At 42.5% G+C, this 125,461-nt stretch overlaps 5 protein-coding genes across 6 annotated transcripts; 3 read left to right on the top strand and 2 right to left on the bottom strand.

Moving 5' to 3' along the window:
* Nucleotides 1-1,969: 1,969 nt before the first annotated feature.
* On the bottom strand, nt 1,970-30,863 carry SLC30A4 (solute carrier family 30 member 4). Its single transcript, XM_065412333.1, has 8 exons — nt 30,611-30,863; nt 29,650-30,171; nt 21,786-21,932; nt 9,496-9,649; nt 9,024-9,225; nt 8,616-8,721; nt 3,814-3,948; nt 1,970-2,124 (listed from the first exon to the last, which is right to left on the bottom strand). Exons 2-8 carry the CDS (start codon nt 30,044-30,046, stop codon nt 1,970-1,972), a joined length of 1,296 nt encoding a protein of 431 aa, XP_065268405.1. The 5' UTR covers nt 30,047-30,171; nt 30,611-30,863.
* Nucleotides 30,864-50,321: 19,458 nt separating this feature from the next.
* Nucleotides 50,322-57,759, top strand: BLOC1S6 (biogenesis of lysosomal organelles complex 1 subunit 6). The gene is made up of 5 exons (XM_065411613.1): nt 50,322-50,434; nt 50,971-51,115; nt 52,354-52,441; nt 53,754-53,840; nt 54,591-57,759. The coding sequence occupies exons 1-5, from the start codon at nt 50,362-50,364 to the stop codon at nt 54,708-54,710; spliced, it is 513 nt and encodes a 170-aa protein (XP_065267685.1). The 5' UTR covers nt 50,322-50,361; the 3' UTR covers nt 54,711-57,759.
* Nucleotides 57,760-70,786: 13,027 nt separating this feature from the next.
* On the top strand, nt 70,787-92,655 carry SQOR (sulfide quinone oxidoreductase). 2 transcript variants are annotated; one of them, XM_065411835.1, is made up of 10 exons: nt 70,787-71,018; nt 79,543-79,793; nt 80,570-80,740; nt 81,368-81,421; nt 83,983-84,177; nt 85,443-85,652; nt 86,165-86,348; nt 87,443-87,510; nt 91,272-91,450; nt 92,423-92,655. In XM_065411835.1, exons 2-10 carry the CDS (start codon nt 79,560-79,562, stop codon nt 92,478-92,480), a joined length of 1,353 nt encoding a protein of 450 aa, XP_065267907.1. In that variant the 5' UTR covers nt 70,787-71,018; nt 79,543-79,559; the 3' UTR covers nt 92,481-92,655. The 2 variants fall into 2 exon arrangements, with proteins under 2 accessions (XP_065267907.1, XP_065267909.1); XM_065411837.1 differs by having other exon boundaries at nt 70,787-70,953.
* A 4,403-nt stretch (nt 92,656-97,058) lies between these two features.
* On the bottom strand, nt 97,059-102,493 carry LOC135884458 (nicotinamide riboside kinase 2-like). The gene is made up of 8 exons (XM_065411838.1): nt 102,376-102,493; nt 102,048-102,138; nt 100,650-100,695; nt 100,320-100,506; nt 98,983-99,054; nt 97,891-97,997; nt 97,500-97,591; nt 97,059-97,261 (listed from the first exon to the last, which is right to left on the bottom strand). The coding sequence occupies exons 1-8, from the start codon at nt 102,399-102,401 to the stop codon at nt 97,256-97,258; spliced, it is 627 nt and encodes a 208-aa protein (XP_065267910.1). The 5' UTR covers nt 102,402-102,493; the 3' UTR covers nt 97,059-97,255.
* A 6,525-nt stretch (nt 102,494-109,018) lies between these two features.
* LOC135885144 (CDC42 small effector protein 2-B-like) lies at nt 109,019-113,414 on the top strand. Its single transcript, XM_065412784.1, has 3 exons — nt 109,019-109,072; nt 112,721-112,822; nt 113,340-113,414. The coding sequence occupies exons 1-3, from the start codon at nt 109,019-109,021 to the stop codon at nt 113,412-113,414; spliced, it is 231 nt and encodes a 76-aa protein (XP_065268856.1).
* Nucleotides 113,415-125,461: the final 12,047 nt, after the last annotated feature.

The raw sequence follows: 125,461 nt of genomic DNA on the forward strand, positions 1-125,461 counted from the left end.
TCCCACAGTAAAGCAACATATTTTTGCTTTTTTCAGTTAAACAAATGTATAGTATATCATTACAATAAAAAACTCCAAATACAATACAAGTTTATCATACTCCAACTTCTAACTACATTGACTGTAAACTGCAACTTCATAAAATCCTACTTGAATAGCCAGTATGTGCAAAATACCTGGTTTTCAGAAAGTTCATATGGAAAGGATACACAATTTTTCATAAACTGTGATATGGCTTTACTGGTGATATACTGTATGTACTGAAGCATTAGCTTCCCAAAGACACTGGTACTCTACCTCTGAGATGAAGGTGCTGGCATACTGTATTGTCGCATTCCCCCTCTTTGTTGGAAGAAATACAAACATAATCCAGTGTTATGTGCACTTTGTCCAAACTAATACTGTACTGTTAATTAGTATCTCTGAAATTTTATCATCTGATTCCCTACCTCAAGAGAAAGCAAACAAGCCACGTTTTAATCCTAATTGCAGCTACAAATCAGTCTGGTGAAATTAAATATGAAACAGTAGCAGGTCTTAAAACAGTAGGTTGCCTTGGTATTTACAGCTGAACAGCAAAGCTGTCAATGTAGGGCAAAAGTTATCTTTTCTGATACATGCACAGAACTATTACTGATGTCAGTGGAAGTTCTGGATAGAGATCAAAGTGCAACAGAGATCTGAGGCCAAATTCTGGTTTTCTTTTCAGCTTTTGCAGTCTATATTCTTCCGGCCTTCAGTGAGGAGGATACATGGTGGCTGTAACCACAGGCAGATCAGAGAGACTGAGTTTAAATTTGCCCCTTATAAAGTCAAAGTGCAGAGGATTTATGGAGAGCCTGTGAGACTCAGTTCCATGGGAACCTGGACATCATACATCATGCACAGAATGTATTTCTCTAAAGGAAATGCAAAAATGAGATTAACAGATTATTAAAATTCTAAGTTTGGAGAATATATCTGAAATCTCTCCTCTCTACTTTCCTGTTAGAATATCTATGTGTGTTGCATGTCTGATTATTTGACAGTATCTTCATAGTTAACATAGTTTCTATAATTTTCTTTTCACAATGCAAAATAATCATGAAAAATGTTTCCTACAGCACATTTATTAATTCTAATTAGAATGAATGCTAATTAATTGGCCCTTGAATCAAGTTAAAATGTTTTACACATTCAATTTCATTAATAATAAAATCATCTTAAGAGTCAAAACTTTATTAAATAAATAAGTGCTTCTAAGGTATACATGCCATACTAAAATACATGAAAGATAACTGATCACTTAAAACATTTTGGGTCCAGTTCTGAAGTCGCTAATTAGACAATGGAAATTTTGCCTGGGTAAGGACCTCTTGATTTGGACCTTTGAATGCCTGCATTAAATCTAAATTTCTGGTATGGGTGCAGTAAATTCTATATTTGGCAATTTTCTGAAGACAGTTTATCAAATGGTTTAGCTAGCACTGTATGCACCACCTTCCAAGATAATATATTAAAAACTGTATTACAAAAATACTGTATAACTACTTTAGGGATCTTTAAGTGTTATGGACCCCTGACGTAATCAACTTTTAAAAAGTTTTTAAGTCAAATACTGAATTCTTTATGCTCCATTTGGAACGCAGGTACATTAGTGGTACACAATTGACAAAGGACAATATTGAAGTGTAATTGATGAGGTATCTGCAGAGCCATATCACAACCTGTAAACAATATTGTGGAAACATCTTTGTCTGAAAATCATATCGAACTGACAATAAATGGTCAGAGCGAGAGAGAGCAAATACATTTATCTGTAGGGTATCTCCTGCACTTTTTGCAGTACCAGTTCTCCCTCTGGCATCAAATACTGGTACAACTCCACACATAAGGGATTCCATTCAATCATGTTAGTTTTTCATTTATTGCTCTTTAGTCTTTGACTACAAGATAAAGAATAAGGCAGCAGTTCCCAAAATGTATGAAATTAGGCACTGGAACTCTGACAACTTGCACAGGTTTTGTTTACTTCATGCTTGTAACTCTGAAGCTGGACAGAGCATTTATACATTCCAAATGTGTTCAGCAGCAAGTGTCTGGCCTTGGACTGAACTTCCTCCCATTTACGTGAACTTCCTGGAACTGGAAAAGGAAGAAAATTATCAATACATGTCATCCTTCAAAAATCTGACAATCTACCTGTTTCACTATGCATTACAGCTGGCATGATTGCCCCATTATCGTGTGCCCTTCAGCCCTGATCCTGCATTCAGATCCTTAACGCTGATAAAAATAAGAATCTGATAGTCAGCCAAAAAAATCAAGATTTTTTGTCTATGCTTTCTATGGACAATACAAAAAGGGATTAATATGATAAATACATTACTGCTGTATTATATAACATTATACATAACTGCTAAACATAAACCCTCATGTGTTGTATTGGACAGATATCTGCTGTTTCAATTTAGCTGAAATATATGGGCCCAATGAGTAATGGTGTTAACATAGCCCAGTCACTGTCCAACATTAAACAGATTTAAACAAGCTTCACGGTTTGGTATACAGAGACCTCAGCCTGCTTACTATCATGGGAAACACACCCTTAAAAATCCTTTAAACTTTTTTATGAAAGACACCAAAAATAAGAAAAATAGTTAAAGCATTTGAAAGGTAAAATATTAAGTAAGGCGTTCATTTTAACAACATCCCTTGTCCCCTTCCCCTTTAGCTGGATAAAGTTTTTAGAAGGAAAAAGGCCCTTGTTTGACAGTCTTTAAGATAGTTTCAAAGAGGGTAAGAACTGTCCTTTTTGAGGAAAAGAAGTTAGTTGAGATGGGCTGGAGCTGTCATTGCTCTTGTTGTTAAAGTCTGAACCCATTTCCTAAAGACAAAACAAGACAAACACACACAAAAGGGGAGAGAACAGAACAGCAAAGATACAAAATGCAGCTTCTGTCTCTGGTGTTGACTTTCACTTGCAACCTCACCATTGGAAAAACACAGGCACAGCATACGGTCTTACCAGCCACTCCGAGACCTAGCAAACCTGTACCAGCATCAGGCTGTCCTGGCCAGGCACTGAATTTCTGGTCATAGGCTTACAACAGTGTTGCACATAGGCCGCGGCGTTGAGTTTTTCTTTTCCCTGGGGGTGCTCCATCCCTGCTCTGCCCCAAGGCTCCACCCACTCCCCTGTGCCCCCCCTTGCTCTGCCTCTTCCTGCCTCTGTTCTGCCCCCTCCCCGAGGCGCCCGCCTACTTGCTGCTCTCCACCTCCCCCACGCCCCTCCCCCAGCTACCAAACAGCTGTTTGGCAGCCCCTCCAATCAGCTAATCGGAGGTGCTGCCTAACAGATATGGCTGGTGGGTGCTGAGCACCCACTATTTTTTTCCCTGAGTGCAATATCAGACTTGGGAGGGCAGCATGAAGCCCCTAGAGAGGTCTGTATTGATTTTTTTATACAAAGCGTCTTATGTTGTTTTACCGCCTATTGTGGGAAAACTGTGTTTTTTTGTGCCAGCAAAAAATCTGTGCAAAAGCATCAACTTTTTCCTTTTTAATGAATCTGATCAAACAGTATTTGCTCCTGATCTTTCCAGCAGTGAGTTTTCTTGCACAGTTCTTTATAATATACCCATGATAGGAGAAGTTTTATGTATTTTATAAGCAAGCCATTTTCTATGCAAAGGATAGTTAAAAGCCTTGTTCCCAAAATGCATACATCACAGCTCAGTTTAATCAGAAGCATAAAGACAGAGTCAAAGTTCTTTCTGCAGCTAAAGCTTATCTATAGCTGTATCATTGTAGGTATACTATGCAGTTACTTACCTAATTGCAAGTGGACTATGGCAGTAGTTTTTCCTGCTGTGAGAGACCAAACATTCAAATCTTCTATTGAATAAACATCTTCAATTTTCATTAAGTCTTCTTTAATGCGGTCCACATTCAAATGCTTTGGAACCCCTACAGTATAAGAATGAGGGGAAATTAATTGTTTCTAATTAATACACACACTGACTTTCAAAGTAAAATATTATGACAGGTCACAAGAAGACAAACAAACAGTTCTTGTAACATTTAAAGTGTCTAGTGGCATCTAAATTATCAGCAAAGAACATAGGAATTGCCACATTGAATCAGGACAGTAATCCTTCCAGTCCAGTAACATAGGAACTGCCCTATTGGCTCAGACGTGGGTCCATCCAGTCCAGAATCCTGTCTCCAAGAATTGCCTTGACCAGATGCTTCAGAGGAAAATGTAAGAAACCCCATGGCAGGCTTCTATGGAATAGTCAGTCACCCCTGACAGTCTCATTCTACCTCCTGCTAGCTAGAGACTGGCTTAGATCTTGAAGCACATCCCTTCCAAAACTCATTTTTTGTGTTTACTGTCATTACTCTGGATATTCTTGTTCTCCATGTAACTGTCCCAACCTTCTCTGAATCCTTCATGTGACAGTGCTGTGCACCAGATACTTCAAAGGAAGGTGTAAAACCCCCTCATGGTGGACAATTATGCAATAATATGCCTCTGGGGAAAGTTTCTTCCCAACCCAAGAAGTCGGTGGATGTTTACATCTGGAAGCATGAGGATTGATATCACTTATAAATATTTATTCTAGCTAATGTAACTGCAGATATTATTCATGTAACTTTCTAATCCTTTTTTAAAAATCCTAATATGTTCTTTGCCACAAGATCTTATTGAGACCGTGAGTTTCACAGGTTAATTATATGTTGTATAAAAAGTATTTCCTTTTATCGGTTTTTGAAATTTGCTGCCTTTTAATTTCATCATGTCATGGGGGGGAAAAATAGAAGCACCAAATGACCTTCCTACACCAGTCACTAAATAATTTACAGATCCAACATGCCACATATTAATAGCCTTTCTAAATACTCTTTGCCTTTTTAACCTACTATGGAAGCTTTTTGGTCACACTTTATATTAAGATTCCATTCGTAAATAATTTATAAAGGTTAATAAATGATTACTAACATTCTATGAACATGTTACTAGTTAGAAACTGGAATTTTTGTCTCATGGAAAGTCTCGACATTTCAAAATTTTGTTTCTGTTCTGAATCAGAATGGAAAATCAAAATACTTTTAAAAAATACATGGAATGAACAATTCCAAAAATTTCAAACTGGAAATGTCAACATGAAAATTTTGGCATTTTTGATCAAAATGATTCAACGTGTTGAAACATTTTTTCCTCTTGAAATGACAACTTTTATTTTCAAATAACCCTTTAAAATGAAAAAATGTTTCAAATTCACCTTTTGAAAGAAAAAGCATTGCTTCATTTCAAAACGTCAACTTGAAACAAATTCTTCAATATGATTCTCACAACTAGAAAATTGTAAAAATTGCCAGAATGAACAATTTCTCATGAAAGCTTTCAATTTTGACAAAAATTATATTTTCCACTGGGAAATTTAACCAGCTCTACATGTTACAGACATGAGGAGTATAGACGGTGTTAGAGATGATTATAAGACATGATTACAAAAAACTTTTGATCTGTTGGACTTTATAACAACCAATTTAACCATTTAGTAAAACATCTATTAATCGAGTATTAATACTTCATAAACTATAAATGGAAGCTTAATATAATGTGTGACCAGTTTTTTCATGGAACTCATTCATTTTTGTTCCTCTTCTCTGAACCTTTTCTATTTCTGCTCTCTTTTTACAAATAGGATGACAAGGATTGAGCAATGTTTTCATTGATCTATTTCCATTGACTCCTCTGTCTTTCAATTCAAGGGTTGTAATTAATTGAGAACCCATCAATATGTAGAAGTAATCCACTATTTTGTTGATGCTCTCAAAAAAACTGTTAGAGAAACATGATTTTCTTTTATACAAGACGTAGTTTTGTCCCTACCATGTTTATCTACTGTAGATGGTTATAACTCTATATTTTTCTAATGCTATTTTTATATTTTTCCAACCAATAATCTTCTTACTATTAAAATAATGCCCATAACCATCCCTAGCACCTTTTTAAAATATACATATAATATAGCTACCCTCCAGTCTTATGGTACAGTAGCTGATTTTAATTATATATATTTAGCAATGCAGCCACTTCATTCTTAAGTTCCTTCAGGATTCCTATATGAATTATCTCTGGAACTGGTGTCTTGTCGCAACTTAAATAACTAGTTTGTTCCAGTACAGGGATCGGCAACCTTTGGCGTGCGGCCCATCAGGGTAAGCCCCTGGCGGGCCAGGCCAGTTTGTTTGCCTGCAGCGTCTGCAGGTTTGGCCGATTGCGGCTCCCATTGGCCGCGATTCGTCGTCCCAGGCCAATGGGGCCTGCAGGAAGGGGCTGCAGGCTGAGGAATGTGCCGGCCACGGCTTCCCGCAGCCCCCATTGGCCTGGAACAGTGAACCGCGGCCAGTGGGAGTTGCGATCAGCCAAACCTGTGGACGCGGCAGGTAAACAAACTGGCCTGGCCCGCCAGGGGTTTACCTTGACTGGCTGCGTGCCAAAGGTTGCCGATCCTGTTCCAGTATCTCCTCTTTTGAGAGCTCAGTATCTAAGGGCTTGTCTCCACTTACCCGGGGATCAATGTGCAGCGATCCATCCATCAGGGGTCGATTTAGCGGGTCTAGTGAAGGCCCGTTAAATCGACCGCCGATCACTCTCCTGTCGACTCTAGTACTCCACCGGAACGAGAAGCATAAGGTAAGTTGACAAGAGAGTTTTTCCCATTGACACAGCTCGGTGTAGACACCGCAAAAGGTCGACCTAAGGTACGTCGACTCCAGCTACGTTATTCACGTGGCTGTAGTTGCGTAACTTAGGTCAACTTAGCCCCGTAGTGTAGACGTGCCCTGAGACTGTCTCACATTTATTAAATGCAAAGAGCAGCTCTAGAGTGAGTAACTCTCCATTGTCCTTTCTGGTGAAGGCTGTTGCAAAGTTGCTTACCTGTTAAATAAGTAAGTGCCTGATGGCTGTTTCTGCTGCATTTCTTGCCCCAAGGAGCCTGGGCCTAAACTCTAATCCCGCACATTGTGCTGCCACTAGACCGCTCCGCCAATTTTTAAATCTATATTAAAAAATAGAATCTAGCTGCTAATATTAGGTAATCACATATGTTTTAAATTTAATATTCCCACTTTAACAGTGTGGCTTAGGTTAAATGTATTTTGAAAACCTACCCAGCCCCACAGATTCTGATGTTTAGCAATGGTCTCTGGCAGAAAAAACCAATACAAATTCATATCTACGTTTTTGGAGTTGCTAAAATGGAGTGCAAAAAGTTCCCAAAAGTACACGAGATCTAAAAAGTACCTTTCATCACTTGTAATAATATAGTTAATTCAGACATATATTCATCACAGTCAGGCGACCTACACGAACAACTAGAATTCAAATGTAAAATCTGATATACATGTTAGTTGTCTTATCTATTTTCTTTGGCTAAATCTCAACACCACTAACCTGGAACTAATTGAGACGTCTTAATTGTAGGCACAGTTCACCGTTTTTGCCCTGTCGATGAACCTTTTATTTTATTTTATTTTATTTTACTTTATTTATTTATTAAGGAAGAAAAAACATTTGACAATCAAGATTGGTGAGGCCCTGTTCAGAGTTTTTGACTTGAACCATAATTCAACAAAGCAGAGTGTCAGATACCCAGCAACTTTACGGCCATGTTTGCATTAGCCCTTTCTCCCTAATACTTCCCTCATTGATACCATAGTTGCATTTCCACTAGGGGTAGTAACAGTCGGACTGCTAGTTAAAACAATGCACTGGAGGCTGCTGGCATTTTAACCACCATGTTGTCTAGATCTGCTTCGCACAGGCTAAGAAGACATAATAGTTAAAAAGCAATGACCAATCTACACCTGTGCTTCCACTGTTGCTACCACCAGTAGAACTGCACCAATGGTGCAATAACCATGGTGGGAAATTTGAGGGGGGAACGGGTTAGTGTAGACACAGCCTGTGTGTACAGCTTTTTGATCCAGGTTTGTCTCTTTGTGTTTTGTAAGCATTTAATTTTCAAGTTAAAGTAAAATGTGGAGTCAGATGCTTGGCTATGGCAGAGAAGCATATAGTACAGGATTGGGGCTGGAGGAGGGAGCATGAATGGGTGCTGCAAATTTCAATTTTGCCTTCCAAATTCTGGGCAAGCTGTGTGCCAGGCAGGCACCTAGCAATTTGACATAAGTTAAAGTAGCCTGAAGACTGCTCTAAGTTATACCAGCTCCCAGTGACCCCAACGGCTTAAACAAAAGTGGGGCAAAGGGAAGCCACAGCCATGCCCCCTATATAGCAGCAGGGAAGGCATAGGGCCATTAAGACACCTCTGTGCCACTAATAATCCCCCTACACTGGGGCAATCCTCTGATGGCTGGATAAGTTGGCTCTGTGGCCAGGTTCTGCTTGTGGTGCCATGTAAATGGTTGTAACCCATCCAAGAATCTGGACCATGATGTCTGTGATCACTTATTCAATATGATTTAAATATACGGAGTGAACATTTTGTACAACAGAGAAATAACAAAGAATTAGCCATTACCACAAAATGTAACTTTCACTGCTATCTGACATGTAAAATTAAATAAGAGTATCACAGAATTCATACAGATCTTACCTTCCAGTATAATAACGCCTGTGTCCCGTATGATTCGGACTGTTGTAAAAACCACAAGTATTGAGAATATGTAAGTACATATAGGGTCAGCAATCTTGTATTCTGGCTGCAAGGTACAGATTAAGAGTTTGTAAGGAAATAGGCTTCTTGTAAAGATTCAAAAAAGACTTGGTCCAGTAAGATTCAGCCACTTTTACCTCTCACTTTATTTTATATTCTGTTGAAGAATATTTAGAAAATATGTGCATGGTAGCGGTCTAATCTTTACTCATTTTGGATGAATTTATATTACTAAAAAACAACAACTAACACTGAATATTTCTTTATCTTATAAAAAAGGTCCTTTAATCTAGTATAGGAGTTAACATAAGAAATATCCACAGTCACAAAAGACTAGCAACGTCCTACCTTGAAACGTATGATGTATGCAGCTACAAGCACACCAATACTCTGTACCAAGTCCCCCAGGGCATGTACAAATGCTGCTCTCACTGCAAGGCTGCTGTGTCCCTGGCTATGCCCGTGGGCTGTGTTAGGAGTATTTGATGCAGGTACTTGGGAGTGTGAATGGGAATGAAGGTGACCTGACTGATTCAGTAGAAATCCCATTCTGAAAATGAAAGGAAAAGGAATAAGAGTGAGGCGATTTATAAATATTATGACCAAAGGATGGAGAAAAATATTACATTCATTACTACTGCATGTCTCATTTTGGGAGCATGAAGAGACCCAACAAACCACGCTAGCATACAAATAAAATTCCCAAGTGATTGAGACTGATTCAATAAAAATAAATATTACAGACTGTGAATGAATTAATCTATATATTATATTTTGTAAATGTATACAAGGAATATCAATGTAGGGAAACAAAGCTTACATCAAGTTTACTGCAACGCCAACAGCTGCTGTAATGAGCATTATATCTCCATTAATTTCATAGTCCATATGGATAGTTCTTTGAACAGCTTCATATAAGAACACCACCATTAGGATATATACCAGCAATACACTAACAAGGGCTGACAACACCTCTGCAAACAAAAAGGGAACAACATTACAAGAGTGACTTATAGATCTACTATATCCTATTTAAAATTTCATTTGTCGTTTTTTTACCTGGCAATAATTGATTTTCAGTAGATTCTCATGCCTTAATATATGTTGTGAATCAAGTCAAATTCAGAAGATACAGTCAGCAAACAGAACAATTTGTGCTAATCAGGTAATACACTCTCTCATGTCAGCTTTGTTCCTGGAAATATATTTCCTCTGTTTAGGTCAAAATGTCTAGGTGGGTTCAGGAGATTCCCAAGCTACTTGGAAGCTGTGCCTAATGCAGTTGCAGATAAAGGCCTGATCCAATGTGGCCAAAGGTAGGAGCTCTGAAACCATAAGTCTGACCTGTTTGTAAACTAGACACAGTTACTTTTTAAATGTACACTATATCAACCTGAATATTTTGCATGAACTATTAATTGGTGCTGTATAGTTTTAAAGATTTCTATATGCACAGTTTTGTGCTTTAGATAGAGACAAAGACAAAAGAAGATGATAATCACTGCAGCATAGTACAAAATCAGAATACATACTGGGAGCAAAACACTTGAGAGCTGTGTATATATTATTTATTGTACAGTCTTGTTATAAAGTGTTAAACGAATCTGCTGTATTTCCTATGATATGCTGTTACCTAATGGCTAACGAATCTCTACTTTTCAGAGAGATAAGAGTATCGTTAACCTTGATTGTATTGCATTTTGGTATTGTAATTTTAAATAACTGGCAGGGCCTATAGAGTTTGTATATGAGTGCTTTTCATTTATTCTAAATAAAAAGAAAATTAAAAAAATGAACAAACATAGGAATCAAAGGGCCTGATTCTGCAGTGCCTGGCAGCTTTTGTAATGATTATGCCAGTACCAAGCGGGTGTAAAACACTGCTATTCTGATCTGGTGACATTATACAGCCGCTTTACGAAAGTGTTAATGACACACAAGATGCAAGAAAGTGGAGCATCAGGCCCCAATCCTAGACAACAAAGATCATGCAAGATTTTGAAGTAGCTCTTCCAACTTTTAAAATAAATTTGCTCTAATATATATAAGTTACTGAAAGGCCCATTCCTTAGGGTTTGGGGACCCTTTAGAGATTTCTGTTTTATGCAAATTCACATCCCAAATACTGAGTGTGAGCAGCAGGGCTTGGCGCATAGGGCCTTGATGGGGACTAGGGAGGAAGGAATCAAAAGCTGTTGAAGGCTGTAGCATAATTTAGGGACACAGTTCTTTCCTGTCTAAATTGTAAGCCCAAACTGTTTAACCATATTGGAAGTCTACCATGCTGTAGCTGCAATAGCCAGCCCAAGTAGCCAGGCACTGGACGGATGTAGAGAGAAAAATCTCCTTGCACACTGAAGCTATGAAGTGTGTCTGCAGCCACTCCACAGAGACTGCTTCAGTGGGTCCTGATGCATCTTTCTTTCCCAGGAAGGGAAGAGGATGGAAGGATCTATCCAATGGAGGAGTCCGCTCAGCATTCTACCACATAGGGTGTCTGCATGCTCCTACACAGAGCCTTGCACAGAGGAACCTCACTGGTGTAACTGCCTGGGGGACTTCCTCGGAGGAGGAGCAATTAGTGTGTAGTACTGTAATTCAACTAGCCTATAAAACACGGAGCTGATTATCTTAGAATGTGCATTTTATAAGATCCACATAGGCAGTTCTTAGAATATCTGCATGTTACTGTAACTACAGCATGAAGAACTCAATGAGAGAGGTTTGTTCTTTACATTCTTTTGTTGTTGTTTTGTTTTTGGGTTTTTTTTGTTCCTCCTGATTCCCTGATAACAGAAACTGTAAACAACCTGTGTTACTTTGGCACCATCTGTACGACAATTTTTCCCATATTAGGAAACAGGATTTAAAAATTGTTATTAAAATATGTTTGCTGTTAACATAATTGCTTGGTCTCAACAACAGCTGAACATTCTAAGCCCCATCCACACAGGTTTGCACCACTATATTAGCAAAACAGTTTTTACAGCAAAGTTAAACTGTTTCTTAAAAACTGGTTGAAACTGTGGGGGAGATGGGCAATTTAACTCTAGCCAGGTTACATATTATTGGAAGCAATCCACTGCTTCACAATTCCTTGGAATTTTGTTATAATTTTGTCCTCTTCCTTGTCCCTAGCCTCTGTTTGTCAGAGGATGGAGATGGATGGCAGGAGAGAGATCACTTGACCATTGCCTGTTAGGTCCACTCTCTCTGGGGCACCTGGCATTGGCCACTGTCGGTAGATAGGATACTGGGCTAGATGGACCTTTGGTCTGACCCGGTATGGCCATTCTTATGTTCATCTGTAATGTTATTACCTGCTCAAGGAGCTTAGACTGTCAGTAAAGATAGCTTAATGTTACACACAAAATAACTAGGTTAAAAGAACATTATTAAGGTTGCAGAGTCAAGCACTCAGAAGTTGGGGAATTAAGTTGCCTGTGCAATCTTAATTTGCCATCCTTATTTGTATGCATTATAATACAATCTTTAATGACATGATCATATGCTATTTTTTTCCCACAGGACCTCTGCCTAATTCAGTGCACAGGATGGATGGTGTTCACTTAATAATCAGCTATTCGGTATTTTGTTTTCTCCTCATTGTTCAGTGTATGGCCACAGGCTTTATTTACTGCAAAATATTCAGCCTGAGGCAGATCCCTGGCATGGAAAACTGGTCAAGTCTGGCAAAGTTTCATAAGTAACTGAAAACGGGGTCTTATAATGGGTAGTGTTGGGAAAACCTTACAAGATGGTGCCACCAGACCAGCCTATAATGCATATAAATCTGCAGGACTGTATGCATGATTTGTATCATTATTATTTGTAATAATTAAAAATGTCATTCAGGACTGCTGATAAAATCTCATTGTCAGTTAATGACCAGAGCCTCTATCTTTCTGTATCAACACCTCAAAGATCAGAGTTGATATTCATTTGTTCTTCGAGATGTAGATGTGTAGCTGTTATTTCTTTGTGTTCCACACATGTTGCTATGAATTCTTTCACAGCTGGAGCAAAATTCTATCCTCAGATGCATAATATACTCCAACAGTGTTGTTCTTTGTTGGCATTTGACAGCTGCCTCAGTTCTCCCTATGTCTTAGATCTGTCAGCATGTACAATGTTTCTTTGATGGCTGCAGAATGTATTGTTTCTACCAAGGAATTGTCTTCATTTTACTCATTCAACACGATAGTAAAAAGTGTCCTCTGAAAGAGCTTTTGATGTCACCAGAATCACTTGGTCCATAGGCTGAATTTTAAAATCAGGTTGGCAGGAAGAAACTCACACCAACGCACTCAGCTGTTCAGTTTATCACTGCCTGGATAAGAATCAGTATTATAAAGCTCTAACCAGGCTCTGAGAGGCAGCCATCATGATCTCAGATGATTTCAGAAAGATACCCATCTTAAAAAATCCTGTCGTTATCCATGGAGTGCTTTATGAAACAAATTATTCATGTTGATGTCCTTAAAACAACATAGTTTCATAGATTCGTCAGTCATGTGAAATGTTGGCATATGAATCACATTCCATTACCATACACCAGCAGAGTACTTATTATTTTTGTTTTAATTCAAAGCAATTTTCTCTGTAGCTGCCTGAAACCAGTGCTTTTCCTGGCAACAGATTATAATGAGATCCCTTTCTTGCTGGCAATGTAAATTTGATCTGGCTGCAATCCTTCATTTCTCATTAAATTAACCAAGCACTGTCTAAATGGATCAATCAATTCTGTAGCTATTGACATAATCTCACCAGCAATGGAGAGTTGTCAAATTCTCTATCTATGGTTAAATCAGTTAGCTGAAAAGGGACATTTCCACTTAAATCATGGATAAACTGAAGTACTTTTGGTTTTACAGGTGTAACCCAGGAGTCGGCAACGTTTGGCATGCGGCTCGCCAGGGTAAGCACCCTGGCGGGCCGGGCCAGTTTATTTACTTGCTGACGCGGCAGGTTCAGCCGATCGCGGCCCCCACTGGCCGCGGTTCACCATCCTGGGCCAATGGGGGAGGCGAGAAGCGGTGCTGGCGAGGGATGTGCCGGCCACGGCTTCCCGCCGCCCCCATTGGCCCGGGACGGCGAACCGCGGCCAGTGGGGGCCGTGATCGGCTGAACCTGCCACGTCAGCAGGTAAATAAACTGGCCCGGCCCGCCAGGGTGCTTACCCTGGCGAGCCGCGTGCCAAACGTTGCCGACCCCTGGTGTAACCCATTCCAAACTTGCATGTTCTGTCCATATTTCATCCCCATTTTTCTAACCATTCTAGGATTCTGAGTTTATCCACTTCCTTTTCATTGCTGCAAAGAGAATTAAGCCTAAAACACAACATACATTCTGCATTTAAATAGCGTTGGAATAGATGATAGCAGTGCTAATTTCCTCTGAAATGCAAACAGATAATCAATAGTGCTAATGTGCTAGATGCCGCTGGAATCCTTTTACAAATGAAAATGCTCTCTCAAGTATTGGAAATTCAGAGCTCCAAAAGCTGGAGTTATAGAAATACTGTTAATTGTATTTGTAATGTTGCCAACGTTAATATCTATAGAGGTAACCTAAAAAAATAACAAAGGGGTAGCCGTGTTAGTCTGGATCTGTAAAAGCAGCAAAGAGTCCTGTGGCACCTTATAGACTAACAGACGTATAGGAGCATGAGCTTTCGTGGGTGAATACCCACTCCTTCGGATGTATGTACAGAGCTAAAAAAATAAGTGCAGAGTGCATCAGTTTAAGAAGCCATGAGCTGGCTTGAATGCATATTTTCAGCTTTTTTGAAAAGGGTCCTTTCTATTCAGAATCCGTGAAGCTCACTCTCTTTTGCTGGATTTTTATTATTCGCTGCTCTCTCTATATAATATCTTTCATGAAATTCAGACTAATGGTGAGGTTAAATTATTTGATAACAAGGTTCTTAATGTATGTAAGCAGAGTCAGGATGAGCTCTACCCTGACATCTGGTGGTGAATTATGGCGAGTGTGGAAAAGAACTCCAGGGGCTGATCTTGTTTGCATAGGCACACCCACCCGCCTGGCATGAGACAACAGCAACTGATAGTGGTTACTTTGGATAGGGTGGGATCCCCAGTTTCTCTGTTATTGGGGCAGGAGGAATAAAGTGTTGTTACCCTGATTATGTGAATCAAGGACAATGAAACTGTTTTATGACAGAGTGTCTCACCATCACCTAAGTAGCACTCGCTAGACAAGGGACATGGGTTCCACAACCCAGTGAATGGAGAGAGGATGGGGACAGGTATTTGTACCTGATGGTATGGGTCCACTTTGAGGGCTTGAAACACCAATTGCACCACCTCCTTTCTCCACTGTTGAATGTCAGAGCTAACTTTGATTCCATTAGAAGTCTAGTTACAGGCTGCTGAGCTGAATTCACTTTGGGCCAATGGTGCACCAGCACTGGGGCTCCCCTACTATGAGCTGAAATCACAAAAGAGCTAAAGTTATTTGTTAGTCTCTAAGGTGCCACAAGTACTCCTGTTATTTTTGCGGATACAGACTAACACGGCTGCTACTCTGAAAAAAGTTATTAAGAGCTGTGTTAAATAGTGGGTGAGCCTGAAGCTATATTGCTAAGTGGCTGGCAGAGCAGTCTGCGGGGACGGCTGGAGGAGCAGCGAGCGGCGCGGAGCCTTGCGGGGACGGTTGGAGCGGCCCAAGGAACGGCGAGCGGAGCCGTTTGCGGGGACGGTTGGAGCGGCTCACAGGTCGGTGAGTGGAGCCATTTGCGGAGACGCCTGGAACGGCTCACAGGTCGGTGAGCGGAGCAGCTCGTAGAGCAGAGCAGTTCGTGGGACAGCAGGAAGTGGACTGGCTCGTGGTGAAGGCTGCGGCAGAACCCCACGGAGAGAAGGCCAGCCGGCCTTGGATCACGTAAGGTGCCCCTTAACACCCTGCGTGCCCCCCTTTTACTCTGGGGCTGCACTGACCAGGGACAGAGACTTTGGGTGGTTGCTGGACCCAAGAGACTTTGGGGGTGTTGGACTTTGGGGACTCTGGGTGATTTTTGGGATGCTGGATTCAAGAACCAAAGGGAAAGGACACACCCCAATTTGCTGGGGTGGGTCTTTTGCTCATGGTTTGTGTTATGAATCCTGTTTGTGGTGTTTTTCCAATTTAATGCTGATGTCGTTTACCTCATGTTATTAAACATTTTCTGCTACACTCAGACTCCGTGCTTGCGAGAGGGGAAGTATTGCCTCTTAGAGGCGCCCAGTGGGTGGTATGTAATTGTCCCAGGTCACTGAGTGGGGGCTCGAGCCGGTTTTGCATTGTGCTATTGAAACGGAACCCCTAGATACAGAACCCGGCCCTTGTTGCTGCCAACTTAGATGGGCAGAAGGGTTACAGGTATAAGACTTTTAGGAGAATGTATCATGAAGAGCTGGGGAATCTCTTGTTCCATTACCAGCTCTACAACTGATTTGTGTGGCATTGGGCACTTAGGACAGAATGATCAAATTTGGGTGCCTCAGATTAAGCAAGTAAATCCTTGTACTGTATATGTTAACCTCTTACGTGCCCCCAGCAGTAAAATGAAAACTATACTTAGATCGCTCATAGAGGTACTGTGAGGTTCCTTGAATTAATGTTTGTAAAGTGCTTTGAAATCCTTGAATGAGAAGCATTACATAAGCTGAAAGTAGAATAACTGAGTTAGAGCCAACTAAGCTCCCATGGAAAAGCTGTGGGAAAATCCCTGAGCCACAATTGTTCTTCTGCTACATAAACTCTCAAATATTTGTTGCTAGTGCAAAAAAATCCCAATGAGATGCAAGTCTTCTGCTGAACCCAGAGCAATTTTAGTGAAAGTTTCCAGGATTGTCAAATATTTTCAAGAAAACGGTTAAAAAAAATAGCTTTCAATTTTTTTAAAATGAACTTCTCTGACCCTTCATTCTTGTCTTAGGTTGGTCTCAGGTCACTTTCTATATACACATTAGTTTTTGAGCTCTAAATGCACACAAAACCTCTGAAAAAATTTTACTTTTTTTTTTAAATGAGGCTTAATAACTCAAAACAGTACCCAAGAGACTTCTGTGTGTATTCATATTGCCCAAAAAGTGCTCTGGGGCAAACCTGAAAGGTCATGTTTCAGTGTAAAGATAACTCATACAACAAAATTAAAAACTCTTGAAAGAAATGATTCTAATGGAAATGCTGGCAAACCCTTTCTTGTTAGAGCCCCAATGAGCCTTGCTACTGTATCGTATTACGCAGTATTGCTTGAGTGACTAATTAATGGCATAGGGCTGTAGGGTTAGGTGATGAAGCTAATGAATCTGCTACCTACTGCTATAAAATCTGAAATATGAATTGTAAACTTCATTACATTATGTGAGTACTGAGCTAAAATAGACTTTGGAATTCATTGTAAAAGCATGTATTTTAAACCACAGTAAAGCAGAAATAGTAAAGCCTGATATTTCATAAAGCATAAAAAGTTAAAGTTCCTGTTAAAATATTTACAATTCAAGACCTGCAATCATACATTATTAATTAATACAGTTACAACATAAAAAGCACTTTTCATCTTCATGGTTATATACAACCATGAACTAATTAATCCTCCCAACACCTGAGGTTGGTAAATAATTCTTATACTTTACAGATGCCTAAAATAGGGAGAGGTTAAATAATTTGCTCAAGACCACAGAAAGAATCATATCAGAGTCAGAATTAGAACTCAAGAATATGTAGCACATACTAGGGCAAATGTTGTCTCCTTTCCTCTTTGTGGTCCTGGAAGGTCCTCAACACAACAGAATTGCTGCTGCACAAGGAAATAAAGGTTGTATAGGAAAACCCATGCACACAGGAGAGTTCTCTGTGATTCTTCTCTCCCCAGTAGCATGGAGTAGAGAGGAAAGATAGTATTGTGGTTAAGGCACTGGACTAGGTTGCCAACTTTCTAATCAGTCAAAACTGAACACTCTTGCCCCAACCCTTGCCCCACCACTTCCCAGAGGCCCCGCCCCTGCCCTGCCCTTTCTCCGAGGCCCCTTCCCCACTTTCCCCCACCCTTTCTCACTTTCACCGGGCTGGGGCAGGAGGTGGGGGTGAGAGCTCCGGCTGGGGGTGTGGACTCTGGGGTGGGGCTAGAAATGAGGGGTTCAGGATGAAGGAGGGGGCTCAGGGCTGGGGCAGGTGGTTGGAGTGCAGGGAGGGTGCGGGCTTCGGCTGGGGTTGTGGCTCTGGGATGGGGCCGGGGATGAGGGGTTTGGGGTGTGAGGGGGCTCCAGGCTGGGGCAGAGGGTGTGGGGTGCAGGCTCCGGGAGGGAGTTTGGGTGCAGGAGGGGGCTCAGGGCTGGGGCAGGGGGTTGGGTTGTGGGCTGGGGTTCGGGCTCTGGGAGAGAGTTTGGGTGTGGGAAGGGGCTCAGAGCTGGGGCAGGGGATTTGGGGTGTGGGCTCTGGCCAGGCGGCACTTACCTCAGGCAGCTCCCAGAAGTAGCCGGCATGTCCATCTCCTAGGCAGAGGGGCCAGTGGGCTCTGTGCGCTACCCACCCCCACAGGCGCCATCCCCGCAACTCCCATTGGCCGCAATTCTCTGCCAATGGAAGCTGTGGAGCCAGCACTCAGGGCGAGGGCAGCATGTGGAGTCCCCATGGCCGCCCCTGAGCCTAGGAGCCGGATGTGCTGGCTGCTTCTGAGAGCTGCACGGAGACAGGGCAGGCAGGAAGCCTGCCTTAACCCCGCTGTGCCACCAACTGGACTTTTAGTGGCCTGGTCAGCAGTGCTGATCAGAGCAGCCAGGGTCCCTTTTCGACTGGGCATTCCAGTGAAAAACCAGATACCTGGCAAGACTACACTGGACTGAGACACAGCTCTTCCACAGACTTCCTGTATGATCTTGAGCAAGTTATTTAACCTCTCTGTGTATCACATCCTCCTCTGTAAAACAGGTCAACACTTCCTTTCTCACACTCTTTTTGTGTGCCTTGTGTATTTAGGGCTAGATTGTGGTGACTATCACTCACACTGAGTGGTGCCTTATTTTCCAAAGGAACCCCTCTGAAGTCAAAAGGACTACTCATGAACTAAGGTACCTGTAGTGGGGTGGTCACCCCGCTCTGGCCCTGAAAGGGTTAAAGCAGCCCTGGAGAGGGCTGTGGTGGCGAAATGATTGGGGGAAGCAGCCACAGTTGGGGCCACATCCCAATCAGGCCACAGCTGGCCCTATAAGAGGGCTGAGGGCAGAGACTGAAACACTCACTCTCTCAGGAGCGCCGCCAGCTTTTCTGCCGTCCTAGGCGGCGGAAGGTCCTGCCCTGAAATGCCACCCCCCACAGAGGCAGTGGAAGGTCCTGCCGCCAAAATACCACCGCGGTCGCCGCCCCCCAAATTGTAGCACCCTAGGTGACCGCCTAGGTTGCCTAATGGGTTGTGCCAGCCCTGCTCTCTCTAGCCTCTTGAGAGAGAAGGCCCTGGCTGCCTGGGAAGCTGAGGAGGGTGGCACAGTACTGGGGAAGGGCAGAGGGAGCTGGGGAGCTCCAGCCTACCTAAGCCCCAGGCTGCAGGCTGAGTTAAGGGCCCACAAGGGTACTAGGGCTGCAGAGGGGTGGCCCAGGAATAGTCAGAGGCAGCTGGTCCAACCCCCCTTGCCAATGATGAGTGGTTTACAGACTGCAGTCCGCCCCAGTGAGCAGGGGCTAGATGGTGACTGGCAGTAGCCACTGAGGCAAGATGGGGGTTAGGGGTTCCCCTGGGTGGGAAGACCCAGATTGTGGGTTGCTGCGGTGGGCAGAACCCCTGGGCAAAGGGCACCGGAGTCTGGGAGGGACATGGGGGCCAGCGGCAGGTGAGACATCAGCTGGCAGAGGGCGCTCTGGAGCTGGAAAAGAGCTAATTCCCTGGACAACCAGCAGGAGGTGCTGTGCTGGTGAGTCTCGCCCCATCACAGTACTACTCAGCATAAGTAAGTCTGGCCCACTGATTGTAAGCACTTTGGGACAGTGATTGCCTGTTACCACATTGTGTGTATGTACCACACCAAGCACATGGGGCTCCTCCAGGTGCTTCTGCAATACAGATAACATTGATATAATGATAGGGGTTGTGATGGGCCAGCGCAGTAGTCTATTTGGCTCAACAGACTTCGTCATCTTAAACTTAATCTTTCAAAACTGAGGGGTGCACAGGGGTCCTAATTGCTTGGACAGCTACTATTGCTATGGACAATGGAGTGGCTGCACATCCACTCTGAGCCTTGTCACTGGCTTGTAGGAGAAATTTCCTGTCCTACCCTTGTTAGATTCCTTAGGCAAGGCCCATGTCCTGGGAGCAACAAGCAGCATTTAGAATACAATCTGTAAAATCACCCACTCATCAGAACCAACTTGACAGAAAGCCAAATAAACTTTCATTCCTAAGAGCTAAGTCAAGCACTAAAAACTTAACTCTGAATTTGCCAGATTCCATTTCCACACAGGTTCTGTTCCCACTGAAGTAAACAGGGTTTTGCCATCAAGTTCCATGGAAACCAGGTTGGGATTAAAAGAGAAGTGATGTTAAATCCTTCTGGATTTTCCTTTAATCCTTTCAGGCCTTAGGGCTTGTCTACATTACCCGCTGGATCAACGGGCAGCGATCAATCCAGCGGGGGTCGATTTATTGCGTCTAGTCTAGATGTGATAAATTGACCGCTGAGCACTCTCCCATCAACTCCAGGACTCCGCCAGGGCAAGAGGCGCAGGCGGAGTCGACAGGAGAGCGTCAGCTATCAACTTACTGCAGTGAAGACACCACGGTAAGTTAGGGTGACCAGATGTCCCGATTTTATAGGGACTGTCCTGATATTTGGGGTTTTTTCTTATATAGGCTCCTATTACCCCCCATCCCCGTCCCGATTTTTCACACTTGCTGTCTGGTCACCCTACAGTAAGTAGATCTAAGTACGCTGACTTCAGCTACGTTATTCACATAGCTGAAGTTTCGTAACTTAGATCGATCCTCCCCCCCAGTGTAGACCAGGCCTTAGTCTACCTGAGTTTCAATCTGGAGTTAATAGCATCCCTGCAAGTGCAGTGTGTCTCCACCAAGGTTACGTGATCACTGAGGGGGGAAAGCATTCTTAAGCTGGGTTAGCTAGCCCAGATTCGAATAGTAGCTAAGACAAAACAACTCGGCTTTTAACTTGTGTTAGCATCTCAAATTCAACTCTAGGCTCCCCTACAGGCTTTAACTTGAGCTGCTCACCCAAGTTAAAAATTGCCTTGTCTTTGCTGCAATTTTACCCTGAGTCAGCTAAATGGGGTTAGTTACCCCATGTTAAGAATACATTCTTTGAAGTGAAGACCTAACTGAAGGCTTTATACATCAATGCTGCTATTTCTGTAGCCATATATGTTCAACATACTCTCTGTAGACAAGTCTTTAGACTGGAAGATTCTTATTCGGGTGATGATGAATCACTATGCTGAGTTATTTGCAAGGAAAAGGCTGTACTTTTCCTACATAATTTAACACGAAATAATCACTGTGGCATGAGTTTCCTACATAGGCCTCTAATGCACAGTTATTAAAAAAATACTACCAACAGAAATAGAGCCTTCTCCATGTCACTCATCTGAATGCACAGCAAAGTAATAAAGAAAGGGAAAAAAAGACATGCCTGCCACTTTGGGTATTTTATTAAACTTTTCAGTGATGTTAGTTCTCATGAAAGATTATGGTCTGACAGCCAAGGACAACGTAGTCTCCTATTTGAACCTACAAATAGCTACAGCACAGGTAGGAGCAGTGGAACCTCTCCTAGGAAGGGCTACCAATGTAACACAACCTTGGGCTGGGGGGACCAAGTCAAATCATGGGCTCCTGTCGGTCACTTTTGTGCCACTCTGCCTAGGGAAATTCCCAGGTGTCATAAAACCAGAATAGCCATCTCTCTGCCGCCTGCTATGGACAGAGCATTGTAAAGGGCCCTTCGTGTAAATAAGAATCAGGCCCCTAAAATTTCGAGATTTACATAACCTCATTTCTGATAGTTATTTAATGCTCTACACTACAGCTCTGCAGTCAAACTTTCCTCATAGTTATCATTTACAACACTGCTATAACAGTAAACTCTGGCAGCTACGTACCTAAGCGGTGAAATCCAAAGGTGAACTTTTTTGTGGGAGATTTTGCAGACAGCCACAAAGCAAGCAGAGTCAAAAGAATACCACTGAGGTCAGTTAGCATATGAAGTGCATCCATCATGATTGCTAGACTATTAGCAACATATCCACCTGAAATGGAATTGGAAAAGTTAGGGCATGTGATATGAACCACTATGCAAAACATCCTTTGGATGTAGTTTACAACAAAGTGTATTCAGAATGGTGCATCGAGCAAGTAATGAAGTGTGGTAATGTAGCTGGTGGTTTTTCCCATTGCAATCAATGTGCCATGCTATTTTTTTAAAGCTACCATGGTGATAAATACAATATAAATACTTAAACCGATTAGGTAAGTGGAAAAAGCTCAGTCCTCCAAGCTTTACTCACGCAAGTGGTCTCACTGAAGTCAGTGAGACCACTTGCTTGAATAAGGTTCTGCAGGATCAGGCCTAAAGTAGCTTAGTGTCTTTTCTTTGTTATTTTGTGTGTGTTTAATCAGCTGATTAATTTATTAAGCCAAGACTGCAAAGTTTTTTGACATTTTGAAACATGGGCAGAGCTCCAATGACTAAATGGCAAAGAAATTCAGCCTGTCCTCCTTTTTTTAACATTAAATCTTAAGCCTCATTGTTCCCTGTCTCAGCAGCCATTGCCAACCCCTTCTTTCTGAAATATTTCTTTCCATTTCTATGTAATTTAACCCCCTTCTCATAACTGTGGGCTGTGCTGAGATAAATTTCCTCAGATGAGAAGGTCAAAATGATCAATTTGCCCTGAAGCAGATGTCAATATCTGTAATAGATGCATGGAAGGGGTTAACCTAATAAAGATGTAGTCTTCCTTTCATACACAATGCTAATGGGAGTTCTGCACAGGCACTCAAAAGAGACTACATCTTCAGTGTCAGTTCAACAATGGGTCAGGTTTCCCCACTGCTCTGGGAGCAGCCTGAAATTGTCCTTGAACCTGCAGCTTCCACCAAATATAAAATGCCCCCTTGCAGGCCTGAATCTCCAGTTTTAGAAATGAAATATCTCAGCTATGAGCTCGTTTGTGTCCATCATTTCTCACTGCCTGGTCTTCGTGTAATATTAAAAATTTGCATTACAGGAAAACCTGAGGATCCTATTGGACAGACCATTAGGGGCCAGGTATAGCAAAGGAAAGCTTACAAATTGGTTGATTGCCTGAGCAACAAAAACAACAAAAATCTATACTTATCTACAAATACACGGATTCACAGATAGCGTACATTATAGTTGGTGGTGGTATTGATCATTATATACTTAAGTTGGAGATCCAACTTCCAATCTAGCTTCCTTCCCACACTGGTTGCTCATCACTTTATCAGACAAATTCCTCTGAGGCTGTAATGTAGCTGCTCTATGCCGATGGGAGAGAGCTCTCCTGTCAGCTTAACTACTTCAGCCCCCGCGAGCAGCAGAAGCTATGTTGGCGGGAGAAGCTCTCCCGCTGACATAGCACCGTCCACACCAGCGCTTATGTTGGTGTAACTTATGTCGCTCAGGAGGGTGATTTATTCAAACCCCCACCCTGAGCCACATAAATTATGCCAACATAAGCTGTAGTGTAGACATAGCCTGAGATAGCTTGCTGGTTTGTTGAGCCTCCTGGCAGAAGGAACAACCAGACCTTGGGAGACTGGCTGGAATACTGACTGTTTGAAGATGAACTCTAAACATATGGGTGAGATCCCGCTGAAGGGTCACTGGATGAGCCTGGTTTTGAGTTGTGGTTTTTCCTGACTTTGTTTGGACCTTAACATCCCAAAAGGACTGATGTGTGCCTTGGCCAGATGGCTAACGCACTGCTACATCAACCCCTGCAAAAGAGAGTGAACCTACCTACAGAGACATGCAGCTGGGTGAGTCGTGCCCTGATGGGCCACAAGGGGGTGCTGCAAAGGCAAATCTGATCACAATCCCAGTGTGTCAAAAGTCACAGAAAACAGACAGTTATAATACCCTATAGGCTCAAATGCAAAGCTCCCTAGATGACTGAGCACTAAATTTCCTCAGAATATTCTGAAACTTGAGGCCCAGAGGATGGGCCACAGAAACAGATCAGGAGAGGAAGTTTGGATAAGGTAATTAGGCCGATTGTTCAGGGGGCTAGCCTGGAACTTGGGAGACCCAGGTTCAATTTCCTGCTCTGCCACAGACTCCTGGGGTCTTTGGGAAAGTCACTTAGTGTCTCTGTGCCTCAGTGCACCATCTATAAAATGGGGATAATACTTCCCACAAGGGAGGTGAGGATAAATAAATCAAAAGATTGTGAGGTACTCAGCTACTATGAAGATGGGGGCCATATAAGTACCTTAGTTGGAAAGATCCACCACCTTGACAGAGCTTAGAAAAGTGCTGATCTCAAGCAAAAAGCAATGATGATCTGATCATGATTAAGGTGTAGTTTTATTTTAAATCCAGCCTATTTCCAGTTCTGTCTCTAAATCAGATGTGTGGTGTACACATGAGCATAAGCTGAGTCAGACACCACTTAGAAGCCAGGAAGTCTCAAACAAATCCACAAGAGGCATGGTGAATGATACTGAAGTCACCCCCATGAAGAAATTTCAAACTCAGATCCTCAAAGGTTAAATCAATGGGAGCTGGGCATCTAAATGCCTTTGAGGATCTGGGTGTCAGTCAGTGACTCCAGTAGCAGGCTCAACCAACTCAGCCAGGAATTCCATTGAGTAGTGAGATTGGTACATAGCCAAAATTCCCAAATTCATTTTATCCCGGGAGTCTCATACTACATCAATCTGTCCTTGTGATGAGGGATTTTCTACACCTGAGATCAGACTCTGCCAAATTCACCTTTTAACCATGCCGAACCACAAACACAGTCAGAAAAAGCAGAACCAACTGACAGGGCAGGTTGTCATTCAACCAGGTCTTTCTAATACACCTCTACGTCGATATAATGCTGTCCTCGGGAGCCAAAAAATCTTACCGCGTTATAGGTGAAACCGCGTTATATCGAACTTGCTTTGATCCGCCGGAGTGCGCAGCCCTGCCCCCCCCTCCGAGCACTGCTTTACCGTGTTATATCAGAATTTGTGTTAAACTGGGTCACGTTATATCGGGGTAAAGGTATATGTTCAAAGTTAAGAGCTTCATCCATAATTAGTTCATGGATTGTGGCAGTCTTATCAATGACTAACCATTGAAGCAGAAGCTAAAGGGCAAGGTCACTGCTTGCCATTACCATGTGCTCCTGAGATAAGGCCTCTAATTAAACTAGGTGGAGTAGATAACAAATGTCAATTATCTAGTGTATGTCTGACAAATGGACTTTCTCCTAGTTTTTCCCTGAGAGGCTTGGTAAAGTATATATATTTTTTTGGTTTGAACAATGGCGTTGTCAAATACACCACAGATGTAGTGCAGATAAAGTCATTATTCAAAGGTATAAGGTCAACAAAAGGTAGTTGTTATGGCACATTAATTACAATTTCCACTGTATAAAATGAAGCTGCTTTACCACCACCATCTTCTACACTTTTATTTTTAAAAAGCTAAATCAAGGAAAGTTTAATCTTCCTGCTTTTAAAATGTTGTTTTTAGCTCAGTGATCCTCAAACTTTTGAGGGTCGCACCCCTCTTACACCTGTGTGCCTCCCCTGTCACCCCCAGAGCTGGGGCCCAGAGTGGGGCCATGGCTGGGGATAGGGGACACAGACTGGGGCCGCATCTGTGGGTAGGTCTCGGGCCGGGAGTGGGTCCGAGCCAGGGTCCGAGGTTGAGGGTGAGGGCAGAAGCGGAGCTGCAGCTGGGCTGTGGTGGGGGCCAGCAGCCGGGCCCATGGCCAGCTGCAACTCCACTCTCATCCCTGTCCTTACCCTTAGTCTTGTCCCTGGGCTGGGAACAGAGCCACAGCCAGGTGCCAAGACTGGGGCAGGGGCCAGGCGTGGATCTACACTGAGCCTGGGGACAGGGTCAGGTGCAGGGTCGGAAGCTGGGGACGTGGCTAGGGGCAGGACTGGAGCAGAGCAGGGGGTGGGGAGGAGCTGGGTTATGCTCCCCATGGGTACTGGCCTGGTCCTGCCGCGCCCTCCCTGTGTTCCTCTGCATGCCTCTACGGGGGGGCACCCTACACTTTCGGGACCTCTGTTTTAGCTAAAAGTTCAGGATACAGATAAAATGCTCCTGAAAGCCATGGCTATGCTGATCACGGAAAAAATGGCACAGCAATTTCCAACTTTTTTTTTCTTTTTTTTTAAATAATGAATTTAGTACTCTTGACTGGTGCCAGATTGTCAGGAATGAAGCCCTTTATTTATCCATAGTTCAGGTAATGCCACTGCCCATCTTGTACTAACTTCTGGCTCCCCAATGTAACACAAACCTCCCCTGGGAGACCACCTCACGGGATGAGAAGGAAGCGAGTTTAATGATGTGAACAACTCTCCTGAGACCACTAATTCATTTCACAGAGGCCATTGAACAGCCAGCAGACTTTGTCAGTACTGAAATGAATTTGAATGGTGAACAAATGACAGCAAGTTCTCTATACTGGGGTTCTCAAACTGGGGGTCAGGACCCCTCAGGGGGGTCACAAGATTATTACATGGGGGTTGCGAGCTGTCAGCCTCCACCCCAAACCCCACTTTGCCTCCAGGATTTATAATGGTGGTAAATATGTGTTTTTTAATTTATAAGGGGGGTTGCACTCAGAGGCTTGCTATGTGAAAGGGATCACCAGTACAAAAGTTTGAGAACCACTGCGCTATACTATTTATTACCTGTCCCTTGAGCCATCAGTTTCTGTACTTTCAAAAGTTTTTAACTTTCCCTTTTACTAGTGAATTTAAATTATAACTAATTCATGCTTCCAGATTTACAGTTGTGTATTGAAATTACAATATTTACGAAGTAGTATTTACAAGAAGTTGTGTGGTCACAAGTAAAAACCCAGTTCAGTGCATCTGAAAGTCTAATGACTGATAGATACATTGATGCACTGACATCATAACATTCTCCACTTTTGAAAACAAAGTGGCAATAGAACAAGTCAGGGGGAAGTGGATGGCAGAAATACTTTGTGTTCTTCAAGAGTTTAAGTGGCACCAAGTAGGCACTTAAATGGCATGAACAACTCCAAAAGACATGGTAGTACATTGTGCTATTTAAATGAAAAGTGAATAGTGATTAGAAGGTAAATACTATGCCTCTTAATAATGATTAAATATTGGTGATGTCGTTTTTAATAGCTTTGTGTCTACAGCCATGTGACTCAACTTTAGAGTTTCTTTCATGGTTATATCACAATAAGCTCTCCAAGAATAAATGGCAAAAAACCCCTTCATTAATGCAGAGTTAAAGATGCCTAATGATAGCTCGTGCCCTTCCAAAATCTCAAGTTCAGCAAAACTCAGACTTCTGAAACCCAGGAAATACAGAATTGAGGTAGATGCCCACACAACCTTAACTCTGCCTGGAGCTGGCAATAGCCACTGGGAATTATCTGCATGCATTCTAGTTTCTTTCAGAGTTGTGGCTGTAGCTGTAGTGAATGGTGGAGGCAGCAGGTGGAGCAGGTTGGTAGAGGTGTGTTTGTGATACGAGGAGATCTGGCGATTAGTTTGAGGAGTGTCATAGACCTGTGACTGTGATATTCAGAGATCTGGGTCTGAATCACCCCATGTATGTTATCAATGGAAGGAGGTGCATGTGTACCTTGAGGTTCCAGTCTGCATCATTTCAATATAGAATTGTGTGGTATTCTGTTGGGGGAACAGGCTCAGTGTTTGAGCACTGGGCAGGTGCAGGCAGCACCTGTCTCTTACTTGCACTGTGTCTTTTCACTGTAAGTGAATCCAAGTAACTGTCCAGATATTAGAGCACTTAGAATAGTCAAGCTTTAAACAGAAAGCTGGCCTTAACCTTAACAATACTGGAGCTGCTGCTCCACTGTAATATACAGCCATGTGTTTCTAGATTTACAGATTGCTGTATCATGCTGTTTTGGTTTCTCTTGAACCTGAACTGCAGGAGATAACATGCTTTGATATCAAAAAAGCTTGTCAGAGATAAATAAAAATTGAACTTGGAAAATGAGTTTGTTACTGTTTTGAATGAATCCATAACAGGAGTAATTTTGTAGTGAAAAATCAACATGGTTTCTCCCAACTATTAACAATATACTGGAATTTTCAGTCAATCATATGATCAGAGTAGCTCAAAATCATTTGTTGCTTTTAAGCAATATACTATAGACACTTTCATGTTGCTTATTATGACAGTGTTTCTCAAATGCGGCCACAGTGGCCGCATTCAGCCACCAGGGCCTTTTCTTGCGGCCACAGCCTCCTGGGCTGGGGGGAAAGGGGGGCATGCAAAGCAGTGGTCCCTCTCCCAAGGCCCCCTCCAGAGACACAAACGCTGGAGGTGCAGGCAGTTTAGGGTGACCAGATGTCCCGATTTTATAGGGACAGTCCTGATATTTGGGGCTTTTTCTTATATAGGCTCCTATTACCCCCCACCCCCGTCCCGATTTTTCACACTTGCTATCTGGGCACCCTAAGGCAGCTGGTGAATTCCCCACATTCCCTGGGGTTGAGGGGGCAGGCTTTGGCCACAGGGCTGCGGGCTCCGTCCATGTGGTGGCAGGCTCTGGTTTCAGGCTCCGGCCCCAGGCTCACCAGCCCCAGACTCACCAGCCCCGCCATCATCCCTGGGCCCTGCTGCCTCCCTGCCCACCTCCCCATCCAGGGCTTAATTTGTCCCAGAGCTTGCCTGGGCTGAGTAAGTCTGCTGTGAAAAGTGATATTAATAAACAGACAAATATCACTTTACACAGCAGAAGATTTACCAGCTAGCAAGTCTTAGAAGAAAAAAAAGTGCAACCAAAAAAGCAAAAGAAACAACAACAAGACAAGAACATGCAAATCATCTTATTTGTGTTTCTATTCTGTTTAGGCCCAGTAAAGAATAGAGACAACTGTAAATTATTTTTATTACTGACTCTGGAAAAAACCTACATAAATAAATTACAATGATTTAGATATGTGTATGTGCATATTTATTTGTTTTTTCTAAAGTTAATTAAGTATTTTAGGAAAAATAGTCAGCGCGGCCACCAGCAAGAGTTGGTGGTCGCATACTGAGGCCACCAAAATTTTTGTTGAGAACCCCTGGTTTAAGATACAGAAATAGCTAGACTAGTAGATACTGTTAGTCCAGTAGGGAGAAGCAAAACAGGAAGCTGTAAGTGATTGATCTTTATCTATAACTCAGTTTCATGAGGAGTTTTTCCCCTTTCAGTGGTAGAACTAAATTATATTCCTGTATTTGGAGACTAAGAACATAAATAACAAGGTTTGAAGGCCCTAAAATCTTATACAGACACTGGTATTCTGCTATTAAAGAGAACCATTAACTTGAAAAAATTACATTTGTCTGAAAATGTTGCACCTACTATAATTACAAGTAAAAAGATGGCAATAATTGAAACAAGTTGAGGGGAGGGGGGAATCTGTATTTTTCCTCATTTAACAGCATATGGACAATTTAATTGTTAATTTCAAATAGTCAGTTTCTTCCTTGTTGTTAAGATCCTTATAAACATCAGCCAGGGAAGAGTTAATGTTGGCAGTGTCCCTTTAAACTCTTTCTTTCCTTAGATGCTAATTGCATGCTGACTTTCTTTACTGTGGGCACTCTCTGGACTTGCTGAAATCTGTGCGTCTCAGTAACTGATATACTGTCTCCTTTAGTAAATAATTAAAGGACAACTGTGTAATAAAAAAAAAAAGTCCTAAAAAGCACCGAGGCATTTTTCCATTAACCCTTGACGGAGTAAGAAAACAAGCCCAACTCACCTATGAGCTCTCCAATCATAAAGAAGAGATAGAGAACGGCAGCCAGGGTCAGCCGTTTTTTCACCTTCCTCTGTTTTGATAGTTCCCTCTGTTTACTGCAATTGCTACAAGGGTCCGTCCTGGGAGAGCTAGTCTGTGTGCTCCGCAGAGCAATATCCCGGTCCAGCAAGGAGTCGTCATCGGACTGCAGACCTAGGTGAGCCCCATTGACAGGTCTGTCCGGAGCTGCATCCGAAGTGTCATCAGAAACCACAACTCGCAACTTGTTAAACCGGGGGAAGTCCTCCTCCCCCACTTCATCTGAAAAATCAAAGGCACTGGAGTCGTTCAAGAACAAGGGGTCATCGTTCTTTCTCAGCATGGATTTGATGCTATTCCAGACCCTGGATTGGGCCATAGTAGCTGGAGCCAGGAGCCCAGCGGGGTGCTGCTGCTTAGCTACAGCAAATTCTTCTCATGCAACTTCCCCTTGCAGGCAGAAATGCTTCATTTCATCGTCCATTCAGAACATTTCCTCCAAGCCTGAGGAAATCAGAGTTGCACGTTCAGTTCATCAATGGATAGAAAGTCAGGTTAAAATGCACCGGGGGGAGGTTATTCCAGGTAATCCTACTAAAGCAGGCCAACCCTCTTCCAAGACAGCTCTACTAACCCTTAGGCTGGCCAGCCCACCTCCAGGATGCCAAACAGCTAATAGGAGCACAAAAATAATCTATTTTAAACAGCCACTTTCATGCCCACTGGCCTACTCGCTATGCAGCTGAACACAGAGCCGTGACTACAGTAGCAAAGACGTGTTTGACCCTGACCGAATCTAAACCCAGAATAGACTGTAACACGTTGTTACACTGTCATTTTTTAAGATTATGCAAAACGCGGAATAACTGTTGCTCAACACTCTCGGGTTTATATTGCTGAAATATACAGGGGGGGGAGCTAATATACAGAAATCGAACGGTACCTTTGTATGGCTGCTACCACCGCTGCCCCCATGCAATGCCGATCCTTCGGAGGTTGGCTCAGGTCATTCTCTGAAGTCCCTTGTAAGTGATAACAGCTCGCCAGAAATACCTGCACTCTGCTCCGGGGCCGGGCAAAGCCAGCTTAGAACGACAACCCCAACGAGGAGCTGGGCTTTCCCGCCGGAGCATGCAACCCCCGCGTAGGGAGGAACCGCACCTCCCCCGGGAAAGCCGGCGTCGGGCGGTCACCCCTTTGCTCCGGGGAGCTGCATCTCTCCCTCCCTCTCTCCTGCTTTCGAGACAACCAGGCTTGCTGCTGACTCGCCGGTCACGCAGTGCGCGTGCGCGGGCACCCGTGGCCGAAGGGCGGCGCAGCGGCACTGAACGGGGGCTGGCCGGGCGCGATGTTCGCATTCCTCGCTCGGGACTCGGGGCCTGCGCGGGCTGTAACCGCTGCCAGTCCTCTGCAGCGGGTCCAAACAAGCCCCGCTTGGTACCAATCCCCCCGCCCCGCGCGCGCGCTAGCTACACCCGGGGATTCTCCCGCTGGGCCTCTGCCATGCGCCGTTGGTCAACATGCTGCTGGCTCTTGACTAGGGTCAGAACCATTTCGCGTGCCCTGTGCGGGCTACCTGCTCTCAACACCCGCCCGACGGGCTGCAAAGGGTTACAGCCTGGACCTCCTGCAGTGCGGGAGCGGTCGCCAGCGGAGGCTCCTATCCTGGGGGGGCTGTAGTGAAGTTGTCAGGCCAGTGGTTTCTAGCCTATTCTGCTGTTTTCCACGCTGTGCTCCTATTATGTGTCACAGGCTCTGTTTAGGGTAATTAGTCCCTACAGCCCCAAACCTTAAACTCCTGATGCCCTCACATGCATTGTGGGTATGTGTGCATGTTTAACTGCACACTTGTGCAACCCTGATTTATATACATACACTGGGTCAGGGTAGTCAATTATTTTTTGTCAAGGTCCCAGTTTCTTGGTTAAGGTATAGTCAAGGTCCAGATTCCGGGGGGGGGGGGGGGGGGAGAGGGGAACAAACCCAATGATAATAAGTAAATAAAAAGATTTTTGGGGTCTGTTCAAAAGCATTTGGTGGTCCGCATTTGGCCCACGGTGTGCCTGTTGCACTGGGCAAGGTCCCTATGTCCATTTATGGTACGTTTAACTTTCAGAAATTTCTTAGTTCTGTTTCCATGTCCACACTGTCCCCTCGGTAAATGCATTAACCTCTCCATGCCTTAGTTTTCCAATCTGTAAAATTGAAATAATAATCCTTCCCTACCTCACAGGAATATTGTGAGACTTCATGTTTGTAAAGTGCTTTGAAATCCACAGATGAAAGTTGCTATAGAAGGGCAATGTTATTTTATTGCTATAGTTTTAAATACAGTTACTCTAGTTGTGCTTCTTTATATGTTGGGCCTTGATCCTTCAAAGACATGCTTAATTTTAGGCACTGGACATGCACTAAAGTCTTTGCACAATCAGGGTCTTCTACTGCAAGCCCACATAGATTAAAACCCCGCAATACTGTTGTTAAATTAATATGCACCTGTTGCCAGCACTTCCAAAAGATAACTGTACAATCTCATTTATAGTGAAAGTGCTGGAACTTGCTAGTCAGCAGTGTGGTTCTAGTTTGTCCCAATCTTGCAAACATCTATGCAATTTATTCCTTGTTATCTGATCAGCTGTAAGGTTAGCGACTATGTGGATAGGAAAATGGCAGTTCTGGGTAAGCATACTCATTAATATTTCACATATTTGTAATGTGGTTTGAAAGATTTTGATTATAAACGGCACAACATAAAACTAAAATATTTTCTGTTGCTATATAACCAGTTACTTAAATGCAAGCCCACTTTACGACACGATCTGCACACAAGTAGGTTTAACATAAGGGATAATTGTATATAAAGCCTATATTGTATTTTAAGTGTGGAATTTTAAGAAGCCCAGGAGGCTTGAGAGATTTGCACATATCAGAGTTCTGTTCGAGATGACTAGAGTGTACAGTACTGAAGTCTGACATGTCAAATTTCTTGAATGTTGCATCTATCTTGTTTCTTTTTTTCTAGTATTTGTGGCAATAAAGGCAGTGTTGTTTACATTCTATTTCACATTCCTGTTCATATGATCAGGCACAGTGATATCCTCATGTTTTGGTACTTTTGGGGAAGGCTATGTGTACCCCTTTCCTGACTCTCCTTAAAGGAATAAGGGGTCTGAGCTTCTTCCCTTTGAAGCTGATTAGAGCTTTACCAATGGTTTATGTGGGAAATTGTGGTGGGGTGCACCTGGCCTTTGCAGCTCCCTACAGGATGTCCCGCCGTTCCACTTCCCCCGCCCCAGGAAGCAGTGAAGTGATAGGAAAGGAGCAGCAAAAGAGGGTGCTCCAGCCCTGCCTAGAGAGGCCTCACAGAAGCAGCCAATCAGAGCCCAGCAGGCTCAGATAAAAGGAGCTGTGGGGGAAGTTAGCAGATCTGTTTCTTCGGGGACCAGAAGAGAGAAGAAAGGGGCTCCTCTGTGGCCTGGAGGTAGAGAAGAACCTGATGATCCTTGCACTGACATAGGTCTGGAGGTAAAAGTGGTTTGGTAGGGAGAGGCCCAGGAAAGGAGCAACAATGAATTGGAGTAAGAAGTACGTGGCTGCTGTGTATAGGGCCCTTAGTTTGGTATCTGGAGTAGTGGGAGGGTCTGGGTTCCAGTGCCACCCCCAGGTGAAGTGTCATAAACCCCAGGGAGGGGACAGGGCTTAGTTGACAACCCAACCAAAGGGCTGAATTTAAAGGGCCCAGAGCTGGGGCTGAAGACCCAAGCGAGGGCAAATATTCTGTCCATTTATTGGACTCTTTAATGTCCCAGAAAGGGTGCCTGGGAACTTTGTGATTTGACTGGAGGGCCAAACCACTGAAGAACTCACCAAGGTCGGTTAGCAATCTATCGGGGACCCCAGGAGTGGGAAAAGGATGCAGTACAGCACCCAGCCACAAGGAGGTGCTCAAGAAGTAAGTGCCACCCATCACAGAAGAATTCGCTTCTAGTACAAGGTTTGATAAATAAAGCTATTAATTTGTAATCAGAAATGTGAACATCAATATGTTATGTACTGATACGTCAGTTGTATAGTATAAATACCAATAACAATGTTGTTGAAACTGTCATTTATTATGTTGTGCACAATACTCAGAGGCTGATATCTTAATACTGGTCACTTGCCCTCCAGCCTCTTCACCACCAGGCTCTGACATGCTGCTTGCACAAGGAGCCAAGAATAGGTGTGGCCTAGAGCCATTCCAACCCCTTTACTTCACGCAGGCATCTCCATCTTGCCAACTAGGAGGTTTAACGTTGGCTTCAATAGGATCAGGAACTGGCTCAGTGTCTGCTAGTAAAACCAGTGAGTTCAAATCCTGTTGTAGACATAATTTTATTCATAGCCCTTCATGTCTTTTTCTTCTGTGTCGAATGTTTTGCTGCATTTTCAACTATTCATTTTGCTATCCAAAAATATTTTGCATTTAAACAGAATTTAAAAAAATAAACTCATTGCTGAAGAAACAAAATAAATATATAGTGTCAGGCTTTTACCCAGCAATTGACTCTACACAATGGTCCACCCTTTGTGATTAATACAGGAATCTCCCTATGCTGAGAAAATTCCTAGGTTACCAGTTCAGCTGGCTTTATGGCCCCTTTAGACCAATAGAGCCATTGTAAGAGGGCCAGCAGGAATCCACACTCCTAACTTGTTCTCTCTTCTAACAGCCCTTGAACAACTGTGGTCCCGCCTGATCTCTGTATTTCATGTCTATAGACAGGTCTTACCCTCCCTCTGTTTTCCACACAAATTACAATTCTCTTTTATGACCCATTTCCCATCCTCTACATCTCCTCCTGGCCTCTCCTGCACCTCCAGGTACTACAAGATTCCCCTCTGTACCTCCAGATCCCTGTCCCCAAGCACCTACATATCTGTCTAGACCTACCCAAATAATTCTTGGTATCTCTTTACTGTTATCACTTTTGACTTGAGTAGTTAGTCAAAGTTCGGGGCTCTGCAGGTGCTCCAGTGAGGAGCAGAAATTGATGATGGAGCCTGGCTTTTTTTTTTTTTAATTTATATATTTATTTTTTTGGTGCAATCTTGTTTATGTACAAAGACTGTACAAATTCCTGTTTCTCTGAACATAGTAGGAATCCCCAAATAGCAGGAGATGGCTCTTTTGTTCACTGTTCCAAGCCTACCTTTACAAACAACACTCTACCCCCCCAGAAATCTTTCTCTCCGCTTTATTTCAGGGCCACATTACTGTTCTTGCAGGCTGTGTCTGCTTCTGACTCTCTTCCTTCTCTCTCCTGGTACTGTCTGTCCCACCCACCTAAACATACACCTCCAGTGGAAACTTACTCAGGGAAAACCTCTCTGCCTGAATCATTAGAGTTCCTGAGTGGCCACAGGTGTTCCTTTGTCTTAGAGCCTGCTATTTTTTTCTTACTTTTAACCTGAATGGTGTTTGTTAAACTCATCCATTTTTAAGGGGTTTGAACCAAATCTATAACATTGCCAAATGTTTGACTATTTTTCTAGAGATAAGCATTTGTATTCAATGCAGCTTTTTACCAATGAGTTTTCTAGCAGTCCATTTTTGAGCATGGGAGGCAAGGCCATCATCACCCTTTGGACAATATTTTCTTTGTTTAAAACGAACTCAAAGTAACGTTATGCTTACTTATGTAATCACTGCTCTGCCTGTGAACTAGGAAAGTAATCAGGGAGAGAGAGAGAGATTTTTGCCATTGACCATCTGTCCATTAATAGTAGCTTTTTTTTCTTTCCCGACTAAGCATTTTTGAAATTCAACAGTACTTTCAAAGTAATTAAGCTGATGGTGTAGACAAGAAGGAAGCCAAGTGGTGGCACAGGTCTATGGAGACACAGGCCTCAACTTTCTTATGTGCTGATCACTCCTGATTGTGAAGATTTTCTAGGAGACTGTTTATTCCTTTAGATTTGGTCATATTTCCTTTGGGATGTTGGGAGATTATATCTCTTACATTATAGACAGCTGCCAAACCATTCTGGGATTGCACAGGGACGACCAAACATGCAGCTGCAATGGCAACACTTGCTGTCTACATTAGCACTACATCAGTGAGGGTTGATACATGGAGGACAACATGGTGGTTAACCTTGCTGAGAGCAGGATTAATGCAAATAGTGAAGCAAATGCCTGTGCACTACAAGCAGTCATGTTGTGTGTAGACCTGAGGTGTGCTACAGGCATCTATGCCCAGAATTAGGATAGTGTAATTTTTTTAACACTTGTTGCATAGCTACATGAAAGGTTATAAACAATTGGCTGTGTAGACAGTGTTCAGGTCTTGCAAAAGGGGGGCTACTCCTTTCACTCTAGTGTATATATTGGTTTTTGGTTTGGTTTTTTAAATTGGTAACAGACAGATTAGCCCAAGGAGCTAGGGAACACACATTAACTCCAAAATATTTCTCAGATGATTCAGTGATATTCTTTTTCTAGGGAAGACAAAGCTAGTCACTTTGATAATTAGCGAATGAATGCCAGTTGGCCATAAAACCAGGCCTTTTGTAAATAAACACATGACTGGAAAAGGAGGTGGTCTTTGAGCTATATGCCAGCTCATTTAAGGACAACAAGAAAACCTTTGTCAGAAATCGGCCTTTCTTCAGAAAGAAAAACTACCAGCTACAGTAGCATTGCAGGGGAGCAAAGAGAAGTTGTAGAAAGTAATTCAAATTCACTGCTGTCATGAGTGGGGGCAACTCCATTGAAGTCAAGGGAGTTGTTCTTTCCTATGCCAGTCACGAATTTGACCCACGAACTCATCCTTTTATAAGCTTTATCATGTTCTTCAGTTTTGTCAGGCCTAAAAAACATGATTAATGGGAAACCTGTGCACAACTAATTGACACTTCAGAAAGCAGAAATAGATCTTTGAAGAACAAAACTTACTTTCGATTTGAATAAAAGAATACAAATGTATTAGTGTGTGTGGCGGACTGGGAAAGTATGGGCCAGTAGCTGCAAGTGTGGCAAAACACAACAAAAAAAGTGGCTCTATAAAAAGTGAGGCAGGAGGAGATCAACTTTGTTTTGGGACAATGAAGTGATAAGGCTGACCCATCCTAGTTCCATTTGACTTTCAAACAGAATACTTGTTTCCCCTACGAGTGATAACTACTCGGCAGGAAATAAATCGATCTTGCTCACTCTTGCTGTAAATGTGGATGAACCAATAATGCTTTTGGAAAAGATAGCAGCTAACTTAAAGTGAATCCTTTGGAAATGCAGTAAATTGACTCAAATATTTCAGCCTTTAACTGCATGTATGTTGGATTCAGTGGGGTCATCCAAGGTCAGGTTTTACAAAAATAACTGAATGGAAAGACTGAGTGTATAAATGTTTCAATCTATGGGTCAGATTAATGTCACTCTATGTTTGTTTAAGATCTGATTCTGTCTGACTTTAATTTGTTTTCACTCTGAATCTGGTAATATTTTCTAAAATGGAGAGGGAGAGGACTGGGGTAAACTATTAAACTGTTGTATCTCCAGAAATAACTTTATCTGTACTTTTTTAAACCACTTAAAGTAATATCTATCTTTTTGTTGAACATATTTGAGTTTCATCTTTAGTTAGGTTACTTTGTATTCAGAACATGCTATTAATATAATTTGTTCAGGAAAAGTGGAGGAGAAAAATAAAAATGTGTTTAAAAAACAACAAAGCCACACATAGGATTATGAGTTTCAAAGTAAAAATCAGGTTCTTTCCAAATGTTTTTTTATTATTTCTGACCATATAAGCTTTTACTGAGATGACTTTTTCCCCCCTCCCTCCTAATATGGCAAAAATCTGAGTCTAGATATTTATGGATGAGCTTTTTTAATATATAAACCACCTGTTATTTCTTCTTTTACTTCAGAAAGGTGGTAGGAGTTAATTTATCTATGATTATATTGGTAGAAAACAGTTAAATCAACAAAAATAATGGGAAATTGTTAGGGTGACCACTTGTCCCTTATTGTAAGGGACATCCCTTGGTTCCCTTATTTCACTGATTTATTGCATGAGTAAGGGAAGGCTGAATCAAACCTTTGCAGAGCAGCACTAAGCAATGTAACTGTTGATTTAAACCTTGTTTTCAGTGTAGAATTCAGCCTGAAGAAACCTAGTCTTTTAACAAAACCTAACCACAAAGCTAAAAAAAAAGTTCTCCTTTTGTGTCATGCTAAGACTGCAGTGAATTGCACATCTGAAATAAAAATCATGGATATGGTCTCTTGTTTGAGACTCTACCTGTTACTTCTGAATATATAATATCACATTTTATCTCCACCCCAGGCCTCTGTTTTTCCACTTCTAACAGAGATAAGGGAATGCTAGGAAGAATTTAGAAAACTTCTGGAAAGGAAAAAGTTCATTGATGAACCAAGTAAACAGCTAATGCTTGCCACATATGGGCACTAATATGTTTTATTGCAAATGGTCATTGAGTACTGTACACAGGGGAAGGGGTGGGGCTTTGAAATATGGTAACTTCTGGCAGGGCCAGGCAGTTTTAAGCTGGAGGCTTTAAAGTTACCAGAGCTCTCTGGAAATTTCCATTCAGGCTCAGCAGCCTATAAATCAGGGGTCGGCAAGTGGCTCGCCAGGATAAGCACCCTGGCAGGCCGGGCCGGTTTGTTTACCTGCCGCGTCCGCAGGTTTGGCCGATCACGGCTCCCACTGGCCGTGGTTCGCCGGCCCAGGCCAATGGGGGCAGCGGGAAGCGGTGGCCAGCACATCTCTCGGCCCGTGCCACTTCCCGCCGCTTCCCCCGCCCCCATTGGCCGCAATCACTTTTCCTCCTCTGCCAAGAGTTTCCAGACTACAGGAGATATTTCATTTTGTTACCTCAACATTTCCATTATTCAATACTATGTCCCCACAAGATGTTTAATTACATACCTGTAGTTGAAAGGATCTTAAAAAGTTTTCCAGCTATTAGAAGTTACTTGTATAGATTTGGTGAGGATTGCCCAGTTACAATTTTGAAGGATGATGAAGATGGGGATGATGAGATATTTAGTGACTAAATACTACTTATATTTTTTCATCATGTTCTTAAAACTTATTTTTTATGATACAGTCTTAAAATTAGAACAATCTGGTCATGTATGTGCTGGAGTCTGACATAACTTACTCTTCAATTAATGCATTATAACAAAGGATCGATGACAAATTCTTTAGTCATAAATGTAAATATTATCTAAAAACAAATCATGGTAAAGCAGAAAGAATGGAAATGGATTTCATTCAGTGGTATATATTACCGGGGTACTTCATATTTTGATTTCAGTGAACAAAACCACCTTAATCTGATTCAGCCACTTTCTCAGAAAAAATGCTGACTTTTTCCAGGAAATTGTAAGTGTCATTGAAGAGTTGAAACTTGACAAAAGGCTTGATATGGATTGTTTGTACAAGGAATATTGTGCACGGAGAGATTAGTGGAGTGTGTGTGCATGCTTCAGGAGTCTGATTGTATTAGAGCATTAGACCATTTCCTATATTCAAATTCTAGTTCTCCCAGTTTCTTAACTTGCAGAACTTACGTCCATTTCTACTTCAGATGCAGTAGTAGAAAAAATATTTTCCCTGTGTGAACAGACTTGGGCAGATTGAAGAAACCTGCTAAATATTGAGTCTGTTAAGGCTGAGCTTTAAATTAAAGTTAATTTCAATTGTGTATATATATATAAATGTTTTATTAATTGATTTCAGAAAACAAAGGTGTTAAACTGATAAGTACCATTTTAAACATTAAATCGAAGCTTATGATAATTGCATTGTATAGATGAGGGCAGTAGAAATGTACATGTGAGAGAAAAATACATGATATGCTAAGGGAAATGGTGTGTCCCTGAAATTTCCCTTAAAATAAAGCATGGCCTTACATTTCATGTGGTTTCCCCTTATCTCTATCCAACAGACATGGATTGTACAGATACAATCATCCACCAGATTTATCTGATTTAGTTCCAAGAACACAATTTGTCAAAGGAAAGAAAATATAGTGTTTGCTGTAGAGCTCAAGATAACTGCTCCAGTCTTTCAGTCGGAGTGTATGACTGCTCCAGTCTTTCAGTCGGTCCTTTTTGGGAAAGTTACTGTAATTCATTTGTGCATAGTTATGTATAAAGTAAAACCCAGAATCTATAAGTAATGTAGATGCATGTAAACATCTGAACAGAAATTTCTATGCAGGTGAAAAGCTGACTTAATGTTCTCTTGTTGCACTGACAAATATGTAAGCATTTGTGTGGCTAGCAGTCTGAAACATGCCAGTGTTCTAACAGCTGAGGCCCTGTGCACCTGCTGGAGAAGTAAGAGATATAAAGAATTGTGTGTGTAGATCAAGAGAGATACTTACATAGTATCACATCCCTTGGGCTGGGATCTGGTGGTACAGAGGGGAATCTGGGATTGTAATAAGATCTGGCGGTGCAGGAATGGCCAGGAGGTATAGAGGATGGGAAATGGGACATGGAAGATCATAATTTTGTGTGGAGAACAAAGGGAGGGAATATAAGACCTCTGGACATGAAATACAGGGGTCAGGCTGGAACACAGTTGTTCATGGGCTTTTGGAAGAGGGATCAGGTTAGCATTCAGGACTCCTTGCAAACCTATTTATGTTAGCTGTGCTGGTGTAAAAGGGCCACAAATCCAACTGAACTGGAAACCTAGGAATTCTCTCAGCATAGGGAAATTCCTGTATGAATCACAAAGGGGGGATAATTGTGTGGAGTCACTTGCAGGATAAAAGCCTAATACTATGTGTTATATTTTTGCTTCTTTAGCAATGAGTTTTTAAAATGTTTTGTTTTAAATGCAGAATATTTTTGCATAGCAAAATTAATTGTTGAAAATGCAGCAAAACATTTGACAGAAGAAAGACATGAAGAGCTATGAATGAAATTGCATCTACAACAGGATCTGAACTCATTATGTTTAGTGGCAGACACAGAGCCAACTCCTCATTCCTATTGAAGCCAATGTTAAAACTCCCAATTGGCCAAATCCTGAAGACTTTGCTCAGTATATACTCACCAGTCCTCACTCAGGCAAAATTTCCAGTCAAATCAAAGTAAAATGTAGGGACTTTGAGAGTTGGACTTACTGATTTCAGTAGGAGAAGAATTGAGCTGTTTAACCTAGTGATTAACATCCATGAAAATTTGGCACTTTTGCCATCAGAAGGAGCCTATATTCACTACATTAAATTAAAACATATTAAACATTAGAAAAACTATTTTATCTCGAAAATAAGTACTACAGAGTTTGAACAAAATGTGTTCCCAAGCTATACAAGTATGAACACTTTTAATAAGGATTATACTTAATTTAATCTGTTATATGCCTCTTCAGTAAGTGAGATGAAAAGAACAAGATTTTCCCTATATTTTAGCTAAAAGGGTCTCCCTACACAAGGCACCTTTTGAGGTGAACTGTATGTTTACAACATTTGAGTGAGGTGGACTGTATTAAAAAAAAAAAAAAAACACACACACACACACACAAAGATCCTTCACTGTTGTATGTAACCTGAGACAATGCCTTCATAATATGAAACAGAAAAGAACTTTGTGTGTCATGGGGAAGGGGGTTGGTATTTTTGCATACATTTACTGATCCTCAAATTCAGTCTTGAATAGATAGTAACGGTAGTGCTCTTACTAAATTTGTCTCAATTCACTCCTTAATAACTCTGTTCTGAATGTCTTGTAGCAACTTTTGGAATTGGACAATCAAGCCAGCAAGTAATTGTCCTTGTTAACTTTATCTAAGAAAGAGTTTAAATTCCAAGCTGTAGGGTTCACTTAACTTCACTTTTGTTTTAGTTGGAAGAAAGCCTTGCCTATTCCTCCCATGGAACATGATTTGGTAAATCTTTGACAGCAGTAAAACTAACTTGTTTGTTTAATCTTTTAAATCATATAGTTCACTTGGCTTCGGATGAGATTTCAGGTGTTGTCTTTCAGGTCTCTGGGACTCCTTTTGAAGCACAAAGGGGAAAGTTTTTAATTTGAGGACATAACAATACTTAATAGTGATCTGTAAGTGAAGACAAATATGTAGACTATTTTACCATTATTAATCACCAGTGCTGTTAATAAAAGTAATATTAAGCAACATTACATTAGAATACAGCACAATACATTAAAATAGGGGTGGGCAAACTTTTTGGCCCAACGGCCATATCTGGGTGGAGCAATTGTATGCAGTGCCATGAATGTAGAGCTGGGGCAGGGGGTTGGGGTGTGGAAGGGGGTGCAGTGTGCAGGAAGGATCTCAGGGCAAGGCGGTGTGCAGGAGGGGTGCAGGGTACAGGAGGGGGCTCAGGGTGCAGGCTCTGGCCCAGCACCACTTACCTCGAGTGGCTCCAGGGTGGCAGCGGCATGCAGTGGGGCTAAGGCAGGCTTCCTGCCTGCCGTGACCCCGCGCCGCTCCTAAAAGTGGCCAGCATGTCCAGCAGTGGCTCCTTGGGGTGTGGTGGGGCAGGCGGCTCCTCCACACGCTGCCCTCACCTGCGGGTACCACCCCCAAACCTCCCATTGGCTGCGGTTCCCCATGTCTGGCCAATGGGAACTGCGGGGGGGGGGGGTGCCTGCAGGCGAGGGCAGCGCATGGAGCCCTCTTCCCCTCCCCCCCCCCGCCCAGGGTTGGCAGGGAAGTGGTGCCGGCCGCTTCCGGGAGCGGTGCGGGGCCAGGGCAGGAAGGGAGCCTGCCTTAGCCCCGCTTCACCACGGGGCTGGCAATCCCACAGGCTGGATTGAAAGCTCTGACGGGCCAGATCTGGCCTGTGGGCCATAGTTTGCCCACTCCTGCATTAGAAGCAAGAGGAAGACCAAGGATAGGGTAGGTCCATTATTCAACGAGGGGGGGAAATAGTAACAGAAAATGTGGAAATAGCAGAGGTGCTTAATGACTTCTTTGTTTTAGTACTTTGCCTAGGAAGGAGTACTTGGTGTCATAGTGGACCACAAGCTAAATATGAATCAACGGTGTAACGCTGTTGCAAAAAAAAGTGAACATCATTCTGGGATGTACTAGCAGGAGTGTTGTAAGCAAGACAGGAGAAGTAATTATTACACTCCACTCGGCACTGATTAGGCCTCAACTGGAGTATTTTGTCCAGTTCTGGGCGCCACATTTCAGGAAGGATGTGGACAAATTGGAGAGAGTCCAGAGAAGAGCAACAAAAATTATTAAAGGTCTAGAAAACATGACCTTTGAGGGAAGATTGAAAAAATTGGGTGTGTTTAGTCTGGAAAAGAGAAGACTGAGGAGGGACATGATAACTGTTTTCAAGTACATAAAAGGTTGTTACAAGGAGGAGGGAGAAAAATTGTTTTTCTTAACCTCTGAGGATAGGGCAAGAAGCAATGGGCTTAAATTGCAGCAAGGGAGGTTTAGGTTGGACATTAGGAAAAACTTCCTGACTGTCAGAGTGGTTAAGCACTCACTGGAATAAATTGCCTAGGGAGGCAATTGTGAAATCTCCATCATTGGAGATTTTTAAGAGCAGGTTAGACCCATCAGGGATGGTCTAGATAATACTTAGTCCTGCTATGAGTGCAGGGGACTGGACTGGATGACCTCTCGAGGTCCCTTCCAATACTATGATTCAAATACCAAACTTTTTCCCTCGGCAAGTTCCTGAATGGCATCGGTGGGATAGGTACAGAGGGGTGGATCGGCTTCCCCTGGCGGTAATTTAAAGGGCCTGGGACTCCCAGCAGTGGCTGGAGCCCCAGGCCCTTTAAATTGCCATCAGAGCCCTGCTGCCGGAGCCCTGGGGAAGCAGCGGCGGGGCTCCGGTGGCTATTTAAAGGATCCGGGGCTGCGACAGCCGCTACTGCCCCAGCCCTTAAAATAGCCACCGGAGCCCCACTGCCGCCTCCTCAGGGCTCCGGCAACAGGGCTCCAGGAATAATTTAAAGGGTCCGGGGCTCTGGTAGCCGCTACCACCCTGGGCCCTTTAAATCATCCCCGGAGCCTGCCGGAGCCCTGGGGTAGCGGCGGCGGGGCTCCAGGGCTGCCCAGAGGATTCAGGGGGCCTGGGGCAAAGCATAAAAAAAAGTTGCAATACTATAGACTACTATATTCTCGTGGGGGCCCCTGTGGGGCCCGGGGCCTGGGGCAAATTGTCCCCCCCCGGGCAGCCTTGCGGGGCTCAGGCGGCGATTTAAAGGGCCAGGGGCTCGGCCACCGCTACCACCCCGGGCCCTTTAACTTGCTGCCAGAGCCCCACCGCCGCTACCCCAGGGCTCCGGCAGCAGGGCTCCGGGGACGATTTAAAGGGCCCGGGGTGGTAGTGGCAGCCAGAGCCCCGGACGCTTTAAATCACCGCCCAAGCCCCGCTGCTGGAGCCCTGGGGTAGCGGCGGCGGGGCTCTGGAGGTGATTTAAAGGGCCAGGGGCTCCCGGCTGCTGCTACTGCAGCGGAGCCCCGGGCCCTTTAAAGCTCTACCAGAGGCCGGGGCCCCCTCCGATGGTGATTTAAAGGGCTCGGGGCTCCCAGCTGCTGCTAACACAGCCCCAGCCCCAGGCCCTTTAAATCCTGATTTAAAGTGCCTGGGGATTTAGAGGCCCCGCCTCTTCCTGTAGAGGCCCCGCCTCTTCCTGTAGAGGCCCCGCCCCCTCATAAGGACTCCGGAGTACCGGTAAATCCTTTAAGTTATTTTCACCCCTGGATAGGTACTGATTGAGCCTCATGGTAATCCGTACTGTGTGGTCTTAAAAACTTGTGGGTTGATTTGCAGATATAAGGACTTGTATAGCAACCATCGATCTGCTGGACCATAGTATACATGTAAGAGGTCTAGTCAGGTCCTGATGAATCTGCTTATGGCTGAGAAGCCCAATTTGAGACCAACACAGATTGTTACAAGTTTTACAGATCCATATATTGTCTGAGTTGGAATTCAAGATTACGGCACACTGCTTTCTTCTTTCTCGCTTTGCTTTCATCCTCTGGATCAAAGCTGCTTCATGCTGAACTGCATCCAGTGCCAGATGTTCCCTCCAGATTGAACAGGATTCTGTGCACTCCTCCCAGCTTTCTATATTGATGTTAAACAACTTCATATCACTTTTACACATATCGTGGTACTGCCATAAGATTCATGACGACTCTAGAAAGCGGGATCACCCTTTATGACGGTATAAGGAATTAATCCTTCCCAAAGATCCAAAGGAGACAGAGGCAGGACTCTTCGGGTCACTAGGGTCTTATTAGGAACGAGTGGTTTCAAATAGTGTATTCAAAGCCAATAAGTGATTGATTAGATTGATGAGAACAGGCCACACTCATCCCACTCCTGGAAGGCTCTCTGCCTGCTCCTGACACACTCAGATATGTCCCCTGTAAAGTGCTTTGAAGCTGAAAAGTGTTGTATAAATGCAAGGTACAGTGGTCAAGCTTTAAAAAATTTGAAAAATTCGCCCATTTGAAGATTACATAAAATGGAGAATGTGGCAGAAACTGCTAATAGCTTTCAAACCACAAGAAAAGTGCACCAACCTTATTATGACAACTTGAAATCTCTAATTAGCAATTCATCAATTTCTCAAAAGCATATGCCATTTTAAGTGCCAGAGAGAGAAATTTACCTGTTCATTGCCAGTGATTTTATCACAGGAGATTAGATCAGGCTTCTGCAAATTTTGTTATAACATTGGTTCCTTAACATATGGAAAAAAAATCAAGCCTCTCCTGATGTAAATTGGAAGACTCTCCTGCCATATATATTCATATGTACTGTGTGAAAAGGTTAAATGGAGCGTTTTAATTTCTTATGCAGTCATTTGAACTTAGAACGCAGCAAAAGCTGCACTATCAATTGAATAGTCACAGTTCAGAATATTTCCTATTCATGAGATGACTTTTCTTCAATGAAAACAATCCATGAAGTGACCCTGGATGGAATTCATCCTTGTGTTGGTGCAGAGTGGGGGGGGGGTGGCAGTGGATAAAGGAGGCTTGCACCCTGCTGATGCTGGAGCTGCTGGGAGACATTTTGTCCCCTGTTGGTTGGGACAGCAATAGGGACAGCTGGCAAGGCCGTTTTAATTTGTGCATGACTGCTATGTTTCCTATGGGTCTTGTGACAGCTGGAGAATAGGCAGTTGGGGCACAGGAACACCCAGGCCACACTCATCCCATTCCTGGAAGGTTCTCTGCCTGCTTCTGACACACTTTGACATCCCCTGTGCAGGGAGTATACGGAGCTAGGTCTGTGCCGCTTTAGGCCCCTAAGTCCAAAATCCAGATCCCCCAAACCCCTGCTTAGTGTCGCCTAAACTTGTAAGTGCCTAAATTCTCTGGGTGCCTAAGTTTCCACTAATAAAGTCTCTTAGGACACCTCAAAGTCTGTGGCTGGGCATGTGCACAGCCATCTCAGTCCAGATGCCTAGCTCACACCTAAACCCCAATGGGATTCTCAAATTAGACATTGCCCCACCTGTCTCCTGCAGGGCCTGATCCAGTAAGGCATTCTCAGAGGCTGCCTAACAGATCAGGTCACATGTAAAATGCCATTGGTGGTGGTGCCAGTGTGCATGCCCCAGGAGTTAGACCAGTCCCACAGGATGTGGGAGAACTGGGTTCAAGTCTCCCTTTGCCTAATGTGCTGTCGTCAGCTATCCCTTGATACAAGGATGATGTCTGCCAGGGAAAAGTTCATTGATGAGACTTAAGATGGCCGAGGAGTCTAATCTGTGCTCTACAGGTTTTTCCACATATATGACCTTTAACTTTATGCATACCCCCCCCACCAAAAGTTATATTTGAAATGTTCTTACTGTTGCACTTTGATTTGTGTTTGATTTTGAAGGGTTGTGTATAGCTGGTTACTTAAGAATACTGGTTTGTTAAACGTACTTCCAAATACAAAGATTTTTTTCCCTTTGGTTTAATTAACTTTTTTTTTTTTTTATTCTTTCATAATAATGGATGTATGGCAAATGGTTTTGTGAGTCATCATTGCATTTAACACAGAAAATCCTTTAAATAATGCTGAAATCATTCATAGGGTTTTGCAGAAGCACATAGGGAATGTTAAATTTCAACCACCCACACACAACACTGCAGTGCTCGCAAAGTCTGTATCCCAACACCGCCAACCCCCTGCCCATGAGCGAACATCAAAATATGAACAGTAGGTATCCCTGACAGCATTCCCATGTGTTTGTGTTCTTTATGGGAGCTTTGCTGGCTGCTCAAACCTCTGAGCAAGTCTCCACACCTCAGCCTCCCAGAGGGTGACCAGATGTCCCGATTTTATAGGGACAGTCCCGATTTTGGGGTATTTTTCTTATATAGGCTCCTATTACCCCCCACCCCGTCCCGATTTTTCATACTTGCTGTCTGGTCACCCTAGCCTCCCACCCATTAATAAGGTTTTCCCTTTTGCGCTCATAAATACTGTGCAAAACACAACATGCAGTTATAATGGTTGGAACATTTTTTTTCCTGTTGCTTCCAACCTATTCCATAAACAGAGCCATTTGCCTTTCAAATGGCCAAATGACTTAACTACCTTTCTGAAGCTATTCAGGTGATAGTTACAATGTTCCTTCTTTTTGTCCAAGACACTGGTGTATGGCTTCATTAGCCAGGGCATCAGGGGATAAGACAAGTCTCCCAGTATAACTGGACCAACCTCCATACCATTAATGTCTATAGTGCTCCTGCGAGCAAACAGTCCTTTCTGCATTAGTTTAAATAGTATTGAGTCCTGAAAGTTCCTAGCATTGTGGACCTTCACAGACCACCCTGCATTTGTTTGTAAACCAGTAGTCAACCCATCTTTGGAGCACCATGGAGAAATAACCCTTTCTGTTTATAAATTAGGTGCCCTGACTGTTTATGTGAGGAAAATGATAGGCACTGGGGGTCCATCAGTTGCCACAATACAGTTTGGGAACCCCATGCGTGCAAAGCCATCAATAATCTTCTGAGCCTTGTGACCCAGTTAGACAGCATCGTATCAATGGCATAGCAGATCTGCATGACAATGGCCCCAATAGTTGACCTCCCCAGGCCAAACTGGTTGGCTACAGACTGGTAACATTCTTGGGGTGGGGGAGAAGCTTCCAGATGGCAATGGCGACCCATTTTTCCGTGCGTATAGTGCATCACAGGTTGCTATGCTGTCACTGAAGCCCCGGGGTCAGTTCTCCACAGATCTCAAGGAAAGGTAGCTCTCCCCATCTTGAAGTTCTCTTGCCACTAGTGGTCACCCTAGCTCTCCAGAATAATCCTTTCCCACCAATCCACACTGGTTTCTTGAGTCCAGCAACTGTGCTGAAAGGTGTATATGTGATCCAGGAATCAGTCCTCTTGTTCCAACAGCTCAGTGTTTCCTGCCTCATCCTGCTGCCAGGACTGCAGAGTATCCTCCTGCTGCCCAAGAGGAGCTGCTGCTGTAGAATATTTCCCTGTTCCCACATCATCTGCTCAGTGGTACAACAGGCCAACTCCAATGCAGAATTCATCCAGCTCTGAGTGTTGTAGTACCAACCAAGCAGCATATTTGCACTTGTCACCATAGCAACATGGAGCATTATTGGATCCATACTGGCTGACAGCAATTTGAAAACAGCATGAGCCAGCCCAAAAAGGAAGTATGGGGTAGTATGGTAGAGATATGGGATTTTTCTTTTAAATTTGAACCTGCCTAGCTTTGCACAGTTCAAAGCAAAAACAGTCCCAGGAGGATGCACACTGCTCAGCACTGAAGCAAAGGACAATGGGATGCCCCTGGAGAATACAATGCCCTCAGTTTGCAGCAAACACCTCGTGTTTAAGTGACGCAAATTGCAAATGGAACAAGCATTCTGTGGGAACACAATTAGTGCAACTTGCGTACCGCAAGTTACCTGATGTGCATCAAAAAGCTTTTGATTAGCAGCCGCCCCTCCCATGTAGCCATGACCTAAGTCCCCTTTGTGGAGCTAGCCCTGGGGCCAACCACGAATTTAGCCACCTGTTCCTCATTTCCTTTATTCAAATTCCATAATGGTTGTACCTGACATGGCAATTTGCTGATATTACTTTTTTGAACAAACAAATTTGCTTTCTACAAATAATAATCTCAAAATTTAGTTTGCATTTGTTTTGGTAATTACAAATAGAAGTTTGTGAAGAGAATAGTGAGTTGGGAGAAAAATCTTAGGCCGGGACTACACTATAGACCTATATCGGTATAACTTCTAGTTATACTGACCTAACCCCTCTGCATAGACAGTGCTATATGGATGGGAGAGCTTCTCTTGTTGACATGGCTACTGCCTCAAGGAGGTGGATTAACATTTAACAACACCATGTAGTAGCATCTTCATTAAAGTGCTCCAGCAGTGTAGCCGTAGCACTGTACCTGAAGACAAGCTTTAGAGCAGTGATACAGATTGTGTCTTGAGCCACAAGTGGTTCTTTAATATGTCTCCTGCTGCTCTTTGCAACACATGATATTAAAACATGGTGTGATTTTAATTATTAACCAATCAGGATGCTTTTACTGTTATTAACCAATTACACTAAGTTACTAATGTAAGCTGATAATTTATTTGCTGTGAGAATATATAAAAACCTAAATATTTCCCCTGTCATTCATACTAATGTGGCTCTTTTGGGCAATGTTGATTGCTAATTTGGCTCCTGAACTGAGTCTGAGTATCCACTGCTTTAGAGGAAGCCATAGAAACCTATCCCCGTCTACTAAGAAAATAAATAAAGGATTCAGAAGACTCTCTCTATTCCCCATTGCACTTTGTTTGTTGCTGTTTCTATGTGGAGGTCTGTGATGGTTCCACTACTTCGTCTTCCAGGGGGCAGAGCATCCTGAGCTTCCACTGCAATAAAATGGAGTCTGAGGGGATGCCTGCAAGGCTCATGTACAGGGCTGTACAGCAAAGGACTGTGCTGCTGACATTTGAAAACTGGACCTTCCCCAAGACCTGCGATACCGTCAACTTGAAACTCAATGTGGCTGAAAACTGCATCTGCTGTAGTGACAGGCGACACCCACTCTTAGTGCTGGGCCTTGGACCACCCCATCTCCCGCTGTTGCTAAGGGTCCCGTCCTAGCAACCAGCAGCGTCAGGTGACTGACTGCCTCTCTGGGAGCGGGGTCACTTCCGGGCTCGGCTCCCATCTACATCCGGGGTAGTGGACGGTTCCCCTCTCCGAGCCCAACTGCGGTGTTGGGTTCTGTGGTCAGGAGGGGCCGAGGCGCGGTTGCCTCAGCGGGTCGGAGCGCCGCGGTGCCGGACTGCCCTCACCCTACAATACGCGAAGGCGCGTTAGGTGGGCCCAACCCCCGCTGCGCTCCCGGGTCTGCTGAGAGCCTCCCCCCCCCCCCCGTCCGCTTCGCCTTCCCCGCGCCAGGCCCTCCAGGGTCTAGCCGAGGAGCCGTTTCACACCAGACACCGGGGCCTGCCCCCCGCCGCACGCGACTCCTAGGGGCGGGCCGACCCCCGTGGAGCCCCGCCCCCTCAGCCAAATTCCGGCCGGACCAATCTCTCTCTACGGGGTAGGGGCCGCGAGCAGCCGGGCGGGGAGCCTCGGTGCCCCCCCTCGGGAGGAGGCAGCGACTGCCGGGGATCGCGCTCATGCTGCTGTCGCTCTGTGCCCTCAGCTGGCAGCGGCGAGGAGCGCCATGGAGCAGCCCGAGGGGAAGGAGGGGTTCCTGCTGGAGGCCGCCGCCCCGAGGCAGACGGGACCCGCGCTGGGTATGTGAGCAGCGGCCACACGGAGCTCGGCTACTGATCGCTAGCATCGCGGTGGCCCCTGTATTGTATGGTGCAAACCTTGTTATTCTTGTCATGGAGATTGGGGGAGGAGGGGTCTTTTTGCCTGGCTCTTCTCTAACGTTTGACCGTCCAAATTGGGAATTTGAACTCGGGAAGCTGCACTCGAGTGGACATGCTTCCATTTCTTGTGTATGTTTGACTTCTGTGAGGGAAGAGCATTTGGCATGTCTGAATTAGTTTACTTGATTTAGAGCGGCTTGTATGCACAGTGTACATTTTTGTTGAAATCTCACCCGTCTGCTGTATTCTGTCATGGCATGATTTTGCAACGGAAACCTCATCATGTAGGGAGGTGAAAGGAGCATTGCTCACTTGATGAAGTGCAAGGAACTTCAATTTACACTCCATTGCTGAGACTCCCAACTTTTATTTCAAAATAGAAAATCCGTTAGTACTAACAGATAAAGAGATTGCAATAGTTCTTAGCAGTTTAAGATTGCTACTTCTTGTTACAGATTCCTGTGAGGCATCTCCAGATGAGGGACTAATAGAAGATTTGGCTATTATAGATAAGAAAGCTGTGGAGCAACTAACTGAAGGATTGATTTCTCATTATTTACCTGATCTTCAGCGATCAAAACTAGCCCTCCAAGAGCTCACGTAAGCAAACTGAAAAAAGCAACGCTTTCTAATACATGCATTTCCTCTCTAGAATTTCTTCAGTCAAATTCCCTTCTTCTGTGTAAGTGGAATATATTTTCCTGTAGTATAGTTTACATATAAAATAGACTTTTCTGTGCTTTGAGTGCAGCACTTTGAACAGTGAGTGTATATTCTGCAGATTATAAGTATAATTTTAAAAGACTTGCCAGCCACGTAACCTACCAGCCGTTAAGATGGACAATTTTAAAATTAAAGCGCTGAAATCCATGCACCCAGTCACAGCAAAAGACACATCAACTTTCTAAGTGCTCATTCTTTTTCTGGAGAGATGTAACCTTGTGCTGTACAACTTTATTTGGAGAAAAACATCCAGAATTTGAGATGTTCTATTAAAACGGTGATTGCAAGAAAGATATTTTTAAGATTTTTCTTGCATATATGAAACTCCCAGACTCTACTTTTAATTAGCACACACTGTTCTGTTTCATTGCTTAACATTTATAAGGGTCCCCTCTGTGTGCATTGCTCTAAGACACTGTTGGGATTTCCAGCAAATGTCTTTGCTGTGCTTAGAATTTTCCAAATAGTGCACAAGAACATTTTAGTAGCAGGAAGAGAGATAGCAGAGTCCTTTATAACTGTTTAATTAGAATTCATTTAAATGTCAGTTTTAAAAAAAAATCTGCAAAGACTCAGTTCCTTTATCTACTTCTGTAGGTTTCCTGATTATTCCTCATCTACTAATATGGGGAAAAAGCTATTTAGTACAACCGAAATAGTTAATCTGAAAAAATTCTCTTGGAATGTTGATTTTTATACAACTTATTTCTGGCATTATATCCTCATTAACAATCAGTATGTTAAGATTTCAGTGAAGAGAACAGTAGTAAAACTCAAAATTGTGAGTACTCTTTAATAAATCCAACATAGTCTATTTAATCCAGTGGTTCTCAAACTGGGGCCGCCGCTTGTGTAGGGAAAGCCCCTGGTGGGCCGGGCCGGTTTGTTTACCTGCCCCGTCCGCAGGTCCGGCCGATCGCGGCTCCCACTGGCCGCGGTTCGCCGCTCCAGGCCAATGGGAGCTGCGATCGGCCGGACCTGTGGACGGGGCAGGTAAACAAACCGGCCCGGCCCACCAGGGGCTTTCCCTACACAAGCGGTGGCCCCAGTTTGAGAACCACTGATTTAATCTGACTTCTTAAGTGTGTCTTAAAGTCTTTGTATTTTTGTTTCAGACAGAATCAAGTAGTGTTACTAGACACATTAGAGCAAGAAATTTCAAAATTCAGAGAATGTAATTCCATTCTTGATATCAGTGCTTTGGTAAGTGTATTCTATTATAAGTTTGCCTATGTTTTAACAAAAAATTTTGTATGCACATGTATTGTTTTTCATCCCCAGAGAAAATGTTATAAATAGACTACTAATAATCATTACATCAATAAGTCTGTTCTTTGTAAATTGGAAAATACAACAGAACCAACGTGATTCTGTTAAATGGAAAGAGGAGAACATGGAGGACTACTCAAGTCTGTACAGGTATGTATACACTGCAATAAAAGACCTGCAACATGGCGACTTCTGGCCTGGGTCAGCTGATGTGGGCTTGCAGCGCTTGGGGTGTGAAGCTACAAAATTGAAGTGTAGACTTTCAGGCTTGGCCTGGAGCCTGGGCTCTGAGACCTGCCCCCTCACTGGGTCTCCGAGCCCAGGCTCCAGGCCGAGACCAAGTGTCTACACTGCAATTTTATAGCCACCAGGCCAAGCCCTGTGAGCCCAAGTCATCTGACCCAAGCCAGCTGCGGCCCTCCATGGGTCTTTTATTGCAGCGTAGACATACCCTTACTGGCCTGCAGATGAGGGATTAGCAGGCATAGACAGTGGGTCCAGCTATATAAATCTAGAAGCCAAAATCAGTGCATAAAGATTGCATATGCTACTGAGGCTCCAGGAGCAGCCATTGGGTACCCATGGTACTCTGTGTCCTACTCCCCAGGTTGGTGGAAGGATTCTGGTTCACTCTCGTACATTTACTCAGGCTGTGCACAGGGACCGCATTTGGTCCTTTAATTTAGTTGCATATTTTTTGAGTTTGAGTTTGTTAGTGGTAACTTGAGGGAATATTCTAACAACAACAACAAAAATTCACAGCTGTACTTCATGATTGCCATAGTTTAAGGCAAATGACAGTGTCTTACAGAAATTGCATATGCAGTTGTGACATATGAAGCTAACTTTGTGTTTGTAAGAACTTTAGGAAATTATAAGGTAGGCTTGAGAATTAAGTGTGGAACCATATAAGAGCTTGAATTTTATGACTAGCGCTTGCTAAGCTTCAGCCACATTGGGATATAAAACTGAAAACTAATGAGCATGCAAGTGATAAAATGCTTTCTTCTATCTTCATGAATATTTAAATAATTATAGTAATCTGTACCCTTTGATACATAGTAGTTTTATTAAAATTGTTTTAAGTGTTTAGAATTAAGACCCTAAAATATTCAAGCCAGTCTCAAACTGACTGGTCTTCAGCCTGTTTTTGAAGTTGCTGTTTTAGGGCATAGCTTTATACTCCAGGCTAAGAAACATTTTGATCCACTGAATCTTACTATTCAACTGTCTTGTGTTTTTAAAGTTTTCAGAAGCTAAACATTATCACAGCAAGCTAGTGAATATTAGAAAAGAGATGATGATGCTCCATGAAAAGACATCAAAGTTAAAAGTGAGTGGAGTGAGTTTTGCTTCCTTGTTTCCGCTGCCTATCAATGTAGAATTTTAACAGCATACTATCACATACTCTTAATCAGTATTTTTAATATGTTAGGAATTTGTAAGAAAAACCTGGTTCTTTATATCCCCTTTCTTTGTGTAAACTTGTTTACCTTGTATTTCCAGTGGCATTGAAACTAACCATGGCTGTTTTTAACCTTCACTTAAATTTCCTTATGTTAAAATATATTTGTACACTGGCATCACTGGTGATGTTGAACTATTAAGAAAAGCTAGATTCTGTCTTAAAGCTGAGGCTGAGAATTTCTTCTGCCTCTCCATCCTTTAGTATAACACCAACAATGGCATAACTTCTACCAACCTGGTGGGCTGCTGTATATAGCATGTTTGACTTCATTCAGCTGTTAAATTTGGTCCCTTAGTCCTTAGCCAACAAAAAATTAAGTCCTCTGTGGAGGCAACAACTTACATAGTATATACTCCTCTGGTGTTCTTAAAGAGCAGTGATAGTGGGATTTGGAGGAATCCAGTTCGTCCCTCCCCTAAATACATCATCACGATGCAGGGCCTGGGGTAAAGGGCAGGGAAAGAAGATAGTAAGAAAGAGGGAGGGGTCCTCTGGATTAAGAGGGCCTGAGAGGGTTTTGGCAAGATCTCAGTCATGTGTGCATGTGTCTTGCATTTAAGTTAGGTTCCAAAAACCACAGAGCTTCTGATTAATTTTGGTTTTTTTCTGGTTCAGAAAAGAGCACTCAAACTGCAGCAGAAGAAACAGAAAGAAGAACTAGAACGAGAACAGCAACGTGAGAAGGAACTTGAAAGAGAGAAACAGTTAACAGCAAAACCAGCTAGAAGGACATGACAGCTGAGCATACATCAACTTGTCCAAATTAATTATTTTTAAATTCTCTGGACTTGTTAAGGCAGACTCTGTTATACGGGTGAGCTAAAGTTGTTACTGGGGAAAGAGTCTCTTGTACAGTATTATAAACTCCAGAATGCTAAGAACCAGTTGGTAAATTGCCGCTTTTCCATTTCAGCCATTCAGGATGCCTTCTTTTCTAATGCTATGCTGTTTGATATTAATCATAATGTAAATTTAGTTTTGCTATATGCAGGGGAATTTAAACGTCATAATTTTAATTACATATCTGTTAATTTTCCATTTGTTTTTTCTGATGTTTGAAATATTGGCTAAGAAATAGTAGGCTGTGTATTCTTTCAGACAAAATGTTGAATGTGGTTGGTGCAGTTTGGGAGTTCAGTTATGATCCATGGACATCCGCAGCTCTGTACCCTTCTGAGGTTGCTTCAATTCGGATGTCTTTGTCTTCTTGTTGAGTCCACAGGTCACAAATATCTGTGCCAGTTAGGTATAGTGGATCTCCCTCCCCCAATTGCTATATAACTGAGTGTTAAAGCCATATGATATTACTGATCATGTGTGAGAAATACAAATGACCTCCTTATGTTGGGACTCTTTCCTCCTTTCTTCCCTCCTCCCCCCACTCCCTCCACACACTTAGGCTGATGGCCCCAGTTTATTTGGGTGAAGCTTCCTTTATTTCAGCAATCTTCCTTGGATCTTATAACTACATGGTTTGAGATGATCACCTCTGACAATTCCCCAAGCCCGACAGGATGAATGTGAAAAACATGTTAAATTAAGATTGGCATAACTAATGCATGTATGGTACAAGAGTGATCCTATAATGGAATTGCCAGCCCTTGTGCTTGGATAAATGCTTTCTTGGATGGCCGTGATTCAGACCAAAGTAATTGAAACTAAGGTACGGGTTAGAGAGGGAGATTATGAAGCCAAGTCAGTTGTATTGTTAAACAGATCTCAAAGGATTCAAAAGCTGTAGATTTCATTGCTTTCTATGTAATAGACGCTATTTTAAATTCATTTACATCTTCAGGAAAAATTCTTGCAGTGTAATATTATTTCATGCAATTGACCCAGTTTTAACTCTTAGACTTAAATGAGAGAAACTGCTTCACATGGTTAAAATTTTTCAGCAGTGCTGATGACAACTAGTACTGAAAAATTGTATCGGGGATGCTCTTAAGTAAATGTGGGGTGGGGATTAACTTCTCTGAATGTGTAACTGTTTTCTTATAGAATTTGGTACAGCCTCCTGTTCAAATGAATATATACACTATTTAACAGTCTAGATAAGCTTTTAACTATTTCATTTCTGCAGTCTGACAAAGTAGTTATTTTACATCTGTACCTTTTGAATCAATATTAGTAAAATAAATGTTGTCACCTGAGCTGACAGGCTTATCAGGAAGTAAGTAAGATTAAGTGTAAACTTTGTGTAAGCTATTTATAAAAAATGGATGGCAAGACATTTAAAGGGACGCCAACTTGAAATCGAATTGGTTTTTAAAAAATAATTAAAAGTAGTTTCAAATGCTACATACGCCTGCCCTGATTCTCAATATTTATGATGTTACAACTAAATTTTCCTATTTTTTAAATGGTTTTCCTTTTTCTTATGTGAATGACCTTCTCAAACAGGGAAATAGCAAAACTAACTATATGTAAAGTGCCATCCAATTCATAGTGTAAACAGAGGAGGTGAGGGGACAAAACTCTCTTAATTTTTCAGTTGCAGTAATTAAGTAGATACTCGTAGCAATAATAGATTAAAAAAATTCAGGCAGGTGTTTTTGTTTGTCTTTTTTTAATTGACTTTGCAGGAGAATTGTTGACCTATACTGTGTGGGTTTTTTTAATGCATTTCTAAAAAAATATGTACAAAAATGCTAAAATCTGTTTTTGAAACAGAGTGTAAATAAATTAAGTAATTTTAAATATTAACCTCTTTTTTATTTTGTAATTAAATGTATTGCACAATTAGATTTTGAAAATATACTTTAATAAGAACTATTTTTATAGTAGGAAACTAGATGCGTCAGTCACACATCCAAATCAAAATTAACTTCCTCTGCTAAACTTTTTTTTTTTTTTTTGCTCTCTAGTAGAGGGGAAAAATACATTGTTTCAGGCTATGGTAGCTTTCTAATAGTGAAGAATTGTTTAAAAAATTGTGATTGTTCTCTATTATGCAGAATAGAGAAATCCAAACATTGAAATTAATGAGTAAGCAATTTACATGGTTCATCATTTTGAATTAACTTGTCATCTGTTGAAGAAAGTTAACTTGACAGTGCTTTATTGAAGAACTTCAGTTGCACTTGGATAGAGGAAAAGTAAAAATGTACTGGACATCCATCCACTGCCAAAAAGGAAAAAAGCAGCAAATAAGTAGCTGAGACTTTTTTTTAAACAAAGAACCCTGATATAGTGGGGTAAATAGGATAAATGGAAACTTTGAAAAGTGTGGAATTTGATATAACTTTGGTTACATAGTAATTAAAAAAAAATAAGATACTAGTCAGAGCTGTAACTCAGATCCTGTAGAGCAGAGAATTATGCCTCACAAAATTGCATCTTCACAGGGAATATAATAATTTTTGCCCAGACTTCTGTAAAATCTCTTTATTAACGGACAGGGTTTTCTTTTTCAAATTGTCCTGTTGCAGTTAAACCAATATGACAGAGAGAGGAAATATCCAACCTAACCATTTTTTCTAGAGCTCAGCCTTGCAAAATTCTACTTGGCTGGAGCAAGAAACTTTCTTTTTATAAGCAAGTAAAATTCTAATTAGTTTTTTCCATCATCCTTATGGTAAGAGTGTGTGTGCTGGGTGTCTTTTTTTCTCAGTTGCATCAATGGGGATCATACTACTTGACTACCTCACAAACCTGTTGAGATTAACATTTGTGAAGCACTCTGAAGATGTATAATTGCATGTGTTGTGGACATTGTCTAAACACAAAGTTGGACTGATTTGTAACTTTTGATTTCTAAATCAATACAACCCCATATTGTGTATGCAGTTATACTGATTACTTGTTTATATCGAGTGTGTTTTGGTAAAATCTGTATTGATAAACACCTTTTTATTGGTATAAATGTGAACCTGCTATGCTAGGGGGATGCAGCAATTTAACTATCTTTTTAGAAACCCATACTGTTAAATTGTTGCAACTTGTGTGTTTACAAGGCTTTTATTTTATTACTTGCCCCAAGTATCCAATTTGCTTTTTAAACTGCTAATGCACATCAGGTGCATGTCTTCATTCCGCTATTCAATTGCTCTTTAGCCTTTATCTTCTGAGGAGTCCATACATTTAGAGAGTATCGTCACAGAAGCGAATGGTAGACTTAAAAAATTCCCTTAACATTGCTCCTATTTACCAATCCCTAGAGTACCCCACTATTCTCCTTTTTTGCTCAATTTCTTTTTTCTTAATCAATTTTTAATTCACAACTAGACTTTGCACTTTGTCTCCTTTCTTTCCTTAAAGATAATTAAGGGAAACTGATGCTTTTTTAAAATTCAGGTAAATTATTCTCACTTCTTTCCTCTTAATTACAACTTTGATATCAATGTAACATTTGTTTGCAAGGTTTCAAATAATTTTTTTTTAAACTGCTCAGAATTTCAGTATCTGAGAAGGTACTTAATTCATAATGCTTCTGTAAACAGACTTTACTGCCACGTAGTGAGCATATGTAGTACTTCATGTCCTACCATTGCTGTGTCTTCTGTAAGTTCGTTCTAAAATTCAACAGCTAGGGCCCTGGTCCTGCAAAAATCTATTCAGATGCTTAATTTTACTAATGTGAGTAGTTTCATTGACTTCAGTGAGTAAAATTAAGCACATCAATAAATCTCTGCAGAATTTGAGGCTAACAGTATGTGCATGCAAGACCGTAGGAGAGAGAGTAATCAGATAAACTAATGGGACTGTCCATGCCAGTAAGAACGGTTTAGTAGTAAGTGTTAATATAGAGCCTGATCCTGCAAATAATGTCACCAGACCAAGGAAGAGAATAGAAAAGGTGTGAGTTGGCAAAAGAAGAGGAAGGAAGAAAAGCTCTTATGTGAGTGGTTATTTTGGTATAGCTCCTTTGACTAAATGCATGTATTGTATTTTTACATAAATCAAAATAGAGTAACTGTCTTTGGCTCTAGGGAGCTGTAATTTATATATATTTTAAAATACACAGTATTTTAAATTCCCGAAAATCTCCCCTTAGCCAAAAATAGCCGAGCAACAAAAAGAAACCATAAATACTTTTATAAACCATTTCCCAGTGTTACCTATCTCAAATATTCAGAAACCATGCATGAGGCATGTGCAAAAATCATGAGATTTAAAAAATAATAAATGGGGTGTGTGTGAGGGGGTGTTCTGGGTTTTGATCTAAGATTTATATTTTTAAGTTTTCCTCTACAACTATCAGAGCTAAACATCTTTTTTAAAAATGCTGAAAATTTTACAATCCCATGACTCTAGGAGCTGGGGTTTCATGGAAAACACCAAATATCATAAGATTGTGATACAATTACTGAATTTGTAAATTTTGACTTCCATCGTAGTTATTTGGCAAGTCGGGGTGAGTGGCAGCTGACAATTGAGGGTGGTGGAAACTAGCTGAAAGAAAATGAGTTTTGATGACGGATTTGAAGGAAACTGATGAAGCTATTTACTTTCTAGGCATATAGGGTGGCATGGGGGAAAAAATTACAAAGGTGTGAGTGAGTAAAAGAGACTAAGACCATCCCCAACAACAGGTTCTATGTGGGAGCAGGGGCCCTCTCACACAGAACCAATTTCTGAATAAGAACTAAAGAGAGCTGTAATGGGAAGGCTGGGGGGAATACTACGGGGTGAGGACTGAGATGTAGGCAGGGACAGAGTTTTGAAAGTCTAAAGAAGGAGTCAGAATTTGGAACAAAAAAGAAAGGATACCCGTAAATAGGTTGGGATAGCTAGATAATTTGTGCTGCAGCATTTTGGATGGAAGGATGCATGGTGGGAAACTTGGAAGCTGGAGAGGAGGAGATTGTAACACTTGAGGTGAAAAATGACTGAGCTATGGACAAGAAGGGATTGTAAAGGAAGAACTGATGGGAGCTACATTGGTATTGTTTCAGATGAGTTAGAGATAACAGAGAGAGAGAGAGAGAGAAACATTTGACTCCCCCCATAATTCACAGCAACATTTTCCCCCAAAATAGTGTACTTGAAGGCAACATGGAGGCAGTGGTATGCCTGCTCACAATGCAGTGTGCTTTTGCTGATGCAACATGAGCTGTGTGGCCACAAGGGGCAGAGTATGAGCGCATTCTACCAAAATAGGTTTGTTGTTCTCTGGTACGGTGCCACTGTTCTGTTGACATAACTTTCTAGTGTAGACAAGACCTCATTATCATTCCAAAAAACTTGTGACTCTAATAGTCACTGTCTAATCTCAGATCCCCTGCCTACAGTACATGTAATTGGAAAAAGCTGTTTACACATCAGCCATAATAAAGCACCCTTCCTTGGGTTTTTCCTCTTTCTAAAGTGGTATCTAAGTTATTCATAAATGTACTAATTCACTCAGTTCAAAACTGAGGTCATTCCTCAGTAATATGTTTTTGCTATAAAGGACTGGTATTCATTATTACTATGAGACCTCCATCATGACGGTTTGCCTTTGTCCTGACTCTGGCTCCCTCTTGCAGTGTTTTTCAAAGGGTTTCATATATTGATTCTAGAACAAATGTCTGCTAATAATTGGAGTGCCTCAAACATCATTAACAGGTTTTCTTTTCCAACTTTAGGTGACTTATGTGGCACCATTTGGTCTGAATTTCTGGGCCCAGATCCACAGAGACACTCAGGCACCTAAGGCCCTGTCTACACTTTTGGTGGCATGTAGGGTACACGTAGCTACATTCCGCAGTGAAAAGCAGCCTGCAGCCACACTGCAGTGTGTAGCTACACGCTGCAGTGAAAGGCTCTGGCAGGCAGGAGGTAGCAGGAATCTGCCAGAGCCTTTCCCCACTTCCTCCCCCCACCCAGAGCCTTTCCTGGCAGCTGGAGTCTTTCACTGCACTGAGGGATGTTACACTGCTAAAAATAGCAGTGTGAATGGGGGAGGTATTGCTTGGGCATGTAGAGAGACACGAAGGGTATATACCTAGGGTTGTGGTGTGCCTGTACTCTACTTGCCTAACCAGTGCATCATCAACTACAGTGCTATTTATGCCCATGCTAGCTGAGCATCCAGTGACTGTACTCTACATGCTACTGTAAGTGTAGATCTACCCTAAATCCCAGTTTTGGCCCCACAGCAATCCATAAAACTCCAGCCAAACTTCATAGGCATCTAAACTCAGCCAGTGCCCAGGTTTTCAAAGTAAAAGTTCCCTAGGTGTATATGTTTCCAAGCACCTACACTGCTGCCTCCCTCAACACCTATCTCCTGCCTAAGCCCAGGCCCTAGAGTGATTCATGAACTAGGGGAAGAAAGGGATTCAGCTGCCTAAACTGTGGGCAGGGCCCAGGCTGGTAGACATGTTCAGAGGTGGTCTACCAGATTGGGTCCATTCAAAATCTAGCTGGTGGAAGAGGAAGAGAAGGCACAGCCCACCTTATAACTTTTAGCCCAGTGATCATAGCACTTGCCTGGGATGAGGGAGACCCAGGTTCAATTTCCACTTTCCTGTGAGAAGGGGAGAAAGGATTTGAACTGGGGTTTCCCTCTTAGCAAGAGAGTGAGTCAGACCAAATCAGTCTTGCTTTCTGGCCCAATGACTGTTTCAGTGTGGGTAAATACTTAAATAGTCATTGAGTCAGAGAGCAAGACTGATTCGGTAGTCCAATGGTTAGGGCACCCCCTGGCTGGTGGGAGACCCTGGGTCCAGGACCCCTCCAAAATGCTAAATACTGTACTTAGGATGGAAAAATCAAATGCACAAATATAAAATGTGGAATAATTGACAAGGCACAAGTACTGCTGAAAAGGATCTGGGTGGATATAGTGGATCACAAATTGGCTAGGAGGCAATGATGCAGTTGCAAGAAAGGCTAATATCACTGGTCTACAATTTTTGAGAAGTCGTCTGCTTCAGAGATAAAATATGCTATTTATTATGTATTTTGATGTGCTGAATTCAAATATGACAATTAAAACAACTGATTGGCTACTGTTTCTAAGATATTTAAGTTTTTACATTTTATGTCTATGTATATTGTGTAGATAGAGTTTTAATCATAAATTGTAAACCTAGGTCTTTTCATGTGTTTATGGTTGCTTTACATGATAATATTTCACCTGTCCTGTTTATGTAACACTTTAAAAATCAGCAAAAGGGTTATATAAATAAAATTTATTATGAAACAAAAGGCAAAAAACTATTCTGTACATAGTTTAGTCCTATTCAGTGTCTACTCGGCGCTTCTTGGCTTGTCTCTTGTATTCATTAAATGGAGCATCTCTTGTCACTGTCCAGCAATAGTCTGCAAGCATTGATGGGCTCCATTTGCCCTGAAAGCGTTTCTCCATTGTTGCAATGTCCTGGTGAAATCGCTCGCCGTGCTCATCGCTCACTGCTCCGCAGTTCGGTTGAAAAAAATCTAGATGAGAGTGCAAAAAATGTATCTTTAGTGACATGTTGCAACCAAGGCTTTTGTATGCCTTGAGGAGGTTTTCCACCAACAACCTGTAGTTGTCTGCCTTGTTGTTTCCGAGAAAATTTATTGCCACTACCTGGAAGGTTTATTTCTTTTAGTTTTTGCTAAAAAAAAATCCCATTTACTAATTTTACACATCTCGAAGAAGTTCACGAATCTGAGGACCAACAAAGACACCTTCCTTTATCTTAGCTTCACTTAACCTTGGAAATTTTCCACGGAGGTACTTGAAAGCTGCTTGTGTTTTCTCAATGGCCTTGACAAAGTTCTTCATCAGACCCAGCTTGATGTGTAAGGGTGGTAACAAAATCTTCCTTGATTCAACAAGTGGTGGATGCTGAACACTTTTCCTCCCAGGCTCCAATGACTGTCGGAGTGGCCAATCTTTCTTGATGTAGTGGGAATCTCTTGCACGACTATCCCATTCGCAGAGAAAACAGCAGTACTTTGTGTATCCAGTCTGCAGACCAAGCAAGAGAGCAACAACCTTCAAATGGCCACAAAGCTGCCACTGATGTTGGTCATAGTTTATGCACCTCAAAAGTTGTTTCATGTTGTCATAGGTTTCCTTCATATGGACTGCATGACCAACTGGAATTGATGGCAAAACATTGCCATTATGCAGTAAAACAGCTTGAAGACTCGTCTTCGATGAATCAATGAACAGTCTCCACTCATCTGGATCGTGAACGATGTTGAGGGCTGCCATCACACCTTCGATGTTGTTGCAGGCTACAAGATCACCTTCCATGAAGAAGAATGGGACAAGATCCTTTTGACGGTCACAGAACATGGAAACCCTAACATCACCTGCCAGGAGATTCCACTGCTGTAGTCTGGAGCCCAACAGCTCTGCCTTACTCTTGGGTAGTTCCAAATCCCTGGCAAGGTCATTCAGTTCACCTTGTGTTATGAGGTGTGCTTCAGAGGAGGAGGATGGGAGAAAATGTAGGTCCTGTGACATTGATGGTTCAGGACCAGAAGTGTCATCCTCTTCCTCTTCCTCGTCTGACTCAAGTGAGAATGATTCTGGTGCATCAGGAACTGGCAGTCCTTCTCCGTGGGGTACTGGGCATATAGCTGATGGAATGTTTGGATAATGCACAGTCCACTTTTTCTTCTTTGACACACCTTTCCCAACTGGAGGCACCATGCAGAAGTAACAATTGCTGGTATGATCTGTTGGCTCTCTCCAAATCATTGACACTGCAAAAAGGCATAGATTTCCTTTTCCTGTTCAACCACTGGCGAAGATTTGTTGCACAAGTGTTGCAGCATATGTGTGGGGCCCACCTCTTGTCCTGATCTCCAATTTTGCAGCCAAAATAAAGGTGATAGGCTTTCTTAACCATAGTGGTTATACTGCGCTTTTGTGATGCAAAAGTCACTTCACCACAAACATAGCAGAAGTTCTCTGCACTGTTCACACAAGTACGAGGCATCTCTGCTCACTTTGGCTAAACAGAAGTGTGTCCCTTTGCAAAATCAAACAGTGACAAATAAGAGAGCACGACACTGTATGATTTCTAGAGCTGATATAGGGCAATTTGTTCAGCAGAGTGATGTAAGCTTCGTTATGATTGCATCATCCATGACTTCTAGGAATAACATGATGCAATTCATAGCATGTATGACGCAATACCAGCTTCAGATTGCATCATTCATTGTTTTGCCTAAAAAGCAAGTACTATCCAAACCCAGTCATAGATTTATTCATAGATCCAGTCAAAGATGTATTTTAGTCATTTCTGGTTTAAATTGAGATCCCTTCCCTTTATAACTCACTTATCCTCCGCCATTCCCAAGTCAAGGGTCGTATATACTGACCCAATAGCATATCTTGAAAACTAGAGCCAATCAACAATTTTAAGCATCATTTTCATTCTCAGTGACCCAGAATTAGTAAAGTTTGACTACATTTATTTCAGAAGCATTTTGGCTGTAGAGCAGTGTATTCAGGGCGGGGGAGAGTGTTATTAATAGGAATGTTGTATGTAAGACATGGGAGGTAATTGTCCCTCTCTAATCAGCACTGGTGAGGCCTCAGCTGGAGTACTGTGTCCAGTTCTGGGCACCACACAGTGGACAAATTGGAGAGAGTCCCTTTTGAAGTCAGTGGAAGTTGACATGATTTGGCAAAGTCTAAAGGACTTGGCCTGGGGAAAAGTCTCCAGGATTTGGCCTGGAGTCCTGTGTCCAGTTCTGGGCGCCACACTTTAGGAAAGATGTGGACACATCAAAGAGAGTCCAGAGGAGAGCCACAAAAATGATACAAGTTTTAGAAAACCTGACCTATGAGGAAAGGTTAAAAACCAAACAAACCTGGGCATGTTTAGTCTTGAGAAAAGATGACTGAGGGGAGACATGATAAGTCTTCAAGTATGTTAAGGGCTGTTAATAAAGAGGTTGGTGATCACTTGTTCTCCAAGTCCACAGAAGGCAGGACAAGAAGTAATGGACTTAATCTGCAGCAAGCAGATTTAGGTTATATATCAGAAAAAACTTTCTAACTATAAGGATAGTTAAGTACTAAAATAGGTTACAGTGGAGGGTCCTAGATATACTTGGTCCTGCCTCATCACAGGGGGCTAGAATAGATGACCTCCCAAGGTCTCTTCTAGCCATACATTTCTATATAAAAGGCACTGTTTGTTACGTGAACACTAGGATGCCAGCAACTTGAAGCTAATACCCCAATGCGTAAATGTGAAATCTAAAATATGTTGTTTGGAGATTACCCTGCTCTCTCATTTACTCTTCCTAATTATGATTGATTTTACTGAGATTTTAGTAGCTCTTTTTCTCAGATGACCCATAAGCATCAGCTGATGTAATAATAACCACAGTCTCCAGTTAAGAAAGTGATGGCTACAATTGTTTTTCAGCAAATACAGTCATCATACAGGCCAGTATGTGGGCAGATAGGGTGTAACTATAGATTTTAGGGGTTCGATAACTAGAGCCAGAACTTGAAACTGAAGCCCTTCCCTAAGGTTAAATATTTAATAGAGTTAGAGATCCTCAGGCTGCTTAACCTCATCTATTCCCACAGCAGGGATTTTATATTTTGCTGAGTCCAGAATTGTGAGTTCCATAGCTTCAAGATATATTAATTAGCTGCTCCGCATATAAATACTTCTGTCTCATGGCATGTGTCTGGTTTTCAACAGATTCAGACCCTGCAGTAAGCCCACTTGTATTACCAACTGCCTCGTACTACTAGTCACGTAAGTGCATTGATCAGTCATTTGTATTTATGGGATGTTGACATCACATGTTCAGACAAGTTAGTTGAATATCAACAAAATTATTACATGTTGGACTTGACCCTAATCTCATTTTAGTCAATCAGAGTTTTTATATGGATTTAAGTGGTAACACGAGCAGGCCTATACTGCGCTATTAATGAAATATGAAATATGAGACATGAAATATGAGACATGAAATTTTAAAACCCACTAAAGCTGTACTTAATCTTAAACCAAGTTCTGATTTCTTTGTGTGTGTTACAATAGTCTCTAGTTAATGAGCATCAGATATTCTGAAAAGCCCAGTAATTGTTTATTTTAAAATTATGCAAAACTTGTTTTATCAATGAAATTTTAATAGATTAGTTGATCTGAGGTTTGTTGTCAGTTTGTTACTTTTGTGTGATATAGCATTTCACACACTGTATAATGTGGACCACATGGTTAGAGGTAAAAGGAAATGATTTCTGATCAGGTTACTCTTCAGTTACTAAATATGCGTGTATAAGTATTCTGCAGAGAGATAGATTCTGGGCCTTTTTTTTCCTTGTGGAGGGTTTTTTTTTTTTTTTTTTTTTGATGTTTAATTTGTTCTGATTTCTGCTTTATAATTGCAGGTTAAAATGATTTATAGATGGTGTAGAAAAGAGATGTCTTAGTTCATCTTTTCTTATAGTAACTGTAGGACATGAATGATTTTTCAATATTTTTAAAGTGCAGTTTAGAGTGCAAGTTCTGTTTTATTGGTGGGAAGAGGGTGGCTCACACGGAAGAAATTCCAGTCAAAGTCTAAGTGCTTAAGAGATTTAAATTAAGGAAATGACTCACAATTGTGGCAGATATGGTGGTTTTACTACTGGCAATCTCTCTAATTGCTCCTGAGTCTAGTTACAAATTTAGGAAAAATAACTACAAATAAAATATACCTCACATGATCTTTCATACCTGCATGGAGAAATTTAACTGCTCACCCATGTTTGTTGCCCTCCTAAGCTTCAAAAGTGGATGGAGGATGGCATTGGTAGCCTGCTTGGGAACATATTTGTTACTATATTTTGTGTATTTTCCTGATTTGTCTATTTTGTTAGTTCTACTTTTGATGGGAAGTTGCTGCAATTTAGAGGCCTCCAGGAAGAAGTGTATTTTAAATTTCTCCATAAAGAAACAAGACTTGAAGAAATCAGACATGACTTCACAGTTGCTTTTCTTCTCCATTGCCTATCTCCACCTGTTGTTGTAATCTGTTTATGGTAGTGCTTGCTTTCTGCTAGGCACTTTCCAGAGCTCACAATTTAAGCTTAGACTGACATATACACAAGTAGACATATTTAGGAATGGGAAATAACACATACTTTCCTCTCCCACTTCTGTATTATGGACTGGCACAATTTATAACTATTCATGTTAGAAAATTATACCACAGGGATAGGCACATGTTGCTGAGAGATATTTGGCTGTGCAGATCCTGAGCTGTCCCTGAGAAGGTAGGGCTAAAGTGGGATGAATGAGCCTCCTGTCCTCAAAGATTGCATACTCCTATGGGGCAGCATCTCAGATCCAACAACATTTGCAACAGGTGGTTGCAAATGTAACCTGCCATCTGTTCATAACTAAATTGAAACCCGTTTTTCCTAAACCTCACCCAGTTTTTCTATGGAACGGGGTAATACAAACATCAGGCCAGTCAGTCTCTTTGGGGTGTGTGCTCTGGACTCCCTAGGAAGGCAGAAAAGGGATGATGAACATAGTCTTAGCCCTCACTTGCAGCTTTAGTCAGGGGACCAGCCTCTGTGAGGGAGTTGTCCAACTGCAGCCAATCAGGTGCCCAGACAATGTAGCGGTGTGCTAAGGCCAGACATACATCAGTCTTTCCCTCTCCAGCCTGCACACTAATCCTGCTAGGACACTACAACTGCCAGCCACTTCTGGCAACACTGACTTGCTGCTGGAAGAGTTTCCCTTTACTGCTAGAGGTAAGTGTTTTCTTCATGCTCAGCTTACATCTGCTGCTTCTAGAAACATTTTGATCAATCAGAATAATTAACATACCAATTTGAAATGACTTGTTTGTTAAGATAGTAAAATGCCCAGTGGGAAAATCTGTGGGAAAACCCTCACCCAGGTATGGGGGGGAGGCACAGAATAAAAGACTTAATTCTCAAACTATCCTTGTATTGGGGAAATTAAGTCTTTTCCCAATAGATACAGTTGAAGATCAGTCCTTTCGAACCAGAAGGCAGAGAATGACTACCTTTTCAGTGACAAGGTGGGTGAGGTAATATCTTTTATTTGAACAAGTTCTGTTGGTGAAAGAGACAAGCTTTTGAGACTTATAATTGTGTCTAAGCAGACACAGGCATCTTACATTCCTAGTCTAAGGGAGAGGATGGGTGTGTGTGAACATTTCCTATCTCTTTTTCTCAAGTGTCTGTTAATGAAAAGAGTAAAATTAGTGAAGGCATAATTGATAAATTCTGTAATAATCATTCATTTTACATGTACAGTGATTCCACTGCAAATGGTTAAGGGTACAAGGTGCTTAACCAATTTAAAAAAAAACTGTCAAAGGTTCTTTTTTGAATTTATCACAAGGTTTAGAAACTTGTGCCGCTAAAAATGTTCATTTTAGACTAACTAAAAAGGGAGCAAGGGGAATGCATGGGGATAGAAAACTAAAACCTGTAAAGTTTAAAACAGATAATGTATCAGCAAAGTAGAAGAGATTACACATTCTGATATTTTTGGGGCAGGCGATACTTTTGTAAGCATTGTATTGCTCTTATCAAGAAGAGTCATGCATTGGCTAGAACTAGGGATAGTTCAATCAGCTGAAAAAAGGAGCTTATTGTGCTTAAAAAACAAAAAGCCCTGCAAGAATTTACTCTGGTTCTAGTAGGTACCTGAGGGAATGCACACTGACTATTGGGGGATAAGGGTTTCATATGAGAATTCATACACTGTAGTCCTACAGTTTAATAGAATCCCAGAATCTTGCAAAAGATCAGAGAAATATAAAATACAAAGAAGGATGGTCAATTGCAAGTGCAACTTGTATTCCATCAAAATTAATAGCAACTTGATATAAATAAAGATGTTTCTTGGGGTTTATTTCTTTTAGTTTTTGCTAAAAAAAATCCCATTTACTAATTTTGTACCATATAGGTTTATAAAGCAGGCAAAATTGCAGCATATCAACCAAAATCTTTAGTGTTACAGCTAATCACAGACGTCCTCTGTACCTGGCAGAGAACATTCATGAGAAGAGGAGTACGCTGTTTTACTTAACTTTGCGATAACTGGTTGCAGCCATTAGCTGTGACAAGCATCTGGAGCCTCCTTTCTACAAGTAGAAGCTCAAAGTTACCAAAAATAAGATACAAACTACAAGAAAGAGCTCAGAACACTATGGAGATATACCTATCTCATAGAACTGGAAGGGACCTTGAAAGGTCATCGAGTCCAGTCCCCTGCCTTCACAACAGGACCAAGTACCGTCCCTGGCAGATTTTTGCCCCAGATCCCTAAATGGCCCCCTCAAGGATTGAACTCACAACCCTGGCTGCCCACGTGGGAGTGACACAAACTGCAATACTCCTATGTACCAGATGTAGTTCTGAGATGAAAAGGTTATTCATGTCCTATAGCAAAAGTTGCATCTAAATATGCATAAACCACAGATAATCGGGACATGTGCCTGGCTCCTTTTTAAAATGCCCTGAATTTACATGTACAGTGATTCTACTGCAAATGATTAAGGGTAGATTTAACCAATTAAAAAAACCACCTTTTTTTCATACTCCTCTCCTCCAGCTCTTAATCTACCCCTCTTCCAGAAGCATGAGTAAACTGGAACAGCCCTATGATCTCTAACCAGTTGAGGCCTGCCTCAGTGTTACATTCGCTGTATCTCTCCCCAGCCACGATTTATTCATCTCTAGGCTTCAATGCAGCAGTTGAACAGACTCTAGACAGAGGGCAAAAACCTAGCACCAAGAGGGGAAGATCAGAACAATACTGAGGAGACAGACTGACATCAGCTTAGGGCCTGTTGGTTGCTTAAGGGGTATTTTGCTCTCACATGCTGATGAATTATCACTTCCTTACATATTAGGCCTCCCCTAAACTTTTCTGGCTTCCTTTTGCCCATACAGTTAAACACAACTGATTGATTATTATAATTTCATAATGTCTTGACACTAAAGAGGCATACAGAAGCAAGTCAAAGGAGACAATGGGGCAGAGGGTAAGAGAAGAGCTTCCTTCAATTTTAGAAGGTGTCTTTTTTCAAATGTAGACATGCCTGGCAATAATGGGCTTCAGTAAAATGCAATATCAGCTTACAAGATGCATCCTCCCCTCAGCCCAAAGCTTCACAGTACAGTTTTTAACTTAACAGGGATTCTGGTTAATTACAATTTAGATCTTGCTTTCCCTTAGGATTGTAGTTTCTTGACACTTCTTATCAAGCTTAATTCATGTATTTGACCAAAAGGCATGATGGGGTGATTCATTTAAAGGTTAGAGCCAATGCAAGACTGAGGAGACAACAGCTCCAGCACAAAGGAGCGTCCAGGATAGTTAGACTATAGACCAGCTGGGAATAACCTCTCCGAAGCTGAAGTGAGCTTCACCTTATGTGGCTGTTGAAGCATTTCAAAGCTGTGTGGTTGTAAGGGCAAAAGGAAGCCATGAAAGCAGGGGCGGAGGAGAGAATAACTCCGATCTGCTCCTGAGAGCAAACCCCCTCCTCCAGTGACGGTCAGTTGTATTTTATTTAACAGCACTTGCAGGGGAGAGGGGCGGTTTCTCGCAGGAGGCGGCGTGCAGCGGTACTGGAGAGCCCGTTCTTCAAAGGCTCAGGGAGGCCCTGGCAGTTGCTCGCGCTGCAGCTCTGCATTACACTCCTTGCCTCCAGCTGTCGCACTCCGTGGGACGCACCTGCCACCGCGGACCCCAAAGCACTTGACAACCGCTCCGCACGCAGGGTGTGCAGCCCCGCACTGCCGCACCGGGAGAGCTGCTGCGGCTGCCCGCCCCCACGGGCTCGCTCCTGGCTTTGGGGCCGCTTACCCGCTCCCTGGCAAGGGCCCGTGGGCTGAGCCAGGTGGACGCGCTGGCTCGGGGCCTGGGCCTGTTGGATTCACGTCCTCGCCACCCCGTGCAGGGCCGGAGCGTTGGCAGGCAGCGCCGCGGCCCGGGTATGAAATGCCTCCGCGCACCCGGGAGATCCTGGCCCGGCCCCTCCCAGCTGATCGCGCCTGTTGCGCAAGAATAAGAGGCGATCGCCGCTGGCGGCAGCGAAGAACCAGGTAGAAGCTTGTCGGCGCTGCGCAGCTGGGGCAGGCATCCAGGGCTCCTCCAGCGCCATAGACAGGCGAGTCCCGAGTGCGGGGGGCAGGGCGGGGTCAGTGCCGCTAGGCCAGGGGCTGATGGGAGCCTGTGTCCGGCGCTGGCTGCGCTCCAGGACTTGGCCCCGAGCGAGCGCGCACAGCTGCGCGGAGCGCCCCCGGTCGGGGCTGGCGGGGTTATCGCCACGGGGGGCTCTGGCTGCAGGGGTCTGTGCTGGGCCGGCGGGAGCTGCCTGCCCCGCTCGCAGCTGGGGGAGCCCCGCTCTGCCGGCCGAGCCCGCTAATGCTGCCCTGGAGAAGGCTGTAGCCAGGGGAAGGGCTCCGCTCGCTGGCAGCTGGAGGTTGCCCAGGGTGAAAACTGGAGCTGCTTCCTCCCCCTCCCCCAGGGCGCGGGGCTCCTTCCCGCTCAGGCCGGGTGGGGTCGGGCCCCTTGCCCAGCCCTGCAGCCGCTGAACTCGCTGCCTGACTTTGGAGGGAGAAAGCGGCTGCGCCACCCAGGCCTCCTCCGCCCGCCGTGCCTTGAGTGGTCGCAGGCTCCGGGGGCGCTGCGAGGCGTGCGGCGCACGCCCCTCACCTCCCCACGGGACCCGGCCTGCGCTGTAAAGGAGCATCCGAACTGCCCGGGGAAGACCTGACTCCGCAGAGGTCGTGGCGTGCAGAGCCCCGTGTGCCACTCGGCCAGCGCCCTGCCCAGCAGCGTTTGACTCCCAGCCTGGGGCATTAGAACTGTTTGAGTCAGAGGGAGCGTTGGCCAGGATTGTATCTCCTCCCCCCAGCCTCTGCAAAGTATCCCGGGAGGGGTAATTTATTGTGAAATAACTGCCAGCCCTGGGCGGGCGGGGACTAGGGTTGCCAGTTTGGGTAGGATCTATTCCTGGAGGTTTAATTACACGACCTAATATTTAATTAAAGATTTATCTTTAATTCTTGGAGACTCCAGGACCGTCCTAGAGGCTTGGCAACCCTAACAGAGACCTTGGTGTGTTGGCTCATTGGGAGGTTGTGGCTGTGAGATTATTACACACTTTGAATGTGTAATATTCCTATTCAGGCCCATAGCTCCTGAATGGGAGCGAGGGGGAGTCAGTTATCAGGACAGGAAGAGTAGCTCTGTTGTTCATCTTTAGCCTTCCCCGGTGCTGGCTCTTTCAGACTACCACCCATAAATGTTTATGATGACATGTATGGGACTAGGGTTAAGTACCCCAGCTGTAGAGAAAACTCTCACATAGAGCCAGGTTTTAGTATGCACAAGGTTAATGAATGTTGATAATAGGAGTGTGCCATGTACAAGTCAGTAATCTGAGCTGAGTGTACAGTGTAGAATCAGCATTCTGTCCTAACAGTGTTAATCAGTGGCCAGCTGTTAAGAGAGCACTCCTTTCTAGCAGGCTCTTCATTGTGCAGCAGATCTTTTCATTTTGCTTCTGAATCAAGCTAGTGCTTCTATTTTTATTTTATTTTTTAATTGACCTTTGGTTGCCCCACATAAAGTAGTAATTCTTCTGGTGCATAGTCATCCCTGAGTTTCCCTGGATTTCACAGCTTGCTTCAGAAGTATTTGTTCTGTGATGGTGTTTGTTAGCTGTTGTGACAGACAGTGCCCACGCAGTCTGTTGATGTGAAATTTATCCACTCTATAAATATGATGATTTTACGCATTTTGTGTTCTGTTTGTTGCTGGAAGATATTCCTCGGTCCTGAGACAGGACTCCTCTAGCAGGGTTTCTCAACCACTGGTCCATGGACTGGGGCCAGTCCCCGAGATTTCCTTGACCGTTTACATTTCTCGGCCTTTTTGATACCAGGGACTGGTTTGCTGCCTTCCTAAAGGACCTATCTCTGTTTATATGATACTGAATTAATACCAAACATGTTGTTTAGAGTTGTTCGCTCTTTGGTGGATTAGCTAGTGCATATGGGGTGGTGGTGGAGTACTAGGGTATGTCTACACTACAAAATCACTCCGATTTTACAGAAGTTGATTTTTGGGAACAGATTGTATAAAGTCAAGTGCACACATCCACACTAAGCACATTCATTCGGCGGTGTGTGTCCATAGAACCGTGGCAAGCGTCGACTTTTGGAGCGGTGCACTGTGGTAGCTATCCCACAGTTCCCGCTGTCCATTGGAATTCTGGATTGGGCTCCCAATGCCTGATGGGGCCAAAAATTTGTTGCGGGTGGTTATGGGTAAATGTCGTCAGTCAACCCCCCCCACCCCACCCCCCGTGAAAGCAACGGCAGATAATCATTTTGCGCCCTTTTCCTTGGATTGCCCGAGCAGACGCCATAGCACGTCAAGCATGGAGCCCGTTCAGCCTTTTTTCACTGTCACCATATGTCTACTGGATGCTGCGGACAGACACGGTACTACAGTGCTACACAGCTGCAGCTTCTTGCCGTTGCAAGTTAGCAAAGACAGTTACCAGTCATACTGTACCATCTGCTACTGTCATGGGTGCTCCTGGCCAGCCTCCGTGAGGTCGGTCGGGGGCGCCTAGACAAAAATGGGAATGACTCCCCAGGTTATTCTCTTCTTTAAGTTTTGTCTAATAGAGATTCAGTGCTGCCTAGAATATCGGGCAAGCCTACTAAAGAACCACAGATGCAAGCGGCCGCTCCGGGTCAGAGCCCCAGACATCCAGCAGAAATGAGCTGCATGACATTCTAGGGGGTGCCCGTACAATAACCCCACCTGTTGCTTCCAGGGCCGGCTTTAGGAAGTGCGGGGCCCGATTCGAACAGTTTCGACGGGGCCCCGGCAGGGATGACTTAAAAAAAAAAAAAAAACCACGTAAAAAAACCACATGGGGCTTGTACTCACCGGACCGCGCTCCTAGTCTTTGCGGCGGGTCCTTCACTCGCTCCGGGTCTTCGGCGGCACTGAAGGACTCGCCGCCAAAGACCTGGAGCGCCGCCGGGTGAGTAAAAATTAAAAAGGTGCCTCTAGCCAGGGAAGGGATTCTCTGCCACTTGCCCCCCACTCTGGGCGGCCCTGCCACTGGGCGCGGGGCCCGATTCGGGGGAATTGGTGGAATTGGCCTAAAGCCGGCCCTGGTTGCTTCCCTCCTCCCCCACCCCTCCCAGGCTACCTTGGCAGTTATCCCCCCATTTGTGTGATGAAGTAATAAAGAATGCATGAATTTGAAACAACATTGACTTTATTGCCTCTGCAAGCAGAGATCAAAGGGGAGAGGGGAGGGTGGTTGAATTACAGGGAAGTAGAGTGAACCACCATTCTGCACTTGCTCAGCCTATAGTCTGTCCATCATGGCCTTGGAGATTTTTTTTTTTTTTTTTCTTTTTGAAAATGTTTTGGCATTCTGTCTTTTGGAACGGAGTTCCGATAGCACAGATTCGTCTCCCCATACAGCGATCAGATCCAGTACCTCCCGTACAATCCATGCTGGTGCTCTTTTTCGATTCTGGGACGGCATGGTCACCTGTGCTGATGAGCTCTGCATGGTTACCTGTGCTGATCAGCTCTCCACGCTGGGGAAACAGGAAATGAAATTCAGAAGTTCACAGGGCTTTTCCTGTCTACCTGGCCAGTGCATCCGAATTCAGATTGCTGTCCAGAGTGGTCACAATGGTGCACTGTGGGATAGCTACCGGAGGCCAATACCGTCGAATTGCATCCACACTAACCCTAATTCGAACCGGCAATGTCGATTTCAGCACTACTCTCCTCCTCAGGGAGGAGTACAGAAATCGATTTTAAGAGCCCTTTATGTCGACAAAATGGCTTCGTTGTGTGGATGGGTGCAGGGTTAATTCGATTTAATGCTGCTAAATTCGACCTAAACTTGTAGTGTAGACCAGGCCTTAGATACAGTATTCAGAATACTTATTAAATGGCTGCATATGTCTGCAAGGGGCAGACATAATGTTTAGCGTAAGCTGATAGTATTATGCGAGTGTGAATATGTCCCTTGATTCACTGTTAAGATAGCATTTGTGCCCTCTGCCCCGCTTACCTTTCGTAGGCCATGCTTTTGCCTTGCAAAATAATGGAAGGAAGAACTGTTAGGGCCCAATCCTGTAAACCTCTGCTCCTGTGAATGACCTCGGTGGGAGTAGTTCTGAGACTACCATACCGTAAGGGTTATTAGAGCACTGGTTTTGTAAACCAGGGGTTCTTTAAATAAACAAAAAACAAAGAAAAAGCCACACACCAGTGGGGTCTAGATAATTTTAATTGGAAGTGTTGCCTAGTGAATAGAGCACTACACTGGGATTCAGAAGAGCTGGGTTCAGTTCCCAACTCTGCCGCTGGCCTGCTGGGTGACCTTGGGAAAGTCACTGCATCTCTGTGCCTCAGTTTCCCCATCTGTAAAATGGGGTTAATGATACTGACCTCCTTTGTGAAGTGCTTTGGGATCTTCTGATGAAGGCCTAGGTATTTTTATTAGTCCCATGAGTAAGTTGTATCTACACCAATAAGCGTTTGCAGGATCGATTGTTTAGTCTGTTTCCTCTGAAAACCAATTGCTGCAGCACTAAGAGGCTACCTCCGTTTCTGTTGTGTTGATAGCAAACCTTGTCAGGCAGCAGGAATAGGCCTAATGTTAAGACATTTTTGGGGTGGCCAGAAGTGGGATCATTTAATCGGAGCAATTTTAGGGGAGCTTGAGATGTAACAGTTTGGGAGAGATGTAGGTTGGCATGCTGTAGCCTTGGGGAGGCCCATACAGTAACAAACCCCTTTTCCTCCATGGTACTTGTGAAATCTGCAATCCTTAGAACACAGAGCGACTTTTCTAATGGCAAATAGAGTCCAATTCTCACAGTCATGATCTTATTTTCCCAGTAACTAAAATCCTGAATATAGACCAATTGCCCCTTTCTGCTCCTCTCAAGACCTGAAAACACATTGCCATTTAACTATTCATACTGTCTTAGCTCACCTGTGGGGCTTTCAAACATTAACTTTTTATGGAAGTTCAGCATATCCACTGAGCTCTACTGTCTTCTGGTGGTCAGTGCATTCCAAAAGCCTGTAGCTATTTAAGCAGTGCAGACACAAATGTCTTGTTTCCATCAGTCATATGAACTAGCTTCTCTTAGACTTATCCCTCTTGTTTAATTTTGTATCATAAAATTGGGAAACAAAATACAAAACTGTCAAGGGGAAATTTATTATGGTACATCAGCAGCATAATTAAGCTTTAAGGAATACTTACTGTTTTGAGATTTCTAAAAGTCTGTAGAAAAACATTCCCAGGAGCACATGCCAATGCTGTTTAAACATTTTTGTTAGTACAACTATAGTAGAGTTTACCAGAAACGAAGTTTTAGTATACAATTCAGATTGTGACCCAGATTTTGTAATGGTTCTAAATGTGCTGTATTTGAGTAAGTGACAAAAAACATGTCAGCAAAATGACAAACTACAGAAAAGGCAGGAAAGACATTCTAAAACCTTACTAAAAACATTGTTAAAATAGATCTTCATTTTTCTTAGAGTGACAGCTACTTTAAAACTGGAAGTATAAAGCAATGAGTAGTTTCTTTTACTAGGCAGTTTTGCACTATAAGGTGCAGAAATAGAATAGCTTTATCTAAAATTGAGTTTGAAATTAACTTTTAAATATTTTAGATACTGCGTTCTTGAAGGTGCAGATTAAATTCTGGTGGGGTACATAAATCGTAGCTTTCTTGATGTGTTGTGCAAAGCTGTTTTAAAGTTGAATATTTTGTTTACAGTAGCTTATTTCAAATTGTTTTTAAAACACGCAGATTAAAGGATATATTACTATTTGCTGAAGTGTAAATTTCCAGCTCAGTAGGTTTTAAGTAGTCTGACTATTATTGCTTTAGTTTCATCTGTCTTATGTGTTGTGCAGTTCCTCTGTTTCGTTGTTCGCCACTAGTTTCTGCCAATGTTCTAATACTAGGGTTGATATGTTATTAGCCAGGGTCTGTTTCTGCAGTTCCTTGTGGAATTTCTCCCACATTCATTTATTCATGAACTCAAATCTTTTTAGACTCTTGATCACAAATAGCATCAATGGATTTGCACTTGGTAATACACAGTACATACCTATGGAATCCTCTTCTATTTATGGTCTCTATAACAATATGAAAATATATTAATATTACATTTTAATCTAGTAGGACATGTGTGACTAAAAGTAAAACACTTTTTTTTCTTTTTTTAGAGCTAGAAAAGATTTTTTTTGGGGGGGGGAGAGGGTAGAGATTTGCTTCTCCTCCTAAACTCCATTCAGCTAAATAGAGGGTAACACTATCATTACATAGCATCTTACATAAATTGATCTTTTCCCTGATGGAAATATATATATTGTATATTACCACTTAACAAATATATCCAGCAAACCCACGGCTACTATTTGTGTACAAGGATCCTAAAAAATGTAGAGAGTCTAAATATGCTGAGTTCATGATGTTCCAGAAACAGGATTCCCAGTTTAACTTCCTGATAGAATGCATTTTACAACTTGTTTTCCCTGTAATCCTCCTTGGTGACTTGGAGAGAACAGGAACTGCCACTGCCAGGTGGTAATCATTTTTTTTTAGGCTTAAAACAATTTGTCCCCCTTACTTGGGTTGTTAGTCCATTTTTTTTAAAATTTGTTATTTGTGCCATATGCACAGGAAATAGTCCTGTAAAATGAAAGTAGGGTTTATTATTCCAGTGAATCTCTCACTCTCTGAGGCCTGAAAATCTTCTGCAAATCAGACTCCTAAAATATACCACCCAGTAGTAACTATGTAGTCCCTGAAATCTCCCAAACCGAGATCTACAGTACTTAAAGTGAAAATCTGAGATAAGATTTTGTTATTCATGGGGAAAATCTCAATTTCCTTCAAAAAAAGTAGCATATTTTCAAGGGCAAATAGATCAGTGAATCTCTGTTTCAAAACTATTAGCACGCGGTGTTATCTCTTGCAGACTGTGACTGGATCAGTATTGCCAATTCCAAGCATTTGAAAGTCATGAAATATTAACCCAACATTTATTATATTTTTTTCTATTTGCTTTCTGGGTTTTGAGCCTTTGGGGTTTGTATTTTCAAGCTTTTCTCTGCAACTCTGAGTGGCCAGAAACATACTCCTCCTGCTCCCCAGCCCTCCCCCCCCCCCCTTTTTTTTTTTTTTTAAATGAATGCTGAGATTTTCATCTTGCGACATGACTTCAGGAGCTTTTGCTGAGGCCATTGCACATTGACCAAGTACTTGTGCTGACCACATTTGTTGAAAATGGCTTCCAGAGAAACTTGAAAACAGGTGCTGTTTTCATCGATCTAACAGCGGCGTATGACACGGTATGGCACACTGGCCTGCTCGTGAAGGTATCACGGGTCCTGCTACCTTGGGTCACAGGCATCGTTGAACTCCAATATGTTAGGGCGGAAACACTCTGGCGCAAGGAATGGATATCTGTTATAATCCCCAACCGGTCCCTCGTCACCGACCCCACAATTTGCCTGCCTGGTTTTGACCTGCCCTGTCAGTGGTCCCTGTTGAACAGGTTCCGGACCGGGCAAGGTCTCTGCAGCCAATCAGCGGTGGCCTAGAAGAACTGCATCACGCCACTGAAGATGCCATCACTTGGCTAGATAACTGTGCACATGCTAAATAAATAAGGAGCTGGGGATATATTTATGAATAAATATTGAGACTTGTGATTAAAATTGTAAGAGTTGGCAACACTGCTGTCACCAACTTTATGGCTTAGAATAGCAAAATGTTTCCTACTAATATGCAGAGCAAAAAAAAAAAAAGTAAATTGTGGTTATAAATGATTGATTAAACTATTTAAAAGGGGTTTCCCCCCATCTGTGTTTACTAGATGCAAAATAACAAAGGGTGTTGCACTTATAGAAAAAAAAAATCCTCATAGTTGGCTTTTTTTTCTCGGTTAAAGTCATGTATATTGATATTGGGTTAACTGCAATAAAAGATCAGATAAATCTTGGTAATGCTTTATAACTTGCTATATCTTTAGACTGGAACACTGTCTTTTATGATTCTGATTCACATTTGTTTTAGTCATTTCAGGGGTGGATGGGCACAGGTTTGAACTTTGTATCTGGTAACATTCATCTCAATAACTTGTTGACCTAGATGCTAAAAAGTGATTGTAGACAGGGAACTGAATCTTTTTAAAATACATAATAGGTTTAGGATCTTAAAACAGATAAGGGCCACGCTGTCATTCCACTGAATTCCCTCTGCTTTCTTCATCGCCAAGACCCAAGCTGAGAGTGTTTCATTTCTCCTGCAAGAGTTGATAGCAACACACACATCCCAAAAGCAGCATAAAAGCGGAAATTCCCGCTGTAATTGCTTGTGAAGCCTGAACAGAGTCTCAGCATGTAAGAAAAAATAAAATGCTTGTATGTTTTTATTTGGTTATTAATATATATATTCTGTGAGCACCTATCCCATGCTCTGGGTGGTGCTTATAATATTTAAAACAACACAGTCAATTATGGTGAACTGTAGAATCCACTACCAACCAACGATAATTCATTTCCTCGTTTCTTTTCATTCTCAACAGTGCCTTTCCTTATCTTGTAGATTCATACTTACTGAAGATGTCAAACATGGGAGTGATGTCCACCTGCTTCTGTGTCCGTTCTTTTGTACACCTGCTTAGGCCGGGAGTGCAGAAAATGGGCTATTTCCAACTGCACACTGCATCCAGGTGTGCTGCTAAGAATCACTACGAAGTGCTGGTGCTCGGCGGAGGCAGTGGTGGAATCACCATGAGCGCTCGGATGAAGCGGAAAGTGGGAGCTGAAAACGTGGCTGTTGTTGAACCAAATGAGGTAAAAATCCTTTTAAAATTAGAGAATGAGGTACTAGCTTTCCTTAGTGGAGAAGCTGGTTTGTGTTTGTTTTTGCTCCTTCCCTCTTATGCAATTTAGAATTAAAATCCTCACAGGTCTCCCAGCAGGAGAATACCGTGTAATGCACCATAAAAAACTGCCTTTAGCTATGATGCATGAGGCGACATTTACAAAGTACATATCTGTCTATACAGCTTCTTTCATTAGTAACAAAATGTGACCGACCTTCTAGGTGAAGGTTCAAATGATCAAAAAGCAACATATTGTTGCTTCAGAGAGGAAGCCAGAAGCCTCGCACCTAGGGTGACCAGATAGCAAGTGTGAAAAATTGGATTGGGGGAGGAGGCCTTGGGGGGTAATAGGTATTCTATATAAGACAATGGTCCCAATAATATCAGGACATCTGGTCACCTTACTCTCACCCTTAGGGCTAGGTTGTGCAACCAATAGATTGGTGGGCAACTACTCAATCTTGCCCTTATGTTTATGAACTTCATGACCTGATTGAAGAGTTTATCTTCTATGAAGTGAAATATCTTCTTGGGTTCCATGGCTACATGCCTAATGCACTGCATCACAGCCAGCCCTTGTCTGCTCCAGACTCCCTCCAAAGGCAGTCAATACCCCTATCACTATAGGGGATCATCAGAGGCACTTTGTCCTACTTTCCCTTTTCCTGGGCCTCAGTGAGCTACCTCTGCAGTCCTGTCAGCTGTGAAATGGAGGCCAATTCACGGAGATGAGTTTTCTTTCAGAAACATTACTATCAACCCATGTGGACGCTAGTTGGCGCTGGTGCAAAACAGCTGGCAACATCTGGACGTCCGACAGCCAGCGTGATTCCTTCAGGTGTAAAATGGATCAAATCTAGTGTTACAGAGTTGGATCCAGACAAGAACTGCATCCGTTTAGCGGATGACAAAAAGGTAACCGTGATAATGATGGATATCCGTGAGCCTTAAGATAGTGTCAGAAAAACTTACTTCTGATTTCCCACTCCAAAGGGCTCCCATAAATACAAAATGAATTTCCCATCCTGTATGGGTGCCATGAAAAGGATACTCTACCCTATCCAACAAGTCCTGAAAATGTACTGAAAACACTTGTTACACTGATAGTATGATAACAATTGCTTCTGTGGGTTATTTATTTATTTAAAACAAAAACCAGGACAACAAAACCCTCCAGATCAATAGATGCTTTTCTCTCCAGGTAGCAAGTACCAGCATGTTTTCAGCACTCGTTTTAATGAATTGAATACTGCAAAATAAGGAGTAATTACCTTGCTGAACAATGGAGTAAATGTTTTGGATGTTCAGTGTATTAGTTTATTTCATAATGATGCATTTTTAATCATTCCACATTTTAGTATTTACCTCATATGGCTTATAATACATGGCTTGGTTTGCTTTCCATACCTTGCATTCTCTCACAGTTAGTGTTCGTTATTAGTTGTCAGATTGTTTAAATTAACCTTTTGAGGCAAAGTTCATTATGTATAAATGACATTTGTTGGTTTTTTTTTTTTTCTTTTTTTTTTCTTTATACTATAGATATCTTACAAATATTTGATAATTGCCCTTGGGCTTCAACTGCATTATGAAAAGGTATTTGCTTTAAACCAAATACATTTTTACTGGTGTTAATTGCATAGAAATTGCACTATATACTTTTGTGATCCTCTAAATTTAGTGGCTTTTCAATACAGTATATAAAGTGTGTCTACTAGTTCTCGCAGTAATGAATGAATATTCATGTCTTTCTGTCTATAGAGGCTCTAAATTGCACTGGATAGTAGGGGCTCCAATTTGGGGCCATTCTCAAACCATTCAGCATAAATGACCTCTCGCTAATCACATAGCAAAGCTGTCATCTTATTTATCCATTGTGCCTTTCCACAGAGATATGTTTTCTACACAAATCTGATCACACACACAAATAACTCTTGATTGGCTGGCTGAATAAACTGTAGAATCCTAAAAATGTAGGACTGCAAGGGATCTCAAGAGGTCCAATGATTTAATACAGAAAAGAGGCTTGAATCACAGCCTAGCTTCTATCAGCAGCACCCAGCCTTCAGGCCCCTACTGGCAGAATTTCTGCCTGAAGAGGGGGTTTGCAAGTGGTGCAGTTGCCTGCAACTCTGTTTAGCCCGGGCCAGATGTGGAAGATTGGCAAGGCCTCCCAAGCAAGACATTGATTCATTGCATTTTGGGGGCAGTTTCTGCTGATCGGGTGGGGGGGGGGGGCCACCATAGAGCCTATTCTGGAACTTAAATCTGCCCTCCATAGTGGAGCATTGGGGAAAGTGGTAGTGTTAGGGTGCAGTAGTTTCCACTGGTGCTGGTAACAAATCTGGTGCAAGGACTACTTTCTCCGGTGCCACTTTTTCTTCTTAAAGTTCATTACATTGTATCAGGCAAGCGCAGCCTAAAGTCTTGAGTCCCCTAGATACTGGGGTGGGAGGCATATGTGGGATCTGCGTCAACTGTTGTCCTAAGCCTGGGTGAGCATGTGGCGTAGCTTCTGATTAAATGGGAAAATGCTATTCTATGGAGCTCTGGTAGTTCTAAAGGCACAGTGGAAACAATTACTTGAGCCATCACTTGTGAGTGAGAAGCAGCTTGTTGCTTATCTAAAGTCAACTACCTCCTACGGAGATTAGGTCTATTGAAACCAAACTGCACAGTATTTAATGATTGTCAATGTTTGCTGTTAGCTCTTCTATAGCACAACCTGATAAAGACAAGTACAATGAATACCCAGGGAAAGCGCAGTGTGGCAAAACCAGTCACCACTTGTTTATAGCTAGATCGCAAACTATTTGGGTTTAAAAATAATAAAATCACGATTAAAATTAAAGCCCACAAGACAGGTATGGGTAGGCCCCTATCCTGCAAGGATTTGTGTGTGGGTATAATTTAACACACTGCAAGTGGTCCCAGGGAGTTGATTGCAAATCAGAGTGAACATGCATGTCGTCTTGGCATAGGTGTCAGTGCTGCAAACACTGATGCACATATGTAACTTTACTCGGGAGAGTTGTCCCACGGAAATGCCCCAGCCCCTTCTCTGTAAACTGGGAATAATTGCCTTCCTTGTAAATGTGTCATGAGGATAAATACATTGATTGAGATGCTGATACAGCAGTGATGAGACCAGGGCCGGCTCCAGGCACCAGGCACCCAAGCACGTGCTTGGGGCGGCACCTGGTAAGGGCGGCGGGAGGAGCGCGGCGCGGCACGGCATTCCACGGGGGGGGGGGCGCTCCGGCGGCGCTCGGCGGGGGGGGGCGGCGCTCGGCGGGGGCGGGCTCCGGGGGGGGCGGCGCTTGGCGGGGGGGGCAGCGCGGGGCTCGCGCTGGGGGGGGGGTTTCCGGCGGCGCTCGGCACGGGGGGGGGCGGGCTCCGGCGCGCGGCGGGGGGGGGGGTCCGGCGGCGCGCGGCTGGGGGGGGGGGTGGCGCGCGGCTGGGGGGGGCGGCGCGGGGGGGGTTTCGGCGGGGGGGCGCTCGGCTGGGGGGGGCTCGGGGGCGGCGCTTTTTTTTTGCTGCTTGGGGCAGCAAAAAAGCTAGAGCTGGCCCTGGATGAGACATTTCAGGATACAAAATAGTTTACTTTATAAAAAAAAAAAAAAAAAGCCCAAGCTTTCTTTAGTTCTGCTACAAATAACCATCAGATGACAAAAACTGAAATATTTTAAAAAAATCAGATTTACTTTTCACTATTTAAGCTGTTTGTTTTCATTGTCCAAACTGAGTGAACTTGAAAAGTAAACAGCTCAATCCTTTTCACTTCCAGCCAGGCTCTGGCTGTGCACGAGCCCAGTGATACAGTATTTTATATAACACACGCACTCTGCTGGCAATGTTTATGATTACAACTGTTACACTTTTTAAAAAAAAATCATGGGAACATTAATACTGGGCTTTTTGCTTTGTACAGCTTATTTTCACAAAAACTAGTTTTGGGGATTCACCCCCTGACAGAGCCCCTTTTAAAAACTAAGCAGTCTGTGGGTGCAGTGGAAAATAGCTCTACCTTCAGCTAAAACTTTGGTTTCCCAAATGATCTATGTTATAGATTACAAAATATCTGAAGACAAGGGAAGATTTTCCATCAATTTGTTCCAGCTATGTTTTAATAAAAGCTTTGTTTTGTTTTGTTGTAGATTAAAGGTTTGCCTGAGGGTTTTAATTATCCTAAAATAGGTTCCAATTATTCAGTCCACACAGTAGAGAAAACCTGGAAGGCTTTGCAAGACTTCAAGGAAGGAAATGCCATCTTCACTTTTCCAAACACTCCAGTGAAATGTGGAGGGGCTCCTCAGAAAATCATGTACTTGTCAGAGGCCTACTTGAGAAAGGTACGTATTTCATCACATCCCCTACTGATGCCTGTTACCACTGCTAGAGATCAGACTTATTTTATGGGGATCATGTTGTAATTATGACAAAAGCAAGCCCTGAGGTGAAAAAGATGTTGTGACTTAAATCTTAATAAGTTAATTGGTTTACAGATAAACTTTTCTGAGCTTCTGTCAATATGAAACAGACCATTAGGGCTCAGTGCAGCTGTGGAACAAAGGATGCTCTAAGCTACCGTTGCGGCTCCATGTTTCTGTGGCTAGCAGAGACCCAATTCAGTCCCCAACGTAACTTACAGCAGTGTCAGGATTGCCCTCAACTGCACTGGCTAGGATGGGCTCCAGTTTGGTGCCTTCTAACTGCCTGGAATAGATGGAGTGCAGAAGCACTGTCACCATGCCCCCTTCCACTCAGCCAGGTTGGTGGCTGAGAGGGAGGGGTGGTGTAGAGTTGGCCTGGTGACTTTCCCATGCTGTGGGAATACTCCGCTGGCTAGTAAAGTAAGCTTTGTGGTACCAAAGGGGCTATTGCAGGACAAGGATCTTGTCTGTAATGTTTGGTACATAGAACAGAGATTTTAAAGATTTAATACCGTGTATTTATATAACACTTTCCATGCTAAGGGATTCCAAGAGCAGTGTGCATACCACACACACACACACACACACACACACACACACACACACACACTGACAGGAGCCACTTAAATGCACTAGCTATTAAAAATACACACCACACAGCTTAGGAAGTAAAGCAAACAATGTGATTGTACCCAATTGAAAGTACAAGGGGAATCTTATGTAGACAGAATGCAATACCCAGATAGGTGTTTGGCCAAGACATTAAGGCTAACAGTGCCGGGGGACCTTTAATAGACAAGTATTTAAACCCTCAGTTTTGCATGTCGTCCAAAATGCTGTGCTCCCTTTTTCTGTGCTAGGGCACTTGCTTAGTTCTCAGTCAAATAATAGTGATACCCAATAAATGACTGCTACCCCACTTCACGTGGCACCAATGTCCTCCTGGGAGGTCTCGCCCAAAGAAGATACTTACCTAGTTTCTGACCAGATAACTGAGAGGATCAAACCTTGAGATGGTGTGGCTCCAATACACATTTTAACTGTTTGAATGTTAATATATGAAAATTCAAAACAGCTGCTAGTTACACAGTATATGCTCTCATTTACAATAGTGTAGTGTTGCTATCCAGTTCTACTGCTTTTGTACTCTGTTCACTGTTAGAAATTAATTTCTTTCTACCCAGACAGGAAAACGATCCAAAGCCAACATCATCTTCAATACTTCGCTTGGATCAATTTTTACTGTTCAGAAGTATGCTAATAGATTGCTGGAGATAATTAAGGCTAGGAATATTGTTGTTAACTACAAATGCAATCTCATTGAGGTTCGAGCAGACAAACAAGAAGCTGTATTTGAGAATTTGGACACACCTGGAGTGACTGAGGTTTATCAGGTCAGTAAGGTAGAAGCTTTCAGGCCTTTAGTTTGGTCTTCTTCTGTTTTTGCCATCACTATTTACTGTCAACTGAAATACTAAATACTGAGATTTCCCCTCCACCTCCCAGAATGTAGAAAACTGAGTAACTTCAAATATGGAAACAAAAACTGGGGCTATCCCAGCTAAAATGGTAATATTATCATTTCCCTCAAAACTCTGAGCAGGATCTGCACTCTCAGCAGATGTAGCTGAGTGGTTAAAAGAAGCTCCGCTCTGACTAAAATTGTTTGAATAGCACAGCTGGAGTGGATCAGTAACTGGCTAGTGATCTTAAAGCACGTAGCAAGGACGCACTCAAAAATACTTAGAAGCTGAACCTTACATTTGACTGTAACAAGGAAAAAGAGCCTTTTCTCCCCCACTCTTTTTAATCTTCTCCCCCTCATTCCTGCTCTAATAAGGGTATCAATTTTAATCCTGTTCATTGAATTCCATTTATCTAGCTGTTTGTTTCTTTCTCTGCCCAGTATGAAATGCTTCATGTCACACCACCTATGGGACCACCTGATGTACTCATGAACAGTCCTGTTTCAGATGCAGCTGGCTGGTTAGACATAGATAAGGAAACTCTGCAACACAAGAAATACCCCAATGTGTTTGGTATTGGAGACTGCACCAACCTTCCAACATCAAAAACAGCTGCAGCTATAGGTATAGTTCAGTGTCTTGTTTTTTAATGGTTAAAGGTAACAATTTAAAACAAAACAAAATTAACTTGCATGTTCCAGCTGGACCATTTTTCAGAAAACCAACTTAACCCTTGTGGTAAGAGAAACTTCTGACCAAGTACAGTTGGCTTGTAGTGATTAAAAAGTTTTGTTTATTTGCAAAGTAACAATGCTGTTTCTCAAAACTTACAATATGGACTACAGATAACAGGTTTCAACTGTTCTTAACATGCAATTCCAGCACTCTCGTACCCCACACCTCTGATCTGAGTTTTTATTTGTGTCTCTGGCACAGAGATGGAGTGTGACGAGCTATGGAAAATGAACATAACACTAATTCACTTATTCCATCCTTCAGTTATGCAACTTTTTATTGTATCTCAAAGTACATGCATATGCTATCTGAGTGCTAAGACTCTCATAGTCAAATGATCCCATGTTCTGTTCTTGCAGTCACTGAATTTGAACTGTACAAAATGGACATTAGGCATATGCCTATCATGGTTAAAATTTGAATGTTAAATACTGTGGCTGTAGAATATGGAAATACAATAATTAAATGGATTAAGGCTACTAAAATAGTAGTTATTGGTATAAGAAAAATGTGCACCTAAAATGAGTGGTGTATTGAACTAACTCAGCACAGGCAATGTTGCCATAGCTTGTCACAGCTCCCTTTTTAACATTATACAATATTTTTATATAATCAGCCTGCTGGAACTTTAGTATGAAACTTCTCTAATTCCAAAACATTTTGGAACTCCCCCTCCCTTTTCCCCAAAACACGAAGTTCAGACTTCACTAACATGCACCAATATCTTATCTGTTGTAGAAATAACTAGAAAAAAACTTATTAAACAAATGTGAAGAAGTCCAACTAGATTATTATACTGGAGAATATACAACCTAAAAAAAAAACGTGAATTATTCCCATTCTACTAAACAAACTGAACTGTACAATAGTTTCCACGTACTGTATTACTGTCATATTATAGTGTAAATACTATTTCTAGCAGGAAAATGCTTCAACTGCAATGTAGCCAAAGTTGTGTAACTAACTTTTTATCTCTTATGTAGCTGCCCAGTCTGCAGTGCTTGATAAAACAATTTCTTCAGTAATGAAGAGCCAATTGCCAACTAAAAAGGTATTTTAATGTTTCTAAGAAATTGCCTTATTAGAATTATCCTCCAGCAGTTTATTTTTTTTTAAATAATAAAAGTGGGTAGAGAGTATTGCTTATATTTTAGGTGTTTGTACTCTTAAAATACAGCAGTTTAATTGTTCATGTGCAGCTTAGTTTAGTTATATTTGTCCCCCTCTTCAGTAGCAGGTGCTGAAGAACAGACAGGTACCACTCTTCTCCATCCAGTCTCACAATTCTTCACTCCTGAATTTTTAAGTTGACTTTCTAAAGGAGAAAGGTACTGAAGGAAAAAACTTAGTGTAACTTCAAAACCCTGTCAGTTATCCTGAAACCACTATTATGTTAAGCCTTTCTGGGAAAAGGATACTTAAGATTATGGAGAATCCAAGAAAACTGAAAATAATTAAGGGGACTTATTATTTGATACTAAAACTAACTAGTATTTATACGAGAGTCTCGTAATTTGGTGTTTTTTGTTTTTTATTTTATTTTTTTAAAAAGGCTTACAAGCTGCATAGTGGAGGGGGAAGAAAGACCCTTTAAAAAGAAATTGACAATAATACGTGTTAAGCTTAAATTTCCCCCCGTGCACAAAGCCTAGTCTAGCCCCAACGATACAATTGCTTTACGACTCACTAAGTAGGAAGAATGAACAAAAAAGAGATGTCTGAACTGACCAATAATTCTATTATACACAGTCAAATTGTTGGGCAAAAGTCAACATGGTTTCTGTAAAGGGAAATTGTCTTGCTAATCTATTAGAGTTCTTTGAAGGGGTCAACAAACATGTGGACAAGGGGGATCCAGTGGACATAATGTATTTGGATTTCCAGAAAACCTTTGACAAGGTCCCTCACCAAAGACTCTTACGTAAATTAAGTTGTCATGGGATAAAAGGGAAGGTCCTTTCATGGATTGAGAACTGGATAAAAGACAGGGAACAAAGGGTAGGAATTAATGGTAAATTCTCAGAATGGAGAGGGGTAACTAGTGGTGTTCCCCAAGGGTCAGTCGTAGGACCAATTCTATTCAACTTATTCATAAATGATCTGGAGAAAAGGGTAAAAAGTGAGGTGGCAAAGTTTGCAGATGATACTAAACTGCTCAAGATAGTTAAGACCAAAGCAGACTGAAGAACTTCAAAAAGATCTCACAAAACTAAGTGATTGGGCAACAAAATGGCAAATGAAATTTAATGTGGATAAATGTAAAGTAATGCACATTGGAAAAAATAACCCCAACTATACATCCAATATGATGGGGGCTAATTTAGCTACAACAAATCAGGAAAAAGATCTTGGAGTCATCGTGGATAGTTCTCTGAAGATGTCCACACAGTGTGCAGCGGCGGTCAAAAAAGCAAACAGGATGTTAAGAATCATTAAAAAGGGGATAGAGAATAAGACGAATATATTATTGCCCTTGTATAAATCCATGGTACGCCCACATCTTGAATACTGTGTACAGATGTGGTGGTCTCATCTCAAAAAAGATGAACTAGCACTAGAAAAGGTTCAGAGAAGGGCAACTAAAATGATTAGGGGTTTGGAACGGGTCCCCTATGAGGAGAGATTAGAGGCTAGGACTTTTCAGCTTGGAAAAGAGGAGACTAATATGATAGAGGTACATAAAATCATGAGTGATATGGAGAAAGTAGATAAGGAAAAGTTATTTATTCCCATAATACAAGAACATGGGGCCACTAAATGAAATTAATAGGCAGCAGGTTTAAAACAAATAAAAGGAAGTTCTTCACACAGTGCAACTTGTGGAACTCCTTGCCTGAGGAGGTTGTGAAGACTAGGACTATAACAGCGTTTAAAGAGAACTGGATAAATTCATGGAGGTTAAGTTCATTAATGGCTATTAGCCACGATGGGTAAGGAATGGTGTCCCTAGCCTCTGTCAGAGGGTGGAGATGGATGGCAGGAGAGAGATCACTTGATCATTACCTGTTAGGTTCACTCCCTCTGGGGCACCTGGCATTGGCCACTGTCGGTAGACAGGATACTGGGCTAGATGGACCTTTGGTCTGACCCAGTACAGCCGTTCTTATGTCTTAAACTACTCATCACTGTAGTATGATTGCCTACAAGCACTGCATTAAGCTACAGACTTATAGACTACGCAACTATCATATGTTGTTTGCTCTATTATCCACTCCCTGTGGGAGAAGTGTGAGCAATGGAATACCTTGTTTTGGTAGGATTTACATTATTTTTGATAGAATATACAAGTTGCTATATGTTGATGGTAGAAGGCAAAGTCAAAGACATGCCTGTTGCATTTGGGAGGTTTGTCAGTCTGCATTAGTGGCCAGCTGCAGCAGCTTCAAAGGAAGGTGTAAGATGCCCACTGTAGGCAGCTGTTAAGCTGCTGCTTCCCCCTTCTCTCTTCCCCCCCGCCCCCAATTAGCTCTCATCCTGTTCTCTAATAGTCATTATTTATTCCACTTATTACAGTAGTGCCTAAGGGAAAACCAAAGAAGGGGGTCCATGTGCTGGATACTGTACAAACACAGAAAAGACAATCTCTGCCCCTGAAAAGTTTAGTCATGTTTCTCAAATGCGGCCACGAGGGGCTTTTCTTGCAGCCACAGCCTCCTGGGGTGTGATTTTTGGGGGGCAACAAAGCAGCAGCTTCTTCCTCTCCCTGTTGCTTCTGGATGCACCACCTTGGTGTTGGTGGCTGGGGCTGCCAGCAGGGGTTGGGCTCTGCCCCCCCTCTGGATACAGCTGGAGGAGCAGACAGCTGATGAGTTTCCCCACCTTCCCGGGATGGTGGGGCTCAGGCTTTGGGCTTCAGCCCCAGGCACCAGTTCTCCAGACATGCAGCTTGGGGCTCTGTCCCCCAGCCGTGTGGCTTCAGGCTCCATCCCTCCCCCCATCCAGGTCTTAATTTGTCCCCAGACTTGCCAGGGCTCAGTAAGTCTGCTGTGAAAAGTGATACTTGTCTATTTTAAAAAGTGATAAAGACTTACTAGGTAGGAATAAATACATTACAATTATTTGGACGTTTACATGTGCATAAATTGTTTTTCCTAAAGCTAATTAGGAATTTTAAGAAAACAGTGTGAAAACAGCCACCAGCAAGAGTTGGCGGCCAGACTGAGGCCAGCAAATAATTTGTCTCAAGAACCCTAAATAGAGATTGGCTTGTGCCTTCATTTCAATCCAAGACCTGAGATTTAATACCCTTCTGAGATTTGATACCCTTCCGAGATTTGTTAGCATTCACCATATCTCTCTGGATACTCTTGTTATCCATATAAATGTCCCATCTCTTTTTGAATCATGCTAAAGTCTTGGTCTCAATGAGTTCAACAGTCTAATTACCTATTGGACTGGAAAAGTATATCCTTCGTGAGTTTTGAATTTGCCACAGTTACATTTTATGTCCTCTTGTTGTGTGAGGGAGAACAGAAGTTCCTGTCTAGCGCCCACTGGCTCAAGTTCGTAGTGAGGGAGGGAAAAGTAGTTAAATATCCTCACAACCACAAACATGCTGTCATTAACTACATACAGTTTTTTGGCAGCACCAAAAGGATTGAATGGTTCCTGCTCTAGATCCAGGGTTGAGGCCTGTTGGTACAGTGTTATAGAGAAACTTGAATTGCTGCATCTGTTATGATTTTGGAAACTACAGTTTCACAAGCTCAACATTCATTTTGAAGTGGTTTTTGGATAAACCCTCTTCAGGTAGAGCTTGCTTGTAGCACTTTGTGCAAAATGTACATGATGATAAGATACCTTTCATTGTAGTACGATGGATACACTTCCTGTCCCATTGTAACAGGCTACGATAGAGTGATTCTAGCAGAATTTGACTACAATTCTCAGCCTCTGGAAACGTTTCCCATTGACCAGAGTAAGGAGAGACTACTCATGTACTACATGAAAGCTGATCTAATGCCTTTTCTTTACTGGAATGGATTACTAAAGTAAGTACTCCCAATGTATACAAACTAACTTGGGCTCCTGAGGTGATCCCATTCAAAACATACACATAATACCCATGCAGCAGGTTGTACTGTGGTTTAAAATGAGCAGATTATGTTCATCAGAATGCTTCCATTTCATGTCACCACCATCTAACACAGGGGTTGCCAACCTGTGGCTCCAGAGCCACGTGGGGCTCTTCAGAAGTTAATGTGACTCCTTGTAAAGGCACCGACTCCAAGGCTGGAGCTACAGGCGCCAACTTTCCAATGTGCCATGGGGGGCAGAGGGGATCACTACTCAACCCCTGGCTCTGCCACAGGCCCTGCCCCCACTCCACCCCTTCCTGCCCCCTTCCCTGAGCCTACAGGGCCCTTGCTCCCCCAGAGCCTCCTGCACATGAAAGCAGCTGATTGAGAGGGAGGGGGAGGTGCTGATCAGTGAGGCTGCTGGTGGCCAGGAGGTGCTGGTGTGTGGGTGGGGGGGGAAGCTGCTGACATATTACTGCGGCTCTTCAGCAATGTACATTGGTAAATTCTGGCTCCTTCTCAGGCTGGCCACCCTGATCTAACATATCTGAATTACTTTGGCTGACACATCCAGCAATACTAAATATTCTGACTTTAATGTCATTAAAAGACCAAGACTGTTTCTGATCATGCTAAGGATTTTATGCAGTCACAAGAATTGTTTTCCCCAAATCAGTGCTGGTGATAAAACATTACCAATACTGAAACCCCATTATGCTCTTAGAACTCTCCTTAATTTCCTGCTCATCTATTTGCAACCTACTAGTAAACCCATGAAACTATATCCAAAAAGACCCCTGTTCCCTGAAAGAAAACTTGATGCATTGTATTTGTAACGGGTGTGGTGCTAGCTAGGAGCAATAGTAAAGTTTACTCAGTTACAATGCAAGAGGTTGTCTAATTTATGTAGTATACAGTGGCTAAAACTTTTTTTCCACCCCTTAGAGGCTACTGGGGAGGTCCTGCTCCTATAAGAAAGCTGATGCATCTTGGTTTGAAATGATGATCCAATCAACTTTACTTACTGGCCAGAACTAAGTCTAAGAAAAGGAACAATTTTTAAAACACACACCTGTTCTCTCAAAGATAATAGCACATACTTCGGTGGATATTGTACTTGATGTATCAAAGGCCAGGTTTCTCTTGTGGTGAGAATTAAACCTTGAATTCAAAAGTAATGTAAGATGTCCTGTTACTAAAATGTCATTGGGGTTAATGGTGGAACAGTAGGGTGGAAATGATAGCAGTTATCTTCTACTGATGATAGGTACCATACCAGAGTATTGTAACACAAAGGAGTGAGTCTGAACCCAACTCTAAATAACTGATTGTGTCTTTTTAATAAGATCCCACTCTATATAAGTTTACTTACTAAAGCCTATTGCATCTGAGTTGTTACTTTATACACTTAGTCAGCATGGAAACGATGGGAGCTACATAATAACTGTGCAATATACCTTCCAATATTAAATGTATCATTTAAACTTCTGTTATTGGAAGACATTTATTAGTCTGCATATGCAGACTAGTGATCTAAATGGTGTTTCAGTTCAAAACACTGGATCTCTAATTATCTAGCATAGAATAAATTACCTATTTTCAGCTAAGTGGCTTAATAGTTATCATTCACCCATCAGCATAATCTAGTTCCTCAAGTTAGAGGAAGTTCTGGTTTCAGCACTAATCATAGAACAGGCCTCTCTGCCTCTGTTCATCCTGACTGGAGTTCAGACAAGTCTAGAGCCAGACTTAAAAACTGACAGGAAAGGGGAAGTTCAGCTATGTATGCAATACTGATGGATGAGAGACTTCCTTTATTCATTAGTTGCTCATGGCATTCATGGTTTGGGTAGTACTAAAATGGTTACCTTCCCTTAATTTAAGTACTTGTAACTAGGGCATGCATGCTGCTATGTTGATAGGTCAAACTTACTGCACCAAGCAGGAGCTTCTTGCATTCCTCCATTCCCCCCTGCCCCCCTACCCCCCCACACACACACACGCCAGGGGATCTGTTGCTGCTTTTTCTCCAACACAGTAGGTTTTGAAGCAGGAAGGAATCACTCTCCCTCTCACTGATCTGCCCCATAGGTGTCCTTGGGGGAACCATTTAAGAACAATTACACCTCTACCTCAATATAACACTGTCCTTGGGAGCCAAAAAATCCTACCATCTATTAGTGAAACTGCATTCTATCAAACTTGCTTTGATCTGCCAGAGTGCACAGCCCCGCCCCCCCTGGAGCACTGCTTTACCACGTTCTCAGAATTCGTGTTATAGTGGGTCACGTTATATCTGGGTAAGGAAAGACAGCAGTGATGGGTATTATGCTGGAAGGTGATTGTGCTGATAGACTGAAGTGATCAATGGCAATTTCAGAGCAAGTGCTAAAGCCATGGCTGGGAAGAAGGTCAGATGTCACCCCATCAATAGGGTTGTGGCCCATACTGTGAAATATTGGACTTAATCTGAGGTGACAGTTGATAGAAGCTACCCTGGATAGACAATGCTAAATTGAGGGTGAGGTGTCAAACTCAAGCCCCGCCCCTCAAAAAAGTGTTTTAAATTTACACAATACTAACGTTTCTTAAGAATGTTTAGTCTAATTTAAAACAAGGGAAGAATGGGGAATGGATTAGAGAACAGATGGCTGATTAAACTGTGTTAAGGAGGGATCTGAAGACAACTGTGGTAGGCAGTAGTATGAATAAACATCCAGAGCAAACAAGAATAGGGCAAGAAGGAGGCTATAAAAAGGACAAGAATCTTGTACTTCATGCAGCCCGTAAAGTGGAGAATGGTGGAGAGAAGACTTGTCAGCTGTGTTTCAGATATAACAGAGGAGGGAAAGTTAAGAGGCCAAAAATACTTCAGGTAGTCCAAATGAGATGACTGCTGCATAAAGGATTAAGCAATGGTGATAGCAAGACAGTTGTATATCAATGATCTTAAAACAGCCCCAACTGGCAGGTCTTGGTAAAAGACTACATAGGAGAGAAGGAGAGCTAATACCAGAATAACAGCAATTGCAGCACTAGAAGACAATAAGGATAGAGTTCTATTGATAGTGCTTACACCAGAATGAGCCTCTCACAACAGTCCTTTGAGGGAAGGAACAAAGATTAGGTGACTTGCCCAGCGTCAATCTGTCATGGAGAAGAGACTTGAATTTGGATCTCCCAGTGCCCACATTAGCATCCTCATCAGTAGAGCATTCTTCATTTCCAGTTGTCAGATTGGGCTAAGTTTGAGATAAGACAGCCGAGAGCTGCAGCTTCCAGATTTAGGAAATGTGATCAGAGGTGATAAAGTCATGAAATGGATGAAATCAGAGGAAGAGAACTGAGGGATGCTAACCTTCTCCTCCACTTGTTCACAACACAAAATGCTGTAGTAATAGTCAGCAAGGTAGGAGAAGCAAGCCTTGAAAGCAAAGAAATGCAAAAGCAAGTTACAGATTAAGAATAAAGAAAAATACCCCCTGTACTTGAGCAGGAAGAGGCCATTTGTGTTTCTTGGTCAGTGTGGATCCCCCTAACATGGGAGATTCAAGGGGAAAGTCTAGACAGTATGTATCAGATAGAACTTGAACCCAAATTCTGATCTCATTTACACCAGTATTTGGCAAATCCATTTAAACCTGACGTGGACTGGTGCAAAAGATGAAAATGAAGCTCTAAATATCAGGGGAGAGCAAAGGCAAAATAAGGGACACTACTTGTGGAAAATCCACTGTACTTGTGCAGAGTGTAGAAGATGAACTTGTATCTCCAAAAGAGTGCATTTCTGTCACATTAACCTTTTGCTCTTACCCTTAATGGAAAAAATGAGGGACTATACTGTTTCATAGAAATGTAGAGATGGAAGGGACATCAAGAAGTCAAGTCCAAGCCTCTGTGCAGTGTCAGGACCAAATAAACCTACGCCATCCATGACAGTTGTCCAAACTGTTTTTAAAACAAAAAAAACCCCTTCCAATTAGGGAATTCCACAACCTCCTGTGGAAACACATTCCAGAGCTTAACTAAACTTATCGATAGATATTAGGAAAATACTTTAATCTAGATCTTCCTTGCCACAGATTAAACTCATTACTTCTTGTCATACTTAAAAGGACATGGAAAACAATTGATCACAGTTCTCTTTTAAAAAGCAACAGAGGGTCCTGTGGCACCTTTAAGACTAACAGAAGTATTGGGAGCATAAGCTTTCGTGGGTAAGAACCTCACTTCTTCAGATGCAAGAAGAAGAAGTGAGGTTCTTACCCACGAAAGCTTATGCTCCCAATACTTCTGTTAGTCTTAAAGGTGCCACAGGACCCTCTGTTGCTTTTTACAGATTCAGACTAACACGGCTACCCCTCTGATAGTTCTCTTTTAATAGCTTTTAAGATATTTACATACTTTAAGTCCCCCCTCAGTCGTCTTTTCTCAAGGAACATGCCCAGGTTTGTTTGTTTGTTTTGTTCTCCTCCCCTGGACTCTCTCCAATAAGTCCACATTTTTTTTACAGGGTGGCAGCCAGAACCAGACACAGTTTGCATCTATGGATGTAAGAGCCAAGTCTCTTGACACATAAGTTGGGACTTTTTTTTAAAAAATAGGAGGACTTATTGAGAGTCAGAGCACAGAAAAAAGTACACCTTTCTGTAGGCTATATACTACTCTAAGGAAGCCAGGAAATCTGAGGGAGCATACCATAATACTAAACAAGTGTAATATAGTTTAAGTGTTAATTAGCATTTACTTTGAAAGTCTGCACTGGGAGATTAAGTTGTAGTAGGTTTAGATGGTCATCAATTTCAATCCCTTCTGTCTGTTTTACCTGTTATTTACTTTAGGTGTTCCTGTGCCACTGAAAATGGTTTTTCCTTAAACCCCACCTTCCATGGCTAACCTATTTGGTCACTTCTGCTCATGCTAGAATTTGATAAAGATGTCAAACTAGTTACATTTTAGGATCCTGCTAGCCTTTGCTCCTATAATACATTCCCATGTAAGCAAATGGGAGGGGAGGGTTGTATTATAAGGATCAAATAAGATGTATTACAAAAACTCACCTTATTTTCTCCATTTCTGCTTTTCACAACAGTCCCATTCTTTAATCCAAGATAGCAGATGCTTTTAAGTGTTGTTGGTTTTTTTTGGGGGGGGAGGGGGGAGAATCACTCCATTTACCCTAACCCCACAACTGAGTTCCATTTCATCACAAGCCATTTTTTAATCAGTGAGAATGTCTTCAAGTTTACATGCCTCTATCAGATTCAATGCTGACCAATAGAATCTCAAGTGTACTGTCATTTCAGATTATTTTTATGCCTTTTCCTTCAGCATTGAATGGGAAGTGTTAATAGTGGAAAGGATACAGCTGTAACTTAGAGTATGGACTTATTGACAATGGCAGTGCCATTGTACTTCCAACTGGCAAGTGTGCTACCATATTCAAGAAGTCAAAAAAGTCTAAATAAATGCATATAAATTTAAAATACAGGCCCATTCCAAGGACAACTACTTTTCTCTATATCTGGGATATGGAAGCTTGTCTCAAACTTTAAGCATGAACTAAACTACAGAGACTTCATGGAAGGGAAATGCTTTAATCAAGGCCACATTTAACTCCATGAGTTTCAGGTGAAAACTGAACGAAGTCCAATTTTAAAAAGTGAAAAAGGAAATCTTAACAAGCTGAAGCTTAACTGCCAAAGTCTGGTACGCATAAAAAGTAAGTTAGTGTTAACAGGCTTCTTTTTAGATCATAGGAATCCATCGGCTGCTTGTCTATCTCTGTAAAATGAAGGAAATTTCAGTGTTTGACATTATACATAAGAGGCTCACTTACAATAGTGTACACAATTAACAGCTTTGTTTTCCTGTCTGACAACACTAGTAGTCCCCCTTCTACTGAGTACAACTACCAATCGCTGAGTTTCTGAAAGAAGTATTTAAAAAGTCACTCTTGTTCATTTTAGAAACATTAAGCCAGTTTGCCATTGCAGTGAGGTACGCTTCGTTTGTTTTTTACCTGCATAAGCAGCAGTTTCTCAATCTTGTTCTGGATCTGTTCATAAACTTCATTAAACAGCTCCTCCTTTGATTTTGTTCCATCCAATTGAACTTAAAAATATTTTAAAAAGTTAAAATTGAGACATTTCTGAATGAAGACAAAAACATCCTGATAACATCCTAGAATTACAATCCTATCAAATCTCTAGATTTTATTTAAAAAAAAAAAAGGCCAGGAACTAGACCAATCCCAAAAAAGTTTAACTGCCTTACATACATCACAAGTAGCACTGGTTCAAATCTACTCACTGAATTAAGTTATTTAAATTGTACCCTCTCTCCCAGAGCAGACGGTAGAAACAAACTTCCCTATACCCTAGTCTTGAGCTTCCACCATCCAATATACTTACCCACATCCACTTTGAGGTCCTCCATTATTTTCTTATGTTTAACATACATGGGCCAGACATGGCCATCAAACAATCCAGGAGGATCTGGTACAGTGTAGTTCCTTGAACTAGAGATTATAAAGACAGTGGTACATAAGTATTTCTTTTTACAAGGTAAGAAGTTTAGATACAGTGCACTCAATCTCTTTACCCACCACCAAATGAAAACTAGTTATCTTGATGTTAATTCTCTGAATTTTTGTCAAAGTTGATATGTTATGTATCGGCTGCAAAAAAGATTGAAGACAAAACAGAATAATGAAGTGTGATATGACAGGTATGGCAGGTTGCAGAAATGACAGATTAAGATTCTCAGAACTCTACATCAACTGACCTTACTTACACGATATTAGTTCATATCAAGAATTGCTGTAGCTTTTGGACATCATGCATTAAATTATGGCATGAAACAGAAGAGAAACTTTCATGTTTTGAACTTCAAAAGTGGCCAGTCCCTAGCAAAGGTAGGCCAAATAGCTGTTTTCACCAGTGGAGCATAACCTGCTTTCAGGAAGGGGTAAGCTCCACCAGTGCAAAGAGTGCTTTACCTTCTTACAGGAGTTTGCACCAATACTGCTATACCAGTGGCTGAAATTTGGTCAAATCCCACATGTAAACAAGGCCCAAAAGCTTAGTTTCTCGTAAAGCAGTGAAGGGAAAAGATAGTACTCCGCTAACTGGCAATTTTACCATTAAAGAAAACTTCTCATTTAGGCAATTCTTAAATCATGAAGACAATGTCAAGAGATTGTCTGGATAGCCATATCCCAAACAATTCAGACCTCACAGGTTCTTTTGCATCTCTCATCCTTTGAGCTTTGGGGCCCATTTCAGTTATATATTGGCTTTTGATACCAGCTAGTATATTTCTAGAATATTGCAGGAACTTCTCAGATACCATGGAGTATGCATTTAAATGACTAACCCAGTAAATCTAAGACTCTCTCAAGCATCCTCTACTGCTGCCTGAACCAAATAAAGCTTTATAAATAAAATGTAGTAATTACCAGATTACCTTATTGATTACTTCATTTAAGAAAAAACAAAGCCTACCTCCTCCTTCTCTTGCATTCTTCATATGGAATGGAAAGAAAGTACCGATGGTTGAATATCTCAATCAATGGTCTGAAAAAGAAATTCTCTAGTTTTTGTATATTTTACAGCTACTCTATTTGATCTGCATAAGAACTAAAGGTGCAACATTAGTAAGAACATTAGTGGAGATTTTTTACACCTTCTTATGATTTCTGATTGGCAATTGTCAGCAGGATACCCAGTTGCATGGGCTGTCTGATGACGGTACGACAATTCCAATAATTTTAGGTGCTGCTTTAAAAAGTTAAGCATATAAATTGTAAGTAGAGCTGAGTGAATTTTTTCCAGACATGGTTTATTAATAAAAAACTGCAGTTTCAGTCAACCTGAAGCTATTTGCAACTTTAACAATAATATGCCAAAGAGTTTTGGCCAAAATCCTCCCTCCCTCCAGGACTGAGATGCAATTCACAAAATGGTCAGAGCAAGACCGGGTGGTTCAGTGGTAAGGGCACTAGCCTAGGACTTGAGAGACCCAAGTGGCAAGTCATTTAGCTTCTCTGTGCCTCAGTTCCATCTATAAAATAGAACTAATACTTCCCTAGCTCACGGGCATCGTGACGAGAAATAGAAGCTGATGAAAAACACTGTATAAGAGGTAGGTATGTTCTATACCTTTAGCTTAGTGGTTACGATTAATGTATTTGTCGTTCATAATGACAATAATTAGTCATTGAGGTAGGGAAAGTGAGAATTACCCTATAGTTTGGTGGCTGTGGCACTCACTAAGGATGTGGGAGATCAACATTCAAGACCCTGCTCCAATGACCACTTACAGGAAGTGGAACAGTTTCAACGGGAGAGACTGAGAAACCTGCCACCAGCATATCCTATAGCCTGAGGGTCAGGAACTCTCCTGCAATGTGGGAGACCAATGTTCAAATCCTTTCTCCACATCAGGTAGAGGGGAGAATTGAACCTTGTCTCCCACATCCCAGGGGGTTCCCTAATCACTTGACCAAAGTTTATAAGGGGGATCCACCTCCTCCTGACCCATTTCATGAATCTAGCCCTTTAAAAATGCCTGAAACAATATGTTCTGGGACAAATAGGATGTTTTGTTTGACCCAATATGGATTTTTTTTTAAATTTGCCAACTATTTTGCAATTTTTAGATTTGTTTCAAACCAATTTTGTATTTTTCAGAATTACCAGCAAACAGAAAAATCAGTTATTTGCCCAACTCTAGTTTTAAGAATCACAGTTTGACTTCCTGCAACTTTACCTAATAGAAAACAAAATACATATCAAGCCAGAATTACTAGTTATCAGACATATTGTAAGTCTTTAGTTACCTGTAAGTGTAAAGAAGAAAGCCTTCTACAATAAGAATATGGATTGTTTCATCTCTCTCTTCTGAATACTGTAATATTTTGGCATCCAAGGTGTTATTGATGCCATGTGAGCGTTCAAACTTAATTGGGTTTTTCATCCAAGCATTGATGGTACTCATCATAGCTTCCATATCCAAGGCACTAATAACTAAGACAAAAGCCCAGAAAAGTAATTAAGTGCTATGACTATCAGAAGAGTTACCAGAAGAAAAGCAACATGAACATGATAGAGAACAGATCCTGTTAAGAGTTACAATTTCTACATGGATGGTTCAATAAGCAGGGCCTTACCATCATACTGTTTAAATCCATCTTCAACTTCTATGTCGTCCTGGGGCTGAAACAGTGATAAAGAGAACAGCTTTAGTCTGACCGGCTACTGCAAAGCTCAACATTCATTTTAAAGCAAGATTAAAGATCTGAACTTCACTGGAAAACATCCCTTTGCATGTGAGTGTTAGGGGGCTTATTCCTTCACCCTCTCACTTCCCTGGTCCTTCTTGCTTGAACAGAGAGCAACAATACCCGAAGTCCAAAGGTGCAAACAGTTTGATGTTTATTGGGGTGAACTTCCAGCAAGCATGATTCGAGTTTCCTTCCTCAGTGTCCTCCTTCCCAGCTCTGACACCACAGAGCCTTGCCTATGTCCCTGTTCCCATTCCCTCCCCCGCAGCAAAACATGATTCCAATTCCCCCATCCCCCCCTTACTTCCTGATTGACTGTAGACTATATAGTAAAACTTGAGTTCTGTTTAGCTATACCTTAACCAATCATTTTACTGAAATTTAACTAACCAATCCTAACATACTGTAACATGGCTATTTAACCAATTATATCCCACCACCTTAATTGGTTTACACCCAACAAAATTAATTATACAGCAGACAGGAACAATCACAGAACCAGACAGAGATCATACAGACAAACAATAGGGAAGTGGAGACTACAGTGATAGAATACAGAAATGAGGATTTCACATCCCAGCTATTGATAAGTGAGTTCTTGCCAGACAGGATGCTATCAAACTAAGTTTCCTTTTACATCTTCTAGGCTTTTCCCTTTCTCTGGAGGTGATAGGAATATCAGGACAGGATTGTATTCCTAACAGCCCAATAGCACCTTATTTCAATGTGACTAGTTTGGAATGTGATGCTGTGACCGTTCACTTCCCAGATTATGGCTGCCTGTGCTGCTTAGCCAAAGGCTTAGCCTAAGAACAGAGCCTCAGACGGTCACAGTACGAGAAGGCCCTTACACCAGCAAACAGTGATTTTGATTCTTTCTTTCTTTTATACCGCTATAACTAGCTAAGTGATCAGAATACACCTAAATTCTTAAAGTATAGGCCTTTGCAGACAGGCCTGAATATCTATATCCTAACAGTGAGTGCCTTAACCCACCACAGGGTTTGTTTGTGGCAAGATAAGAAGCAGTAACAAGACTGTGATAAAGCGGTTGGCTCCTTTATCTTCCCACTAACGTGGAGTGCTCCAAGAAAGTGGAAAGTCATCAGGACACTGCCCAGGAGCTTATCCACCAGCCACACAGCTGGCCCCAGCCCAGTCACCCCCTGCCAGCAGCACAGGGTGTGCCAGTGACAAGCAACTTTGGCCATGAGCGGGAAGCGGAGCGGGGCGCCCAGGAGTCCTGGGTCACCTCATATACAGGCTCCCCCACAGGCCGCTCACCTTGAAGAAGTCATCCTGATGCACCACGCTGCAGTTGGGCAGGGCCTGCATGAGCTTGTGGGTCAGCGTGGTCTTGCCTCCATTGGTGACCCTAGGGCAGGACAGGGACCGTTAGACGGTGCTGGGCTCCGCAGGCCACGGGCACCACCAACCCCAGCCCCGTGCGCTGACCTCGCCACCTCACTGGGGCAGCTGCAGCAGACCACAGAGTGGAGGAAGGCGTCACCAGGGGGCTCCTCATGAGCGTTCCCTCCCGCAGCCCCCTCCCGGCCGCCCACCCAGCGATTTCCCTGCACACGCCCGAACTCCCCCATCCCCCGGCTCTCACCCGCCGATGCCGACGATGATGTTCATGGTGCGGCAGCAAGCCGCCCGCGCTTCCCTTACAGCCTGTTCCTATGGGGGGAGATGGAGAGAACAGGGGGTCTGGGAGCTGCCGCTCGTCCGAGCCGGGACCCGGGGGAGGAGAGAGAGGAGGAGGGAGGAAAAGAAGCAGAAGAAGGTGAGTGGAGGGGGAGAAACAATCGTCAACTACAGAGCAGCGCCATGGTCCCGGGAGGAGGGAGCAGCTGGGCTCGTCGGGGCCGCACCGAAGCGCTTCGCAAAAGGGGCAAACAACCGCCGCGCCAAGATTCCCTCACGCTGCCACACGCCCATTGGGCAGCGGGCCCGCTACAACACACCGCGACTACTCAGCCAATACCCAATCAGAGCACAGCACCGTCCACGCTACACCACCCATTGGCTGGCGGGGCCCCAGCTTCCCCTAATGGTAACGCCGCACAGATCCCGCAAAGCCCAGTGGCCTGGCCATCTCGCTCTTCGTCCAATCAGAGAGCGGAACCGCATCGTTCACGCCTCCGTGAGTTAGAAGGGCACGCCTTGGCCCCCTCCCCTTCAGGCCACGCCCCCAAAAGGGCAGGGAGCCCTACTGGGTGGTGAAGTAGCTTGCGTAAACCGTGCCCCGAGCTGGGATGGAGGGTCGGTGGCTGGGGGCAGCTGCGGGTCTGGGGAGAGGATAACTGATTTGGGGACTCTTCTGCCTTCCTGCTGGGTGTGTGTGAGGGGGTCTTTGAGGGCTTGCAGAACAAGGACCCACTAATTCCAGCCACAGGAGGAACCTGGCTCCCTAGGCAGTGCCTGGGGGATCTGTGAATAGGGTGACCAGATGTCTCGATTTTATAGGGATAGTCCCAATTTTCAGGGTTTTCTCTTATATGGGCACCTATTGTCCCCCCTCCTGATTTTTCACACTTGCTATCTGGTCACCCTAGAGGGGAACCCCCAATCCCACCTGCATGGCAGAGCTAGGCAGAACTCACCCCACTATGTCCGCTGCTTGCCTCAAAGAATTACTATTAGTACTATTATTTTATTCCAGTAGCAACCAGTGTTCCTAGTCAGTGTTGGGTCTCGAGGGTGCTTAGTAGGGTACAAACAAATCAGAGAAGACCTTGCCTCTGACCTAAAGGGTTTACAATTTAAGGGACAGGTGGCAGGGTGAGGGAGAGATCCACCCAGCTTCCTAATACTAATGTTAGCTCTGACTATGGCCTGGGTACATTCCTTTGTCTATCAGGTATAAAATGAGGATAATATCCACCACCTCGTTGGCACTGGGGTATTGTGAAGATTAATCAGTTAATGTTCCTGCAAAACAAAAATTAAATCTTACTACCATCATTATCACTTGTTGCTAGAAACACAGAGAGCATAATTCCAAAATACGTTGTAGGGCTGAGCAGAAGCATAACTGAATTCCATAAGTCACCATGCCATAAACATACTCCTCTTCCAATATTAAGGTACTGAGTTAATCAGTCTGTACAGCAGTCTGAACTTTCTGCAAGAGTCTTAAAAATTTATACTCAGACATGACTTTAGGAGAGCCACAAATGTATACTTTTAATAGCAGTGCACACATCTATCAGAGAATTCCATTGCAAAGATGCCAAGAACCATTCCTACATTACTATCCCAGCAAAACTCAAGTGATTGTTACTACTAAACAAATCAAGTTACCAATTCAGTTCAACAGGAGGAGAAAATGGAACCCCTAATTCCCAACACAGATGCAAAACTGTATCATCAGATTGTCATAGAAATTTCTGTCCGTTCCAGCTGAGGAATAAGGAGAGACGGACACAGCTAGCCAAGCAAGGAGCCCCGGGAGGGGCGATCCGTTTATTTCAATTGCAATTGGGTTCGAGCTCATAAGTCAGCAAGAACAAAGAAAACACTTACACCAAAGCATTATATGCAGTTGCTTATGATAATCTATCGCTCTATGATTGGCCAAAATTTGCCATCATTACCATACATAATTAGCAAGCTACATGTATCTGCCCCCTTATGACCCCTTATTGTTCATCTATTTGCCCCCTCCTCCTTGCTTATTTTGGAAACTAAGCGGTTAGCTATCTACAGGACGCAGGCACAGAAAGGTCCATTGTCTCCAGGTTTGGAGTTTGGCTACATTTCCTCTTGAATGGGGTTACCATACGTCCGGTTTTTCCCGGACATGTCCGGCTTTTCGGCAATCAAACCCCCGTCCGGGGGGAATTGCCAAAAAGCCGCACATGTCCGGGAAAAATGCCGGCCGGGCACTTCCCCTCCCGCGGCTGCTCAGCTCCTCCCCTGACTCTTCGGCTCTGTTTAAGAGCTGAGCCGTCCGAGCGCTATGGGCTTCAGGCAGCCCCCTTGCCTCCGAACCCCAGCCGCCGGCCGGGCACTTCCCCTCCCGGGCTCCGGCGGCGCAGGGTCCGGAGGCATGGGGGCTGCCCGAAGCCTGTAGCGCTCGGGCAGCTCGGCTCTTAAACAGAGCCGAAGAGTCGGGAGGAGCAGAGCCTCCGGCCGCGGCGGCTCTGCTCCTCCCCTGACTCTTCGGCTCTGTTTAAGAGCCGAGCGCTACGGGCTTCGGGCAGCCCCCATGCCTCCGGACCCTGCGCCGCCGGAGCCCGGGAGGGGAAGTGCCTGGCCGGGGGCGCAGGGTCCGGAGGCATGGGGGCTGCCCGAAGCCCGAGTGCTACCAGCTTCACGGTTTGCCGGGCAGCCTCCAGACCCTGTGCCCCCGGCTGGGCGCTTCCTCTCCCAGGCTCCGCTGCGCTGGGGAAGCGCCGGCCGGGGGCGCAGGGTCTGGGGGCTGCCCGGCAAACCGTGAAGCCGGTAGCGCTCGTGCAGCCCTTTTCGCGTGGCTGGGAGTGGGAGGGAGGAGGGGGCGGAGTTGGGGCGGGGAAGGGGCGGAGTTGGGGCTGGGGGGTGGGAAATGGGCGGGGCCAGGGCCCCGTGGAGGGTCCTCTTTTTTTATTTGTTAGATATGGTAACCCTACTCTTGAAGGAACTTCCTGACTACCTATAGCTGACCCTGCATTTTGTCCTTCTTCTTTCTCCCATGTGTACATGACAAATTTGCCCCCTGGCAGTTAAGCAGAATAATTTTATATCAAGATCAACAGTAACTCTTAAGTTACAACCCAAATAGAGCATACGTAAGCAAGAACAGAAGGAAGCCAGAAACTGCCCAAAACCCAAAGTTAGAAGGAAAAAAATGAACACTTGCACAAAATTAGAAAAATCCAATGGAAAGTATCAAAGCAAGAAATATTTATCTAGAAGTGTTGTAACTGAGGCTGGAACAACAGAAATAACTAGCTCAGTAAAACTGTTTTTATTATTGGGCTTGAGGAAAACATGGTGCAGGTGCAGTTCTCAGTCAGACCATAAATTTAACGGACAGAGTTTTTGTTTGTTTGTTTTGATGCCAGAATGACACCTACTGTTTTCAAAATGTGCAACATGCTGACAAAGGTAAAAACAGCATAACACTTTCTACACCCTGGGATAACATTTGTGCTGATTTATGCCCGGTGAAACCAGTGAGGTTGTTAAATGAGCACTTAAGTACACTAGCAATATGACCAGGAAGCAGACATGGTTTAGAGTGCTTAGCTCCTATAGAATCATAGAGTTAGAAGGGACTACAAGGGTCATCTGGTCTAACCCCTTGCCAAAATGGGGATTACAGTCCTGAATCTTAAATAAATAAATAAATAAATAAACCATTGAATAGGAGAGGATATAGAATGTGGACATCGGTGAGGTTCTGTGGCAGTTGGAGTTTGTCACCTGGATTCCAATAGTCAGTTCTTGGACTCTTGGGTTCTGGAAGCTGTGCAGGGAGGGGAGAGAGACTGTAGAAGGCAGGGGTTAGCTTTAAGTTACACCCTCTTTTTAGTAGCTTTTTTGCTACTCCTGCAGCCCTCTCAATGTACTCATTTTGTACATTGTGGATGGGATTTTAAACAGCACTTGTGTGATTTAAGAGCACAAGTCGCATGGACTTTCAATTGGAAAGTCTTTGGGACTTTTACTTTTTGGATTTTCACTTTTGAAGTCTACACAGCTATGAAATAGCCCCACAGCCCAAGCCCCACAAGCCTGAGTTGGCTGGTATGGGCCAGCTGTGGGTTTTTCTTTGCTGTGTAGGCATACCCTTAATAGCCACACCACCATCTTTCCTTTCTTCACACTCCTATTTACATCTCTTGACTATGGTGGGGCACTGATACCATTCTGGTAGACCAAGTTACAGGTGCCTGAGCATAACTGAAGGCAGGATTTGATCCTCAGATTACTTGATTACATTATGCTTATCATTAAGCTATAGCAAGGAAGGCTGGTTTTGTGGCCAACGCATAGGGCTAGATATCAGTCTATGTAAATTATTCTTGTGCTTCAGTTTGCCCATTTATACAGTGGGGTTAATGATACTTACTTTTCTCACAGTGAGTTATGAGGCTTCATTTACCAGTGATTGTTTAATTCTCAGATACTATGGTGATCAGTACCACGTAAATGCCTACAAATAACATAATACGTAAGGGTAGCGCCTTAACTTAACCTAAAAAGGGTTCTAGTCCCATTTTAAATTGTGTAGAACAGGGATCGGCAACCTCTGGCACTGGTGAGGCCACATCGGGAGTATTGCATCCAGTTTTGGGCCCCCCACTACAGAAAGGATGTGGACAAACTGGAGAGAGTCTAGCGGAGGGCAACGAAAATGACTAGGGGGCTGGGACACATGACTTATGAGGAGAGGCTGAGGGAACTGGACTTATTTAGTCTGCAGAAGAGAGGAGTGAGGGGGGATTTGATAGCAGCCTTCAACTACCTGAAGGGGGGTTCCAAAGAGGATGGAGCTATGCTGTTCTCAGTGGTGGCAGATGACAGAACAAGGAGCAATGGTCTCAAGTTGCAGGGGGAAGGTCTAGGTTGGATATTAGGAAACACTATTTCACTAGGAGGGTCGGGAAGCACTGGAAAGGGGTTACCTAGGGAGGTGGTAGAATCTCCATCCTTAGAGGTTTTTAAGGCCCAGCTTGACAAAGCCATATAAATCCCTATAAATATCAGTTCTGAGGCCCCTTTTTGGCCTGCTCCTATTTTAGGCCCCAATTCTGCAGATGACTGCAATGGGACTCAGCAGAGGTGCAGGGATCTGCAGTCACAGAGCTCAGTACAGTACTTGGGCCATAGACTTCTTCATCACCTTATGAAAGGCCAGCATCCAGACACCTGCATGGTCCACAGTCCCTCTGCTCTGCATTGGGGTATAATGGTAAGGACCTTAGGGTGGATGCTCATGAGCTAGGCTGCTAACATCTAGTGAAATCAATGGCATTTAGGGGCTTAACTCTTTTTGAGCATTTGACTCTTTGTGAGTATATTAAATGAGGTGGGAAATGATAATTAAGACAGATAAATAGTATTCAAAGCACCAAAGATAAAGTTAAGGCTTTGCATTCTATAACAACATACCATATAGAACATTGAAAACTAATGGGCAAATAAGATAGATACTGTGAAAAATGAATGACAGAACATTCAAAAAGAAAAGAAAGGGATAAAGTGGGAGGAGTAACACAGGCAAAGGTGAGGAAGCCAAATGTGATAATTGGGTAATTGTGGCACTATATAAAGAATGCTTGTGGCTGATTATTGTTACTCTGTTTCCTGATGAAGGCTGTTGGGTTGGTTTAGAGTGAATGAAGTTGCTTGTGAGCTTCTGTTTACTCTACTTTTTTTGTAAATTAAAAAATAGCTGTGATATTTTTGTTATCTAGGTGACCAAGATACAGGTGCTACTGTGTGGATTATGTTATTCTATGGCTCTCTGTAAAGTTGTTTGGAAGAGGGATGGGTTTATAACCAAATAAGCAAGCATAATGTGGGAGTAAATAAAAGGCAGACTATGCTGTGGCTTTAAGGGCTATTTTCAGTTAACTTCTTGTCTATGACCCTAGTTCAGTATTGTTTTTTGTTCATGTTCTTATATACTCTAGTGAGTATATAAAACTAATGGTGACTTGCTGACTTTTCCCCCCTGTCATAAAAAGCTTTTCATTGCAGTTATAAAGGGTGTAATCTATTCTTCCCATCTAGGACTAGAATCAGAAGTTTCTCTGAGACTTGAAGTTTCTGTAACTATCTTATTGTGAAAGGTAAGAAAGGGATCTCTTTCTTGTATCATACCTATATTATCTTCTGAAGAGGTTTGAGTTTCCAAGTATCTAATCTGTTCTGTTCCTTTCTATGAAAACTATTCTAACACTCTTTTAGAGGCACTATGTTTAGAACTATTTCTTCTTACTCTCTGTTTTTGTTCTAAGCCTACTGAAGCCTTTATTGCTCAGTAACTGCTGTTTAACAGTATTCTGGTACTTCTTGCATATATCAGTAAAAATAAACATACTTGTTAAAAATTCTGTTAAACATGTGTAATCCGCAGATGTTCATCTGACTTGGCTGCCTTCTGGGTATCTACTAAAGTAATTCCTTTAAAACTCCATTTTAGAAACTGGTTTTTGTGTAGAAGTGGCCTCCTGGTTCCAGTGTTCCCTTTGATGTGGCAAGATCAACAAGCTAACAAGATTTCATAACCACCTTGTGTAGGGAAGCTACTGAAAGACACAATGACTGAGTTCTTGGTTTGCTTTAACTGGTGCAGTGGTGAGCAGCCCCAGCCAGTAAGTACATGCATGCATTGGATTTTTAAGATGCTTTTGAATTTACAATGAGAGCTTTAATCTCTGTGTAGCCTTTATTCTTGTGATCAGCTACACTAAGGAAAGCAAAATATAAAAACTGATAGGGGAACCTTATCTCTAGTAAAAGGCATGAGCTCTATCAGAAGATCTGATATAACACTCATTAGAGTTGCTATTTTCTAGCTGCATAGGAAATTAATTGTCTAACTCACATTAGTGTTGCACCTGTAAACTTTCCCTACATTGAGAAACACAGCTGCTGAATACTTATTCTGTAATTAGGATGTAGTTTCATGAGGACTTAGCATAGACTGCACCAGATGGGAGGCTACAGATTCTGTTAATGAAACATGACATGGGTATATTTCAAAACAATCCTGAATGTGATGTCTTGTAAAGATGTGATGGAAGTCAAAATAATTAAACCCTGTGAATTGGGGAGAATTCTTGTAATAACTGTTCTTTAAGGACTGTGTCTGGTCAGAAGAGTTGATGAGAACTCTAGAACCCTTAATATAGCCTCCGGAGGCCTACCTATGGGCTATTAATGGAGAATAGGAGGGGAAAAACAAGGATACATAGCCACCCTTAAAATGTATACAGTCAGTGGAGTTTTCGGGGGGAGTGGATTATTTACTCAATATGATAGCTGCCATTTTTGCTATAACTGAGGATTCAATAACACTTCAATTATCAACCTCTATCTGCAGTTTTCATACTTGGTGTTTTTAAAAACTTGAAGCAGGATCTAGATACGGGACATACCCATACAGTTGTGCACAACTCTTCTAATGTGTTCTATTTAAATTTCAGTTCCAGACTGGGATTGGGGAAGAGAGCTACAGAAGTCTTCCATGTCTGATAACTAATCATTGAGACAAATGTGTTTAGCTTACACTCCTGTTTTCTTTTAATTGTAATAACAAATGGTTAAAAATTGCCAACTCTGCAAATTCAGCCCGGGTTCACAACATGGAAACTCTCTGCAGGCCAAATTTTGCCCACAGTGACACATGGGCAACTAACTGCCTTCAATGGCTTTGCATAAGTTTCAACAGGTCAAAATCTATTGATGCAGAAAAAGGACAAGAATTGGCTCACTCTTAACTCTGCTGCCTCTTCAGGGCTAGAGAGTAAAAAGCAGTAAACTTGTCACCAAATCCCTGATGCTGAAACTGGATCTGTGGGTGGCCTCTTGTGCCTCTGCAGAGGCACCCATGACTTCACTGGGGCTCGGGGCTCCCCATGCAGATAGAGTTCCAGATCGGGAGGTTCCTTGGTTAGCAAACTGGACTAGGAATAATCAAGAACTAGATCTAAGTTAAAAGGTGCAATTTAGGGTCTCCAGAATAGAACAGTACTTCAAATATTGGAGTGTACCAATAATTCATAATGTATCTGCACTGCATTTTACTCTAAAACCAAACTGCCTTTGAGGTGTGGCTACAGCCTCTGGAATGTAATATTTGTTGTAATATTTGAAAAGGTTAACATCCTTCTTGGTTCTCACTGAAGAACATTTAAACAACTGTCTCTAGGGCTGAACTTTTCAGTAGAAGAAGTAAGCAAGTGACCCTTAGCTTCTACCTGCAGACTTCAAAGGAGGGAGACTGAGATCTATTTAGTGCTTCTGAAAGTACCCTTTCTTTGACCATTACCCTAAGGGCTCTGCAAATGCTCCCTAGTCTTGACTTGGTCCTAGACCCCTATTGACTAGAGACAAGCAAACTGGCTTTGTGATGCATATAAATGGAAAGTAAATTGTGATGGCAAATCACATATCCTGACGTGAAGGGTTAATATACTACTTTGTGGTTTAAACCAATATGGCTACATAGAAAACATCCCAATAACCACATCAACATGCATTGGTTATAAATCATTACAGACCAACCCCGCATCTGTCACACCAACTCAATCACTGGCTAATGTACTTGTGTGGCACAAGGATAAACTCTCTGGTCTTATAACTAACTTGATACTGGAGAATTCCCATAGGACATCACTCTGGCAAGCCTTGGGTATCTTGTATATCAGGAAGGTAAGTCTTGCTACTGTAATATATTCCCAGGAATATGTAACACTACAGGTGATACTGTGGTAGAAGCAAAATGAATACTTGCCCTCCTTTATTTTTGACTGTCCTGCTCTTCCCCTACATGCTGCCATGTGGACACTTGACCCTCTCTTCCTCAAAAGTGCTTTTTAAAACTAATATAAAGGCTTACTGGGTATCTCTGCTCCCAGTTCAGTTGCATTTGATTAGGTAGGGAGTGGTCTGTCCGAAGCAGCAGCAGTAATAGTTCTGGGAATGCCTATTTATGTACTCTGCTTCCCTGATAGAAATAACTTGCTCTACACTCAGCATGCAGATCCCATAGCCTTCTGGCAAAGGAACTGAAGAGGATTCTCTTTTGGAACTCCTCAGTACCCCCCAGGAAGGATTTTCTAATCCCCAGAGGTAGTGCATATTTTCAAACAAAAACAAACTTCTAACAAATACTTGTATAGGGTCCTCTGATCTCAGTAAGACCACTTTCTTGGGATAGAGAAAATTCTCGGGAAAGATGCTGCATGCAAATAGTGTGCTGCTGGTCACGCTGCAACAGTCACTCAGTTGATTATTGTTCCACCAGCAATTAAGGTTTCCTACCCTAGGAGTCTCCCGGAATTAAAGATTAATCTTTAATTAAAGATTGTCACATGAGGCAATCTCTAGGAATTTGTCTAACAAAAGTTGGCAACCCTACCAGCAATATTAAGCTTTCTTAAGTCATCCCAATGCAAGACAGGAGAGAAACTGGGTTTAACTAAATCTGACTCCTGGAACCTTGACTTCATTGTTCAAGGACTGGCTGAGAAGCTAGCTTAAAAAAATGCATAAATGTCCCTTATTGCATTTAGCATTGTGGTGCATAGATTTCTAACCCAAGAGGCCTAGACTCACAAAAATGCATCTGCAAATGGTCAGTTAGACATAGTCAAAGGTGCAAAACAACTCCTACTTAGACTCTTAAATTAAAGTAAACGTGCAATCTTCAGACCCCCATCCTGGAAACTAATCCGAAGATGGAACCTCTCTTGACTACAATGAGGCTCTTTGAGGGTGCAAAGTTCCATAGAAAGAGGCCCCAGTCTTGCAACTGGCTCATCTGACTATAGTAAGAGTTTAAAGTTATGTAACTTCTCTATAGCAGTTCTGCTGATGGAGTAAATGTCACATTGAGTCCTCTAGTGCTCCTAATTTGTGGTGGTATCAGACGAAAAGCAAGTGGAAATGGCAGAGGCAGTGTCTAGTCTAAACCACATGTGTAAGTGCCTTTTTTATAGGTTCCTCAGTTACGTTGAGTGAAAGACTACAAGTCTGTTCCTCTAGTGCTAGAAAACAGCTTTTTAGTGCTTGCTTCAAATCTTCTGCTGACAAACAGATTCATATGTCAACAAAAAACCTTAGTACATTCGGCTCTTTTTTAAAAAACACTGAAATGTGTTGGTTCTGTTTCCACTAGGAGTCACTAGAAGGTTCTTATCAACTGGGCAATAATTCCCAGACACAACCCTGACTGTCTTATAAGTGCTTAAGCCGAAAATCCTTTACATAATTTTTTTCCCTCTTCTCTCTTAAAGAAGAGACGTCGGAGACTAGACCGAAATATGATTGGAGAACCAATGAACTTTGTCCATACTGCCCATGTTGGAACAAGAGATATGAATAGTGGTTTTACATCTGTAAGTATGTAATCTTCAAGATGAGCAGAAATGTGTGAGACATGCCTAACTGCTAAGACTAAATGTTTAAAGTTGTGAGCGTCACTTGCCAGTGTATGGAGAATGAATGCAGCAAATAGTGTCAGGACAGACCATAGTCTTCTACATCCTACACACCCAGAATAGATTTATTTTAGGTCATTTAACTTGACACTAGTTCATAGCACTTTCTCACTGACACACTGCAGTCCTGGCATATACAGTTGGGGGGGATGGAGTATGTCAGTACTCCATGAGGCCTCATTCTTCTGTCACTCCACTGAAGTACCAGGACTTGCACACCCATTTAGAAAGAGCAGCATGTTGCTAATCTCAGTTTTGTCACTGATACCCTGGGTATTGACATCCCTCCATATGTGGATAAGTATGTCTTGCCCATTAGGATTAATGTTTGAAGTATTTTCTCTTCCTTTCCAATTTAAGACTTAATGCTTTGACAAATAAATGGCATCTACTAATCTACTGTATTCTTCTCTAGGCTGGGTCAATTCAGGACCATATGAAGTCAAAAGGTGGCTACACAAATGGTAGTCCTGCAAGTGCACAGCTATAGAAAACTCGAAAGGAGACTGATGCACCAATTTTTGGTATGCTCTGCTCTCTGAGGGCTTCCTAAAGTTCCATAAAAGTTATATGAGCTAGCAACTGGTAGGGAAAACTCCAACTACATTATGTAGCTGAATTCAGGCTTCAGCCTTCTTTTGTTGAATGGCTTGTATACAAATGTATGGGGGCTATTATTGCCAACCTGGTATGGTGATGGTGCAGTACCAATTGGAACACCATCCTAGGTCCCCTTCCAAATGGGAAGACCCCAACCCTATCCCAAAGAACTAAGGCTACATCTACACTATGGGGGGGGGGGGTCGATTTAAGATACGCAAATTCAGCTACGCAAATAGCGTAGCTGAATTCGACGTATCAGATCCGACTTACCCTGTTGTGAGGACGGCAGCAAAATCGACTGCCGCGGCTCCCAGTCGACGGCGCTTACTCCCACCTCCGCTGGTGGAGTAAGCGCGTCGATTCGGGGATCGATTGTCACGTCCTGACGAGACGCGATAAGTCGATCCCCAAGAGATCGATTTCTACCCGCCGATTCAGGCGGGTAGTGTAGACCAGGCCTTAGTGTTAGATTGTATGGCCTTTTTTTGGTAGGCATTGTTACTAGTCTAAAAGCACTTGCATAAAAACAGTCTTGACTTTCTTCTTTTCACAGAAATTCTGGAAACTGATGTTATTGGAAGACCTCACTTGTTTACACTAATAGTAAAAGATATTCTACTGGGGAATGGAGTATTTCATAGTAATGAACATTTCTCTGAATCTAGTAGTTGGCTGCCCACATTCTAATTCATTCTTTGCTGGAACTGTACACTAATGTTGCTTTTAACTTTATAAATTAGATCTTACTTTTTTTGTCTTAAAGCCCAGTGAAGTCTCCTCCACAACACTAAGGCTTTTGTGACGGATACTCTTACAAAATAACTGGGTTCTCCACCCTAAAGTAGGTCCAGGTGACTGGAAAAATAGTTGTTTTTCCATCACTGAGCTGTAAGTGCCTAGCATGTTCTCTCCACTATTATAATAACTACAACAGATCTTCACTGTGCCAAAGTCTCTGAAAGAGGCTAGGTAATGCTGGATGGGTCTCAACAGAATGCTCAAGACTTTCTTTAGACTTACTTAAATTTATGCAGCAGCAATTTACATTACCAATTGAATTTTAAACTCTCATCTAGAGATGATATTCTAGGTATCAAGCAGTCATGTAGCACTGTGGTGGTTGTTGGGTGGGTTTTTGTTGTGGTTAGTTTTTGGTAGCTGATTGGGTTTTTTTATTTATTATTCTCCCCCCCCCCCCCCCCATGGTAGTGATGCCAGATCTATCTAACTACAAGTGACAGCCTGTCTTCCAGACACTTAAAAAAATAAAACCAGTCTCTGATTACTTTGTTTTTTAAATGCATTGGAAGTTCTTAGATTTTTTTTTTTTAACTGAAGTAGGTGATGTAATGGCCTAAATTAAAGAGAAAATAGACTAGTCTTAATCACTTCTCAAAGAAACATACCACATTTGACACTTAAATGCTAAATTGTATTCTGGGTATATTTGATATATGTATAGTGCTGGCATTTTGAGATGTTGCTTTCGTTAAATAGTCATGAAGGCCAGAAGCACCAAGTTTAAGTATCCCTTGAAGTGACTAGGTCCATAATCACTGTCACAAGTGCATCCATACCCTTTTTTATCTTGGGTAATAGACAATTGTCCTCTCAAACTGTGCAGTTGGTATGGATGCAGCAACTTAAAGTGGTCATAACTTGCTTCCTTGACTTCACTTAAATTCATGAACTTGAATTATTGCCAACTTTAGAGCATTGACAAGACACCTGGTAAGTTAGTGGAACTCTCATTTTATTTCAACAGGAGTAGCATCAGGCCTTCAGGCTTGTCTTTAAAATATCTTTCAACACCGTGTGATCTGACCACTGTCATGCGACACTCCTATAAATTAGAGGTCTTCTGTGACTGAAATGTCAGTGTATACATATTGCTATAAGAGCTGATGTGAAGGCCTAAGATGAGGGGCTGTTCTGTGTCTCTGTACACTCAGAGTAGAGAAACAGTCTTCTTTCAAATGAATTGAACACTATTTTTACTGTAATTTTCTCAAGTGACTGTGCAGTAACTACATAAAGCAAAGATTAATTACTCTTTTTGGCATGTGTATATCAGATTAGAATACATGCCCTGTTTTTAAATAGCAAACTATAGACTAGCATGAGTATCTTATCTGTAATTCTAACACAAGATCTGTCATACTAAGTTTTTCCAACTTGGTTTTTGGATCATAAATACTGTAATTGTTCAATAAACACCGCCTTGCAAACTCAACTACTTCTGCTTGTATTTTATACACACTTGAAAAAGAACCTTATGCTCCCTTAATAGCTTGGTGTGAGCAGGTTCTAATGTAACTTTTTATTAGCCTGAATTAACATTTTGTCTACCACACCTTAGACAAAGGAGGAGGCATAACCAGTTTCAGAATTCTAATAGCTGTGATAAAGAACATATCTTATTGTTAGTGGTGTAAAAACAAGGAACTCAGGCTGACAGCACTTAATCTCTACTGATCTTACGGGCTGAGCAAGGGTCCACTCCCCTCTCCCCACCACTATGCTATTAAAAACTCCAAGGGATTTGAAAATATTTACCACAGCTCTGCTCTAGCTGAATTTAAGCCCTAGTCTTGAGGGAATCCACACTTTCTAGACAAGCTAGCAGAGTAACATTCATTCCCTCTAGTCAATGTAGTGTAAGTGTCCTATGAGTAGCGGAGATACAGTGCCCTGATGATAACAGTGGGAGATGGCTAGCTCTGCTGGCAGATTCATGCTGTCTAAATGGCCAACTTCAACTAGTCAAAGCTGTACAACTTTCTTACCACAGAAGCAAAGTTAACAGCCTTCACCTTCTTGAAGACCAGTTTTAACATAGTATACTGATAGCTGAAAAAACAGAATAGTGCATCAATTCAACACTAGTCTTAGTGTGTAAATTGAGCTTTTTTTGTAATCCTGTTCCATCTGCTACTTATCCATACCTCATTACACCCCTCTTCTGTGTGACCAGCACAAGCAGGCAAATGGTTGACAGGGAGGGGCTTAAACAGCAGGCTTCAACTTTATTAATTTATAGCTGGGGAGGGGCACTACATTGCCCATCCCAGCTTTCATGTACCAGCTATTTATCTGGTTACAGGGTTTCTACCGTAAGCCCCACACAGTCAGGGTAGACCCTCCTTGGTTTATCCCACAGACTCATTTCACTTGTGAAACCTCTTCCCCCTCATGTAATGAGGAGTAGTCTGACAGAGGCCACAAGGTGGGGGAGGGGAATCTTCAGTCCAAAAAGGTTTCAAGTGCCTCTCTTATAAGCACAAGATCCAACTGGGCAATTTTGGTTCTTTTTAGCCTTTACCTGTACTGGCTATAGCAAGTGCCAGTGATTTAGTATGGATGCACGCCACACCCACCATGCCTGGTACCCCCATCTCCTGCCTGACCCTATCCTTAATGCCATGGAGCCAACTATCAGCCCCAGCATCTACCAAACTCCATCCTTAAAGAGCTCAGTGCCATTGTATCAGATATCACTATCTTCTCCCTCTTTCCACGCCTCCCAAAAAAATGCTCAATTATCCTGGCTACCTCATAGCTCACATTCTTTCTTGCCCTGTTGACATGGGGTGGCTCAATGGCTTCCCCCAAACTCATCTTATGCACATCCCTGACTAAACTAATGGAGGGTGAGGCCAAACTATCTAATAACTCCACATCTCTCTGTAGCCTAGTCCTTAAATTTAATTCAATGCACTACCCAAGATCATTTTCACCTCAGTGAATAATCTCAGGACACCAGGTGACTGTAGCTTTGCCATCTACGAGTGCTGGATTTGCTCATGCCCTGCCTACCATACCATCACAGGCAAATGGCTTAGCGTTGAAGCTCATTTGCGATCCACCAGTTGATGTCCAGCCCATAATTGCTTAAGCCAACATAACAAGCAGCATCAACAAGCACTGGGACCAGCTCCAACCTTCCCTGAGTGCCATAACATTGAAGATAAGTGGCTTCAGCCTTGCAGTGTAGTGATGATCCACCTCATGCCTGGCTGAAATCTGGCCACAATTAATTGCTTAATCAACCCAACATTAGTGAACACTCAGACCAGCTCATACCCTATCTGCCATAAAAAGAGCTGCTCCCCTAGCATGCCTCTCCTGTTGAACTAATGAATCTGTATAGCTTTGGCCTTGAAGCCCACCAGTGGTCCACATGCAGATGGGGTAAACTCTCAGAATCTGTTGCCTGCCAGCTAGCAGGTGAAGGGTCCCAGCTGAGGTCCTGGGTCCTATACACCAAGATCTCCTCAGTCCAGGATGAGGTGTCTGTTCTCCAGTTCACCTCCTCAGAATAGTTGGCTTGTCATGGTTCCCATCTGCTCTAAAGTCTTGTGGAAACTGAGTCCCTTTCTCCTTAGGGAATGGTGATCCTAGGGCCACAAATCCCCAGCAAAGCTGTATAAGGAATCCTTGCTGATTTCTGAGGCTGCCACTCTCCGTGTGTTCATGTGGGCCAGACTGGAGATCCTCAAGGGTATGAAAGAGGATACTCCTGCTTAAGCTTCTGATTGCTCCTACATCCTTCCTTTTTGTTGTAAGAACTCAAATCTCTGCACTAAGGAGCAATCTTTTCCCTTCCTTTAGTCCTAGTCTCCCCATCCACACACTTCAGGTTATTTTTAAATTTGCCTAGGTGAAGTATGGTCGGCCACAAACTAGATGTAAAGAGCCTCATTCTTTCGCTCCTTTGTACCTTGTATACTCACATCTGTACAAAATTCTGACTTGGTAGTATTTTATACTCACTTTTCACAGGTGTAAGGAATAACACAATGTATAAGGGAGAAGAGGATCAGGCCCTACGTATATAACAGTGTCATAGTCCTAATACTATAGATTTCTTCAAATGAATCCGAGGTAGCTGTTTTGAATAGTTTCTATGTTTTATACGATGGTTGTAAGAACTAGATATAGTGGGAAGCAAAGCATAGGTATCATTGCATCTAAAGTCTAATATGGCAGGTTATCAAAAATCCAGACTCCAATACTATTTTCTTTTTCAAAGTATTATCAGATACCTCCTGTAAGCATTTAATACCACTTGCATAGTGCTATGCTGTGTTTTTAATGAGATGTCAGCATATCCTATCATAGGATAATCTTTAACACAGGAACTAGCTTCCCTTTTATAGTAATTACTGTACTACTGCTGCAGGTCAATGACTGGACATAGGAGAATATGGTAATCGGTTACGTTTAATGTCCATTCTGTGGGAATGGAGACAAACTATTTCAGAAAACACTAGATATTCTTCATACTTAAATCAGTGTTTTTAATTTATCGGTACAGTAAAAGTTCCTTGTCTATCGTTGCTGAGCCTGAGGGCAGGGATGGCAGGGGGATTCTTAATTTAAGTATATTTTATATAAGTTATTAATTATAGTAATTCTGGAAACGTAGATTTTATTTATTTATTTATTTTTAGCTGAAGATTATAATACCTGACTGTTTTGGGTTGTCTTTGGACATTACTTTGATCTCAGTCTTGTGGAATTGTCATGAAAACTTAACAGTCCAAGATCAAATGTTACTTATCTGTGCTTCATAATTGCTGTTGGAGGTAAGATTCATGAGGGACAGGGGGGTGGAGGATAGGGGGAGGACATGGTGCTATTTTACTCTGCTGTCAAAGCTTTCTTTCCTCTGGGTTGTATTTTGCAAGGTTTCCAGATATCCTGCACTGACAAAATATTGTTTTATACAGCTGCACTAGATTATTGGCTCTTTGCAGGATTAAACATCAGAGTGCTTGCTTTGAGCAGGGTTTCAGCTCCTGTACTTTGCGATGTCGTCGTCCTTCTAAACATTTCTCTTTTCAATAGATCACATTGTTTAAAAGCACTGATAGAGCTCCCTTCTAACTCTTCAACATGTTCCACTAGTCCATAATTGTAGCCTGTAATTTTTGAAGGTAGAGTCCTTTAGCCCTAGACAATATAGGAGAAATGACTCCAGCATTAAAGAGTTAATGTCAAAGGAGTGGAGTCCTGAAATAGAAAGCTAGTTGGCTCATTAGATTACAAATTGGCTTTAGGGCAGGAAACAAAGAGTAAATGCAGTGGAATGTTTTAGAGAAGCAGAGCTGTTTCCCATAACACTTTTTAAATTAATGCTGCAACTGTTATTTAACCTTTTAGGTTAGGTAGGCTGTAGGAAGACTCATGCTATCTACCATCAGGGTGGGGTTAATGCATAGGCATTACAGACCCGCACCTAGCTTCATGGAATTGTGTGATTACATCAGAATCTTAGCTTTCATTATAACAGCACGCCAGCACTGTCATAGTTAAAGCTGTATCAAGACATCTGTTAAAAGTCCTCTAAAAATGGACATGCTTAGTTGGATTTGTTTGAAATTTAGTGAAAAATTTAGTGGAAAAATCTGAGAGTGGGGTTCTGGAGATAGGAGCTGTGGAAAAATCTGAGAGTGGGGTTCTGGAGATAGGAGCTGTGGAAAAAATAGCCATTTAAAAAAAAAAAAAAAAAGCTTCTATGTGGGTTTGGTTGATTGGTTGTTTTTACCCAGTGTTAGAGTTCAAACTATTCATTATTAGTGGATCAAAATGGTATTCCCAAGGTAGTGCATGAATCCCAGTAAATTTTTAGGAGACCCAAAGTGAGAACAATATTTAAGAAAAAGTACATTTTTACACTGTACATGTGCCAATACAGAAAAACAGCTAGAATGTTTCCATTCCTGCCATTTAGTATGCTTTGAAGCTCAACTCTTGGAAATGCTCTAAGATCCAAACCATTAATCAGATTGTTTTGAAGTTTGGGGTGCCTCATAGGGTGACAGGGTAGCATTAGTGACCCAGATTTTGGGTTATTTGACCAAGGGGCTCCTTAGTTACAGACCCACCACCACAACTTGTATCCTTCTGTTGTTCTGTATTGTTAAACTGATAGGTATTAATGACTGAATGAATTACAGATCTTGAGATGGCTGTGAACTTACCCTGCCATAACATAGCTAAGGATAAATTAATCACCAGCCCTACCTATGACAAAGAGAGATTTGGACTGAATGGAATTAGAGTATTGGGGGGGGAGGGAATTAGACGTGAATTTGTCCTGCACAGGGAGAGGCATTAGGGGGCAGAGGAGTGGGGGGGGGGGGAGGGAAAAGAGCAGTTTGGGGCTGCAGTGAAGGGAGAGGGCTTATGGGGAAGCGGATGAATGGTGAGAGAGGTTGAGGGCTCAGGTGAAGGAGGCATAATGCCCCCAAGCTCTGCCAGTGTACTCCAACCCCCCTGCAGCCCCAGCTTTGCCAGTGCACCCTAAATATCCTGAATCCCCAGCTCTGCCAGTACACCTCACCCCCTGCAGACCCAGCCCTGCCAGTGAATCTGACACCCTGTACTCCAATCCCCTTGCACTCCACAGCTGTGGCAGTGCACTGCAACCTCCATGCATGCCAACCCCTCCCCTGTGCCCTCCAGCTGTGCTGGGTGAATTGTGGGGTTGGCAGAGTACAGGTATGTGTGTTAATGGGGCATATTAGGGCATTGTTGAATGAGGGCAGAGTTAAGGTTGCATGAGCAATCTTACCTCTTCATTTATGGGTTTTCAGAAGTTTGGGTTTTACTCAGCGCAATGTTCTGGAAGGGGACAACTTACCACTAAGCAACTTTACCTCTCCATTAAGATAATTTCCAGCCATTTAATTGATTTCAAAACAAACAAAACCTAATCTGAATGTAACTGATGCAGTGATATCTACCTAAGTCTGCAGAGAACCTGAAGCGATGCCTCTGAGAAGTATGAATTGCCCCATGCATCTCAATGTGGTATTAATTCCAAGGCCTACTGCACTTTGGGTCCTCTGCCAGTACTGGTCTAGCAAGGGAAAAGGTGTGCAGTGGGCTAGACTGGCTCATCCAAGAAGAGTTGGGAGTGTAAAACACTGGGAGGTGCATCCCTGTTGCCTGGCCTCTCTGGGGGACAGAAGGTACCCAGCTATTCTCAAGGTGTGTGTCGGGGGGAACACCTGCTGCTCCCCAGGGATGTGCATCCTAGACCACAGCCCCTCACTCTCTGGGAAGCGATGGGGGGACCTATTGCTACTGCCACTCCCAAGTCAGGGGTGGGACCACAGCCCAGAGACAGGGCTACATGGACAGAGCCATGAAGGGCCTTATGCCATGGTGTGCCTTGGGTCCTGGATTACCTTGATCCAGCCCTGAAGACATTAATGAATACTGTAACACATCTGGCCCTGTATTATTAATATTATTTATTGGAATTACCCATAGTGCCTACTTCATGGCTGTTGTTCATGTTATACACCATGGCCACTGAAAACAAGTGACCAAAAGGCTATAAGTCTGCTCCAAAAGTGTAGGTCCTTTCTACTTGAGCTAAGGCAGAATCTCCTGTAGTTGTTAGTGTGACATCTGTTTGTGACTAGCTCCAGTTCTGCAACCTTGGTTGCTTCACAATCCTTCGCTGTTGTAACTTCCAACTTTGGGTCACTCATAATCAGCCTGCCAGCATGCAGGTTACACCCTGAGTGTCTGTGTAAAGCCACAGTCTTGGTCCAGCAGCTCTGACCCCAGCAGCGTGTCAGCAAATACCAGCCACACTGGCTTCCAGCAGCCTTTGTTACTATTTGCAGGGTGACCCCAAGACATTCTCACTCCTGAATTTTCCCCCAAAAAACATGTTTTGCACTGTCCAGTCTTCTCCTGAACAGTCCAGATATACTAGGTCTGTTGCCCCTCTAAGGGGATCAATACTCAACAGCTTGCCACCTTAAATGAAGTTACCAAAACAATTCACAACACTGGATTACTTCTGATTAAAGAACAAAACAAGTTTATTTAATAACAAAGAGATTTTAAGTGAGTACATGTAATGAGGTATTAGTCAGAAATAGTTATAAGAAAAATAAAGATAAAATGCTTTCTAAACTTAACAAACTGAACTTTGCTCAAATCTGTTCCACCTTGTATTTAGCTGTGACAGTCTGATTAAGTTTCCCAGACTTGAAAGACTCAAAAGCTTCTCTCTCACCAACAGAAATTGGTCCAATAAAAGATATTACCTTGCCCACCTTGTAGCTCAAATTCTGTCTAGTAGAAGGCAGCAGTCTATGTACACAGGGGCCAGCTCTGTGTCCCTAGTCACCTATCTAAAATGTCTCAGTAATTACAGGCTTCAAACCTGTATTCCAAATATTCTAATTACTAGAGGGTTTGGCTATTGTATTTTAAAATAATTTTCATGAAAATGTAAGCAAGAAGCTCTTCTAGATTTTTTTAAATTTTTTTACATTGACTAATGTTAAATTCACCTATGATACTTCTATATAAAACTAAACTGGACAGGCAAAAAGGTTATGTGGGTAGATTATTACTAAAGGCCCACTCCTTATTCAAGCAAAGTTCCCATTGAAGTTATGCCCTTTAATGCTAATTTCCACATAAGATGTTAAAGTAATAACATACTTTCCTCTAAGTGAAGTAATGCTGGAATGTCTTCATCTACATACATAATCAATAGTTTATTAAGAATATGTGTGCTCTACTTTAATTCTGGGATCGCTTTTCTGTACCTGTCCAAGTGGCTGACCTAAAAAATATTAACCTACTGCCACTGCCAGCACAAAGGGGATCATCTTTCTACTTATTTAGAGAGAGGGACAGAGATTCTGATCTCAGTTACAGTTGTGTGAATGGGAATAGCCCCACTGATTTAAAATGAAATTAGTAGGGTTACTCTGGGTTTACACTGCTGTAACTAAGGCCAGAACCTGATCTGAAATGTACTCATAATTATCAGGAGTGGGTTTTGGTACCTGAAAATATCTCCCTTGTTAAAGCTGACATTTGTAAGAAAGTCAGCACTACAACATACCAGCAAAAATATGTGAATGGAAACCACCCAGATTCTTCAACAAAATAAATTCATAGATTCCAAGGCCAGAAGGTTCCATTGTGATCATCTAGTCTGACTTCCTGTATAAGACAGGCCATAGAACTTCCCCAAAATAATTCCTAGAGTATACCTTTTAGAAACACATGATCTCTAGAAAATCCAGTTTGAACAAGTCATACATCCATATTTTTCCAGGGGGAATGATTTCAAAGGCTGATAATTGAGGAAGTTCATTACCACCCCCCTCCCTACTAGAGAAGGTACATATAATGCCATAACACCACCTGCACAATTGCATTTTTAATACAAAGCACCCCAACAGTATTAACCCTAATTCAGTACAGTTTATTTTAATTCCATAAGGTTTGTTCAGGATACTGTCAGTCTGTCGCAATGTCTCATTACTTCTCACTGTTTAAGCATGCTAAAATGGGAGAATGGACCACTTGCAGTCTATCTGTTGCTGACACAGGAACAAAGTTCTGAATGTTACTGAGAAAAAATGTTTGTTTGGCATAGTCAAAGTAAAAAGAACTTCTGTAGATCAAAATAGTAATTATTTACAGAATTACATTTCAAGATGATTCAAGTTCCTAGGGCCAAAATGTGATTTACTGTAAACTTGCAACAATAGGGTGGGGAATTGCCTCTGGATGCTACATTTTTATTTCTATTTGGTTTTTAAATCCACCATATGCAATGAGGGGGAAATCACATGCACACAAGCTCTCTTCCCTCTCCCCCTTCCCCCATAAAACAACTAATAACCATTGTTTGTTCATGAATACATTAGTTTTATAAATTTGTTGAGTTTGTTCCCCAGTTACTTCACCTTCTTGAAACCAATATACAAGCTGATAGTATCAATGATTTTCCCTGGTTTTTTTCAGTGTTGTTGCTATAAAAGAAATCTCTACCTTCATCAGTCATCACTCCCATTACCATATGATGAATTACATTTGAAAAGGGTTTAATGAAGAGTCATATATGCTCATCAGAAAAGATTACAGGGATCTTGGGCCTGATGCTGAGAGGTGCTAAGTGTCCTTGACTCACACTTTGGCAGGTGCTGAGCATCTTGCATGATTGGGCTTTTTGTTTTCAGTTTTGGTTAGCTCCATACAACTACAGTGATGTGTAAAGAATAAATAAGAGTTTCAGAGCAGTTCTATTAAAAATGAGTAACAGACAGGCTATTAGTTTATTATCCAGAAATTGTCAGGTGCCACAAAGGAAAGGCAGCACACGCTGAGATATACATCAGGGACTTGATGGCTTGGAATATTGGTAACAGAGCTTGTCATTTTTAGGTCACTATTTCATATGCAGTTGGAGTTGGAAACTAGTGTCCAAAGTTGTGTTCCTCTGGAACCATTGCAACCCAGATCCAAAGCTCTATGTAAAGACTTGGTGGGCTCACTCCAGGGGCTAGTATAAAAACAATTTTCATCAAAGAGTCAATGGACTGATTGATTTCATACCAAGTGCTCTACCCTCCCAACTCTAGCCATTTTCCCACCCTCCCACTGTGCTGAGTGTAATTTAATCCCCTTTTACATTTTTGTCTGTTGTTTCACTTTTCCCCCTTCCCTCTTTCCATAGGTGCTGGAACTAGGGGTACTGCTGCACCCCTGGCTTGAAGTGGTTTCCATTATATATGGGGTTTAGTTTAGTTCAATGGCTCTCAGCACCCCCACTATACAAATTGTTCCAGCACCCCTGCCTCTTTCACAGCCCTTGAGAGTTTTGGTAGGATTCTACAGCAACACTTGCTGACCAAAGCCTTTGAAAAGAGTTTCTCTTTCCCTTTCTGCTCTGTCCTTGGCAGGAAAAGGAGTAAACACAGAGATCAGTCGCCCACGAAGAAACCATTGGAATATGCCATTATCCGTGTAGGGATATAGAGTTACAAACTTATTCTTTAAAAATTAAAGCTGAGAATGTCATGTTCTTACTTGAGTGCTGGCACTTTAAAAAAAGCATCAAACAGGAGGAGACAGAGCTATGGTGTGGAGTGGGAGGCACAT

Source organism: Emys orbicularis, chromosome 10 (assembly GCF_028017835.1).
Source record: "Emys orbicularis isolate rEmyOrb1 chromosome 10, rEmyOrb1.hap1, whole genome shotgun sequence".
Lineage (NCBI taxonomy): Eukaryota > Metazoa > Chordata > Testudines > Emydidae > Emys > Emys orbicularis.

What these genes read in the sequence shown, in the direction of transcription:
- BLOC1S6 (XM_065411613.1), top strand. Translation starts at nt 50,362, where the DNA reads ATGGAGCAGCCCGAGGGGAAGGAGGGGTTCCTGCTGGAGGCCGCCGCC. An exon ending in GCAGACGGGACCCGCGCTGG is followed by an intron (nt 50,435 to 50,970) that starts GTATGTGAGCAG and finishes TTCTTGTTACAG; the next exon opens with ATTCCTGTGAGGCATCTCCA. An exon ending in TTCTTGATATCAGTGCTTTG is followed by an intron (nt 52,442 to 53,753) that starts GTAAGTGTATTC and finishes GTGTTTTTAAAG; the next exon opens with TTTTCAGAAGCTAAACATTA.
- SQOR (XM_065411835.1), top strand. Translation starts at nt 79,560, where the DNA reads ATGTCAAACATGGGAGTGATGTCCACCTGCTTCTGTGTCCGTTCTTTT. An exon ending in TTCAACTGCATTATGAAAAG is followed by an intron (nt 81,422 to 83,982) that starts GTATTTGCTTTA and finishes GTTTTGTTGTAG; the next exon opens with ATTAAAGGTTTGCCTGAGGG. An exon ending in AAAAACAGCTGCAGCTATAG is followed by an intron (nt 86,349 to 87,442) that starts GTATAGTTCAGT and finishes TCTCTTATGTAG; the next exon opens with CTGCCCAGTCTGCAGTGCTT.
- LOC135884458 (XM_065411838.1), bottom strand. Translation starts at nt 102,401, where the DNA reads ATGAACATCATCGTCGGCATCGGCGG. An exon ending in ATCAGGATGACTTCTTCAAG is followed by an intron (nt 100,696 to 102,047) that starts GTGAGCGGCCTG and finishes TCACTGTTTCAG; the next exon opens with CCCCAGGACGACATAGAAGT. An exon ending in TTTCTTCTTTACACTTACAG is followed by an intron (nt 99,055 to 100,319) that starts GTAACTAAAGAC and finishes TTTCTTTTTCAG; the next exon opens with ACCATTGATTGAGATATTCA.
- LOC135885144 (XM_065412784.1), top strand. Translation starts at nt 109,019, where the DNA reads ATGACTGAGTTCTTGGTTTGCTTTAACTGGTGCAGTGGTGAGCAGCCC. An exon ending in GTGGTGAGCAGCCCCAGCCA is followed by an intron (nt 109,073 to 112,720) that starts GTAAGTACATGC and finishes TCTCTCTTAAAG; the next exon opens with AAGAGACGTCGGAGACTAGA. An exon ending in TGAATAGTGGTTTTACATCT is followed by an intron (nt 112,823 to 113,339) that starts GTAAGTATGTAA and finishes ATTCTTCTCTAG; the next exon opens with GCTGGGTCAATTCAGGACCA.
- SLC30A4 (XM_065412333.1), bottom strand. Translation starts at nt 30,046, where the DNA reads ATGGCCCAATCCAGGGTCTGGAATAGCATCAAATCCATGCTGAGAAAG. An exon ending in CATACATCATACGTTTCAAG is followed by an intron (nt 8,722 to 9,023) that starts GTAGGACGTTGC and finishes TGTACCTTGCAG; the next exon opens with CCAGAATACAAGATTGCTGA. An exon ending in CATAGTCCACTTGCAATTAG is followed by an intron (nt 2,125 to 3,813) that starts GTAAGTAACTGC and finishes TTCCTTTTCCAG; the next exon opens with TTCCAGGAAGTTCACGTAAA.